Here is a 141,423-nt window from a genome sequence, read left to right as displayed (position 1 = left end):
CCTCTCCTATTTCCTTCTCTCCTCTGCCGTTTCCTTTCTTCCCCTCACATTTCCTTCTCTCCTCTCCTATTTCCTTTCCTCCCCTCACATCTCCTTCTCTCCTTTCCTGTTTCCTTCCTTCCTCTCCTGCTTCCGTCTCTCCTGTGTCGTTGCCTTTCTTCCTCTCACATTTCTGTCTCTCCTTTCCTGTTTCCTTCCTTCCTGCTTCCTTCTCTCCTCTACCACGTTTCCTTTCTCCCCCTCACGTTTCCTTCTCTCCTTTCCTGTTTCCTTCCTTCCTTTCCTGTTTCCTTCCTTCCTCTCCTGCTTCCTTCTCTCCTGTGTCGTTGCCTTTCTCCCCCTCACATTTCCTTCTCTCCTTTCCTGTTTCCTTCCTCTCCTGTTTCCTTTCCTCCCCTCACATCTCCTTCTCTCCTTTCCTGTTTCCTTCCTTCCTCTCCTGCTTCCTTCTCTCCTGTGTTGTTTCCTTTCTTCCCCTCACATCTCCTTCTCTCCTCTCCTATTTCCTTCCCTCCTCTCCACATTTCCCTCTCTCCTTTCCTGTTTCCTTCCTTCCTCTCCTGTTTCCTTTCCTCCCCTCACATCTCCTTCTCTCCTTTCCTGTTTCCTCCTCCTTCCTTTCCTGCTTCCTTCTCTCCTCTCCTGTTTCCTTCCTTCCTGCTTCCTTCTCTCCTCTACTGCATTTCCTCCCCCCCCCCACATTTCTTTGTCTCCTTTCCTGTTTCCTTCCTCCCCTGTTTCCTTGTCTGCCCTCACATTTCCTTCCCTCCTCTCCATATTTCCTTCTCGCCTTTCCTGTTTCCTTCCTTCCTCTCCTGTTTCCTTCCTTCCTCTCCTGTTTCCTCCCCTCACATCTCCTTCTCTCCTTTCCTGTTTCCGTCTTTCCTCTCCTATTTCCTTGTCTGCCTTCACATCTCCCTCTCTCCTCTCCATATGTCCTTCTCTCCTCTGCCATTTCCTTTCCTCCCCTCAGATCTCCTTCTCTCCTTTCCTGTTTCCTCCTCTCCTTCCTTTCCTTCCTTCCCCATGATGCTTCCTCCTCTCCTCTCCTGCTTCCTTCCCTGCTGTCGCCTCCTGTGTCCTCCTCCCTCCTCCTCCTCCTCTTCCGGGTGTGGTCTCTCCGTCCACCCGTCAGACCTCTTTCCTTGACATCACCCTCTTCTTCTTCTCCTCCGTCCCTCCTCCCCTTTTTCTTGAAAGCCGTGTTTCCTCCTCGTTCCTTCTCCACCTCCGTCCCTCCCTTCCTCATCCCTTGCTCTTTTCTCATTCTGTCGTCTTTAACCTCCTCCAGCTGCGATTTCTTCACTTCCCCTTCTTCTCCCCCCCGGGGTGTGGTTCTGGCCTCGTCTGGATCGATGACTAACTTCTCTCTGCTTGACTTCCATCCAGACACATTCGTCCTCTTCCACTTGTTCTCTCTCTTCTAGCCTGTTTCTGTTCTCCCCTCCCGTCCGCAGGTTCTCCGCAGGTTCTCCGCAGGTTCTCTGAAGGCGGCGGAGGAACGTTCAACACCGAAGAAAAGACGTGGAGTTTCAGGATGTTCACATCTGCAGCTGATAATATCCGTTAAACACATGTTCACACATGTAATAACGTGTTCACGCCACACAATTACACTGTCATACCTGTAATTACACTGTCATAAATGCAATTACGCTGTCATGAATGTAATTACACCATCATACCTGTAATTACATGATCTTACCTGTAATGACACCGTCATACCTGTAATTACACGATCTCATCTGGTAATTACACCGCCATACGTATAATTACACCATCATACCTGTAATTACACTGTCATAAATGCAATAACACCGTCATACCTGGTAATTACACCTCAGACCTGGTAATTACACTGTCATAAATGCAATTACACCATCATACCTGTAATTACAGAGTCATACCTGGTAATTACACCGTCATACCTGCAATTACACCATCATAGCTGCAATTAAAGCATCATACCTGTAATTACACCGTCATACCTTTAATTACACCGTCACACCCGGTAATAACCACTTCATACGTGGTAATTACACCATCATACCTGCAATTACACTGTCATACCTGTAATTACACTGTCATACCTGTAATTACACCATCGTACCTGGTAATAACCACTTCATACGTGGTAATTCCATGATCGTCCCCTGGTAGTAACGTTTTCACACCCGGAGAAAAAAGTTGCACCTGTTAGTACACGATTATACCTGGTAATAACATGAGCGCATGTTTCCATGGCGACACCTAGACAAGCGCTGATCAGGCGTGACTTGTGAGTACGAGGCGTGAAAGTCCGCAGATCATACCGGGTGAGAATTTCGTCGCACGAGGAGTGGATGAACACTTTTTGACAAAATGTTGTACCAGAGTAGCGTTTTTGACCGCAGTGCGACCAACATCTAAACGCCAGGTGTGCACGTGATCACGCCGCTCTCATGCTGAGTCAGTCCATCGGAAAGTTCGATCACCTGCAGCCCCGAACCAAGATGGCGGACGTCTACCCAAGGGGTGGCGTGTTTGCAGACTGGCGAAGGTCGTGAGTTCGTCTCTAAGGAGGGGTCGGCTTCCCGGACCCGTGACATCATCACGTGCACGTGCATTGGAGACATGTCCAGGAACACATGATCACTACAATGACGAAGACACACACACACACACACACACACACACACACACACACAGGGTTGTATCTTCAAGAGGACATTGGCTCACCTTTGACCTTCAAGAACTTTCAACTGCAGTTTAGAACCAACAGAGGACCCCACAACAATAGTTATACAGAAACATACACACACACACACATGCACGCACGCATGCACGCACACATACACATGCAAAAGATTATGCAACACAATGCTTTATGTGCTCATATACAGAACAGTAAAGTATGACGTCTGTGTGTGTGTGTGTGTGTGTGTGTGTGTGTGTGTGTGTGTGTGTGTGCGTGCATTTGTCAGATTTGGCTCCAGGTCCCCAAACTAATCACACAAAATGCTGAGAGGGTCCACACCCTCACACACAGACACATGCAAACACACACAGACACACAGACACACACACACACACACACACACACACACACACACACACACATTCACACACACCAGTTGCAAGAATCTTTCTACAGCTGTGAGGCCCCTCCATAAACTTCAGGCTCACAAAATGAATCTTTTAACAGGTTTTGAAATCGTGGGAAACCATAGACTTACTGACGGACTAAACTGGATTTTCGATGCACCGAACACACACACACTCACACACTCACACACATATGCACGATTCTTTGAGGAAAGCGGATCAGAACCGCAGAGGAAACACGACGTCTCATCTGAAAGGGGCTCGGGCCGATTCCTGCAACGACGATTCCGATGCGACCCGGTAGCTTCTCATCCGGCGGGTGACTTTATCACAAGGTCAGTAAACGCCTCGCACGCCAGGCGAACCGGGACGGATGATCCGATTGGACGGGCCCTCGACGGGGGGACCCATGGCCTCCAGTCGGAACCCGGTTCCACCCAGAACCTGGATTTCCTGAAGTGCAGAACCATCATCACAAAGAGGAACCGTCCCTGTAGTTTAGTCTGAACACAATGGAATCAGGGGCCAAGTTTGTCCTCACAAAGACAGAACATCACACACACACACACACACATAGACACACACACACACTCGGCTCATCTGTTAGCCATTAGCAACCATTCAGTGACAACAGAATCACATGGGCAGGGCTGCAGCTCTCACACACCATCACATATTATTCACATGATGTATAGATGAGAGTGTGTGTGTGTGTGTGTGTGTGTGTGTGTGTGTGTGTGTGTGTGTGTGCAGCTGGAGGTGGAGGTTCACGGGGCTCCACAGCTTCCCGTCCTTCCCGGTGTGTGACTGACAGGGGGGAATTCCCTCCAAATCCGCAGGTTCTTCCCGGGTTCCTCGTCCGGTCGACTTTCTCCATCTCGCCGCCGCGTCTGATCACATGACACCTGCTAACGATTGCGTTGCCGTTGTGTTGCTTCACCCGCGTTCCCCTGCCGCCTCCACGCCACCGGCTAGTATCACCATTTGGCTCCGGACGCCGAACCAAAGAAGACATCTGGCTTTTGTCTTCAGGACTTGTCCGAGGTCCTTCGTTTTTCTTTTTTTTTTTTTTGTTTCCACCTCACATGTTTGGCGCGTCGAGCCGTGGGTCGGCCTCGCCCTCCGGGGTGTGGCGTCGCCGTGGCAACGCTGCGACCATCACCCGCTGACAAACGCCGGCTGAAATTGACTTGGATCCTGGATTAGTAGGTTAATTTGGGAGTGAAGCTGGCTATAGCCAGTACCTCTATTTTAGCTTTGGGAGAATTAAAACATCTGAGAACTTCTTGTTTCACATTAGCTAGCTAAAAAGCAGATTACAAATTATAGACTTCTGCCGCAGTTGGGATTTAATCTAATTCAAGATAATTTGATGCTAGCAACTTGTATTGCTTCCACACAGCACCAGTTTGATGGCTAACCAGCTAGTTAGCAGGTTCTGTTCAGTCAGCGGTGAGTTATCTAAGCTGTGCGACGACAGCCGGTTTTGGCCAGTTAAGTTCCAAGAACTTTCAAGCTCCAGTTTGGTTCCAGGGTTCCAGGAACGACCCTCTCCCAGGTGAAGCTTTAATTCTGCACCCTCACCGGCAGTAAGGGACCAGAATACTTCTTAAAAATGGCACTCTGAAGTTTGCAATACGTATCTGGTAATGGGCGTGGCTTATGAGTTCTACCTACGTGAACCGTGCACAGAGCCTACCTTGGAGTAGGAGATGGTTTTCAGTAGTAAGGTCTTACTTCGTGGTTCCACTACTGTTGGTATGCACCAAGGGACGGCCTAGTTCCTGAAAAGTTTCTGGGAACTACAAAAAAGTTCCTTCGGTACCAAAGGGGCGACTGACTCATCCTTCTCTTTGGTGAGCTGGTGTTTCAGGTAATCAATCATACGCTCAGTTAGTTTGTTAGCCTGCTAGGTTTCTAGCGATGCTGTCAGTTGGAAGTCACTTATTTTGCTAGCTGGTCGCACAGTCGCCAAGTCTAGTACTTCTAAAAAATGGCGTGCCATGCCCATACCCTACCCTTGAGTAGGACATGGTTCTAGGTACTGAGGTGCTACTTCTTGGTTCATCTGCTGTCCATATGCACCAAGGGACAGCCTAGTTTCTGGGAACTACAAAAAAGTTCCTTCAGTACCAAAGGGACGACTGAGTCACCTTTCCGTTTGTCAAGCTAGTGCTTCAGCTTATCAATCATTCGCTCAGTTAGCTAGTTAGCCTGCTAAGGCTGCTAGCGATGTCTGTCAGTCGCAAGTCACTTATTTTGCTAGCTGTTCGCACAGTCGCCAAGTCAAGTACCTCTAAAAAATGGCGCGCTGCAGTTTTCGAAAAGTATCTAAGCACTTCAAGGAACCGTGCAGAGACCCTATCTTTGAGTAGGACATGGTTCTAGGTACTGAGGTGCTACTTCTTGGTTCCTCTGCTGTCCGTATGCACCAAGGGACGGCCTAGTTCCTGAAAAGTTTCTTGGAACTACAAAAAGTTCCCTCAGTACCAAAGGGACGACTGAGTCACCTTTCTGTTTGGCAAGCTAGTGTTTCAGCTAATCAGTCATATGCTCAGTTCGCTAGTTAGCCTGCTAGGTTGCTAGCGATGCTGTCTGTCTGTCAGCCGGGAGTCACTTATTTTGCTAGCTGGTTGCACGGTTGGCGAGTGTAGTACCTCTTAAAAAGGGCACTCCGCAGTTCGCATAATTTCCAGTGACTGGATGGAGGGAAGACGGGAAGTTGGCTGGCGGGAAAGAAGAGGGTGCAGAAGAGAGGGTTAGATGGAGGAAGATGATTGGCTGCGCCAACCCTAGGAGGAAGCAGGCCAAAGGAAAAGAGGACTTTGTTAACTGGTCAGTTAGCCAGTCCACCTCTGAAGGGAGCTAAACTTTAATCAAGGTTACATGAAGCCGAAGGAGCTAAAGTCCACAAGCCTCACAGGAGGTTTCAGAGGCCAGCAGGAGGTCCTCGTCACATGTGAGAGGAGATACAGGGATCTTCTCGAAAATCATTTTCATGTCCTGAATAATCCAGGAAATTATCCTTTATGGGAAACCCTAATCACATCTGTCCCAGTACAGGATTTAGCGCTGATGCTAATGGGGGCTCAGATGGAGAGAAGAGCACGGGGAGATGGTTTTTTGGAAGGTCTGGAATTTAGATGTGCGGTTCTGCTCAGGATGATTGATTCAACCCGCTCCCCGTCCCGCAGGAGCTCGTCCCTCACATCGGAGCAAACACGGCCGAGCTTGTCTTTGGCCCGCCGCCACCGGCCAGCTGGGCTGGACCGACGGCGGTCGCTGCGCCTGCACCCCGCAACCTGCAGCTGGTTTCCCCTGGTTCGCGCCGAGCTCGGGTTCCCGTGCTCGATACGTGTTATTGTTATAGATACTGAGTGTGCGGGGTTGATAAAGCCGCAGAGGGTCACCGCGCACCGGCTCCGGTTTCGGGTTCTTCTTCCTGCGAGCTGCTCCTTCATCGACACCTCTGAGCAGCAGAAACCCGACCTGGGCTATCAGGTTCTCCATCGTAAGCGTCGCCCACTTCCGTGACGCAGGGTTTTCCCGAAAATGCTCAAAACTCGAATAAAACTACTTTTATTTCGGTCCGTTTTCCTCACAGCTCCTCTCTCCAGTTGTTTCAATAAACAATTGTAATAGAAAAATGTTATTAATGCGTTATAGACAGATTTGTGTTGTAATGACCACGGCGGCTGAAATAATATATAGAACTTTTGACCTGCAGCCAAAAGAAACACAGCGCGAGCTTGAAAAAACATCTGCCCCTTTTTTCTCCGGGTTCGGAAAGTCCTGGAAGAAAGGCAGACGGAGAAGGGTTTGGCCGAGATAGTGGGTAAAATGTGTTTTCATAACATTAGCATGAGCATAAAGCTAAGTTAGCTTGAGATCTGTGGACCACCGATGCAGCTTGTTGATCTGAAAATTCCAAAGGTCGTAAAACATCAACCAGCATGATGACCCCATTAGCTTAGCGGCTAAAAACAACGGGGTGCCGAAAACGTTAGGAGTGAAATGGACAGATTGACCTCCCCTAAAATTGTTGATACTTTAAATCCAGTTCAGTGTTTTGATTTAATTAAGAATATCTCTGCAAAGCTTGCACCTTCACTCGTGCGACAACAGCACCTATTCCTCTTTAGCCACAAGATAATCATGCTAATGTGTACCATAATATAAGATCACATCGACATTCTAAAGGTTTTTGATTTTGACTATAGGCTACTTAGCTTGAAATGCAGCAAGGTTATTGGACTACTCGAGATGTACCATGCTAGTCAATGGTACCTGTGACACTTTAGCATGATGGATGCTAACGCGACATCCTCATGTGTGAACTGCTTATTCTTCCTTAGCCGCAAAGCTAATAATGTTAATGCGTACCATAACAAAAGATCACATCAATGTTCTAATGGTTTGTCATGTTGACCGTGAGGCTACTTAGCTTGAAGCGCAGCAAGCTTATTGGACCACTCCAAACTTAGCATGCTAGCCATAGTTACCCGTGACAGCTTAGCATGACGGAAGCTAATGCATCCTCCTCAAGCTTAAGTGCTCTCTTTTTAAATCTCGCTTGTGGAAATGAAAGGTCGGGCTGAGTTTAACGGCAGAAACAATGAGGTTCTGAATTCCTGCTGGCCGGTCGATCCGGGATCAGGACGGGGGACCAGATCGGGGTCGAGGTCCCGGCCGTGTGCCGGGGTCGCGGCCGGTTCCGAGGGGTCGCGTCCCGACGGGATCGTGACAAAGAGGGACGCTCTGCTAGGAAAGAGTGTTTTCGTTCTTTCGGACACATCATAACACACCCAGCTGTACCCGCAGGCTCGCATTTCACCGCCCAACACATTCCACCGTGTGTGCACGTGTGTGTGTGTGTGTGTGTGTGTGTGTGTGTGTGTGTGTGTGTGTTGAAGGAAGCCGAGACACTGAATGTATGAAACTGAATATGACTGTAGGGGGGTGCTGTTTGCTTCATACCACTGATCTCCTGTTGACAGTCACCGCACGTGTGTGTGTGTGTGTGTGGGTGTGCAGACCTCACACCCACACACACACACACTCATGCTATGCTGACAGGTCACATGACCCATCCGAACGTCCAGGTCACAGCTGAGCTCCACATCAGCTCAGACACAGAGTGGGCGTGAACATGGCCGGCTCGTCGCTCGCGGGAGGAACAGATCAGATCCAGCTCGCCATCCCCTCGTCTCCTCGCCCCCTCATCTCCTCATCTCCTCGCCTCCTCGCCTCCTCGCCTCCTCGCCCCCTCGCCCCCTCGCCTCCTCGCCCCATGGACCGAGGGGTCAGATGAGTCACAGGCTCTTTGCATCAGCTGATCGATGGAGTCAGCGCACCCCTCCTCGCCAGATTCGCTCTGCGCCGCTAACAAACTTTTCATTGATGGACTGGAAGAAAGGGCAGTCGTTGAAGGGAGGCAGGGGAGGGGGTGGTGTGTGTGTGTGTGTGTGTGTGTGTGTGTGTGTGTTTGTGCATCACATGTTCTCTGTCGGGGGGCTCTCACGTCCTGACCAACAGGAAACTCACCCTCAGATCTTCTCTAGAAACTTCAGGGAGCGAATCCAAAATATTGGAATTGTATGTGTGTGTGTGTGGGGGGGGGCGATGTTGGGGCCTCCGTTGGATAAAAACAAACCCTTTGACCACCATGCTGGTTGCACACCTGGCCTGAAACTTTAAACACACACACACTCCTACTACAGGTGTGGAGTCAGCATGTTTCCACGGCGACAGAACTGAATCGAAGATGGTTGGAGGATCTGCTGAGGACGGGCCGATCGGTAATTATTACATAACGAAACACCAGCGTGGGGGAGAGGGAGGCGTAGAAAGAGGGGAGACGGCGGTGATGGGAGAATTGGACGGGGGTAGATAAGGGTGGGAGGTGGAAGGGGTGTGTGTGTGTGTGTGTGTGTGTGTGTGTTTTGCGTACCAGTCCGTGCAGAGTGTGAAATGTGAACTTTGAGTGAGGAGGGGAGGATCCTCTCTCTCTCTCTCTCTCTCTCTCTCTCTTTCTCTCCCTCTCTTAAAGCCGGTGTTGAGGAGGAGAGCGCCCTCCTCACTGAGAGATGCACTGAGAAGGTCCGACGACACACCCGCACACACACACACACACACACATACACACACACTTCTATTCAAAGACAACGTCAACGGCCACTCACTTTTGCTGGACGTCTCATGGATAAGCCCCACAGGACTCCGTTTCCCATCATGCACCGGCCAGGGGACATTAGCGGGGGGCCTTCCAGGCCGGAGAGGGGGGCCGCCGGGCGCTGCGTCCCCCCCAGGAAGGGGGCTCCTCTCTGGGCTTGGCTGCTCCTGGGGGCCCTGGTGGCTCCGGGAGCCTGGAGCTCTCTGGATGAAGACCAGGAGGAGCTGCTGGTGGAGCTTCACAACCACTACAGGGGACAGGTTTCCCCCAGCGCCTCGGCCATGCTGCCGCTGGTAAGACGCCGGAAGTAATTAGAAGTAATTAATGGATTTAATAGATCTATATATTGACTCCGACCCTATCACCCCACCTGATTGGTTGATTAGGCTTCTAGACACCTACAGGGGAAAAAAATGTCGAACCATGACGATCCGCAAGTCCTCGGAGAACGTGACAAAGTCAATCGAGTCGTCATGCAGCAGGGCGGGGGGCGGGGGGGGGGAGGGGTCCACCAGAGGCCCCGGACCTGGAACCGGGGTTCTGCTCGGCCTCCCCGCTTGGCTCGGTTCTCTCGGGCGTGTTTGAAAATGACAATCTTAATCAAACTCAGACCCGAGTCTTGGAGCGGTCGGTCTCAGGGAGGGAACCCGGGCCTCGTTCCAACGCCGCCAGGCTTTCTTTTACGTATTCAAATTTGGTCGTCCTGGCAACCGAACAAATGGTCATGTCAGGGCTCTTCATCCGTCCGCCAGCGAATCACAGCCAGTGACTTCCGGCGGGGCGGGTCCGATACGTGGACATATCCCTGCGGAAGAAGACGGGCGTGGACGTCAAACGCTCCTAGTGGTCAAATGGTGGAACTGCGGGCACAGACTCTCGTCATTTTGCCCGAAAAGACATTTCAGTTTTAGCTGCGGGTTTGTTTCCCGGCCTCATATTGGTCGAAGGCCTCCGAGGGGGGCGGGGTTTATTCCCGAGCGCTCGCTGACGCCCCCTGGAGACGGTCGTACCGCCATCCGATTGGTGTTTTTCAGGATATCCGGAGTCCTGGGTTCCCCCTGTGTGTTCTCCATGTTATCCTCCCTGGGCTTTCCCAAAAAAATATATGAAGATGTCCGATTGTTAGACTGAACGGTCCAGTGTGTGATTGACAGCTGATCTGTGGAGGTTAAACCCCCCCCTCTCTTGGCCCCAGCGACCAACCGGGGCGTTCAGCTGGATTGACGCACAAAATAAAACCAAAAAAAAAGTCAGGTTGGGTCTGAACGAACATCGGGGTTCGTCGCGCGGCCTTGGTTACCGAATCACGCCCGTCGCCATTGGTTACGACAATAAACCATAACAACCCCGGGGTGTCTCATGGTTGCTGTCGATTTGGAGGCGAAGTGAAAAAACAAGATGAATGAACGTTATCAGACAAGGGATCGGGCGGGTGGGGCTTGGGGGGGGGGGGGGGGGGGGGGGGATTCTGAAAAACCCCGATGAAATTTAATCGAATTTAATCGCAAAAGGTTCCGTTCGGAGGAAGCGCAGATGATGACGTCACCCCCACCACCACCAAAACCCACCACAACCCTCCACCAACATCCCCACCGCAGTGTCACAGGGCTACTCGTTGTGCTCAGAAAATCTAATTGACTGGCATTTTGTCAACGGTCAGTTTAACCCACGGCTGACCAGACAACCGCTGTGTGTGTGTGTGTGTGTGTGTGTGTGTGTTTGAGAGAGAGAGAGAGAGAGAGAGTGTGTGTGTGTGCTTAACATTCAGGTGAACATTGATCAGGTGGAGGAGGTTTGCAGCTTTTTTTTTTTTGTTTATGTCCTGGTGCATGTATCAGTACGATAGATACAGCCCAGTGATTGGTTGAAAAGATACAGCCTGTGATTGGTTAAAAAGATACAGCCCGTGATTGGTTAAAAAGATACAGCCTGTGATTGGTTAAAAAGATACAGCCTGTGATTGGTTAAAAAGATACAGCCTGTGATTTGTTAAAGTGATACAGCCTGGTGATTGGTTGAAAAGATACAGCCCAGTGGTTGGTTAAAAAGATACAGCCTGTGATTGGTTAAAAAGATACAGCCATACAACTGGACTAGTGATACAATCAAGTGACTGGACCACAGATACAGCCCAGTGATTGGACGATCGATAAGGCCCAATGATTGGATGGAGGATACCCACCAGTGATTGCATGATGGATAAGGCCCAATGATTGGATGGCAGATACCGCCAAGCGATTGGCCGATAGATAATGCTCGGTTACCGGTTACAAAGATACACCCCAAGAATGGGATGGTAAATATGGCTCAGTGATTGGACAACAGATGTCGCCCGCTGATTGGATGACAGACAGGGCCCGGATATTGGACCATAGCTATGGCCCGGTGACCGGACGACAGATACAGTGCAGTGATTGGACAACAGGTACTGCCTGTTGATTGGACGGCAGATACTGCCTGGTGCTTGGACGATAGGTAACATCCAGTTATTGGACAACTGATAAGGCCCAATGATTGGCTGATAGATACGGCGCTGTGATCGCACGATTGATACCACCCAATGATCCCACGCTCGATAAGGCCCTGTGATTGGGGGATAGATACGGCCCAGCGATTGGTTGGTAGATATAATCCAGTGTTGGGGACAAGAGCTACCGCCCAGTGATTGGACGACACCTTTGGGCCAGAACGTCATTGATGATCTCAATCACAAAATGCGTGACGTGTCTCAGATTCTTGTCCTCAGAGTTCTGTCAGAACCCAAGGATCTGATCCCTGCCAGCTGGAGAACTCGGTCCCCTGGCCAGCGGGGAGAGAAGATCCCCCTTCCAGACTTCCCTCTGGCAGCAAGTGCAGTATTTATACTCCATGACAACAAGTATAAATATTAGAGGTGTGAACACGGTTCTATTTTCTGTTCTTATTGACAACTTCCTGGATTCAGAGGGATTAGAACTGTCACCGGTTTGCAAGATATCTCCAAGTTCTCATCCATGGGTGGACCAGGTTCCTTCTCCATGGTCCTCAAGGGTCCGGGGGCCGGGGTCAGTTGCTTCATTCAAATATCTTCACTGAAGAATGTCCAAGGATGTGCATAAGAGGGTGAATGGTTGGATGATTGACGGTTGTCAGCCCCGCCCCTCACCCCAGGGGAGAGCTGTGATTGGCTCAGCTCCGCCCCTCACCCCAGGGGGGAGCTGTGATTGGCTCAGCTCCGCCGCCCTACCGTCTGTTTCTTGGCCGAGGTTCCAGTCGAGGAGTATTGTCGCTCCGATGGGGACGGAAAGGAAGAAGTACAGATAGAGTAGTGAAAGTACCAATACTCAAGTTACTTGGTGTACTTTACTTTGACAGGTCTCATCCTGGTCTTGGACCTCCTTGCATCTGGAACCCGGTTGAGAAACGCTGATCCAAAACAAAGGAAATAGTAATAAAAGTAATAACTCAGTGATGACCCCCAGATATCTGAAATCTGAAGGAATGAGGAAATTACTCAGATTACTCAGTCACAGTAATCCCGGAGAGGGTGAGGAAGATCGAGTGTTCCAGGTGTTCATGGCTGCTGGCACCGATCGTCCTCATTGATCTGTCCGATCAGGTTTTTTCAATTATTTCGGGATTTGAGAGAGAGGGAGGGAACAGATGTGTGTGTGTGTGTGTCTAAAAAGGATCTTTGCAAGTATAGAAACCCCACTGGGATATTCTATCATTTTAATTTTCTGTTGTGTGTGTGTGTGTGTGTGTGTGTGTGTGTGTGTGTGTGTGTGTGTGTGTGTGTGTGTGTGTGTGTGTGTGTCGGGGCAGCAGGAGGATATTGTTCTTAACTGGGAGGAAATGAAGGAGGTTGTCGGACAGACGAGTGTCTGCAAAATGTTTTTTCAACCACTGAGGTGTTGCGGAACGAGGGGACGTGGATCCGGGTCGGTCCGGTTCGGTCGCCGGGGAACTGGTCAGGACCGGTTTGGACCAAAAACCAGGAAACTCTGACCTCCTGTCAGTAATATCTCGGGAAATAAAGTGATTAGCTATTATGCTAATGCTGAACTTCCACTGACATCCAGCCACAACTTAGGGTGCCAGGTGTTTGCTTCACAGCTTGCATGCTAACTTAGCAAATCGACAAAGAAAAAAACAATAGTAAACTTTAAAAGCAGGCTAATAGATCACGAGCGATTGGCTAACTAGCCAGGTGGCAATTCAAATGAAACATCGGCTTTATAAACAAACAAGCTAACAGTCTAAATAAGCTAACATCATAGGGTTTCCTTTAGCTAACTATTTAGCACTACTTACATGACAACCAAGGGGTCAAAAGTAGCCGACAAGCTAGCAGGCTAATTGTCCGGGTGCTGATAACGAGGGAGACTCTGGGACAACAGCGCCCCCTGCTGGTTGTTCAACACCAGGCCAGGAGGTTGAAACTCAAAAAGAAAAAAAAATATATCAGAGAAATAAAACAATAGTGAGTTTAAGAAACATCACGCCTGGGTGATGAAGAACTGAACACAAATCAGCTGCTTGCCGGGCGGGCGTGCCTGTGTGTGTGTGTGTGTGTGTGTGTGTGTGTGTGTGTGTGGATAATGTACATGACCTGAAATTCATAACGCAGAGCAGATGTTGAACCGCCTGGAGAGCCGGAGGAATGTGAAGGAGACCCCTGACTATTGTTTGTGTTGTGCATTGTGTGTCAGCGTTGAACAAATAAACACACACACACACACACACACACACACACACAAACCAACAGACACACACACACTGAACCGACAAGGATATTAAACTCTCACTGAGAGCCCTATTGCCCCCCCCCCCCCCAGCTCACAGTATCCTAGCAACGATGACTCAAATCATGAGACGTCTGTCTACCATCAGAATAGGCTTTATAAGCCGAAGAAAATACCTTGAGAAGATAAATAGATATGGCGGTGCCGTCAGGAGGTTCTCCACTGAGATCTTGATGGAGACCCACCGACGCTCGCAGAGATCCTGCTTGGAAAAAGACAAGAGGAGAAGCTTTGGAAGAAACAGCAGGAAACAGTTTGTTTATTATTTCCTGATGGAGGAATCTGTTGTTCTGAGGCCGTAACAACAGGATCGAGTGTGTGTGTGTGTGTGTGTGTGTGTGTGTGTAAGGGTACAGCGAGGCTCATTGATTGGTGGTCAGAAGGAACAGGATCCAAACAACAGCTGAAAAACAACTCACTTTTATGACATTTCCAGCCTTATATACAGTATATGCACATATATGTAAATGCATACATTCATATATTTATTATATATAAATACATGAATTCATATGCATGTACAAAAATGTATGTGCATATATTCATATTGTCATTATATAAAAATACATGCATTCATATATAAGTACATATATGTTAATACATACATTTATGCATTTATGTATTTTTATATAAATGCATGCATTTTGTATATTTTTACATAGATATTTGTGAGGCTTGTTGACAAAGGAGCTTCCCGATTGGTCAAATCGCACAAAGAACACATTGAAAAGAGATGGAAAGCGATCCGATGTTTTCTGTCCCTCTAACCTTGTCAGAATATAAATGTATTAAATATATATGAATAGAATCTACATTTACTGTACGGTACAGTATATTCATATGAAATTAAAAAAGAAATTATTGTTTTTAAGCTTTTAAAAATCTAATTTTATTAGCTAAAAAACAGAAACAGGACATTTTTTTTCCACTATTTCATTTTAAAAAATATATTTCTCAGTGTCTAAGATGCAAATGATACTGGTGATATTTGACTTTTCTTTTGTAATTTATAATTTTAATAATTTCACCCAAATCTGGGTCGGATGGTTTTTATTAAAATAAAACAAACAAAACACACAACAAAGAACAAAAACTCCCGAAGGATGAAGTCAGAGGTTTTTAAAAAAAACAAACAAGCAAGTGATTGCAATCCATGGGGATTTGCTGGGTTGTGTGTCTACATGTGTGTGTGTGTGCGGGTGAGTGTGAGTGTGTGATATCCACTTTAATCAGAAAATTGGGAAAAAAACAAAGTAATTTGTAAAATAATAATAATAAGATCATTAAGATCGTTTGACTGTTTATTCATTTATTTTTCATCGATTAATTTGTTGACTTTGGGAAGCCAAAACAAAACTATCTCATCCTAATATTTGTATTTTTTTTAAATTTGCAACATCTTTTTCTTATCTATAATAGAGTTTTATTCTTATTTATAAAGGGTTAAACAAAACAATACAAGATTCCCTACCCAAAAGTCGTCCAGGTTGAGGCTCTCATCCTGTCTGCTCATGAGCGCCCCCATGTGGCCGGAGGCTGAATTACACCCAGGGAGTGGGGGTTGGCTGCTTCAGAGAGAAACTAGTTCCTCGTCTGCAATCGGTAATCGATTGGTCGGTGCCGGTCGATGCAGATGAAGGTCCTGCTTGTTGTGGTTCTCCATACCCCCCCCTGGCCCTGACCCTGGTCCTGGTCCTGGTTCTGCAGCGGTGGGAAGACTCCCTGAAGCTGAAGGCGGAGGCGTATGCCGCCAAGTGCATCTGGAACCACAACCCGGAGCTGGAGGACACCGGGGAGAACCTCTACGCCAACACGGGTCCTCTGGACCTCACCAAGGCCATGGAGAAGTGGTTCCTGGGTGAGTCCCATGCGAGTACTGCCAAAAGTATTTCTAGCCATTGAATGGATTGAAAAACAGTTCCACTTCCTGTCATGTGACTGTAGAATATGTGGACTACGACTATTATAACAACAGCTGCGATGAAGACAAGATGTGTGGACACTACACACAGGTAACACACACACATAAAATCTACAAAAACACACACACAAATACACTCCACACAGGTAATGCACATGTGTATGTTGTGTCTAGTGCCTGACGTGTGTGTGTGTGTCTGTGTGTGTGTTTCAGATGGTGTGGGCAGACACACACAGAGTCGGTTGTGCGTTTCATCTCTGCGACCAGATGGAGGGTCTGGGCTGGGAGAAGGTTTCCTTCCTGGTCTGCAACTACTACCCAGCGTTAGTATTACTACCACTACAACTACTACTACTATCACTACTCCCCAGCATTAGATTACTAATACTACCACTACTACCCAGCGTCAGTATTACTACTACTACAACTATTACTACTACTACTGCTCAGTGTCAGTATTACTACTACTATCAGCAGTGACATGCAGTCAGGGGAGGCAGGAGAAGCCGTGCCTCACTTGCTAATCTTGGAAAGAAAAACATGTAAAATGAAAAAAAGAATTAAATGGTTCTTTTTTATATCATTGATTTGCACTTTAAATGCATTTTTCATTTAATTTCACAAGTTTTAGATTGTTTTTTTATTCAAAATGGCAGAATTTTCACATTTACCCTTCAAATAGCGAGAAGTGATGTGCAGTGAGGCAGCGAACTGTTGAGCCTCACCGTAGATTGCGCAATGACAGCTGACTGCTGGCATGCTCTGCACTAAGACTATATCGCTGTCTCTCTGTATGTCGCTATTAAAATGATTAAACACTTCAACTACATTTCCTATGGACAGTATTTTTTTGTCAACAACTGTATGTGTGTAACTAGTTTATTGTACTGACCATTGTGCCATTAGGTGAGGCATGCAGTTCTCCTGCCTCACGGTAGATGTCAGTATGACTACAACTACTATTGCTACTACTAGGACTATGACTATTTCTATACAGCAGCAGTATAACAACAACAACAACTACTACTACTACTGCCACTGCTACCCAATGTCAGTATAACTACTACAACTACTACAGTGTCAGTATTACTACAATTCCTAGAGCTTCTACCCAGTGTTATTACTATGAGTACCAATGATACTACTTATCACCAGTATGAGTACCATACCAGTTGCTGAGTACTTCTCAGGATGAGCATTACTAGTACTACAAGGCCATCCAAGTATTTCTTGAGGATGCAGTACTGTCATATCACTTGATTGTGTATTAATATGTCGCCCCCTTGTGTACACAAATGATATCTCAAATGTGTTGCATGTGTGTGTGCGTTGATGTGTTGATCAAAAGTGTGTATGTTGAAAAGAGTTGTGTATCCGTGAGTTACTCAGGTAACAGGTGTTTCGTATATCGATGCAGTGGGTGTGTGTACTGATGCAGTAGGCATGTGCACTGATACAGTACCTGTGTGTATTGGTGCGGTGTGTGTGTATACCTGTGTGTTCTGATACAGTATGTGTGTGTATACCTGTGTGTACTGATGCAGTGTGTGTACCTGTTTGTACTGATGGAGTGTGTGTGTGTGTGTGTGTGTGTGGGTATCTGTGTGTACTGATGCAGTGTGTGTGTATACCTTCGTGTACTGATGCAGTGTGTGTGTACCTGTGTGTACTCATGCAGTGTGTGTGTGTGTGTGTACCTGTGTGTACTGATGCAGTATGTGTGTGTGTATACCTGTGTGAACTGATGCAGTGTGTGTGTGTGTACCTGTGTGTGCTGGCCTCAGGGGGAACTATGAAGGCGAGCGTCCGTACGTGGAAGGTGATTGGTGCTCCCGTTGTCCCGACAACCTGGAGATGTGTGAAAACAACCTCTGCGGTAAAGACCTTCTTCACCTCCTCCCTCTTTCACCTCCTGTCCTCCCTTCTTCACCTTCTCTCCTCCATCCTCCACCTTCTCCATCCTTCCCCTCCCCCTCCCTTCATCACCTCCACCTCCTCCCTTCCTTCACCTCCCATCCTCCCTTCTTCACCTCTTCTCCTCCTTCCTTCACTTCCTCCCTCCTCCCGCTTTCACCTCCTGCCATTCATAGTAAAGTAATCTGTAATCTGTAATCCCGGGTTTGAGGGAACTGTTTTTCTGTCCCTCAGTGAAGAAGGAGGAGAGTGAGGACGAGGACGAGAAGATCAGCCCTCCTCCCGCGACCTCTGACCCCTCCCTCGACTCGGAGGAAGATGAGGGGCAGACGGAGGTGGAGTTGGAGGTCGTCGGGTCGACGGTTCATCCTCCTCCCGCGACGATCGGCCCGACCCCGCCGGAGGACGAGGAGACAGAGGAGGAAGCGGAGGAGGATGATGATGATGATGAAGATGATGAAGATGATGATGATGTTCCTCCAGCTACCACCACCTCCTCCAGCTTCTCCCAGGAGGACTCCTTGGACGTTCAGCCTACTGAAGTAGAGGACGTGGAAGACTTGGGGGGAGGAGCGGAGGAGGAGATAAAGGAGAAGGAGGAGGAGGAGGAGAAGAAAGTGGAGGAGAAGAAGGAGGAGGAGGAGATGAAGGTGGAGGAGAAAGAGGAGACGATCAAAACTTCAGACAAGGGCGAGGAGAAGAAGAAGCAGGAGGAGGAGGAGGATGAGATGAAGGTGGAGAAGAAGGAGGAGAAGAAGAAGGAGGAGAAGAAGGAGGAGAAGGGAGAAACTAGACCCAACAATGTAAGAAACAGAGGGAAAGCCGAGGTGATGGCGGCCGCCGCCTCTTTACCTCCACCTCCTCTGCTTTTAGTCCTTCTCACTGGGTTCCTCATTCTGCGGCTGTGAGGAGGAAGGAGACCAGGAGGAGGAGAAGGTGGAGGAGGAGAAGAAGAGCACGCCGTCTTCACCCCGGTCACAAACACGAACTCGGTCAGCTGAGCAACGGAGAGTCGGACTGGCGACTTCTTCCTTCTCCTCCCCCCTTGGAGGTCTGGGTTCCTCCAGAAGACTCCAGAAATTATTTTCATTTAATCGCTGGTTTTTCGGGGTCATTTCTTGAAAATCTAATTTCCTCTGATTCGGTTCTATCGATGGACATCCCATTATTTCCCACCAGGCTTTCAGGACCTTCTGGATCTCTTCGGGACCTTCTTGATCTCTTCGGGACCTTCTGGATCTCTTCGGGACTTTTTGCCACACTCTGCAAATCCGCTTCCTGGTTTATTTCCCCGCCACATTAAGGGACTTTTTTTTCGCCGCTTTAAACACGAGTTATTGGAAATTTTCAAGATCTTTTTTTTTTTTTTAGAGGACCTTCCTGAGTGAGTTCCCTTCAGTTACCATGGCGACGCCCTCGGCCTCACTCAAAACATGCCTTGTGAAGGGCGCTTCCTGTGAGTATGCATAGGCTAGCCTAGCTTAGAATAACTACTTGAAAACTGCTAGCCTAGCCTAGCCTAGTCGAGTCCAAATGTAACCTTTCCCTTCCTTAACAAAATAAGCCTTTTTTTTAAATTGCTGATCAATATTTCTATCAATACATCGTCAAAAATCCGATGGGTCAGTCCATCCGTTACCCCGACGCGAACAATCGCTCGGATTTTAGTTTTGGCGTTGCTTTCATTTTGAAAGGGAAGGGAAATCTTGCACATTTGGAAAATGGCGTCGTCAACACCAACAGCCGATCAGCCGATTATTGATTATCTGCCGGGGGGGGGGCTTTTTCTATTGTTAATTGTCTGTGTGGGTTTTTTTTTTGTGTGTGTTTTTAAATTGACGACCCTGCTTCCACCCTGAAGAACGCGAGTGGGCGGAGCCTGGGATGATTGGTTAGAAGACAGGAAGTTGACGTTTCTCCATTAACGGCGGCTGTAAATGTCTGTACATAAGATTAATAAAACAAAAGTCCCATTTCGACAAAATAGCGCTCGTCTTTCGTCACACCCGGACACAAAGGGAGGGTGGGGAGGAGGAGGAGGAGGAGGAGGAGGAGGAAGATGAGGCGGGGGCGTGATTAAAAGTTTAAAGAGGTGAAAAAATAGAGGAAGAGGAGAGAGCGAAGGAGGAGGAGATGGAAAAGGGGGTGAAAAGAGTTGAAATATTCATGGCGAGCTGCTCTCAGGGCTATTTCTGGTGCTATATCTACAGAGTGTGTGTGTGTGTGTGTGTGTGTGTGTGTGTGTGTGTGTGTGTGTGTGTGTGTCCCCGCCTCCAGCCTTCCCCTCCAGAGAAACATCCTCCCGCTCCCTCCATTAAAATGATTTTGTCCGATTGTCTGTCTGACTGTGTCGTGGGCTTCATTTCACTCTGCAGCTTGTTATGAGTGTGTGTGTGTGTGTGTGTGTGTGTGTGTGTGTGTGTGTGTGTGTGTGTGTGTGTTCTAAATGTTCTCTGAGGTCGTGATGCTCAAAGCCGGTACCAACTGACAACTTTGCAGAAAAAATGTGGTCTACATTTAGCTGAACAGAAAATGTTTCAGCTCACAAATTAGTTGTCAACATGCAGCTAAGCAGGCTAAGAGGCTGCTCAAAGGTAGCTAACAGGTTGCTTACAAATTTATAACAGGCTGCTAACACGCTGCTAGCTCGTTGCTATTAGTAGCTCGTGGCTACTAACATGCTCCTAGAAGGCTGCAAACAGACTGCTAACAGGCTACCAATATGCTGCTACCAGGCTGCTAACATGCTGCTAGAATACTGTGAACAGGGTGCTAACATGCTGCTCGAAGGCTGCAAACAGGCCGCTAACATGCTGCTAACATGCTGCTTACATGCTGCTCGAAGGCTGCAAACAGGCTGCCAACAGGTGGCTAGAAGGCTGCTAACAGGCTGCTAACATGCTGCTAACAGATTGTTAATAGGCTACCAATAGGCTGCTAAAATGCTGCCAGAATGCTGCTAACAAGCTTCTGACCACTAGCTGAGATAGTTCAGTCATACTGCATCCACTGAAAGAAACTCATAACTCAGCTCCTCATAGGTTCAGCGCTTTGTTTTTTTTCAATTACATGTGTTTTTGTTGTTTTTAATCAAGTAGCAGAGCCTGAATGAGGCGTTAGTGTTTCAGATCTTTGCGGTAAGGAATACAGAGAAGGTGGGTCTGTTCCAGAACGGAGTCCATGGATACGAAGCAGAGTCCTAAGCATAGAAAAGGAGTTTTGTAGTCTCTCCTAAGCACCGAATCACTTTAAAACGTAAGGGAAAGCTATTATTTTGGCAGGTCGGGAACCAATTCATTCTTTTCCAATTGGTTTGGTTGTCAGAGCCTTTTCAACTCATAAACCGAGGCGCCGCCGTCTAGGACTTCTGTCTGAGCATCAAAGATCTGGTCCATAAATCTTACTGTCAGATACTCCTCCTTCTCCTCCTCCTCCTTCTTCTCCCTCCATCCGCCCCACCTCTGTCCTCCCCTGACGGGCAGCACAAACAGGAAGTGACTGACAGCAGAGACAGGAAGTGACTGACAGTGCCGTCAAGAAGAGACTGACAGAACAGACAGGAAGTAGCTGACAGCACAAACAGGAAGTGACTGGCAGAACACACAGGAAGTGACTGACAGCATAGACAGGGGGTGACTGACAGTGCCGTCAGGAAATGACTGACAGAACAGACCGGAAGTAGCTGATGGCACAAACAGGAAGTGACTGACAGAACAGACAGGAATTGACAGAAAAAATAGACAGGAAGTGAGTGACAGTGCCTTATAGAAGTGACTGACAGAACAGACAGGAAGTAGCTGATGGCACAAACAGGAAGTGACTGACAGAACAGACGGGAATTGACAGAAAAAGTAGACAGGAAGTGAGTGACAGTGCCGTCAAGAAGTGACTGACAGAACAGACAGGAAGTAGCTGACGGCACAAACAGGAAGTGACTGACAGAACACACAGGAAGTGACTGACAGCAGAGACAGGAAGTGACTGACAGTGCCGTCAAGAAGAGACTGACAGAATAGACAGGAAGCAGCTGACAGCACAAACAGGAAGTGACTGACAGACCAGACCGGAATTGACAGAAAAAATAGACAGGAAGTGAGTGACAGTGCCGTCAAGAAGTGACTGATAGAACAGACAGGAAGTAGCTGACAGCACAAACAGGAAGTGACTGGCAGAACACACAGGAAGTGACTGACAGCATAGACAGGAAGTGAGTGACAGTGCCTTATAGAAGTGACTGACAGAACAGACAGGAAGTAGCTGATGGCACAAACAGGAAGTGACTGACAGAACAGATGGGAATTGACAGAAAAAATAGACAGGAAGTGAGTGACAGTGCCGTCAAGAAGTGACTGACAGAACAGACAGGAAGTAGCTGACGGCACAAACAGGAAGTGACTGACAGAACACACAGGAAGTGACTGACAGCAGAGACAGGAAGTGAGTGACAGTGCCGTCAAGAAGAGACTGACAGAATAGACAGGAAGCAGCTGACAGCACAAACAGGAAGTGACTGACAGACCAGACCGGAATTGACAGAAAAAATAGACAGGAAGTGAGTGACAGTGCCGTCAAGAAGTGACTGATAGAACAGACAGGAAGTAGCTGATGGCACAAACAGGAAATGACTGACAGAACAGACAGGAAGTGACTGACAACATAGACAGGAAGTGAGTGACAGTGCCTTGTAGAAGTGACTGACAGGACAGACAGAAAGTAACTGACGGCACAAACAGGAAGTGACTGACAGCAGAGACAGGAAGCCAAAGGCCGACTCACTTCCTGTCTCTCAGGGTGGCTCCTCCAGGTGGATGTGAAGAATCCAGAAATAAACAGGAAATGATCCTTTAACCTGCAATAAAGGATCATCAAATCATCAAGAAATGAGTGAATAGAAATAAAGAAGAAGTTAGCGGCTGTCCTCCGCTCCCTGTCCCCTCCCCCTCCACCTCCATTCTTTTTGCATGTTTCTTGAGGCTGAAATATTTAAGGGCTTTTCCCACACCAGGTTAAAAACCCACCTCCGAAGGCACCGCGAAAATACAAGAAAAAGGCCAGAAATAAACCCGATGGAGGGATGAACGAGCGGGAAGAGGAGGAGGGCGACAATTGTCACGGAGGAAACGCAACGCTCATGAATATAACCTTCTCCACTTCACATCAGATCACGTCATCACAGTAGGATCTGGAGTTCCTGGGAGTCCCCGAAGTCTCTGTTAGATGTCCTCCAGCTTGGTTCTCTCCATGTTTTTCCCCTTCTCTGTGATTGACAGCTGACCCTCCAAAGTTAAACCCTGCCTCTTGATCCAATGTCAGCTGTGATCGGCTCCAGGCCAGTGCAAGCCACTCCTCTACAATGCAGGCCACCGCAGGCCAGCAACAACAAGACTGAATAGGACAGTGCAGGATACCACTGGACAATGTAGGCCACCAAAGGACAACAAGGACCACCAGAGGATGATGCACACCACTGCAGGACACTGCAGGCTACCAGAGGGCCGTTGGGGACAGTGTAGGTCATTGTAGGACAGTGCAGGCCACTGCAGGACAATGCAGACCACTGTATGGACAGTGAGGGTCATCATTAGACTATGCAGTCACCAAAGGAAAGTGCAGGCCATCATGGTACAGTGCAGACTATTGTAGGACAATGCAGGCTAACACGGGACAGTGTAAGCCACTTTAGGACAGTGCATACCACTGTAGGATGGTGCAGACCACCAGAGGGCAGTTTACGGTCTTGATGCTGACCACTGTAGGACAGAGTTGACTATCACAGGGCAGTGCAGGCCACTGTCTGCCGGTGCAGTCTACTGTAAGACAGTGCAGCCCAAAAGAGGGCAGTGCAGGGTAGTGCAGGCCACCACAGTACAGTGTAGACCGGTGCAGGCCACTGTAGGACAATGCAGCCCAAAAGAGGGCAATGCAGGGTGGAGCAGGCCACCCCAGTACAGCGTAGACCACTGCAGGCCACTGTAGGACAGTGCAGACCATCAGAGGACACTGCAGGACATAGCAGGTGACTGGATGGACGTGGAAGCCACTGTAGGAAGGTACAGACCATCAGAGGACACAGCAGTGCCCTCCTCTTCCGAGGAGTCGGATGCTGTGGTAGAATGGATGTTGTGACGTCCAGTGTTGGATTTTTGCGACACCAATCTGGTTTTTTGTGACACGACATCCGTCGACAAATTCCGGCAGCCTCTTCGGGAGGAAGATGAACTCACTCTTCACTTTCAGTCGGTGTTTTCCTGACATAAAATCTGCTCACCGATAAGGTCTGCCGAGACAATGTTCATTTGCGAATCAAGTTTCAATAGAAACAATCAATAAAACCACCAGGGGTACTTTTACCTTCCAGACACCTGCTGGACTGCAGCACAACAAACTCCCGTCCTTCATCCGACTCGTCATCCTCGCTTCCTGCACGGGTCAAGATGCAGTACTGTGTGTACTGAATGTACTATGGGGGTACAAATACTGCGAGTTCTGCAGTGTCTGTGAGAGTTACCAGTGTCTGAAAAGTCTGAAATCACAGAAACACAGAGATAGAAAGAGAGACAACAGTGAAAGAGATAGTGAGAGAGAGAAACAGAGTGAGAGAAATCCTGAATGGATGTTTGAATTGACGCAGCTGTCGACCAATCAGCTGTCCTCCTGCCCTCCTCTTTGCATCTGGGCTCTGCTATTGGCCGGCGGTCCGGTGAGCTGCAGCGGGAGCGAGGGAGAGAGAGGAGGACAAGAAAGGAGGAGGATAAGAAAGGAGGAGGGGGTGTCAGAGGACGGTCGCCACGCTCACCTCCGTCTCTCTCTCTCTCTCTCACCCAGTCATCTCTGCCTCGCTCGCCCCGCTCTGCTCTGGTGGTTCCTGCCGGTTGGAGATGCAGAAGCTCTAGAAGCTGCTGGAGGTGCTGGAGGTGATGGAGCTGCAGCCCAGCTTCTGCTGCCGCCGCCGCCGCCGCCGCTGCTGCTGCTGCTGCTCTCCGCCCCGCAGCATCATGGGAGTTGTAGTCTCTCACCGTGAGGGCAGCTGATGAGCTCGCCGCCGCCGCCGCCGGAGTTTGGGACATGTGACCTGCCGGGCGAACCAGGCGCCACAAACTCTCTTCCTCTCTCCGTTCTCTCCATCCCTTCGTCCACGCCTTCGCAGCTCCCGCCCTCCTTCTCTCTCTCCCTCTCTCTCCATCTGTCTGCGCGACCGAGGAAAAGTCAGAATGGGTTGTCGATTCACTCGGACCAAGGTGAGTGACCTCTGCAGGTGTGTGTGCGTGTGTGTGTGATGTCACACACACACACACACACTCACACACACACACGGTGTTAGCATCTCAACACAACTTGCTCCCTCTTGCCACAATGTAAACAGATTTATGTATGTACGTCAGGAGCAATGGCTGCTGTGCAGACGAATGCACGCACACACACACACACACACACACACACACACACACGCATGCACATGCGCGCATACGCAGCAGGAGGAGGATCTCACATCCAGATAATTTCCGAACCAAAACACCAACCTCTCTACGGAACATCACGTGTATGTGTGTGTGTGTGTGTGTGTGTTTGGCTGCCTTTCCTTCTTTAGTGAGACCACACACACACACACACACACACACACACACACACACACACACACACACACACACACACACACACACACACACAGGTTATTTGACGAGCTCATCACTTCCTGGCCTTATGTCAATCGATGAAAGAAAGGAGATGATAAACAGATGTTATGTAAACAGATGGGTGTCCTCACAGCATGAGGAATACCTGCCACACACACACACAAACACACACACACACACACACAGACACACACACACACACACAAACACACGCGCACGCACGCACACACACGGCTCTAACAGTGATGGTGCACCCTGACAATGGCTGAGGGAGAAGCTGGATGGGGGCTTGAGGGTGTGTGTGTGTGTGTGCGTGTGTGTGCGTGTGTGTGTGTGTGTGAGTGTGTGTGTGTGTACGCAGGCCGAGGAGGCACAGAGAGAAATAACACACACAGTGTGGTTTTGGCCCCAGAAGCCGGTGGGCAGCGTCTCGTCTCTGAACTCACTCGTTTCCTTTCACTTCATTAACTCCCCGCGAAAAACCATCTTCGTCTCCGTCTCCGGCCGCCCGTCGTCATCATCGTCCTCATCATCTCGGCGCTGTCACATCTCCTGGGTTCTCTCCAACATCGCCGCTTGCTACGAACCCTCAGACTGTCACGTCCTATTTTGCTGACGTGTTATAACAAGTAACAACAATGTAATAACATGTAATTAGCATTGTTAGCGGGCGAAACTCCATCGGGTTTGAAGTCCCTCTTCACTGCTATGATTGGAGGATGTAGGATTTTATTTTTCGTATTATGATCTAAATTAAAATTATTTTTTTTAAATCTAATTTCCTTATTCATATTGCATTAAACTGCTTTTTGAAACATCTGAGGGTCATCCTGGAACCTCCACGTCTTCATTGTTGCCTGGCCTTGCGAACTACATTTCTGGACCACAAATTCTTTGTTTCTCTGCTGTTACGCACCGAGCAATAACAATTGACTCTTGACGAGTTTCGCTTTTCTTTTTTTCCGTTTCGCCGCCGAATGGCGCCGGAATGACGCGCCGCCATGTTTTTATCGCCTGGTGCTTCAACAGCCATGTCATCCCGAGCAGCGGGGATATGATTATCCAGTTCCGATGCTGAAAGCCTTTCATCCAGACCAGGACGCACACACACACACACACACACACACACACACACACACACACACACACACACACGCATGCGCACACACTCTGACAGGAGGTCAAAGTGGACCTGATGGCGGCGAGGTCGAGGATATGTCGTCATGACGATGTTGACGTGCCTCAATAATTACAAATTACAAGCATGAGACAGGTGTGCACGTGTGCATGTGAGGAGTGTGCACGAGGCTGGCATTAAGTGGGCCGGCGCTCCGTGACCCTTGGTTTGAGTGGCAACATCAGGGGGCGGAGCTTGTGAGACAGTATGACAGGAAGTGGAACAATAACAGGGTTAATATGACCCCCAAAACACACACACACACACACACACACACACACAAACTATTATTATCATTATTATGATAATAATCATAATAATGATTCTTATTATTATCGTTATTATTGCTATTATTATTAATGTTGTTATAAATAATAATATCATACAATAATAATAATAATAATAATATAACATATAATAATAATAGTAATGTCAATGCTATTATTATTATTACTGTTATTGTTATTAATGGAGCAGACAAATGGATTAGGAGTTATCTTGGAGGAGTTTGATAGGACTGAGGGGACCTGATAAATGCAGCACAAGGTAAAGGTAGAGGTAGCAAAGGCAAGACAAAGGGTGTACAGTGACTTGTATGCTTGGTAGGACAGTAAGGAGGGTGAGAATGATCTATACAGGTTGGTGAAAAAGAGAGCTAGAGATGGGAGGATGGAGAGTAGCAGAGATTAGTGTAAGTGAAGTGAGGAAGGCACTGAAGAGGATGAGGAGTGGAAAGGCAGTTGTACCTGATGATATACCTGGTATACCTGGAGGTATGGAAGTGTCTAGGAGAGGCAGTGATAGAGTTTTTGGTTAGATTATTCAACTGGATGTTAGAGAGTGAGGAGATGCCCAAGGAAGGGAGAAGAAGTGTGAAGATGTACATTTTTAAGAATAAGGGGGATGTGCAGATTTGCGGTCGCTTTAGAGGGATAAGTTGATGAGCCATACAATGACCTTATGGGAAAGAGTAGTGTAAACTAGACTGAGAGCAGAATTCAGCATTTGTGAACAGCAGTATGGGCTCATGCCTAGAAAGAGTACTACGGATGCAGTACTTGCTATGAGAATGCTAACAGAGAAGTACAGAGGAAGCTGCATCTCTTTGGAGACCCAGAAAAAGCATAATAAAGGGCGCAGAGAGAGGAACTATAGTACTGTATGAAGAAGTTAGCGGCAGAGAAGGACATGTATGCTAGCTGTGAGACAGTGGTGAGGTGTGCTTTTGGAGTGACAGAGGAGTTCAAGGTGGAGGTAGGGCTACATCATGGACCATGATGTTTGCAGATGACATTGTGATCTGTAGTGAGAGCAGGAGACAGGAAAATCTAGAGAGGTGGAGGTATGCACTGGAAAGGCGAGGAATGAAGGCTAGTCGTGGCAAGACAGAATATATGTGCGGGAATGAGAGGAGCCCGGGTGGAACGGTGAGGCTACAGGAAGTGGAGAGCAAGAAGTTGGAGGACTCCCAGTACTTAGGGTCAACAGTCCAGAGCAGAGGTGAAGAAACAGGTCCAGGCAGGTTAGAATGGGTGGAGAAAAGTGTCAGGGGTACGAAGAGATAGAAGACTATCAGCCAGAATGACAGGAAGGGAGTACAAGACAGTGGTGAGACCAGCGATGCTGGACAGGAGGCAGAGCTGGAGGTTGCGGAGATGAAGATGCTGAGGTTCTCTTTGGGAGTGACCAGGACGGATAGGATCAGGAATGAGTCTATCAGAGGGAGAGCACATGTTCGATGTTTTGGAGAGAAGGTCAGAGAAGCCAGAATGAGATGGTTGAGTCATGTACAGAAAAGGGAAAGTGAATATATTGGTAGACGGATGCTGGAATTGGAGCTGCCAGGCAGGAGGTCTAGAGGAAAACCAAAGATTTATGGACGTAGTGAGAGAGGATAGGAAGTGAGCTGGTGTGGCGACCCCTGCAGGGAAAAGCCCAAAGGAAAAGAAGAAGATTCTATTTTAACTTTCATGCCAGACTCAGAAAAAAAACAATAAAATATAAGTGAGATTTTTTTGTTTTTGATTTTAGCTTTGACCCAAAATAAACCTAGAAAATAAAAGCTCACGCCTGAAGGAGGAAATTTGATATTTTCTAGAAATGGAGAACCGATAGCGGACCAGGACACAGGAGGGGGAAGCGGAGGGAGCGGGAAGGGGAGTCACTCTGAGTTACTGTCAAAGTCCACTGGAGCGTAACGCGATTCTCCAGGCATCACTCTCACGCTCTCATTTCACTGGATATGTGTGTGTGTGTGTGTGTGTGTGTGCGCCTCAGGGCCCTCAGCCCAGTGTAGAGTCTTGGGTGCAGGTCCGGGGTCACCGAGCGCTGCTGCATCCTGACCTACATCGCCAGCCTCTTTAACTTCGCCACATCTCAACTTCCCAGCGTCGCGTCGTAACGCACGAAAACACACATCGGGACGCGAACACACACACACACACACACACCAACACGCACGCATGCAAGCAAGCACGCGCACGTCACCGCCGTTTGAGACATCCCGATCTGACAGAATGGTGCTACTCGTATCCATCCTCTCTGGTGAGGAACTTCAGCATCAGCAGGTTTTGGACATGGTTTAGCTCACGTTAATAACATAGTAATTACACCGTCAATGAGCCGAGGTTACATAATAACCCATCGTCCACGTTCCGTGTCCTACATCAGGGCTCTGCAGTCCAAACTCCATGTGCGATGTTCTGCCACAGAGCAGCTGCTTCCACTAATTATCACTTACTGCGTGACTGGTCCGGAGGCTCCGCCCCCGCTAGGATAAATGACCGTCACAGCGTATCAGACGTTTAAATCAAATGTCAAATTCTTTGTCATCTGAACAAATGTTGGTTTAAAAAATCCGATCGGAGGACGGAAAGAAACATGGCGGTCAATCATCTCACCTTCGGCTCGCCATCTCTCCTCAGGCCAGGGCTCACGAGGCCCCTCGCCGCCGCCGCCGGGAGGAGCTGCACTTTGTGGACGAGTACGGGCAGCCCATCACCATGCAGGTGGATGGCAAAAAGGGGCGGGGCCAAAGGAGGAGGCGGTCCCGCTGTCCGGTGGAGTGCGGCGCTCCCACCGAGCGACACTGGGAGGCGCTGAGAGCCATGGGGCTGATGGAGGGGGAGGAGCCTCAGAGGGATGGCTACACTGCTGGGTGGGTAAGAGGCCGGCTCTGCAGGGGGTAACTCTACCTTTAAGGGAAAAAAAAAGACCCTACAGTGCAGGGTCGCGGGTGCTGAGGCCGGTCCCAGCTGTCGTTGGGCAAGGGGCTTGGTTCACCATAGACCTGGCGGCCGTATAGAACATACAACCGTTCGTACTTCTGGGCAATTTGGAGTCTCCAGTGAACCTCAGGTACGTTTTTGGACTGTGGAAGGAAAACCCGGAGGACCCCACGCCTACATGTGGAGAACATGGAGTCGCCACATAGGACGGACCTTCTTGCTGTGAGGCAGAGGTGTTTCGTATATGCCAATTTGCAGATCTGGGGTTCTGGGGTCCGGAACCGCGGAGAAAGGATTTTGAGATGGAGGTAGCCTGGGGGAAGCTGAGGGTTGCGCCGGAGCCGGTGATCTACTGTGTAACTGCAGTGACAAGAGTATTAATCTAACAGTGACATGACAAGAAAAATTGGGAGTCTGGAGTTTAAACTCCAAGGTTAGACTCTCTGTTTGCGACGCTGGAATCAACAAAAGTGTACATGTTTCTAGAAGAGGATTGCAGAACGGAACTGGACCTGGGTGACGGCCGGGCTCTTGGTGAAGCGCTGCAAACAAGGGTATCCTTTCTGGATTGGGGTTAAGGGCTGCCATTGGGAGAATGCTAAGACTTAGGACAAATGGGGCATCCGGGGCTATCAACGTTGAGATAGGATGAAATCCTTCATCTTGCAGGAGGTGGGGTTCCGGAAGAAGGACACACTTGTTGGACCAAAGGTGAATGCGGAAGCGGCAAACACTTTCCGCGCCACGGAGAGAACTTCGGAATGGGCACAAAAAGTGCCGATGGTTTTTTTGGCACCGGCCTTGAACTGCAGGCTTTTCAGCTCAGTGCACAGAGTTAGACCTTGTCCTACTGTCTCTCAGTGAGATAAAGGGACAGCACGTTCTTCCCCGCGGGAGTTTGCGGCACATTGGGCTTGCAAAGTCAGCGGGACGCTCCATCCAGTCCCCCAGTCTTTTCGTAAATATTCATGAGTGGAGGCTTGTTCTGCTGAGACAGCTGTCAGTGGAACACACGCCATCATCATGAATGTGGATGAGGACTATAAATATTCATGAGGCCAGTGGGATTTCAGGGATTATGTCATTTCACCTGGACACCTGGTCATGAATAATCCCGAGTGATAACAGTCCTTTAGTACCTCTTTTACAGACCTATTTCATCCATGAACTCAAAATTTGGCATACATGTCAAACGTTTTCCTCTTCACAGGGCCTTCTATGACAACATGACTATGTCACCTGACATGTATCCAGCCAGTAATCACATGATGATGTCACCGGATGTCTACCCGCCCAATGGCTACCTGCCCAGGGGCTCAAATGACCAACATCCGGGCAACAACTACCTGCCCAGCGTCTCCTACAGCTTAGACCACCTGGACAGACTGGACTACCAGGTGAGTCAATGTTTCTGAAACCTCAAGTCACAACATGCGATGAAGATTGTCGATTCCCTCAAATTTTGGTTCCAATGACACCTTTTTTTCACCCCATCAGGCTCCCGACATGATGCACTACCAGCCAAACTCGGAGAGCTGTCTGATCGGCTGCTACAACACAGAGGAAATGGAGCCCAAGAACTTTCCAAGACAGGTAAAGGGATTGTCCTCCAACCGAGTCAGTGACCTCTGACTTCGAGGCGCCAACTCGAAGTCCCCCTAACTCCCTTTCTGCCATATTGTTTATCTAACCCATAGTCTGACCACTGTGCTGCCTGGAGGCCCGACCGTCCCCTGGGTTACCTTCCCCTCAGCGAACTGGACAGCGGGCTGGGATGTGGTCCAGACAGCCCCCACCATCGAGTGCCTCTGTCCGAGGCCGAGACGGACGCCATGTCGTCCCTGCCGGGCCACACCCCTTCGTCGCAGGGCTCCTCCTCTTCCTCCGAGTCACTGATCTCCTCCGAGCCCAGCGACTCGGGCTTCCACAGCGTCAGCACCGGGGAGCACAGGCGCCTCCACAAGATCCACGGGAGCCACGCCCACAGGCAAGCTCACCACCACCACCTGCGCCAGGGCCACTCCCCTCGGGAGCAGCGGGGACGCTGGGATTTGGAGTCCATCCCCGAGACCACGCTGATGGCCCACCCCGCGGCCCCGCAGGCGTCCCGCTGCACAGTGGGGAACAGCACCACCACGACGGTCCATTTCCACCGAGCCGAGAGGAGCCCCACCCTTCCGCGGCACCGCTCGCCCCCCTCGCCTTCTGTCGGTGAGTATATCCGCGCTGGAAATACGAGGTCCTAGTTCCTCGGGGGCTGACTCTGTTCTGTCCCGGCAGGCTGTCGGACAGAACCCTGCCAGCGAAGGGCCTTCTGGCTGGAGCAGCAGGCAGGGGGCGGTGCCATGGAGGGGCCTGGGCGGAGTCAAACCATAACAGATCTGAGCGAAGGGCAGCGGCATCGCAGGGCGAGTCACCCCAACATGGTGGACCCAAAGAGACTTCAGAACAGCCAGGGTCCAGTCAGCAACACGCTGGGGCCGAGGAGCCGGGCCAGTTACCCCAGCAATTACCACCCGACCAGTCATCTCAGCGTGGACAGAACCGGCCTGACCGGCCACCAGAACCCAGTACGAGCCAGCCAGGGCTCCAGCCATGAGGACGATTCCCTCCCCAAGAGTCTGGGCTCGGTCTCCAGCGGCGTATCCGACTGGCGCGGCTTCCAGACTCTCGGGAATCGAACCAGCAACCAGAAAAACGCCCCCGCTCCATTTTACAGCACGCTGGGCGCCCCCCAGCGCGGCCCCCACTCCCCGCCGTCCCCCCGCTCCAGACTGTCCAATCAGAAGTCGGTCAGGAACCAGCTGCTCAGGGCCCGAGCATACCGACTGGCCCGGGAGCGCAGCGAAGTCACCACCGACGAGGAAGTGCGTGGGGACTGCGGGCGGGAACTCGAGGGCGAGGCGGGGAGGTACTGGAGCCGCAACGAGAGGAGACGCCACCTCGCGTTGTCGCGGCAACATAGAGAGCGGCGGGGGGGTGACGAGTCACCCGGGGGAGGCCAGGGGTCACTGTCGGCGCAGACGGTGCTGGAGCTGAGCCACATGAAGCAGAACCGGCTGAGGAACAGCAAGCTGCTCGACGACTGGACGACGGTGGAGGAGCTGCTCACCCACGGGACCAGGGTGGAGGCGGACAGTCAGCTGTGTCCCAGTCCTCTGCTGTCCGTTACGACTGTCTGACCAGTAGGCTACAACTGCCTGACAGGGAACCAAACCCACTTCTGACAACTTTTTGGGGGAGGACAGTTACCTTGGTTCCAGTTTGTCCACAACAATCACTGCACGTATGAGTCCAGTCACTGGACCCAAAAAGAAGAGGCCGCTTTAACGTTATCGGTCACAACCTGGAACATGAATAGACTAATAGCGCTCACCCAGCTAGCAAGAAAGCTTCAGAAAAAGAATTCAAATATCATGAAAAATTAAATATATTTACCTGCAATGACCTTACAATTACTTTTAGAACCCTAAACTTTGAAGTCGGGTACATTCCCAGTGGTCAAACTACGGAACTACAAGTATGGCGTATTAGATAAGACGTTCTGGAATCTCAAGTCTGACATCACCTGATTGGTTCTCTGAACCTGTGGAACATCAAGAAGAGACAAAAGGTCAACTGAATGTTGGAGAAGGAAGGTTCTAGGGTTCTTGTTTAGTAGAACCAGAACCCCTATGCTTGGATCCACAGGACAAAAAGCCGTCACGCAACTCCAGCTTTTCTCGGACGGGAGAGACGCCCCAGTTCCTTTCCGATTACCGTACACCGACACAAAGATCTGCGCTCAGGATCTCAGCGGACAATCATGACTCTGCAAGACCATCAGCTGCCAGGCGCTCACAACTCAGTTCACCAGCAGGAGGAGCTTCAGCCAGGGAGGGGAAGACAATCCAAAGCTCGTCCACTTCTGGACGACAGGAAGAGAGCGTCAGGTCAAGATGGCCGACGGGGACGCCGAAAACCAGCGGCTCCTTGGACCAATTTTCCTACGGCGTTTAAAAGGAGCCGAACCCCACGGAACGCGCTCAAAGAAAAGCAATAAAGTTGAATCGTCGATTTCATTTTCATATTTACATAAGATACAGATGATTATCGATCAAGGGATGAAGGTGACTGATGATGCGCTCTCCAAATAACCGCGAGGAAATGCAACATCACCAGGGAGCGGTGGTGGATTGCAGGACGCCGCGCCCTCCGGCCCTCCGCCAACACCCACCCCTGGTTGACAAACGGCAAACTCCATCGGGAGAATTTGACCGAGTGACGAGGAGAACCTGAAGGACACGAATCAGGGATTAACGTCCCCGTCTGACGGGGAGTTACTTCGAGAACCTGTCAAATATCATAAAAGTCCCTTTTTATTTTCATATTCTGTTTACGTGGGGAGCCCAGGTCGCATGGCTGGGGGTCAAATCGATATATTTCTTTTATCAACGTGTGTGTGTGTGTGTGTGTGTGTGAGGGAGAGAGCACCAGAGTCTAATGTTTGATACTGACTTGTTTGTAGAGTTTAGCCAAAGACAGAGGTTCCAGGACAATCTGTTCAACGTTAAATTTATATTTTATAATCACATTCGTTTTTTTAATATATATAAATATATATTGTTCTCCATCTTGCCTGAAAGGATGCTGTTGGCCGGCATCCTGCCTTCCCGTGTATCGGTGTTTGAACCCGCATGCTAACTCCCGATTAGCATAGCCTCTCACGGTTCGGTCCAAAATGTGCCAAAGTCAGGTGTCTTTTTTTTTTTTTTTTGTTTTGTTTTGCTCCCCCACTGACGGACCTGTGATCAGGTGGAGGTGGAGTTTGAGGAGGAGGTGGTTCCTGAACCGCCAGACCTCACGTGGCCAAAGGTTGAACTTGTGGGTGAAAACGCGTTAAAGAAACGAATAAAAGGTGAATCTGAGTGTCTAATCAAAGTATCTGAAATGCGTGTTGTCCGGCAACTCCAAAAACAATGCTAATGTTGCTAAAAACCATCTGTTAACATCCAGCCGCTAATGTTAGCATCACCAACACGGCTTTGACAATATCATGTCCTTCAAATTCAAAAACCGGAATGTGACTCAGGTTAGCTTAGCATAGAGACAAACAGCTAAGCCGGGTTGTGCGAGACACGATAAACACATGCTAACAAGATGTCGGGCTCGCCAGCGCAGAAAGACAGCTGCCTGGCCGTCGCTACAAAACAACGGTTCCCGGGGTGCACCGGCAGCGGCAGACATTGTGATGACATCATCAGGATCACACGCCCAGGGATCTGCAAAACACACACTCACACACATACTCTTTATCCGTCGATGAATCAGATTTGACCTTTTTTCCCCAACAACAATAACAACGCCCTGCCTTTCTTTTCACGGCCGTGACTCGGTGTCGGGGCGACCAATGGGGGGTGGGGGGGGGGGGTTGGGGTTCAGAGCTGGAGGTCAAGGGTCACAGCTCGGGGTCAGAGATCGCGAGTTCTTAGCCGATCGCGGTTACAACAGAGTGACGGGGCGGGAATGTGAGGCTCCCCCGCCTGCGGACGCGCTGTCTCCGGCAGTCCTGCTCTGTGACCGTCGCCATGGCAACTGACGTTCCTATGGCAGCCGCTCTCACGCACTCCAGGCTTCATCCCCATGATGACGTTTAGCGGAAGAGTGATGGGTTGTGATTTGCAGTCGGGGGGGGGGTTAGCACCTACTTTGCTGGTAAGAGAGTGAGCACTGGAGAACCTGACTGATGGAATCTGAGGGAACATGCGTCATCGCTCATCCTGCTGGGCCGAGGCGGGGCGCCCCCTGCTGGTCAACAGCTGGTATTACACCTCCTTGGTCGGCAGATTCAAAACAGTACATTTAACACAAACCACAGACACACACACACACACACACATGGGACCAAAACCAGAAATGAATGAAAATGTAAAATTATTCCATCTTAATATTTAAAAAAACAGCTGAGGAACCTGAGTCTAATGTCTCCGAATCGCAGAAGAATACGGTGGCTCTGCTGACGATGTCTGGCTGGGACAGGAAGTGACATCACAATTGGTCTGCAGTTGAAGAGGGGAAAGCAAACCGACACACACGCACACTGGCCTGAAGTTCCTGCTAAAACAAAAAAATACATAAATATTTAAAATTTCAATATGAAGAATCTGAAACATTTCATTTTGAAAGTTTTTTAAAGAGACAAACACACACACACCTGACAAATTTCTGCAAATGGCAAATAAACACACCTATAGTTTGTACATTTTTCCGACCCATCCTTGTAATAAATGTGTAACAAACAAGAGGAAATGGGTAGAGATTGTGTTATTATTTTATTTTATGTCAAAGCAAAATCCAAAACCGTGACATGCATTGATATTTGTCATGAAATCGAGGGGGGGGTCTGAGAGAAAACAATACTGATGGAGTTTCTGTTCAGCAGCAGCGGGTCAGAGGTCAAAGGTTAGGTGCTTGACCTGATGGCTGAGGTTCTCCGGGCTGCCGAAGGTTCTCCGCCGTGACGCAACGTTCCTCGGCGGAAAACGACCTGCAGCGAGGCTCGGAGTTTTCCAAATCCGAGTCCAGATATTTCTCTTCCAGAGCTCCGTCTGGCCGTTTTCACTTTGCACCTTCGCTCAACCTTTCTCCCGCTTCTTTTTCTTTAAGCCGCCTCTGGTGAAGATCACATCTTGACGTCACAGATCGCGGTAACCGGCGGTCGCCATGGCAACCATGCTCCGTCAACATTTCTGAGGACAGGAACTAATGACAGTTGCTACAGGTGTGTGAGTGTGTGTGTGTGTGTGTGTGGGGGGGGGGGGGGGGGGGTGGTAAGCATGCCTGTAAGAGTCTGCACGTATACAAGTGTGTGTTGTGTATAGATACACGTGTGTGTGTGTGTGTGTTTTGCTACTGTTGTAGGAGAGGTGCTCCTCTGGTTCGTGCTGATTGGGAGACGTTCTGCCTTCTGGAGAACGTGGTGGCGGTTCTAGAGGGTTCTTGGTTCTCAAAGTGCAGGTTCTGAAGAACGGTCTGAGTGGTTTGAGGTGGAGGTTTGAGGTTGCCTTGTGTTTCCATCTCCTAGATGAGGAACCTGGCTGTTCCGTTTGGTGAAAGACGGTTCCTTCCACAGAACCCCGATGCTTTGATGGAGTGAGAACGTTCTTTCTTAAAACAACATCGCGGTTCTATGTGAATTTCCAGCTTTTCGATCTCCAATCTCAAACGGTCACATCAACTGGTATTTGATTGGATTGTCCTCGACTTGATCTCGGCCTCCTCGGCTTTACAAAATGGGGAACTCTGATTTTTTCGGGGTGTTCTGGTACTCAAACCTGAAGGCCACCGTCGGCTATTGGAGTGGCTTTTTTTTGTTTGCAATACGTAACATCGCCACTAGAGGTCTCTCCGTGTCAATCACTGGCCCGAAGAACCAAGATGGCGTCCCTGGGGATTTCGGTTTCCCTTTGTGACGTCACGAAGGGCGGCAGCAGCAACTCCCTGCTACATTTCAGGGTTTTGTTTTGTTTTTAGAGGTTCGGCAGCGTCGTCCTCCGGGAGCGAGCGAGCGAGGAAGAACGACGGAAGAATTTCAAGAATAAAGTGGAAAGATGTTTTTGGTTTCCAGGCCAAATGATCTCACGCGAGAACTAGGACCTGGAAAAACCTGGAAATGTGTTCGGACATTTTCCTCGTAATATAAAGGATATCTGCGCATTTCTATTTACATCTTATCTACATTTCCTTTCCCTTCATCTCTGTCCATATCTGTATTATCCGACATGAAGAGGAGGAGCTAAAAAAATTTAAATTATTTAATTTTATTTGACAAATATCCCTTTATAAAATACAGCATTCCATCCACAAGCGTGACGATTAAATGTTGGACTGCTGGAACTGATATAGTTTTCGGACGTTTCATATTGATGATCCGATATCGTAGCATCTTTCCCTTTCGAGCTTTTAAAAAAGTATAAATATATTTTCCACTTTATTCTCGACTCTCGTGTAGCTGATTGTGTTCCACAGCCTGTGTGTGTGTGTGAAGGTGTGTGTGTGTGTGTTAGCACTCTGCCTCGCTCTCCTGCAGGTCGTGTTTGACCAGAAACTCTCGGATGCCGGGCTGGTGGTCAGGCTCCGCCCCCTGCTCCTCCAACTGCTGCAGAAGCTCCTCCCACCGCCGCTTGTCCTTCCCCGTCTGCCAGCAGAGCCGGACCACCGCCCGCAGCAGCGGCAGCAGGAGGGGGTGGGGCTTTCGGAAGGGCGCCGGCTTCTCGGCGGCGGCGGGCGGAGCCTCCGGCGGCGTCAGCACGCGGAGGGCCAGGTCGCAGTGGTCGCGCGCCTCCTCCAGCTGCTCCACCTCCTGGAAGCAGCTCGACAGCCCCACCAGGGTGAAGAGCCAATGGGAAGAGGCCGGGGGCGGGGCCTTGTCGCCGCAGAAACTAGCCCAGCCCAGCTTGGTCTGCAGTCTCTTGGCGTTGAGCAGCGGGCCCAGCGCCTCCTGGTGGCGTCCGACCCTCGAGGAGACAACAAACACTCCCTCACCGACGTGTGCAGTTTTTTTTCGAGCCTTCGACCAAAGCGCGTCGTCGACGTGACATAAAACGAGTGTTAGGTTGGAGGTTGCGTGCGCTACCTGATGAGCAGCTGGCCCGTCTGCAGGTCGCTCAGGTAGAAGAAGTGGCGGATGCACAGCGCCGCCTCCAGGCCGGGCAGGGAGCACAGGTGGGACAGGTACTGCTCGAAGGCCCGGCTCCTCTTGGCGATGGTCTCCGCCGTGAAGTTCCTGCGCAGCTTCTTTCCTGCGGGGCACGCACATTGTGGCACAATGACACTTAAGACACACACACACACTCACACACAAGTTGCCCGGCGGACGCACTCACGTGGGAAACACACCCGCTCCATCTGGTCCCCATGGTTACGCCGCAGAGTCGCGTGGAGGCGCTGGAAGTCCGAGTAGCGGCGGGTGAGGATGGCGGGGGTTTTGTCGCTTCCCCCTGACTGGATGACATGGATGGTGTAGAGCTGGACACACACACACACACACACAGTAGTTCATTAATTCTTTAACTAATCCTGGTGGCCTCAGGACAGGGTGTGTTTTTCTGCAGATGATGTGGCTGCCACTGCCGACTCACCACGTATTTGGCCGACCCGTCCTGAACCACGCTGGCGTCCGTCACCTCGAACAGCAGCGCGTCTGTGTGGCGCCGCCCGCCGGAGTGGGCGGGGTCTGCGGCCGGACCCCGCAGGCTCCTCCAGCTGTCCTGCAGGTGGCGCGTCAGCTGACTGGACAGTGACGGACCAGCAGGGCTGACGTCTACAGGAAAGAGAGAGGGCGTGTGATCCATGACCTCCAAGTGTGTGTGTGCAAATGTACTATTTGTGTGTGTGTGTGTGTGAGCGGATTCCTGTCACTTCCCTTGACGGAGAATCGATAAACCACATCACGGACCCAAACCTTACATTGATTATCTCAACATTTCAAAGAAGCCCTTCTAAAAATGTCTAGACCGATGACATAATTGTTTTGTTATTGTAGAATCATGACATTTGTTTCTTTCTTATTCCAGAAAAACAATGTCATCATTTTCATGTTTTCTGGAAAAACTTTTTTTTTTTTAATTAACTTTTTTCTTTTGTTCTAGAGTAACCACATCATGTTACTGTTCTAAAACAACAAAATAACATTTCTGTTTTTCTAGAATCATGAAACCACTTTGTTCCCCTGTTGTTCTAGAATAACAACACCACTGTTTCTTTTGCTCTAGAATGGCATCTTTTTTCTGTTCTAGAATAATGACATTTTTTGTTTTCGAACAACGTAATCATTATTTTCCATAAATCTAAAATAATATATTTTTCTCTGGTTGGGGTTGTAGAATACCAAATCATTTTCTCTGCGGCTCTAGAACAATCAAATCATTTATTTCCTCTGTTATTCTGAAATAATGACATTTTTTTTCTTGGTTATTTCAGAATGAGGACAACACAAGTTACTGTTATTCCAGTCCAATTACGTTATTGTTTTCCTTGTTATTCTGAAATAATTTCATCATTATTTTCTATGTATTTTCAGAACAATGGCATTATTGTTTTCTATGATCTTCCTGTCCATTTTACCTTGAAAGTCTTGATTATTTTGAGGAAAAAAAAACAAACAAAACAAAAGCAACGTCGTCTCTTTTCTACAGCAAAAAGTACAAATGATGTGACAAAGTACGTGTGTGTGTGTGTGTGTGTGCGCGCCCGCCGGGGAGCTGATTTTCTGGAGGAAGTGCTGGGGGGGAATCAGGCTAAAATGGACTTTAACACACCTTCAACATTTAGACGGCGTGTGTGTGTGTGTGTGTGTGTGTGTGTGTGTGTGTGTGTGTGTGCATGAGCACTGAAATCTTTTCAGGTGCCTCTCTTACTGATTGGTCTTCATCTCAGAATCAGGTTCTCCGTCATGTTCTGCCCCTCTGAAGCTGTTCCTCAGCTCCGAGCAGGAGCAAACACAGAACCGGAGAACCCGACAACTGAAATGTATGTTCTCCTTCCGAGCTCTAGAAGGACCTTCCTCATCTGTTCATCCTTTGGAAAGTTGTCTAGGAAGACTCCCAGTGGGCCTCTTTTACTCTGTTTCCCTATGTCTGATATCAACTCGTCAATAATGACTTAATCAATAATCAATTAGTCAATGATCAATAATCAATTAGTCAATGATCGGTGTGCCGGGAAGAAGAGGACGCTTGTTTTCAGCTAAGATCGATAATCTAGAAGCGAGAAGCCGTCCACATTTGGTCCCCCTCCTCACCTGTGCTGCTGGGCCCCTCCTCCGTCGACTCCCCCAGGAAGTCGGAGTCGCTGTCGGGCCCGTCGGGCCCGTCGCCCCCGCCATCCGCCGCCTCCTCCGCCGCTCCCTCGCTGTCGAAGCACAGCGTCCCCCCGAGCCTCTCGCTCACGCACTCCTCCTCCTCCTCCAGCTCGGCGTCCAGAAGCTCCTCCTGCGCCTCCCTGTCCTCTTCCTCCTCCTCCTCCTCCTCCTCTTCCCCCTCCTGCTGCTTCTCGGGCCCCGTCCCCTGGCCCTCCTTGAACAGCGAGCGCTTCAGGCGGTCCAGCAGCCTCGTCGCCATGACTCCGCCTGGCCTGGAGACACTTTTAATTATTTCTTGAAATATGGGAGGAGTCCGTAGGCCGGACAGGTGAGACCCAGGAAGGGTTGGATGAGGACATCGGCTGAAGGCACCAGGTTGATCAGTCCAGACTGAGCCCCGTTGTTAAGAGTGTGTCTGTGAATGTGTGTCAATATGTCAGTGTGACGATGAATGTGTGCGTAGGCTCTGGTTCCAGCGCCTCCGGTCACTGAATGGAAACGCTGTGCTTCATAAATAAACCAGAGTGGAAACGAGAGCCTTCATCCTGCTCACCGTGCTCCATCTCCTTCTTCTTCTTCTTCTTCTTCTTCTTCCGAACCTGCTGCTTAACTGTTTCAAATACCTCAGGCGTCGCTTTGAGGGCAACATCTCCATCATTTTCCTTGAATATCTGATCCAAAGTCAAAAATCTATAATATAATAACCAAAAATCTATCTTTCATGAAATCCAAGGAAACTTCTTTCCTTGGATTTGGCCGACAGGGGCGTACAACAGGGGAGGTGTGGAATTTCCGAGGCGTCCTTGAAGGCACCACATCGACCCGTTAATGATTACCTTTCCAGGTTGTTGTTGTTTATTCTCCACTTAACGCGAGAATAAAAGTCAACTATCGCGAGTGTTCCCGTTAAAAAACGCTGCCAACTAGGCTAATCCCGTAAAGTTAGCGGGCAAGCTAACAACTTTGTAGGTTTTTTTTTTCCCCTTCGTTTTGTCGTTTCAACCTTTACATTCCGTTCGGTAGCGGATATTAAACTCGTTCTCTCGACGCTTGAAACGTAAAAAGTCCGGTATTCTGTTTAAATTCCTGTTCACACAAACACACACACATTCAAACACACACACACACACACACACCCTGCGTGGCTGCTAATGGCTAAACCCGTTGGCCGAGTAGTCTCGAAGTTAGCAAACAAGCTAACAAGTTGGGCTTGTCAGACCTCCGGTGCGTTCACGTCCCCGCGTCCCAGCCAAAAAACTCACCCGGACTGCCGGGCTCACGGTCCCCGCGGTTCGTCCTCCATCTCCGCTCTCTGAATGGGGAGAGAGTTTTGCGCAGGTCTCAGCACCGGGACCGGACGTCTCCGGGAAACACGGTGGAAGTGACTCGGATCCCTGGGAAGCGGAGGTGGACAGATCCGCTCCGTCCGCTCGGTACCGGAGGAGGCGGGGAGGGCTTGGCTGGGATCCGGGAGACGGGGTGGAAGGTGGGGGATTTGAAGCCGGTTTAGCGGGCGGTTTACCGCGTTGGGAAAATGAAACTTCTAACTGCCAGTGGGGTTTAAATCCCCCCCCCCAGGAATAAAACCCGCTTACACAACCCTGCCTTGCCTCCGGAACGCCGACCCCGTTTCGGGTCGGGACTTTCAGGTTCAGCACCGTGTTTCCAGGAATATCGGTGAAACAGCGCCACCTAGTGGTGAGAAGGGGAATCGCACCGGTTGTAACTTTCCCAGGATTTCCCTAAAGTGTCCAGTTCCTGGAGAAAATATAATTTTTTTCTACTTCCTGTAATTGTTTTTTTTTCTCCCAAATTTAATCCAATTGACTGTTGATCATTTTTCATTTTTTATGACCACAAAAAAAAAAAAACACTGAAAATGAGTTATAATCCTTTCTGGTGCACAAAAAGCTGATCTGTCCCAGCGGCCTTGAATGCAGGTCCCAGGTGAGGAGGGGGCGGGCCAGGCCGTGATGTGACGCCCACATGAAGAGCACTGCCTTCTGTCCCCACACTTGCACAAACAAGTGGAACATTAGCAGACATTCCTCGCAGATCGGAACCGCCCGTTCACTCGCCGCAGGTAAGGAAGCGGCTTTCTATTCTTGGAGAACTTCACCTGCTCTGGTCACAGGGAGCTTCCCCTGGATTTTCAGGTGAATCGGTTGCCCTCACCAGACAGGTGCTCGCTCAGGTAACTGATTACCAGATGAGTCATGGTGTGGAGAATGATTGATTTTTTTTTTTTTTTTTTTGCGGAACAAAGAGGCTGTTTTGAAAGACTCGTCAGGGACGAAAAGCAGGATTTATCCCGTCCGCATTGCTCCAGGTGATAGTCCCTTCTCGTTCGGTTCAGGTGTTTGCACATTCTTGACAGAAGGGACTTATTGAGGCTTGGAGGTTGCGGTGGACCCGAGACCGGTTCAGCCCCCCTCCCAGGGAAGGGACCGACCGATCCAACGTCTGGTGCACACTACGCTTTCCCTGAAGAACCCTGAGGGGAATCCGTGACCATGTGTCAGATCCTTGATGATCCCCAGACTAGAACCTGGTTTTGTTGGCGATGCAGTGACTAGACGTTCTTGAAGGAACAGTATTTCACTGACGGTAAACCCGTGATGTCACATTTTCATGGAAAATGCTTTCTGAGACGGACGCGGAGCCTAAAACGCCCACCCAGGCAGAGATCAGTGATCGCGGTGACACAGGGGGTGAGAAGAAGCCACTTTACCGGCCCAACCAGATATGACTGTGGGAGGAACACACATGACAGGGTGGAGCAAGGAGAAGGAAGGGGAAGATTCTCAGGAGTGTTTCGGAGGGTGTGACGGATCCAGCAAAGAGGGTGTAACATGTTACGGGGTGAGTAGTAAGGTTAAGGGCGCTGCTGTTAGGCCTAGAAAGATTTTAGAAGTGGAAGACTGGGTGGGTATTGTCCCTATTTTGGTTTGGTGAGACGCTGAGCTGACGAGACTCAAATGACAGGCAAGGTTCGAAACAAGTTGCGGCATGTCACTGCACTCACAGACACACACACACATCCCCACACAGACACACACAGGCGCGGTTATGTAGTTCTGATTGGTGGCGGCTGGTTAAGGACTCGCAGACAAGGTTGCCCTTCAGCTGCTCCGAGAATCAGAATCTTATAGACCTTCTAAAACTTTCTGGACTGAAGAGACGTTACGTTTGTGAGAGGCATCAATCAACTCTGGTGTCCCAGTGGAGGTCTTTTCTCAGCTGTGGGGAAGGTACCGCTGCATTCTGCATACCACGGAGGACATTTGCATCACGACTTGTGACCACATGTACTGCTACCGCCGCCGCCAACTCGCACACACGCTGTATCGGGTTTCACAGCACCCTTTGCAGGCGGAGGCCTACACTCACCCGAAATCGGTTGATTTACCTTGGAATTACGCGAACAGGTGACCAGGATGTTTGCCAGATTGGCGGTATTGCCTACGAGAGTTTTGAGGGTTGGTTACCAAAGTGGTCAAAGAGTTGGTTTAAGGTCAGAAACAGGAAGATGACGGGATTCTGTTCCTTTCTGTGATAGAATGGAGGTTTGAAATGGTTTCAACAAGCATTTTCTATCTTCTGGCTCCTTGTATGACTCGCTGGGAAACCCAGCATAGTGCTCCCCAATGTCCACTGGTGAGTCTTTCAGTTTTCTACCTGTCTCCATTCAGGAAGTTCTCGAAGCCCCTCAAGCTTTAGATTATAGAAAATCTGAAGGACCTGATTTTACAAATCCTGACTTTGCATCAAAAGCCTTTTTAACCTCATGATGGGGGAAATGAAACTCTCCGCATAGAAATCGTCTCATGTTCTCCCTTCGTTAAAAGAGGAGGATCCGGGGATTTGAACTAATCAACGGGTATCTAATTGGTCAGCGCTGGTCAAAATTTGAAGAGTTGTTGAGCTTTCTTTTTATAGTCCAGTGTTATTGAAATATCAACATGGCTTCAGAAGCAAGTGAAGCAGGGATCCCTTCTATCTAAAGGTTGGCGGTTTGATCCCCGGCTCCTCCTGTCCGCATGCCGAAGTACCCTCAGGCAAGACATTGACCCCCAAGTTGCCCCTGGTGGTCTGGTTCTTTGCCTTTCGGCGACTCCCTTCCAAATCGACACTGAAAACCATTATATTTTAAAATTTGGACATCATGTCGTACTCTCAGAGCATGCAGTTGCTGTTCCCAGACCATCTCTGTGACAGGACTCAGAGCATTAGATATGATGGTCCGTGTTCTAAATCAGTGTTTCCCAACCGCTGTGCTGTGAGAGATCATCAGGTGTGCTGTGGAAAAATGCCCACTTTCACCTGATTGGTCCAAAATATTTTATCAAACGCAAATAATGTGTCTTCCTATGTCTATGTGGGCAGCGTGCCCATTCCATGGCAACGGGTAGTGAATTAACCTGTGCATCAGTGTATCGGAGTGATTAGTGACGCTTTGCGTGATACATTTTTAGTATAAAAAGTACTTGTATCTGCGTAAACAAACAGGCAGCATGGTTGAAAACTACCAAGACGAGTGAGAAAGCAGTGAAAGCTGCTACAAAGTTTCTGAACTCATCTCTAAATCCAAACAACCACACATCGTAGCAAAACATTAATACTACTTGCCGGCAGAATCATTGTAGAAGAAATGCTCGGCTCTGGCGTTGATAAAGAAATAGCCAGTTCTCTCAAATAATACCATTTTCAGACATATTGATGACATGTCTTAAGACATTGCAAAAAGTGTTCTGGAAAAGTTGCACATCAGTGGGAAATTTCCATTGCAACTTGACAAATCTACAGATATTAGATATATTAGATTTCACACTCAGTAAATTGAGACCACGGATTCATTCTAATTTGTTAAAAAATGTTTTTGACATATATATTTGGTGGTGTGCCGTGTGATTTTTCTAATGTAAAATATGTGCCGTAGCTCAAAAAAGGTTGGGAAACACTGTTCTAAAGGAGTTGCCGTCCACAAGGGGCGCCGCAGGGTTCTGTGCTATTATTTGTATCGATGCTAAATGTGCCTCTTTATGTTGATGACACAGTGATTTCCTGCTGTGGATCAGCTCCCCTGCAAAAAACCCCTGTTGCTGTGCAGCACGCATCACCTCACCTGGAACTCGGTCTCAATGCAGACAAGACTGAGATGATGTTTTCCAATTCCATTAAGCGGCCACAAATGCTGCCCTCAGTATCCATTCTTGAGATGATACAGAGGTGGTTTACCTCTGGTGGTGTCTGGACTGACCACTACCTCATTTTCAATCTGCAAAGAAGCCGAGGCTGAAACGGGGTTTCCGCTTTAGAATCGAGGCGCTTTTCTCTTTCAATGCAAATCAGTAGCTTTTTACTGCGGCGTCTTTGTCTGTTTTAGATGATGGAGACAGATCGGACGCCTCTGCTGTGTTGACCCGCTTCCCTGAGGGTCATTACTAATTCTATAGTGTCAGCAACTCAATGTGAGTTGCACTCTCCGCTAGGACGGCCTGCTCTGGTCACCTAAAGGATCGGTCGTTAGCTACCTTTGCACAGAAACGCACTTCTAAGAACTGTCAAGCTAGCGTGCTCCAGGGGAACATTTACTTTTACATGCTAACCGGGAGTAAGGGGACCTGGTGAGACACAAGGATCTGCAATGTGCACCGAAAGCGGCACACTCAAAAACAGCTTAATCAGAAGAGGACAACAGTCCTGCGTGCCGGGAATAATAACCATGAACTATCAGATGGCTTGACGTGTTTTTATCTTCTCCGTGCTCTGCTTTGCTGTGGGAAGAACCCCACCATCAGCTAACTTGGAAACCCCTGGAAACCCCTCTGTGGCATAGCTTGGACCTCTTCGTTTTCGCAAGTAAACAGCCAACCGGTGATCGTAAAAGTTTTTAAAAATGACGCTCTGCAGTCTGCAACAAGTATCTGGTAACAGATGTGGCTTAGGAGTTCCACCAAGCACCGATGACATTTGAGTTTCGATGGAAAAGTAGCGAGACCGTGGTGCCGTGGTTAGAGCAGCTAGTGTCGGTGGTGTCTGCTTCCTCTGTATTCTGAGTGCACCAAGAAATGACCCAGTTCCTGAAAAGGGTCTGTGAACTGCAAAAAGTTCCTACCTTACGAAAGCGACTAAGGGTGTACTTTCACACACTAGGTAGAACTCAAAATACTGCAGGCCTTGTTTGCGGATTCATGGTAAAGAGAAGTGCTGATCCTCACTCCTCTTCTTGACATGATCACGTGCTGCTTCCTGTTCCTCACGCCCAAACTGAACTGGGTAAAAAGCTGGAAGTGAGTTTTTGAAAATGCGTTTGGTGTTTGTCACAAAGTCACTTTCTTCACCCGAGGAAGATAGTCCTGGTTCGAGGCTACGATCAGATGTTCTGTCCCCACGGTTCACACTCACGGGTTGTTGCGCCTGTGTTGACCTCTCCTCCCTTGTTTAGACCCCTCTGACTCTAAAATGACCTTTCTCTATCCAAGTCCAGAAGACGCCATCTCAGGTTGGATCTCCCCGTGACTCCATCCCAATCACGGAGATCCATTTTCATCTCCAGCCTGGGACTGATTGCTCATTTGAACTCTTTAGGATACGTACCTGAGTTTTTAAAGAGGTAGACTAAGGGCGCCGGAGATTGTTGTGATCCCAGTGCTCCCTGAACGGGTCCCTGGGTGTTTTAAAGGATGTCAACCAGCTAGCTGTTGGTGTGGCGAAGAAGAAAGAGCTTGGGTCAACTCACCGTGGACGTGTGTTCATCTCCTCTGTCTGCAGATCGACCATGAGGTGGCGCTCTCCTCGCCTTCCTTTCCCCTTACTCTTCCTCAGCACCTGGCTCGGGGGAGCGGTGGTGTCAGGCTTCCAGATCTGCGCCTACAACTTGGAGAACTTCAACTCCGAGAAGATAACGGATTACACAGTCTTGCACACTCTGACGCGGGTAGGACGCATGCACACACACACACACACACACACACAGACACATACACATTCATACCAATTTGGGTGGGTGGGTCCATCGGTTGCAGTGACACACAGCTGTCAAAACCCTGTGATGTTGTAATAACATGTCAGAATTTCAAAAAACACTACATATCCTAGTATTCTAATGTAAGTGGCTAAGGATCAAAAACAAATAAAACACTGTAATAACACCATCTTGTGACTGTTACACCGTAACTTCACTGTTGTGATCACATCCTTCATAATCATAGGATATTAGGATCGCAAACTTGTTATAACCATCACAGTATGATTGTACAATCTTAGTATTGCAATATTTACGTGATATAGTTATAGTCTTGTATAATTTATAGTATAGTTTAGTTTATAGTTATAATATAGTTTAAACTATAGTTTTAGTCTTGTGACATTCCTGGATTTAGCTTCTCTGTAGCATTAGCATTGTTCCGCAATGCAGTATTTTTGATTATTACCAAATTATTGTACCGTGGTAGTATCTCATCTCAAACTTAAAGTAATCATTTAATTCTTTATTTTACATTTTTTCCTTCCCTTCTTCAATACGGTAAACAGAAATATCGGGTCTTTTTATTGAAGCGTCCCGACGCAGGTTGTCATGTCATCGCACAATGACAGGGAGGTCACAAGCTAATGACTAGCGCCCCCTACTGGACACTTTAGGTGCCAGCCGAGGCTGCTTCTCAGTGATGTGTGACTTCCTGCCGCAGGTCCTGGCGCGCTGCGACATCACCCTCCTGCAGGAGGTGAACGACCCGGACGGATCGGCCATCAAGACCCTGCTAGCGTCGCTCAACAGGTACAGTGGAAGGCACTGACCCTGCCGGGGACATAATATTAACGGAATAATTATAACTTCATGTGAAAAGATGGAGGTGTGGACTCAGAGTTTGGAGGATGTGGACACGGGCAGGATTCAGTGAACTTTAGCTAACGACGTCACCGCGCACGTGGGTGGGCAGAGCGTAGCGCCCGCCGCCGGCCACAACGTGAACCACTCTGGATGAAAAACCCACTTGAATCCTAAATGGAAGTTGATATTCACAACGTTTTTGCATGAGCGCCACCCATGACCGCGACCTTTGACCCCGGGAACGTCTTGATGATGAACGCTGTCGTCCGCTAACACTAACCGTCTGTCCATTATTTCATGTCGGCCACCGCATGCGTGTGTCCGTCCGCTGCCCGCCGCCCGCCACCCCACAGGGAGCCCCACAGGTACGGCATGCAGAACCCCGTCCCCTCCACAGGGGCCACTAATCAACAATCACGTGACTAATCTGCCGCAAGCACTCTATTTTTGGTCAGCTGACTGTCAACCGGGTCGAACCGGAGACCGGTCGTGACCCCCCCCCCCTTAAATGCACCTCAAATAATCCCGGTTTAATCTGGATCAGGGATGTCAAACTCAGTTTCACCGAAAGCCACGTCAGCAGAATGGTTGCCCTCAAAGGGTCACGGTATCAGTATAAATGTAATTAAATATACCCAAATGTAATGTGAAATCATTGTAACTACTCCTTAATGTTAAATTACTCTGAATTTATGACTCATTCAAATCCAAAATGTTCCATATCCATTCCCATCTTTCTTGAAACAGCCTTCCATCTGCATCAACTTTTCTCTTCCTAGGCATTTGTATTTCTAAATTGGGACATGTAGTGTATGGTCAATGCATGTGTTTGACTTATTTTAAGACAATCAGACCTTTTAAGAGGTTCTCCCGGGCCGCGTTAAATGACGTGGTGGGCAACGTTTGGCCCGCGGGCCTTGAGTTTGACACGTGATCTAGATGGTCACCCATCTCGAACCAGAAATCATTCAGGCTTTTACTCTGAAAGTCAAAGGAAGTGCCGGAGGAAACTGCTCCGTCAGGATGTCTCTCTAGATAAGTTCAAAATAAAACACGAGCCAGGATTTGGAAAATCCAGTGTTTGGCACATCTGGTTAGCGCAGGCGGCTAACATTACACCGGCAACCGCAAGACCCCGAAAAGGAATCTGCGTCAGCCCTGCAAATCGAAGCGATCGGGATTCACCGGTCTGTTTGCGTCAGTTGTTTTTCATCCAAGTGATTCCTTGTACATCTTGCGATGCTGAGACAGTGAACATCTGCAGGCGGCGTTGGTGCTTTTCTACTTTCTCCTCTGACCGAGCAGTTTCCGTACTTCCCGTCTCTGCCTAAAGACCGGTGCGATGTGCTCGGAGGCGGGTATGTTGACAGTCACCTGTGCTCAGGCTTCTAAAATAAAGTGCCGAGGATTCGATCGGGGGAATGCGGTGGAGGGGGATGGCTGATTCGAGCTGAGGACTGAACCCAGAAACACACAGAACATGGAGAACGCCTGGAGCTGAAACGGGAAGTCTCCATGTTTCTATGGCGACCAGGAGAAATGACTAACCACCCCAGTGTCTTGCAAGATGCTTTTAAAGGCTAGTTTCTTCTTCTCCTGGTCCCTGGATTGTTCCCTCAGAACCTTCCCGGACCCCGGTTCTGTTTTGGATACAGGCAGTCGTGTTTCTTCCTGGTGAAGTCTTCGCGCAGATCACATGATTCCACCCGCCTCGTCCGATTGGTCGATAGATGTGAAAAAACTTGTGATGCGGCAGTTAGACCGGTGCGGTTCTGGGATGGAGGTTTCGATGTAACACCCGCTCCTCTTCCACCTCGTAGATTTCATTTTGAAGTTACTGCCGTGAAGGTTTTGACAACAAATGTCGGACAGACGTTTAAAAATCCATTTGCTAACCCACGCCGAGGTGCGGGACATGTGACAGAACGTCGGTTCTGCAAGTGTTTGTGGGCCGCATGTCCCAACGGACACAAACATTTGCTCTGTCCGTATGAGCCAATCAAATGAATGAATGAATGAATCTGTGAAAAAAACCGAGATCCGCAGGTGAATGACTGACTTAAGACGGGGTTCTTGTCCCGAGGTAACTAACCAGCTTGTCTGTTAATCTGGAGGTATGAGGGTTACAACTACAACTCGCTGTCCAGCCAGAGTCTGGGGCCGACGGACAAGAAGGAGCAGTACGTCTTCATCTACAGGTGAGACTCGGACAAACACCCGGACGGGCGTCGGTCCCTGAAGGGAAACATTTAAAACCGAATTGGATCTCCTTTGAATCTTATACAAGTTGACGCGAACACACAAATAAGAAAAAGGGACCAAGAGTTGAACCCTGAGGGACGCCACCGTCCAAATGTAATCTCCTTATCTTTCACGGTCTGATTGCGATCGCACGATGAGAAGGGCGGCAGACAGCAAACGGGTCGTGATGGAAAAGTACTCAAGTACTCCTTTTTAAAACACTACACTTTGAGACGGCTTCCTTTTCCAGTTATAAGCGACAAAGGATCCCCCGCGGTTCCATTTCATCTTCTGCTCTGCATCTGACGTTCTCGCCTCTAGGAAGGAGAGGGTGAACGAGACGGGGCAGTACCAGCACCCGAGCAACCAGCACTTTACCAGACCTCCGTTTGCTGTCCAGTTCCAGAGCAAACACACCGGTCAGTCCAACAGAACGTGACCTCTGACCCCGATCCGACCAAAAAAAAAACAGATATTTTGATTTGATAGAACAACGTGAATGTCGTCCTGTTTCCTACATGACCAATTGTAACCCTGGCTCTTCCTACTGTCTCCCCAGCCATCAAAACCTTTGTCCTGGTTCCCCTTCGGGCCGAACCCAGCCAGGCCGTGCAGGAGATGGACCGACTCTACGACGTCTTCCTGGAGGTTCTGAAGAAGTGGAAGAACACGGTGAGGTTCAGCATTCAAATCCAGAGGACAGAAGAAGGCATGAAGAACAACTTGGTCGTGCAGAACCAGTGTGACGGGCCTGTCACACTTGATTTAAAGGGCGCATCTGCGTATGTGTGTGTGTGTGTGTGTGTGTAGAACGTGATGTTCCTGGGAGATTTCCACGCCAGCTGCGCCTACATGACCAGACGGGACCGCAAGAACATCCGACTGTTCTCCAACACGACCTTCTCCTGGCTGATCGGGGACAAGGTGGACACCACCGTCTCCGAGGAAATGTCTTGCGCCTACGACCGGTGAGGACCCGCAGAGGAACCACCCACGGGTGGCAGTGTCAGTGCGTCACGTGTGTGTGTGTGTGTGTGTGTGTGTGTGTGTGGTTGCAGGATCGTGGTGTTCGGTGAAACCTTCCTGAAGGGCATCAAGCCGTTTTCCGCCGGCATCTTCAACTTTGGCCTGGACTTCAAAATTACCAGGAGTAAGGTGTGTCACCTGGCATGTGCACACACACACACACACACACACACACACACACACACAGACACACTCAGCTTCTTTGCAGAAAGACATTCGAAATAAGAATAAAACAAGTTTATTTATCCCGAAGGAAATTGTTGTGCCAGAGATACAAGAAAAATATAACAATAATAAATAATAGTAGAAAATTGTATAAACAGTAGGATAAAAAATAAATAAAATTATTTTTTATTTTTTTTCCAACCCAAGCTGATGTGTTTGTGTCTGCAGGTGCTGGAGGTGAGCGACCACTATCCTGTGAGGGTGGAGCTGAAGAGCTCCAGCCCTCTCCTGCAGGCCTCGCCACTCCTGGGCCTCCTGGCCGCCGCCCTCGCCCTGCGGCTCTCCCTGTGACCCTTTCACCCGCCGCCGCGTCTCGGACTTTTTTTTTATCATGGAAAAGAAATGATCCACAATCAATATATCTCAAGAGCTAATGTTTAATTTGATGTTTATGAGGAAAACAATCACCCCAAAGATGAACGTTCGGTTGTAATAACCAGGAAATAACTGTCTAATATGCGGCTTTTCCAAACGGGGCAGAAGAGGAGGAGGAGAAAACGAAAAGAGAAAAACAAATATTTAAAAACAAAGGGAAAATGACAAAGAATGCAACCAAATGAGCTGGTTTGACTCCATCAATTCTAACATTTATTTCTGTAAAGCTCAGGTTTCCGTGCGGGCGAATCTAAGATAAAGTGCCAAATAGCTTTGCGGTGCTGCTGGAGCTGCCGCTTTATTCTGGAGGTGCAGACCAGACCCGGGCTTCCTGTTCCTAGTGTAAATAATCCAGAGTTTTATCGTGAATTTTTCACACCAATCTCCGTCATTTTTGCTCATCTGTTGCGGATTTTAAAGGAAGACGTTTCTTATTGTTCTGTCTCCCATTCTGGAAACAAATGTGATTAGATCAACACGGGAATGTTGGATGAATTGTGTGTTGTTGTTTTTTTTAAAGTCGGGAATTATTGTATTTAAAACGTTGTTCAAGAGCTTTTGTTCTGTCTACAAAAACTGGTTGATTGTTATAAATAAAAGATTTTACTATTACTGGATTGTCTTTTTACTTCTGCCTGCCATTTGTGACTTCTTTTGGCTTTTCCCTTCAGGGGTCGCCGAAGCGAGTCAACTTTCTCCATCTAACCCTATTCTCTGTATCCTCCTCTCTCACACCAACTACCTTCATATCCTCTCACTACGTCCATAAATCTTCCCTCTGGTCTTCCTCGAGACCTGTCTTGTCCACCTTTCCTTTCATTCTGGCCGATAATCTTCTATCACATAGTACCCCTGACACTTTTCTCCACCCATTCCAACCTGCTTGGACCCGTCTCTTCACCTCTTTTCCACACTCTCCGTCGCTCTGGACTGTTGACCCTAAGTTCCTGAAATCCTCCAGCTTCTTGATCTCCACTCCCTGTAGCCTCACCGTTCCACCCGAGTTCCTCTCATTCACACACATAAATAAATTCTACCTTGCTGCGACTAACTTTCATTCCTCTCCTTTCCAGAGCATACCTCCACCTCTCTAGATTTTCCTATACCTGTTGTCTGCTCTCACTACAGATCACAATGTCATCTGCAAACATCAGGCTCCATGGGGATTCCTGTCTAACCTCATCTGTCAGCCTGTCCATCACCATTGCAAACAAGAAGGGGCTCAAAGCTGATCCCTGATGGAGTCCCACCTTCACCTTGAACTTTTCTGTTACCCCTACAGCACACCGTACCACTGTCTCACAGCGAGCATACATGTCCTGCACCAGTTTAACTACTTCTCTGGCCTGCCATTTGTGACCCTTTGGTTAATTCAAATATAACACACACACATACACACACAGTGCAGATTCATAACCAGCAGAACTAGATTCCTTCACTGCAACAGTTTTCTCTACTCAGTAACTGAACACCCACTGCAGGATACCTCCTGTCCGGTAGATGTCGCTGTCCTCCAGCAGCTTCCTGATTCCAGAACAACTTGTTCCACCAACGAGGGAGACCAAGTTTTAATAGCGGAGATCCTTTATGTTAAGGAAGATGGATCTCTCTTTCCCTCATACGCACGACTATCTATATCCGACCTGGGCGTTTTTCGGGCCACAACCGGCCCGTTTTTCTTTTTCTACGGCCCGCCAAATTATTTTCTTTAAATATTTTAATAAGTGTTTTCAATCAATAATGAATTTAGAAACTCCTCATTGTTTTTTCACGTGTTTCATTTTTTTTATGGATGGTTACGTACAAAGTAATATTGGCACATTTATATGATCATGAATGATTTTAAAATTGAAATAAAATGCCAAACTATTTGAATTGCCATTTTTCTTTTTGTTCAAATTGCTTGATGTCTAGTTGGCCCGCGTATAAAAATAAAATAAGAAACGTTGCCTGCCAGCCAAAATAATCTTTAACTACCTACGGTTTTGAGATATTGGAGATTTTTTTCACAACTACCACCTACTTTTAAGTCGTTTACCGCAACAACAGTTTTTCTAGCAATTTCGAGCATTTATTGTCACTTTCAATTTTTTCTAAATTTTTTCTTTTCCCTGCAGGTCTTCCCGTGGTGTCAACTTTCGAGGGAAACCTCTTTGACATTCAAGGCCCATATGGACTGTCTTGTGAAAAAACTTAAGCTGGGTTTTCTTTTTCAAAACAAGGTGTGTTTCTCTTTTAATGTTAAGAAGCGACTTATTTATAAGGCTCGGCTGCTGCCCTCCTACGTCTGTGACTTAGTCATAAGGCAGATTGTTGATTCTCACCTGCTGCGATCAGATGATCAGCTGTTGCTCTGTGTCCCTTTTGCTTGCACAGAATTAGGGAAAAGGCCTTTTGCCTATGCTGGCCCCACTGCATGGAATATACTTCAAAAAGACTGGAAACACTAATTTTATCTCACTAATGCTTTTAAAACCAGACTGAAAACACTAGAGGTCAACTTGTTAAAATGTAATTGCTTCTTTTAACTGTTTGTAATATTGTCTGTCTGTAACTTATTGCTGCCTCTTGGCAAGTACTCCCTTGTAAAAGAGATTTTTAATCTCAACAGGACTTTTTCCTGGTTAAATAAAGGTTAAATAAATCAAAAGTTAACAGTGTTAAAGGTTTGTGAGAAATAATTAATGCTAGATGAAAAAGAAAGTAAAAGACAACAATTCAGTAAAGAGATAGAAAAACAACCTGCAAGGGGAATATAACATGTATTTAACTTGGTGGTTTACGAGGAATCTCAGACATCAAACTGTATATTTTTTGGTTTTTGGATTTTTCCATAAGTTTTAAGGATTTTTTATATAAATCAAAATCACCTATAAAAAATGTGAAATTGGGGGAACACTTTTGCATTCTGTTTTTGTGAATGAAGAACTTGGCCAGGCCTGAAATGACATTGACACATACAGGACTGTCTCAGAAAATTAGAATATTGTGATAAAGTGCGTTATCTTTTGTAATGCAATCACAAAAACAAATATGTCATACATTGTGGATTCATTACAAATCAACTGAAATATTGCAAGCTTTTTATTATTTTAATATTGCTGATTATGGCTTACATCTTTGTATTGAAGACCTTAAAACACTTGATTGCCCTAACTTTGACAATTTATATTTTATTGTATTTCTTATTCTCCCTCCTTCCTACTATTATCTATTATTGTTATGTTTTTGCTTGAAACTCTGGCACAACAATTTCCTTCGAGATAAATAAAGTTATTCTTATCTTATCTTGAGAAAACTCAAAAATCCCATCTCAAAATACTAGTGTATCATGAAAAAGTAAGTTTTGTCTTTTAATTGCATTACAGAAGATAAAGAACTTTATCACAATATTCTAATTTTCTGAGACAGTCCTGTAGTTCATCTCTTTTGTTGCTTAAAAGTAAACCAAATGTTATGTCATCTCTTGAGAAGGAAACTGGTGATGATGGAAAATTATAAGTATAAAAACAACTTTATTTATCCAGAAGAAAATTGTTGTACCAGAGTTTCAAGTAAAACATTAAAATAATAAATAATAGTGGAAAATTGTATAAACAATAAAAAAAAAAAAAAAAAAAAAAAAGGAAGGGGGAGGGGAGAATAAGAAATACAAATAAAACTATAAAGTGTCTAAGTAACAAATCAAGGTTATAAAGTGTCTTAAGGTCTTAACTACCAGGTGATAGATAAGAAGTGCACAAAAGTATGAAAAAATATTGCACATGCAGCTGTTATGAAATTAAATATTGCACCGCTATGAATATATATATACAGATAAATTATTATGATTTACAGTAAGTAATTATCTTTACAAAAGTCCTGTACTTTTTCGCATGAGAAAAATACATGGCCAGTGGTTTCAATGTTGTTTTCACAAAAAGTACAAATATTATTTTAATTTTTTTTTTTAAGATTTTTACTTCCGGGGGGGGTCTGTTTTGGCAGTTGTATTTCCGGTTTCCGGTTTCCGATTAAGATGTCAGAGTGAGACGTCTTCACTCTTGTCACTTCTCCGTTCGCTGCTTTAGGAAACGTGGCTTAGTGAGACTCCGGCGGCTCCACCGTAGATGAATGAGACGCTCGCAGCTCCGTTGTCTTCCGTGTGTCTCTCATCTCCATCCGCAGCTCCATCCCAGCCCGCGGTTCCTCGGAAACCCCCTTCTTCCCCCGCTTCTGAAAAACCATGGCTGAGGTCGAACAAGCCCCGGCCTCGGCCCCGGAGGCCGCCGCTGTCCTGGACGCCCTGAACGCCACGGACTCCAACGGGACCGAGGCTCTGAACGCCACGGCTAAATTCGTAGCTACACCGGAGGGCACCGCGCTGGCGTACGGCAGCCTGGTGGTCATGGCGTTGCTGCCCATCTTTTTCGGAGCTCTCCGCTCCGTCACCTGCTCCAAATCCAAGGTGACCCCCTCCACACCCCCCCCCCCCCCCGAACCGATCGCGGTTTCGCAGGTGCCCCGGTTAGCCCGCAAGCTAGCTCGCCTGCTAGCCGCCGCTACACGCTAGTTAACGGGTCGAACCTCCAAAACATCAGTTTCCAGGAAATAGACGGAACCCGTTTCATGCTAGCTAGCTTAATACGTCCAGCTTGTTGCGCCCAAAACCACCGCGGTGTTTGTAGTTTTTGACAGGCAGGGGGGGCACAGGTTGATTCCTAGCGGCTCTGAAATGTATTTTTTCTCGGTAAAATCACGGTTAAATAAGGTCGGGTGGAATGGGAGGCATGGGGGAGGGCGGCTGTCGGCACGGTTTCCGAAAAGAGCTAAAAACGGATCGCGTAGCTTTATTTTTAGAAGCTAATTAGCCGTTTAAATTCCGCCGTGCTGTGTTCGGAGACGCCTGTTGCGTTCAGGGACGGGGGACTCCTCTGTGTGTGTAAAGGTGAAAGACCTTGTTTACACTCAGTGTGTGTGTGTGTGTGTGTGTGTGTGTGTGTGTGTGTGTGTGTGTGTGTGTGTGTGTGTGCGCGCCGTGTTTACTTCTCGTGTTTACCAGATGTCGGACTTTGTCTCGGAACGTCACATGGTTCCGTGAAGCGACAATGGGATTTTATATATACATATATATATGTGTGTGTGTGTGTGTGTGTGTGTGTGTGTGTGTGTGTGAGAGAGAGAGAACAGCTGCCGACAGCACCAGGTGTGTGTGTGTGTGAGATACTGACGTGTACAAAGAAGTACTTGCTGCTTGTTATAGGATGTTTCCCCCGCGCATGCGTAGTGGCACCCGCTTTCAGTGCGAAGTTTTCAGATGGAGAAAAATCTTTGTTTTTCTTAAAATGCATGAGACAAGAGTCGAGTTACACATCACCAACATCAACACACACATCAGGGTGTGTTTTGGGAAATCCTGCTTTGTTTTCCTACCCCTGTATTTGCATGTTTTTTGTTTTTTTTTGCTGAGCAACAGGCAAATTTGCTCCAACATATTTTCAGTTTCCTAATCTTGCAGATTTGGACTGCAGCACTGTTGGTGTGGGTACTTGTAACGTCCTCCTGCACTAGAGATTTGACAAGTGTAGTTTCTGTGTGTGTGTGTGTGTGTGTGTGTGTATGTATGTATGTGTGTGTGTGTTAATCGTCGCTGGGAGTGGCTCCACATCCTGTGTGGTTCGGTGCGAAGCTGATTTTTGTCGCCTCCTGTTCAATGCTGATCTGAGTGTGCATTTATTCTATAGTAGCAACCTGAAACCAGCATGGGTTCATAAACAACACAGCAACCTTAAAAAAGGATATTCATTAAAGAAAATTCAACTCATTAGGTTTTCCACTTAAGGCTCTGATGATAGAAAAACTCACTATGAAGAAGAATTCATGTTAATTTAAAAGAGCAGCAACATTTTGTGTGTGTGTGTGTGTGTGTGTGCGTGTGTGTGTCTTTCTCTTTCACACACACCTTCTTTTGGATGCAAACTCAAATCTTGATTGTTTCTGCTTAGACACAGGCAGAAGGGTCTCTCTGGTCCCCGCAGGGCCCCTCAGCTTGATATCTCCCTCCGCTGCCCTGAAAACATCCGGATGCTGGTGATGCAAGTTGCCATGGCGACAGCATCACCATCGCTCTCCTCCCCCTTCCCCGGCTCTCTCCTCCTGTCGCTCCTCAATTTCACTCCTGCTGTCGACGATTATTTCCTTCGTCTTCAAAAGTTGATTTATTTCTAATCATTTGCCTTCTGCTTCCTTGTCTGTCGCCAAGCTGATCCCGGTCTCTTTCTCTGTCTGTCTCTCTCCCTCCTTTCCTCTCTCTCTCTTTCTCTCTCTCTCTCTCTCTCTCTTTCTCTTAATCCCTCTCCTCTCTGTCTGTCTCACCTGTCTTTCCTGTCCGTCTGTCCCTCCTGTCTGTAGGAGCTCGGAGACAATGGTTACGACTCTGGCTTCAGAGTGAGTATGAGAGCCGCTGTTGGCACCTAGTGCACGTATGCATGAGTGTGTACACACACACACCCACACACACACACACACAGGTGGCTCCAGGCTAAAGTCAGACGTGATTGGTGATGAATAATCACTGATCAGAACCCACTTATGCTGGGTTTACACCTGAAGGTTTTCACGGTTGCAGATTAGAAGCTGAAAGTCAAAATTTTAGGAGTTTTCCCCGTCTTGCGTTGCACTCTGAGCTGTTTTCGACCAGTATTAGCCTAGTCTTGGGCTTACCACGGTATCAGTAACTTGTTTGGTATTACTGCAAGGCTTTCGGATTTTATAGTGACGTAACTCAGCCTACAGCTAAAAGATGAGCTCCAACAAACCAGAAAAAGGAGACCCGTTGAGCAGACTATCCCCAGAGCGGTATCAGTAGCACAAACGGTATTTCTTCGCGGCATGGATGAACGGGAACGGCCAAGGACGTCACGACGTATCACCACCGAGAGAAGGAGAGGCGATGGAGTAAAATAGCACAGGCTCTGTAGATACCTGTTTAAAATGTTGCGTGGTGGGGAAAAAATGCTAAAGAATTTAGTAAATCTTGTAAATAGTCTTTGTAAACTCCGTTTGAGACTTGGCTGTGAATAAGAACTCTAAAAAGTTGTCTTTAGATGTGAGTAGGTGTGAGTTTTTTGCAAATCCTTTCTTCTGATGTGTGGGCAGCTTTAGATTGTCAAGAAACCGTACAAACAAAGCAAAGTTAAGCCTCCGACTCCCAACTTTTTTAGATCTATTCATTTCCTACCAACGATCCATCTTTCAAAGTTGTCAACTAAATACTTGAGGTTCCACAATGCAACCCTTTAGAAGGATCAGCCGGAAGTGCGTGGCGCCCCCTGCTGTACCACACAGGGTTGTAAACTCAGGCTGTTTCCATGGTGACGCCTTGGCGACGACTTGGACCGACACCCGGTTTCTGTCTTTTGACCTTTGACTGTAAAAAAAAGCAAATTGAGCCTTCGATTCCCCTCCTTCCACCGCCAGGTGTTTGCTGCCCCCAGATAGGACGCTAAGGAGAACGCTAAGCGTTGTCATGGCAATCAGCCAAACTGGGTTAAAGGATTTCACTGGTGATTTTCAAATTTAATAAATGTACTGATGATTTGATCGAGTTATTGATGGTCAAGACATTTCCCCCTTTTAATTTTTGCATTTTAACTCATTTATGTGCAACCCTTAAATGCCAGAGAACTTCTCAGTGCCCAGTGATTCTCCAGTTGCCTTAAAAATCAACTGTTCTCTCCTTATTGTGAGGAACCTGAAATGTTTGCGAACCCGTGGTTCCGCTTGGAAGGCGAAGCCTCCACGATCTCGCTGTTGACGAATAGAAAAGTCGTCTTAAAGGCTCTGTAGTGCTGATGGATTCCGTCCTGATGCTGCTCTCCATCACCGCTGCCTTCCCTCGACTAAACCTCCGCTCACTGGGTCTTTGTGTGGTTTTAGACTAGATCGCTGTTCGTTTGCAACTAATCATCTCCGATTCTCGTCTGTCCGACGGCGACTCACACTTCCTGTCCCCGCAGAACGCCTCCGACATGCCCGAGACCATCACCAGCCGAGACGCCGCCAGGTTTCCCATCATCGCCAGCTGCACCCTGTTCGGCCTCTACCTCTTCTTCAAGGTACCGCCGAGTCTCCAGCGCCGCGTTCCGGGAGCTTCAAGCTAATCTCTAAAAGGGTCCTTTCTTTCTCTGTGGCAGGTGTTTTCTCAAGAGTATATCAACCTGCTGCTGAGCGTCTACTTCTTCGTGCTGGGCGTCCTGGCGCTGTCCCACACCATGAGGTAAAGTCGCACCGCGGCACCTCCAGGTCGACGTCGGACGGAGAACCAACGAGTGACGTGGCAAACTTTGTCTTCTCTTGTCCTAGCCCTCTGATGTCCAGAATCTTTCCGGCTTCTTTCCCAAACAAACAGTACCAGCTGCTCTTTACTCAGGGCGCCGGGGAGTCCAAAGAAGGTGAGGTGCCGCCTGACGCCAGCGTGCGTCGCCCGGGCAATGCTGGATTCATTTTACCGAGGAGAATAACGTGAGGTTCCCTGTTTACGCAGAAATCGTCAACTATGAGTTCGACACCAAGAACCTGGTGTGTCTGGTCATCAGCAGCGTGGTCGGCGTCTGGTACCTGCTCAAGAAGGTAAGGTGAACCGCTGATGGTTGACAATGTTCCCGAACTGAAAACAAATCCCTGTTTTTTTTTTTTGTTTTTTTTTTTGGGGAGGCCTCAGGCTGTCGGACGATGACGACCATCAGTGGCATCGGCCCGTCCGTTCACGCTTATATTTCGATATTCAACTCCAGTCGCCCTCGTCATCTGCCCACCTTAAACATCGAGGCACTCGTGTTCACTCCAAGACAGGAACCGCTGCTTCCTGGTGTTTGAATAGAACGTGAATCTATCATGTGACCTTTGTTACCAAGTGATCGTAAATGTCTTTCAGGGCAGAGGCGGATTGATCGATCAATTTAGAGCCTTTTCCCCCTCTACCTCTAGCTTGCTTCAGTATAAACGTGAGCCCTGGAGCTGAAACAGCCTGTGTTTGGGTTTGGACTGCTTTATTTTGCACCCCAATTCTCAGAACCATCTGGAAAGATCCTGCGGTGGCAAATCCTAAGCATGTGATTGGTTGATCAGTTGTGCTGAAGCCAAGTGGTCCTTTGCTCCTCCCTCTGCAGAAACCCCTCCAGCTGGGACGTCCGATGCTACTTTTTAGCTGGTTCTCAGTATTCTCACCTAGAACAATCCCTGATTGGCCAAATATGCTTTAGGGTCTCAGAGACTTCCATTTCCTGTTGGCTCCTAAGAATTTCCTCGTTCACGGGCGGTTCCCACTCCCTGCTAGCTGCTTCTGACACGAAGTAAAGGCTTAAAGGAACTCTGCCCTCTTCTGGAACAAAAACCTCCTCATCTTGGACCTCCTGTTCTCCCGTGGAACATCTCCAGGCGTCCTCTGAACCTTGTCGTCACGAGTCCTCCGCTTCGCCCGGCGCTGGTGGAGCAGGCTGGCGTGGAGCCGGTCCAGCGTGGCCAACGGCCCGCTGGTTTCCCGGTGCTGATCGGTCAAGAGACATGAGCGCCGCTCCCGCTGGACCCCCAGAGTTCTCTGTGCTCGGGCTGGTGCCTCCATCGCCGGAGCAGCCGGGTTTGCAGGTCCTGACATCGGAGCCTCTGGGCCTCCACAGCTTGTTTAAGTTGCGCAGTCTGTGGGAGAGCTTCCTGTAGAACACGTCCTTGTCCGTGGACGTCCTCCTGTGCTGTTTCAAGCATATCTTTCATCACTTTTAGATGGTAGAGCACAGCTAACCTGTCCTCCACGAGTTTGTCAATCTGCTGCTGGTTCTCGGTCTCGACGTCCTTGCGGGTCATTTGGATCTTTTCTATGGACTCCGAGAGTCTGAGACCATCCAAGAGCCTCTGCTGCCTCTCGCTGCTCAGGTTCTTGACTGCCTGGGCCACCAGGCGCTTGATTTTGGAGGTTGTCTCCATCTCCCGGTGCAGCTTGATGCCCACATCCTCTTTAACTTGGACCATATGTTCAAACTCCTCCTCCTCCATTCTCAAAACGTCCTCTGTGGTACAATTACAAACATGCTCCTGTTCCCCACCAGTTCCTGGATGCTCCCGGAGCTCAGAAACCTGGGCTTTGTCACGTCGGTCGAGGTTTATCTTCATTTTGGTGCCGGATTGTTTGCACCTTCAGCAAAAAAATGCCGATTCGGCTGCGGGTTCTTCGGTCTCGACGCAGGCCGAGGCTAATCCTGCGACCAGGGTCCCCGCATCATCACATCGCAGCTCCGCGGGAACTGTCGGCTAGCCGTCGTATTAGCGTCAGCAGCATGCTAGCAAGCATTTGCCACATTGAGATGAAACCGTTTTTGTTTCCAATTACCCGCTGACGCTTTTGTCTTGTGACGTCACAGCACTGGATCGCCAACAACCTGTTTGGCCTGGCGTTCGCCCTGAACGGCGTGGAGCTGCTTCACCTGAACAACGTCAGCACCGGCTGCATCCTGCTAGGAGGACTGTTTGTCTACGACGTCTTCTGGGTGAGAAACACGGGTCACGGGCCAATCACGGGTCTAACGGAAGAGCGCCCGTTAGCTAGCTGGTTCTTCCGAGGGGTCGAAGAAAAGAAAAACTAGATTCGGACAAGTTGTGTGGAAACCAGAAGGTTGTGGTTGAGGGCAGACGGTGACGGATCTGTGTCTTTGTCCTCAGGTGTTCGGAACCAACGTCATGGTGACGGTCGCCAAGTCCTTCGAGGCCCCGATTAAACGTGAGTGGGGCCGATCAGTGCGTCAGGTATTCGTCTGCGATCGGTTGTTTAGGTCTGAAGCACGAGGTGGAACCTTCAGAAACCAACGTGGAATCAAGCATATCTCAGCAGCTTTAGAGATTAACAAGTAGAACACGAAGAACACCAAGTTCTCAGATATTTGTGCAATTTTTTTTTTCCTCCTGCCCCCCCACAGTGGTCTTCCCCCAGGACCTGCTGGAGAAAGGCCTTGAAGCCAGTAACTTTGCCATGCTGGGTCTGGGGGACATCGTCATCCCAGGGATCTTCATCGCCCTCCTGCTGCGCTTCGACGTCAGGTACGCCTTGGTCCTGCGGGGGGGATTGTAACCCCTCCTCGAGTAATGTCTGTGGACTTGTCTGCTCCCAGCCTGAAGAAGAACAGCAGGACGTACTTCTACTCCAGCTTCCTGGCCTACATCTTCGGCCTGGGCCTCACCATCTTCGTCATGCACACCTTCAAGCACGCCCAGGTGAGAGCGCCGGGGGGAAAAGGTCGTGTGCACGAGTCCGTGCACTCAGTCCTAAACTTTGATTTAATTACTATTACAGTAAATTACTGGCCGATTTCCACGGTGCCTTTGTCGACCTGCTGAAAAGTCACGTCGCCTCCTCAATGATTACATGGCAACATGAGATTTTAATTATTTCTGAATCATTTTTTTTTTATTTCTTAATTTATATGTTTTTACTTATTTTAGCTATTTTTAAAAAATTGTATTTATTAGCAGTGGTTTATTCGTGGCAGTAAAATTTGTCACATATATTTTCAGGTTTTTTCTTTAAAAAAAAGTAATTAAAAAAGAAAAATTTTTTTTGAAAGAAAAGTGAAAATTGATGGATTCAGTATTTTTTTATGAATATTTGTAATGATTTTTTGGGAAATTGTGTGTGTGTGTGTGTCACCTGACTGCAGCCCGCTCTGCTGTACCTGGTACCCGCCTGTGTCGGCTTCCCCGTCATCGTGGCGCTGTTCAAGGGAGAGCTCACAGAGATGTTCAGGTGAGTTACCGTGGCAACCGCTGGCAATGTCGCCCGGGGAGGCTGGAGTGTGTTTCGTCCGGCCTGACCTTTGACCTTTAAACACAGCGACCGTGTATTGACAGGACAGTTGAGACGAATGAATTCAGATTTTGTACAAACACACACACACACACACACACACACACACACACACACACACCGCCCCCGTCCTCCTGCCCCCCCGCCCCCCCGCCCATTTGATTGACAGCTGCTCTCCTGCTTCTCTTCCTTGAGAAAAAAAGGTAGAAACTTCTTCACTTTAGAACCTTAAGTCTTAAAAACTCACACCTCCTTCTTCTGTCTCTCCTTCCCTCCTTCTGTCCTCCTCACTTCTCTCCATCCTCCCCCCCCTCCGGCCCCGTGGGCAGCTATGAGTCCTCGGAGGAGGTGCTCCCCGCCTCCCCCAGGCTCACCTCCTTCCCAACCGTCAGCGGCTCCCCCGCCAGCCTGGCTAGCTCCATGGACGCCGTCTCTATGGCGACAGGCTCCTCCCCGCGCCGTCGCCGGTTACAACCGCCGTCCGCGTAGACGCCCCCCCCCCCCCCCCAACCCTAACCCGACACACACCTTCCTCCCACACCCGGGCAGGTATTCATGTTCGGCCCGTGAACTCTGCCAACCTGTGTGTCGCTCTGCAAACCCGACGCCAGCCAATCAGAAACCACACAACAACCAATCAGCATCCTTCAGGCTGGAAACAGCTCCCCCACGGGTCACCTGACCTGCTGCTTCAACCTCAGCTTCCTGCTCAAGATCCATCATTTCACTGAAACACACACACACACACACACAGAACTCAGTCATGACAGTTTGCTTCCATCACGTTGCCCCAGTTTAGACATCAAGACAATTTGATATTAGCAGGCTTCAACTGCCTGGAGGTGTGTGTATGTGTGTGTGTGTGTGTGTGCGTGCATGTTTGTGTGTGTTGACCTTTTAGATGCTGTCAGTCTTGGGTGTGAACATTTCATGTTTCCTTCCCGCCTGTCGTCTCCTCCTCCTCCTCCTGGCAGGTATGAAGAATCCTCCCCGGAGGAGTTGGCTGCTAAAGAGGACTCGTCAGAATCTGTGAAAAAGGACCAATAGCATCCTGCTCCTGCCCCCCCCCCCCTTCCCGACACCTTCATCCAGCTGCCGCAACATTTCCCCCCCCCTTCTTCTCTGCGGCGTCTCCTCGTCGCCAGGGGAACGGCGTTCGTTGCCAACGTCTCCGACCACGGGAACGGCCACCGATTTCCATGGTAACGGTGGCATTGAGGTCATTTGTTTCTCAGACTCTGCGCCTCCCGTGCCCTGCACCCTCCTCATACAGCATCGCCGCTCACAACAAGAAACCCGGCGGTGGCCCGGTCCGCCGGTACCGACCCGCGAGCGCGCAGCCCAACCCGGCCTTGAAAGAGCCAGCAACCGGACCAGCATTCATCTCCTCGCGTCGCCACATCTCGTCGAGCGGAAGCCAAACAAACGGCGAGGTCGTTGGTCTCCATCAGGAAGGGACTGGTCGAAGCCAGATTTGTCCCGATAACGAAGGCGCTCCTTCCTGACTCCTCCGTCAGCCGCAGGAATGAGTCAGCAGGCGCGACTCGAGAGGAGGTGACTTCAGACCATATATGAAGAAAACCAGCTTCTGGTTCATCAGCGGGGTCTTCTACCGGACCGGCTTATTGGACGGTCCTTGTACCGGAACGCCCCATTGGCCGGTTCTGATAACGAACCGCCTCGTGGGCCGGCTCTGCTTCCACAACAGATTTTATCGTGAATCCAAGATGGCGGGCTGAGCGGTGATGAATAGTTAGCGTTAAAGGTATGTGTTTTTTTGATTGGGGTTCTGAACAGGTTGCCATCTGTCCGCCGGCTGGGGAGGAACATCCGACCCGACGCAGACCCGCGCTCTGACCGAAGCTGCTTCCTGTTCGGTCTGAAGAGCTTTTGGATCCGAGTCGAAGCGCCCGACTAAAAACGGAAACGATTCATTCCAAACAGGAATCGGAGGTTCAGACTGGAGGAATCGGCTGCTTTTCTTCTGCACTCCAGTTTGAGTTTTATCTGTGAGGTCTTTGGGAGATGAATAAACAACTGAAGATGAAGTGAATACCCTGAATCTTAACGGACCGGCGGGGATCGGAGGCCTTCTGAATCCACCCGCAGCATAACCAGGACGAGACCGTCGTCTTTCCGGGGAGGAGGTCGACGGCACCCGGCGGACGCCGCGGTCGTCGGTGCGCTCATCCTGCCTGAACGTGCGGGTGCTATGGATTTCAGGCGGAGATAAAATGAGAAAATTCCGAAGCTGTCAAATTGAAGCTCCGTTCCTGGAGATCCAGGGACTTTCAGTTTGTTTTTTTACCTTCCTGCTCCTCAAAAAGACGGACGACGGTGAGAGTTTCCTCTAGACTCGATCCCTCATTTCCCACAACGCATCGTCATCACATCTCTTGCCATCGTCGAGGGCCGATCGGAGAAGACCTCCGTGAGGTGGAGGGGTGCTTCTCCGCCACCCCTGCAGGCCGTCGTACATTGTTTTTACGTTTCAAATTAAAGGGAAATCAGAAGAAACCAGTTCTGAGATGAGAATTTCAAAATAAAAGCTCAAAGTCAGTGCGTCCTATTCTAGTCCCAGCGTAGTCCCCCACCCCAAGCCAGCTACTTTTTGCTCACTGGTTCGGTTTGGTTTTATTTAACGCCTTTCAGAGGTTTTAGTTTTTGTGAAATTGAAACATGCCATGAATTCGCAGAGCGCGGCCGGTTTTAATTTGCAATCCTATCTGTTGCCGGAGGAAGAAGCTGCTCTGACCGGAAGGCCTCGGCCTCCTGACGTCCACGTTGAAGCTTTTTGTTTTTTGTTTTTTTTTTCTTAATTTTTTTGTACCTCGGTGTAAAAAGAAACAGAAATGTAACCTCATGTTCAGCAAAACCCTCTGTCCGGTCAAAGATCCTGAAATGTTTTGTTTTCCTCTCTGGTTGTATTTGTGCGGGAGTTTGTTTACGACACCCAACTGTAATCTATTTTATTTGCAATAAACTTTTGTTTTGATCACCGTACAGACTCTGTATTTACTCTGGTTCGTCACAGATTTCAACAGCTTCAAATCTCTAGCTGGAACTCGGGACTGAAACACAAAATACTATATAGATAAACAAACCTTTCTAGTTTGGACATCAACCTCTGAGCAAATAATGGAAAAGAATCTTAATTTTGGTCTTAAGAAATCAGTAGATAAAAAAGAACTGTTCCATGATAATTCTCTGAGGGGGAAGAGCGGTAAGAAGGGACAAAAATCGTTTTGGACGATTTAAAACCAAAAATAATTTGAATACAGGAACTTTTATTCCTTTCTTAAGGAAAATAAACTTTCAATTACAGAATCCCTCAAAGACGCCATGACCCGGATGTCATTGGAAAGATATTAAAAAAGAAATCTTAAAGAAATGTTTTACAGAAAACGTACTCCCTGAATATCAAAACAAATATAATATTGTAAATAAATTTGATAAGGAATCGATTGCCACGCTGCGAACTATGTATCTGACTCTACTCATACCCCCCAAGGCAAAAGAGACCCGCTTCAAAATTATGAATATTATCTACCCATCTAAAGAATTTTTGAGGGTATGCTTTAATAATGAAGATAATATTTGTACATTTTGTGAAGACAACATGGAAACCACTAACCAAATATTTTTCTCATGCCAAAAAGTACAGGGATTTTGGGCTAAAATTCAAAAATGGGTTAAAGACAATTTTCCATCGTCACCAGTTTCCTTCTCAAGAGATGACATTACATTTGGTTTACTTTTAAGCAACAAAAGAGATGAACTATGTGTCAATATTATTTTAGGCCTGGCCAAGTTCTTTATTCACAAAAACAGAATGCAAAAGTGTTCCCCGAATTTTACGTTCTTTATAAATGATTTTGAACTATATGAAAAATCCTTAAAACTTATGGAAAAATCCAAAAACCAAAAAAAATATGATTTGATGTCTGAGATTCCTTGTGAACCACCAAGTTAAATGCATACTATATTCCCCTTGCAGGTTTTAATTTTATTATTTATCCATTTATTTAATTATTTTCTTTTACTTTCTTTTTCCATCCAGCAGTAAACATCTCTCACAAAACCTTTAACAATGTTAACTTTTGATTACATACAGAACGAATGTCCTTATGTCCTTTGCTTCCTCATCCCCGGTTGTTTCATTGACATTCGATTCTACCTTGCCAAGTTTATTTGTACATATGTATATTTTTTTGTGCTATTTGTGTTCAATTAAAAAAAAAAAGAAGTTGCTTTTCAAACACTAAATCACATCTATAATTTGTTTTGATATGCTTATTGGATTTGGCAATGGTATTCCTATCCATTGTATTAATGTTAAAAAACAAAAACAAAATAAATAAATAAATAAATAAACAAACAAAATAAATAAAAATAAAAATAAAATAAAAAAATAAATAAAAACAAAAAACAAAAACGGGCTTTTATTTTGTTAAATAAACTCCTGACCCGGAAGTACTAGCTGACTTCCGGCGGTTGGCTCCGGCAGACGGAAACAAAACCCGAGCGCCGCTTCGGGTCTCCTCCCCGCGCCCCCCGCTCGCCGTTCTCCGCTTTCTCAAAGATGGGGGAGGCCGACGTGACGCTCAACCAGACCGACGAGAAGCCCCCGGACGCGGCGTTGGTCCCCGGCGAGGACTCGGTGGTCTGGAGCCACGAGGTGGAGGTCTGCCTCTTCCACGCCATGATCGGACACAAACCCGTCGGTGAGCGACCCCGGCCGGGGAGGGAAAACACGAACCTCCGAGGTTTCGTACGGAAATAAATGGATATTTTATTGTCCTTCTTTTCGTCTTCGCTCATTCCGGGTGTTTTTCGTTCTTCTTCGTGTGTTTTTTTGTGCAGTCTTTTGTTTTGGTGGGGTGTTTTGGGGCTGCAAACTTCCGGCGTCCCCCACCCCTCCTGCTGATGTCCTCCAGATGATCAACTTTCTTGCACCTCCTCTCCTTTTTCTGTTTAGTTCCTTTTTATTTTCTACCCTTTTTTGGACATTTTGATCACCCACATCCTGGGATTTTGGTACTTAAAATTAAATCCTGATGATTTTTATGAAGAATGTCCCCACCCCCCTTCCAGCTGGACTCAGCACTTGACTGGATGCCTTTCCAAGTGAATTTAGATTTTCCATCAAAACACTGGAATGTGTTTGTCATTTGTCTCTGATAATGTGTGTGTGTGTGTGTGTGTGTGTGTGTGTGTGTGTGTGTGTGTGTGTGTGTGTGTCCTGCTTCCCTGCAGGTGTGAACCGCCACTTCCACATGATCTGCATCAGGGACAAGTTCAGTCAGAACATCGGACGCCAGGTTTCCTCCTCCGTCATCTGGGACCATCTGGGAACCATGTATGACATGCAGGCGCTGGTACGGCCCATGTGCACGCAGACACACACACACACACACACACACACACACACACACACACCTACACAGAAATGAAGACAGTGGCTGAAACGCGAGCGATAATAATGACGATGACAAGAAGTGAATTCAATTCCAAAGAGCCATTAAGATTAATGAACTGATTAATGTGATTATTTGCTCAAGGTTATAATAATAAATAATACATTTTAATGATCCCATGCTTGGGAATTTGTTTTGCAGCAGCAGCAGCAAGACATACAAGGGCAACACGAGCTTAAAATACACATTAAAAAAATAAATAAACTCTGAAGTATAAAAGAATGAAGCACAATCTAAAAAACAGGAAATAAATAAATATAAAACTAATACAGTAGTACCTCGTTTATTGTGTTCCGCTCCAGAACCGGCCACAATAAACAAAAAGTAGCGACCATATTTTTTTTGTATTATTTGTATATATTTAAAGCCATATGACCCCCTCACAGTCTTATTAACCTTTCCCATACTCTTATAAGCTATATGATTCATGCAAGAACAGCGCAAGCTGTGATTGCAAGTCGCTGTGAAAGGGATGAGGCGAGAAGCTGAATGCTTGCTGGACGCTGGAGATGCAGGAAACGATGCCACGGTGGCTGAGCCAATCAGAGCCCAGGATACAAAACACCTCGCTCTGATTGGTTGCCACCATATAACATGCTTTTTTTAACTGAAGAATAATTGAAAGAATAAATATGTAAAAATACATATCTGTGCTGCATATCTGTGGAATTATCCAAGATATAAAAATTGTATGTTTTTATAAAATTTTATAATGATGATATATATGTATGTGTATCAACTTTTTTTTTTTTTTTTTTGGCAATGCCACCGTTTTTTTTGCAATTTTATATTGTCGACTGCAAAAGTTTAACCCTGATAAGGCGAGGGACGACTGGATTCTAAATATTTTTCGATCCTTGGGATCATTTTTCGTTTTCCATTACCTGGTTTAATCCTGCTGTTAAGTACATCAATAATTTCCCAAACCTGGGATCAATAAAGTACATATTATCACTATGATAAATGTGTATGTGTGTACGTGTGTGCGCGCGCGTGTTTGTGTGTGTGTGTGTGTGTTTGCGCGCAGCACGAGTCTGAGATCCTGCCGTTCCCAAACTCAGAGAAGAGCTTCTCCCTGCCAGACGACATCATCCAGGAGGTGAAAGAAGGTGAGCGGAAACTTGCGTCCCTCTGAACCTGTAGCGTGCATCCCAGAGACTAGATCATATCCGATCAGTTCCGATCGATCACCGAAACACGATGGGATCAATTCATTCAATCGCGACATGATCTGTTCTCTTGGAGCAGGAGAGGAGAAAGAGATCCAGTTAAGAAGCAACCAGATATGATGCTTTCATCAAGAAGGAGCTAAAATCAGCTTGTGTGTGTGTGTGTGTGTGTGTGTGTGTGTGTGTGTGTGTGTGTGTGTGTGTGTGTGTGTGTGTGCGCGCACGTGCAGGTAAGCTGTGTTCTGAGGAGGAGACCAAGGAAGAGTTCCGGATGGAGCGAGAGCCTCCTGCTACTCACGAAGAAGGTACTCGTCTCATCAATCAGTAATGCTTCTACCCAATTTTTCGCACTATAAGGCGCACTTAAAATCCGCGCCTTGTAATCCAGTGCACTTTCTGTATGAATTCTTGTTGTGCTTACTGAACTCCAACCAATTTTATGTGGCACACTGCGCTCAAACATCTGTCAAAATGTTATAGTGCGACTTTGGCTCGATTGATTGTCGGACCGTTCCCACCTGACACGTTGCGTTAAAGTTGGTCCTCGGTTGAATACGGGTCGCGACCTTAGATAACTAATTATGTAGTGCTGGAATACAACGTTGTTCCAACCTTACACTAACTTCAGGTGTCTACTATCACTGGCAACGATAAACCAATCAAAGAACAGTTCATAGAGTGCTTACCTCCGCCATTTTTTGTACTAGCGGTACATATTGTGCTTCAACATAGTACTGTACATTTGTGAATATGAGGACCCCCAAAATGGCACCTATTAGGAGACGTGCTAACGAAGCGGACTTCAAACTCAAGCTATCAGTCACGCAGTTAGCAATAGAACAGCCGTGAAAGAATTCAACATTAATGAATCAATGGTACGGAAGAGGAGGAATCAAACAGACGATCTGCACCGAGTCAAGAAACCTAACAGAGTTTCCGAGGGAACAAAGCGAGATTAATAAAGTTCAACTAAACTGACTGTTTGCACTGTTTCAGTTTATATGCCGTATGTTTTAGAACGCAGTGCGCCTTATGTATGTCAATATGGTTTGCAAAAGACGGTATTTACGAATTTCGATCCAAATTGTGAAGGAACTCGTGAGGAGAAAGGTTGGACTGAACCATGTCTCCTCCTTCTCCTCCTCCAGGCAGCAACTCCTCCATGAAGCTGTCGGAGCGGAGCGGCAGCGGCCGGGACAAGGAGCGCGAGCGTGACAAGGAGAAGGGGGGCAGCGAAGGCGGCGGGGCGTCATCCGGGGGGAGCGGAGGTGGAGGAGGAGCTGGATGTGGAGGTGGAGGTGGTGGCGGAGGTGCAGGAGGAGGAGGTGGAGGAGGAGGAGGAGGCGGCGGCGGCGGCGGAGGAGGAGGACCGGGTGGAGTCGGAGGGAAGGAGGCGGAGAAGAGGAAGAGGAGCCGTGCTGCCGAGAAGCTGCTCTCCTCGTCGTCTTCCAACCCGGCCAGCCCAGGAGGAGCCAAGAGGAGGCGCACCTGACCCGCGGCCGAGCCAACGCCCGAACTTTTTTGGGGGGGCGGTTGTCATGGAAACCAGCCATCCACGAGACGGCGCTGCCCGCATGAGGTCATGGAGCTGCAGCGGACTGAGAATCGGCCTCCATGTTTATTATTTGTCTCTGTGTCATTTAGGGAATGTTAGATTTTTTTGTTTTTTTTTCAATTCTTGACGTTTGACTCCAGAATCCGGCCAATCGGAAGCGGTGCAGCCCGGTCAGCTGACAGGAAGCAATACGTCGGTGCCTGGAGCCATGCCGGCGCGGGTTTACCCCCGATCTAGACTTGAAACTCCAGATTCTGAAAGAACGGAAAAATTAGAAAATTGGAAATTACACAAAAAAAGAAGAATCTGAAAAATGAAGACGGAAAAACCCAAAAGAAAATCAGATTGATTTTCCCTTCCCATCAGTTTGGGTTTCAACTTAGAGACATTTACAAAAAGTCAAATGTTTTAGTGTGTGTGTGTGTGTGTGTGTGTGTGTGTGTGTGTGTGTGTGTGTGTGTGTGTGTGTGTGTGTGTGTGTGTGTGTGTGTGTGTGTGTGTGTGTGTGTGTGTGTGTGTGTGTGTGTGTGTGTGTGTGTGTGTGTGTGTGTGTAAGTGTGTAAAATTTTGCTTGTTTCAATACTTTTATTTTGGAGGTCAGGATGTGAATCTGAACTGTGACGCTTTTCCTCCTGACCTCAGAAATATGGAGACGGAGTTTATTTTATTTTATTCGACTATTTGAACTCCTCCGCATTGCGACTAGTCATTTAAATGATTGTTCCTTTTATTTACCTTTTACTTCCTCTTGTTTATCATCGACTCTGTCTGATGTGGCATCATCGCAGTGGCGTGACCCCATGTGACCTTTTAGCTGTCAGTGTGGGGAGTCTTCCAGAAGAGGGCACTGGCAGGAAACTTAATGCATTAAAATACTCTGCTCCCCTTTGTTACCCTGGAAAGGGGAAGCATCCGGATGTTGTCATTAAACATCGAACAAGGTCAGCCTCCTTTTCTGTCTGTTTTATTCCTGATGAATCAGATTCATGCAGCAGGAGGTCATATCTGTGCCGCTGAGGGTTTTTAAATTAAGATTAAATGAATTGCATAAAACAGCTAATTGGTAAAATTCAGATAAAAGTTAAGCAAATGTATATTATTTTGATTTTGTTACTGGTTTGGCTTACTGCAATTCTTGGCATGTCAGAATTGAGACTGCATGGTGCCCGAGTAGCCACACGAGGGCACTGCAACCCCTTAGATTGAGTGTTTTCAAATAAACGCGCTCAGAATTCAATCCATTAAAATCGAAATTCAAATATATTTGACTGAATATTTAGTCAAAAAAATTTTGCATGTCAAGTTTTTGCGGAAAACAGCTTTTCCAAAAAGGGAAGGTACTTCTGCTGGATCCTTATCAGTACTTTTATCTAGATAACTGGTGACCTAATGCTTTGAAAGACCAGTTTGTAGTGAAGTAATTAAAATGAATGCACAAGGAGAAATAGAAATAAAATAATCTATTTCTGCAGATGAGTACCATGGACCATGATGCACTTGATATTTTGTTGAGATTCGTAGAGACAGCGCCCTCATGCGGTCACTCGTTGAACTGCAGCGCCATGTCGTGGCGGACTGAGGCGCTGCATTGATGTCAGGCGGAGAACTACGACAGGACGGATCGAACAGACCGTTTGAAAGTGTACCTGTCGATTATTTAGGGTTGATTAATACGGGGAAAGTCATAATTTGATGTTTAGATGACCGACGAACTGGAAATGGATTAATACAGCAGGAATTGATGCCGCCGGAAGTTTTAGCCACCACTGATGCTAAGGAAGAGCCGTAGCCGCAGCAGCGGAGACTCCACAACGAATCGGATATAAAACCTTCAAACCGCTGGAGCGAAAAACTGGACCGCTGACACCATGAGAAAAATTTCAGGTTAGACCTATATACACGCTTAAGAATGAACGCCGCGGATGTTTTGAGCGAAGAATTCGCAATTTCGTGCAGAGGCGCTCTTTTCAATTCCCCCGGGCTAACGCTAGCTTCCACCGGCGGTGAACTTGTGACCGTAGCCTCTGGGTTTCCTCGGCGGCCCGACACGCATTCTGTGAAAACGGCCGCCAAAGAGCAGCGTGCTAGGCGAAAGACAAGACAATGAATTCGCGGTTAAGAGAAAAGGTCAGTTTCACGAGAAACGAGCGGTTGTATTTGAACGGCTAGCTTGTTAGCGCAAGTTAGCGTGAGTTAGCTTCTTTGTGTAGTTAGCTTGCTAGCTAGCTGGTATGGGATGACAAGGCAAACTCTCATCCGGGTGTTTTAATGGACTGCGCAGGCTCAGTTGGGACTTACCCGGTTCTGAAGGCCGATCCGTCATTGTAGCATATTTGGTTATAAATGGCCATGAATGATCTTTATTCTCACTGTTTTGCCTGTCTAAGTTATTTCCCCTCTGTACTGATAGCAACAACATGTTGTAATATTGATGAGTTCAATAGTCACCATTGTAGCTGGAGTACCATCTACGGTCGTAAATTAGCATGTTAATGCTAAATCACTTGTACAGTGTTAAGCATGCCTTGTAATACATTTACTCTAGTATCACGCTGACATTAGCATGGTTTCATGAAATGGCTCAGTATTTGGAGTAGGGTTTACATGTCTCCTCTGCGCCCGGAAGTTTAGTGAGTCTGTAGTATAGTGGTGTCTATGGTTGCCATGGGTACCGGATATAGCAGCAGTACAAGTTGCAAAAAGTTGCAAAAAAACTGTCCAACCGGCTGTCCCCCCCCCCCCCCCTTCTATTTCTAACCCCTTTTCTCTTTATCACTCTCTCTAACAATCGAGATGACAGGAACCACCTCCCGTTGCCTGAAAGCATCTTAATGGCCGCCTGTTGGGATAGAGAATAAAAACAGATTAAAAAAAAGTTGATAATGATGGAAGACGGGAGGAGGAAGAGGAAAGGAGACCCGGTAGGGAATAGAAAGGAAAGAAGTCAGCAGAGGAGGAGTGAAGATGAACAGCTCAGCAAAAATGAAACATTAATAATAATTTCCCTGGAAATTAGGAAACAGGAAAGAAAGGAGCTGAAATCAGCGGGAAATAAAAAAAACAAAACAAAAGGGAAAGACTTTTAAACGTGGCCAGAAATAATTGAAAAACTCTGGAACTCAAAGTCCTCGTCTGATACTGGCTATTTTCCCCAAACGACCTGACACGTAATTAGCGAGCAGGTTTCCTGAAAATGCTCAGAAAATCTGCAAACAATTACCAAGATCCAGAGAGAAAAAACCCAAAAGGTCAGCTTCAGTGAAAAGCAGCGGCTTTGAAATGGAAGTCCAATCGAGCTTTATTTTCCTGGGGGACTCGCTTCATTTATTTATGTTGATTCAAGTAAAACAAAGTTTGAGATGATTTGGGGGGCTGGGTGGAGGAGGGAGGTCGCCTGGTGAGGAAAAACATCCCTGGAAACACAAAGTGAAGAGACGTGTCAATCCAGCCTGAGAGAGCTGTCACTCTGACAGAAACACTGCCAGTGTGACAACAACCATGAATATTCATGTTCTGCACAGTTCCCAGCACTCTGTGTGTGAGTCTGTGTACGTCCGTTATATGTGTGTGTGTGTGTGTGTGTGTGTGTGAGTGAGGGAGAGTGACTGGGTGTGAGCGTGTGCGTGTGTTCACAGCACCGCCTCAGCCATGTTTATTCATAAATCATCTCATGTTTATTCATACTGGATTATGTAAACAAGCAAGTATTTGCACATGCACATGCACACACACACACACACACACACACACACACACACACACACATGGATGGACACACTCACACAAATACCACAGTGTATCGAGCAGTGTGTGTGTGTAATGTCTCAGCATCACCTGGTAAGGGTGAGGTTGGTATTGAGTCTAATGAGAGAGTGTCATGATAATATGACAGCTGTGTGTGTGTGTGTGTGTGTGTGTGTGTGTGTGTGTGTGTGTGTGTGTGTGATGAGAGAGAGAGAAGCCTAAATAGTTACGTGAAGTGAGGGTGACGTCCCTCCGGTCCAATTAAATCGTCAGAACAATGTCTTTTTTTTTTTTTTTGTTTTCGCCGGCTGCACTTTTCCCTCGTCAGGTTCCGTCTCCATGATGAACCCTGTCAGTGTTCACGAGTCGGACCGTCCACGGGGAGGAACCCCCCCGACTGAGCAGCCCATTAACTCCACCCTCAGTCGGCGGGCAGTCTTGAGTCATATTGTACGGTTGTCTCTTCTTCCGTCTCACTCCGTTGAGGTTCTGCCTGGAGGGAGCCCTGATTAGAATCTGACTGATAGTTGAAAGAAAAGAATCCAGTATCGATTACAGAGTATTTTGATTTATATTAAGTGCAGAAGAACCTGGGCTTATGAACGCCCCTAACCACAAACAATCGGTCTACGAACAGTTTTCGATCAGATTTTGAATTGAGCTGCGAACAAGCCTCGGTGCAAGAACACACACACACACACACACGGGCAAACAAATTCAAGGGCTTTCCGCGTTGTTGCATTTTAGCGTGGCGGCGGTCGTGCGTGCTACTCTGGGTTGTTTACATCTTTCATTATCGTGTCCTTTCATTATAACTCTTTTTCTTGTGCCTTTTTTCAGTCAGTTAGCTCCCATTATGGCTCCCAAAAAAGGTAAGAGTGCGAGCTCTGTTAAGAAATTAAGAATTTCAGTGGGTCTGAAGAAGGAAATCATGGCTAAATGTGAGAGCAGTGTTGATGTCACAGATGTCGCAAAGCACTACGACATGGCTATGACAATTCAACCATCTGTGCAATTCTGAAGAACAAATATCCACTAAAGACGGCTGATGTAGCTAAAGGGGCGACGATGTTAACGAAACAAAGGTCTCATGTCTTAGAAGAAGTAGAGAAGTTAATGTTAGTTTAGATTAATGACAGACAGCTCGCGTGAGGTAGTGTTAGCAAGTGTCTCCTAGAAGTGAAAGCATTACTTTTTCATGAGGATTAAGTGAAGGAAACGGCAAGTACAAGTATTGGCAAGAAGAGAAAGAACACCGGAAACACAGGAATAATTAAGGTTATCTTTTAACTCTGTTCTGTATTTTTGCCACAAATCAGCCCATCTAAAAGTTTCAAAGGTGTTCAGTATGTTTTTTGGGGGCTTGAGAACGGATCGATGGGATTTTCATTGATTTCAACGGGACAGAATTGTTGTGGTTCACGGACATTTCGGTTTGCGAACAGAGTCAAAGACCGAATTCAATTCATATATAATTCCCACTAATAATTGTTGATTTTCAAGCATCATCCTCGTCCGAGCGGAGTGTGTGTTGTTGCATCCACATGCTATAGCTAGACGTCACCAAGGTCCCGGGGACCGTAGACACACCTGATCGATCAGCCGCGGGCGTCTGCTCACACCGATCAGGGCAGTGAGACACTCAGAGTTTACCCATCACTGTGAATTCTGAGGCCATTTCCAGGAACCTCTGCAAATGTTCTGTAATTCCTCAATGATGAAGATCCTTTCTGACTTTTAAATTGCCCAGCTGCCTGTTGTCTCGGGGATCGTTTCACAGTTTTGATGTAAAGCCAATTATTTAAAAAACAGCCCAGTCAAAGGATGTTTTTTTTTTTAAACTAAATGAGGAATAGTAATTAAAAAAGACATGATTGTTTTAGCAGATAGAGATCCACAGCTGGATGAACTCAGTGAAATTACACTTGTCAGTTTTCCGTTGCGGAAAAGTCACCGCTGGTAAATTATTCTGAACATCCTGGACGTCCCTCTGAGTTCATCCTGGCACCATGTGACCGTTTCCCTCCAGGTGCTTCTGTCAGTCTGGTCCCTGCGGTTCTTAAAGGGTTCCTTTTTCACTGAAGATCTGAAACCACTCCCCTCTGAGTGCGCGGGGGTCCCACGGCGGCTCCGAACCCCCAGCCGAGCCCTCCCAGCACATTTTACCTTCTTGGTTCGGAGATTTTGGAATAAAATTGCCTCTGACCTCCGCACACCTGCAAGTTGGTGAGATGGTCAGACCCTCTGGGACTCCCACCTGCTGGCTGATCTGAATCTACCAACTCTCGTCCAAGTCCTCATTTCAATAAAACTGTTTTGACATCCCTCCAATATATTATTATTTTTTACAATATTAAGGATTTTTTTTTTCTCCACATCCTTTTTTGTTGAAATTTCAAGAAAATACCAAATTTAATTGGAATTTTTCCACTCACCTCGTCTAGTCACATTAACTTCTCCATATTTGTAATATTCATCCAACACAATTGTTTGCCCATGTTTTCTCTCCCTTTTATGTTTTTAAGATCCTGCATCGCGATCATGGGCACGGGGCAAAGGTGGAGTCCTTTGACCCATCCATACGCACCTCAGTGAGAACGCATCTCTAACATCGACCTGATTAATGGATGTTGCCATGGCGATTCATCCACCTGTGAATCGTCTCCGGCTGAGGACGAGGACGGGAAGAAGTTGTTCTGACCTGCGTGGGCGAGTTTGACCTGCCTCTCCATCCAACCACATGACTAACCGCCAGGAGGCCTCCGCCGTGGTTTAATTTTAAACACCGTCCGCCTCCTCGCGTCCGCCTCCGCCTCCTGACTTTGAGGAGCGTCCCTTCCCGGCCAATCGGTGCGCTGGCGTGCGGGAGGGGTGAGCGGCGGCGACAGATGGGAACGGGGCCGCGAGGCGAGGGGAGAAACCCCGTCGTGCCGGAGCGTCCTTCCGCTCATAAGTGATTCTGCGGCCGGTTTCCTCGGGGGGACGCTAACTCACTCAGCCCTTCATATTCCAGTCAGGTCGCGCCGACTGAACCCTCTGCCCTCACCTGCGTGCCGCCAACTGCCGCTATGAAAGGATAACCTGTGACCGCTGTGGAGGATTTCCATGAGAAGCCAACACAACCGAAAAAAAACCCTTGCTATTTAAAACCTCCTCGGGAGGGAGAGGGATGGAAATCTAAATCCAACGGGGGAGCGTCTCCACATGAGAATGGGCCGAGGAGGGTCACATGACTAATAGAACTGGCGTCACATGTCCTTGGAACAACCTGCAGGCTCAATTCCCCTGCTCATTTTCTCTTTGTTTTCCCCTCACGCCTCCTCCCTTCTTCCATCATTGTCAACTTTTTCTCATCTGTTTTTTTTTCCCCATCCCATCAGGCGACCATTAAGTAGTTCTAGGCAGTGGGAGGTCGTAGCTGTGAGAGTGAGACACCCAGAAGGCACGTTGGAAGTCAGAGGCTCTTTTTTTTTAATTGGAGGTTCGGGGGTTTCTGGTGATGCAGTAATACCTTGACTTACGAGTTTAATTTGTTCTCCTATTATTAGTTTTCCTATTGAAATTAATTGAAACGCTATTAATCCTCCACCTGTTTCTAAATCAGAAAAATGTCCTGAAGTAATAGCAAATAATTCATAAAAAAATGCTAATAATACAGAAAAGAGAATGTAAAGAAATGTTTGGTTTTATTAGATGTATTTACACTGAAGACCCGATGAAGATGCCAGTAGTGGCAGGGGTTCGGCGAGTTTTTCCTTTTGTCGCTCTGTCACTTAACTTCCTCACTACACACTTAATGCTGCATGTGATGCTAAATGTAACTTTATCGCCAAACTTAATGTATAGACAGAGTGAACGCTGTCCTCTTTTTATAATGATTTATAATGCCCCAAATCCCTGTAAATTTGTTTTGCCCTTTCACAGAAGATGCTCTCGGTCACCGTATTTCAATAACAACAACTTGTCGATTTATTCTCGGACAAGTCGACACATACAACCCGCTTGTGTTTTTGGATGGTTGTCTCTGGGCCACTTAATGACGGGCGGCACGTCTTGACTATTTTTAAACGGCACTTCAGGGAAAGCGGCAGCCACCTCGGTGTCAAACGTTCATCCTGCTCACTCCAAACTCAGATCTGGGCTCGTATCACAAAGCGAAAAAAAAATCCACGGAGTGACAGCTTGTGACGCGTAAAACTTGTAAGTTGATGCACTCGTGATGCAAGTCAAGGTTCCAGTGTATTATCAGGTCAAAGGGGCGGAGCTTATATGCAGTGACAGCATTTTCTGACCGGAGTCGTTAACAAAGGCTCAAAGATGATCCGAGGTGATGTTTGATGGAGTGATTGAAGTCATGATTCTTTCTAGACCGATGATTTAATTTTCTGGGTAATTGGTGCCGTGTCGGGGGATGCGGAGCTTTTCTGGACGCCGGTTAAAATCTCAGCTGAGAAGAAACCCCTTCACGGCAGAGTGACATCACCCTTGGCTGCGGGCTGGAAGTGATGTCATTAGCGTTTCCTGCCACTCACAGGAGGCCATGTATTCTCTGGTCCTCAGAGCAGATTTAGATGTTTCTCTGTCAGTTTGTGTGGGTGACAAGCTTACACACACATACACACACACAAACACACACACACACACACACACAGCTAATGTGTGCTTTGTGCGGGACCCGTGCGTGTGTGTGCGTGTGTGTGTGTGCGTGTGTGTATGTGCCAGAAGTCATTTGTTTGTCTTTAAGCAGCTAAACTCCTTTTTATCCTGCTGATAATAGAAAGATTAGCATCTCAAAACCACAAAAGAGGTTTTTAATCAAACCTCAGACACACACTCACACACACTCGCACACACACTTAGGGGTCCCAGGCCTCCTGTTGTGTAGCGTGCGATGATTACAAAGACAGGCCTGTGTGTTTTTGCGTGTGTGTGTGTGCGCGTGCGCGCCTGCTTGTAGTTAAGACTGTAATGAGTGAGCAGCTAATGGAATGTGCACGTGTGTGTGTGTCTGTGTGTGTGTCTGTGTCTGTGTGTGTGTGTGTTTGCGTGCGTGCGTGCGTGTTCTCATATAGATGACAAGCAGAGACACTTAAGAGTCTGAGAAAAGAGTCTTATAATCCAAAATAAAGTCTCACTTATGGAGTGTTTCTCTTCACACCATGACCTCTGAATTCTGCAAACTTCTCCCAAGTCCAAGTGAAGTGGATCTTGCTGTGCCACCCAGCCAGTAGCCCCTCCTTCTCTTGTCTGTGTCTCGTACGAGAGGAGGTCCACCTCCTGGTGTCTTGTCAGCTTCAGGGCCGCCTGACATGGTTCTGAAGGCCGTAATTTGGCAGGTGACCCAGAGCGGGCAGAGTTCCTTCTTATCTTGACCGTCCACAGCCTGCAGGAGAACAAGTCCAGCATCCAGTTGCAGATTTGGTTGTTGATGCAGGTGTGGTCAATTGAGTACTGTATTATCTCCTGTTCCAAAGTTTGTCAATGAAACTTTGAGGGTGGACACAGGAAGGATTACAGAACTATTGCAGTGTTGCTTATGAATTCCCTATACGCAGGGTTGTCCTTTCAGTTCTGCCTGGAGCGAGTATCTTGAACTGATGCATCAAGTCCTGAACCTTGTGGTTCTGCTGTGTTTCAGGACCAGGAACCGAAACCAGGCCACAAGAGGGTTCCTCTCTGTTCTCACATATGATGCAGTTTACTTAGTGTACATGCAGAGGCAGGATTGATGGTATCATTGACCAGTGGGGGCGATGTATTTTAGCCTAGCCTGGATGTCACCGCTCTCCCTGGTTATCTTGCAAAGCGCTGTTTCCCTCGGCGAATGCAGTCGCTCTACAAACTGAACTGTCTCTTGAGTTGCTCGCCTTGCTTTCAGTCGTAGATCTTCTGTGTGTGTATTTCCCCTCTGCCTGGATCGCTATCATCGCCCTTCCGGCCACAATCGATCCACTCTGATTCACTGCAAACCGGCTTTTGAGAACACACCGCAGGCCAGAACATAATATACAACATATGATTCACACCTCCAGGGCGGGGTAGATATTCAAGTTGATAAAGATGACAAACGATAACTCACGAGTCCGTAACCCAGTGGTACGTGAGGCTCCGGACAGATTGACTTAAAGCACTTCTTCCCCGCCCAATGGAAGCGCAGTGTCACGTGCTGCAGCGCAGAGCCTCGATACACATCCGACGTGCGTCGGAAATAACAGATGTTTTGATGAGCATGCTTTTAGCGCGCTCTCGTCCCTTCTGTGAGCCTTCACAAACGCCATATGGACTCCGGGTGAGCACAGCGGCACCGCTCTCCTCTGCACCTGCCTCAAAAGCACACAAATGTGAAAAAACACGTTTAAAAATGATTTTTGTGCAAATTAAGGTGGCGATGAATTAAGACATAAAAGCAGCCGAAAGTTTTCAGGAATGTTGTGAGCGAGCACAAACACGGGCATTTCATAAAATCATTAGAATTATCGATTTTACTCTCGGGCCTCTTTCTCTCAACATTTAATTAGGAAAGTGCCAGCGGCCGCTCAGAAATAAATGTTCCGGCACGTTTCTGGGAGTAAAGTATGGGACCAATCAAGCTGTAATTGATACGTGAATAAACTGCGATGGAAAGCCTAAAGACCAGAATAAATCAGGAAAGTTTGGCGTCTGATGTCGGAGGTTTTCTGACTTGTAGGAGAAAAACTCCTTCAGAGCAGAAGCATCAAAGCTCCCAGACTATTGATCCTGAAGCGGCGCAAAAGCGGGCAACAGCTCCGACTTCACTCCCGTTAACAGTCAGCGCTTGTGTCGGTGGACCTTTCCAGACTCCGCCATGTTTTTGTTTTCTCACCACCTGTGAAAGGCAATCAAAAGGCCAGAGCCTCGACCTTCACCCACTTGGACTGCCAATCGATGGCTCCACAAACGTCTGTCACTATAGAAACCGACACGTTTCAAAGGTTTATCTCAAAGAATGCGGCAACAAACCCCTGAGTGTTTTTCCAATGGACTGATTTTTGATTCATAACATTATAAAAATGATGAAAAAAGTAGGTCTCCTCCAGCTGGAGATGATGTCCTCAAATGGGCAGGCTCCAAAGATCTTCCCTTGTTATGAGCGGAATTAAGATTGTTGACTTTCTTATCCGCTTTGGCCCAAAAACGAGCCAGTGGAGGATTCGAAACGTGGGGGATTCATTCACAATCGGGCCGCTAATTAATTAACAACTCGTTGATTCGTTTGTTTCCTCATTGCATCTCTGGCGCTAAAAAAACATGAATCACGAGAGAAGATAAACAACAACAACACGATGGCGGAAAAAATTCCAGAGAAACAAACCCGGCCTGTCAGGACCCGCAAAGACACCTTTGGCTCAGTGGCTTCGATTGTTAGATCTTTGGTTTCTGACGACGACTGTTTTTTGTCCAATATTGAGAACCTGCAACCTCAATACCTTTTTGACTCGTTAATTAAATCACAAGTCACGTCTATTTCTGAAGTCCTGTGTGGATCCTGGAAAGCAGAATTGATTCGAACCATTATGGGCTTAGATACAACATGCGTCTCCCTCGTCCAGGGGTGGATGGTCTGTCGCAGCAGCAGCGACCGACTGCCCGGCCTATGATGTCATGGCCGACGCATCCAGCTGGTCAACTCTTGGCAACCAAACCGGTTTAAGAGATTATCCCTGTATGTTTAAGTCATTTCAGTCGACCACCGGGGCTGCGCATGGCAATTCGTGAGGAACGCAGCTGAGCTTTAGCGCTGCTGCGCGTCGAGAAAACCGTCGCCTAGCGTGAGCAGGGAGCCGCGGCTGCCTCGGAGGGAACAAAGGGTTTTAATGGATCGTGATTTGCTTGTCAAGAGTGTTAAATCTGGAAGAAAAAGCCCCTGAACATGAATAAAATAGTGTGGAAACAAGCTCTCAGCTCCGTGGTTTGCACAGCTGACTGGGATTTATGGCTCTAATATGGGTGTGTGTGTGTGTGTGTGTGTGTGTGTGTGTGCGTGTGTGTCTGTTTGTGAGAGAGACTAATTGGGACAAGTCTAATAAAATCTTGACACACACAGGGGGCCTCCGTCTTTTTGTCTCTTCAGCTGGTCGGCGAGTCTTTGTTTAATCCTGAACTGCATCAATGGCTTTTGGTGTCACACAAACCCCTTCGTGTGATGTGTGTGTGTGTGTGTGTGTGTGCGCGTGTGTGCGTGTGTGGATGCATGTTTGTCGTGATTTGTGTGGCTGTTTTTCAGATGGATTGAAGCCTTGCATCCCTGCTCGAGCCTGAGAGACTATGTGCGCGTAGTGTGTGTGTGTGTGTGTGTGTGTGTGTGTGTGTGTGCGTGCTTGTGGACTGTGGTGGTCTAGACCTTTTAGACAGTAAACAAGTCATTCATTATTCAGAACAACTCCCCCTCGCTCTCTGCTAACCTTCCTCTTCCTCATCCCCTGTTTATCAGCTCTGTCAAAACTCTGCAGAAAAACACTTAAATCCTGCTGCTTAAAGAAAAAGAAGGGAGAAAAAAAACCAACAGCCCCCCAAAACCAAAACAAAAGTATTGATCAATGAAGAAGGTCACACACAGGGAGCCGGACCTTGAATTTGTGAGTCTCTGCTTTCGGGGCCCCGCGGCAAAACATTTCCCGCTGTGGCTCCTCTTCTCTTGGTGTCCCGCTGTTGGTGCCTGCTGGGATGTGTGTGTGCGCTCTCATGCAGATTATCAGCTAATAGCTCCATTGAGGATGGACTGATGGTGTTGCGATGTGTCCCAAAGTGCCCCAGAGGGTCTCCACCAGTCCTGGAAGATCTATTTACAGATGTTCTCAGTGGCCGACCTGTGAAACTGTGGCGTTGGACATTGTACCAATAGGATAGCACTTGTTTTATTCTCCACCTGTTTGGTCTGAGAATTTTTAGAACACTCAGATTGGATGTTTGTGGAAGAACGTTCAAGCGTTCTTGTTCTGTGGATGCAAAACCTGAGGGTTTAACCACTTTGGTTGAATGTTCTGGCCTGGAGCAGACTTTTAGAACTGACTGTAGGCTCCACATCCATCTGAGAGTGTGTCTTTAAGTGACAGGTCAGAATATGGTGAGGCTTCGGCGGAGCACGAGGTTCCGTTAAAAAACAAAACAAAAAAAACGTCATATGTGGGCAACAAGACCTGCTGCGTCGCTCATGGCGGGAAACAAACCCGATGCAGCGAACGGGAGGCAAACCCTGGACAGATGCACTCTAATCCTGAATCCCGGGCCTCTCAAGTCCAAAGCCACTTTTTAACTTGTTGTTATTAAATCCCCATTTAATGATGCGTGTTTTCCGCACCTTTATAGCTGCGTCCTGCTATGACCTCACTAATGGGCCGCTGCAACATGGGAAACGTATGCCTGCCCTTCAAAACACATCATAATTAAAAAATAACATGCAACGACCCTTTTCCCCACTCAAGACGTCAAACAAAAAAAAGAACCCCTTTCCTTCCCCCGGGTTCTTTAACACTCTGGCTGAATATTTATTGACCAGAATTAACTCCTCATGAATCACCGATAAAGCAGCGTAAAATAACGCGACCCGAAGAGTCTGGGAAACATGGACGGAACGGTTTCCCAGACAGACGAGGGTCAGCCGGGGATTCTGCTTCAGAAATGTTTTTCTTTTTTTCTCCCCCTCTCCCCCCCCACCATTTTTCTTTAAACGGACTGATTCCACCAGATGAAAAGGACCAGGTGTTTGGACTCGGCAGGTGCCGATCGATCCCGACCCCAGGAGCCGACGTGGGATCGTGAATCCACTTGTCCGGGCCTCGTCACATATCCCCGGACTCCTCGCCTCGGATGAATCTTTGATGCCGCCGTTCCCCAGCCCGTGGTCGATTCCTGCAAAACAGACCTTCCTCTCCACCCTCCTCTTCCTCCCTCTTATTTCCCATTTGGTCCAATTAGTCTTATTAGCAGCTGTTTTGAAAAGAGCCGATAATCCTCTTAAAACTCAACTCAAACACAGAAAGGCGGCGAGGGACTCGGCGGCGGCCCGCGGGAGGCTAAACCCCGGCTCTCGTCCTCCGTCTCCGCCGCCATTCAGCCGTCAGACGGTCTTTGTGTTGTCATGGTGACGCCGTTTGTCGGCCCACCAATCGCAGCATTGTCTCCGCGGCGGTGATTGACGGGACGTGATGGTAACTCATGGCAACAGGTTGTCGACGCAGGGGTTGATGTGTTTGGTTGAAGGGGGGGGCTGTTGTGTTTTTTGTTGTTCCCGGGCCTTTTTGACTTGTGACCAGGACAAAGAGCTAATCTGTCCCCCCCGGAACACTCACTCATGGAGTTCTCATGACCGCACCGCCTTAAATATTGGGTCATTACATCACCCATGTCAGGGCACATGACCGTGACATCGTCAGCGAGGTCTGGATCCGACAAGAACGTGCCGGGAAATAAGCCGAAAGTCATCGAGGAATCCGTCCGGAAATTCAAAAAGGGCAAATGAAAATCGGTGAGAAAGGAGCGGAGAATCAGGAGGGAAGGAGCTGAAAATCAGATCAGGGACGGTTGTCAGGTCTGTTTGGGCGCCGGTGAAAGACTGAGGAACGCAGCTGCGAGCGTTTGACGCTTTTCGCCGGAATGGGATGTTAATACACCAAGCGGTGTCTCAGAGCTTTGTTTCGAGGCCGTTCAGACGCCAGGGAGCCGAGGCTGCCCGCCTCCACGGCGAGAGCCCTGCGGCGTCCGCCGAGGAGGATGATTGCGGCGCTTTTGATTCTCCATCCTGTACGCATTTTTAAAAAAAAACAAGTCCGCCCTGTAACGTGCCTTGAAAGTTGTTGACCGTAAGCAAGCTCTCTCCTTGTCACATCTCTGTTCTCCCGTCACACATGATGCGTACAGGGCCGTCCGGCAACTTGTGACCTCCCAGCAGACACATTCGGACGGATATAATTTTCCCCGGGATGCCTCTCGGGTGAAAAAATTTTTGCCGTTCCCTCGCTTGACGACGACACAGTGTGTGTGTGTGTGTTTTTACAGTAGATTAACCCGTCGGTATTCTGCCTCTTAATCCCACTGTAACACGCCACGTCACACGGACGGCCGTCGGATGCGGGAGAACGGCTCCTCAGCTGCAGAGAGCAGCGTGGTAGATGTTCAGCCAGCAGCCTGGAGGAGGTGGAGCCGCACATCCGCCCTCGCAGTGACTTCACATCATCCCCCGTTACGTAACGCTGTTATGGCAGGCAAAAAAAAAAAAAAAAACAGATCACACATGCAGTATTCTCGCGTCCAACACACTTCCAGGAACAGTTTTCAACTTTTCATACTTTTTTTTTTTTTTTTTTTTTTTTGAACCGCTTTTCACACAAGTGCGATGGTTGATGCTCGCTCACAAACGAGCCTTCTCGACGATTTTTCCCATATTTTTGAAAATAATTCACAGAGTTGTCTGAGGAAAAGCCATGCAAACGGGCAGAAAATTGATTAAATGTGCCTTTTTTTTTTCTTTTTTTTAAAGTCTACAATTATATATTTCATGCTCCATCCTGGCCTACCCCCGCTCGGAAAGTCCAGCGCCTCTGTGTCTGAGACTCCAGCGTCCTCCGGAGGCAGTAAAACTGACGGAGCTGATGGGGAAAGTGATTGACTGTGAGCAGCGGCAGAGACCCGGGCAGCCTCGCCGACGTCTGGACCGCCCGCCGCCTCCGCCCGAGGTCTCCGCTCTGATTTAATCGCAATAACCCGATCAAAACGACGGCCAACTAACTGCGTCAGGAAAAGGGCTTGTTCCTTCTGCCTGCGGGACGAGAGGAGTTCAGACTTGAACCATTTTCAAAGCGGGTTCTCTGCATTAACTGCCTGCCGGCGGTCTTAAATCGAAACAAGAATTAACCAAAAGGGAAATCTCGTCTTCGACCTCCCTCTTGGCTGCTTCCAGAGATAATACCTACTGGAGCCGAAAGTTCAACTTCAGCCTTTTTGTCTGGGATGTTTTTGAAACAGCCGAGTGAAGCAAAAGGGGCTGGTGGGGGGGTCTAGCTCGTTATGTGAGTCCAGTCCGGTCAGAATAGAGGCCGAGTCATCAATGCTTTACCGAAATTTCTTACTAAATAGAATAAATGTTGTGAATTCTCGTTTCAGCATGAAATCCCCAAGGAAACTGTGAGCGCAGACCATGTGACCGTAAGATGGGGGTCCATCAACGTGACTCAGACGGCACGACGCCATTCGCCATTGGCTCCAAAAAGTCCGGTGAGGTTCCTATAATCGGTTACCATGATGACACATCCTGCCAAAAAGTGAACCACCTCCATGACGCTACCTGGTTAACCAGGGGAGGAGACTTAGACTGTTCTCCTTCCTGGGTTCTGTCCAGGGTCTCCAGTCTCTTAAAGTCTAAAAGCAATCAGAAGGTCAACTAAACTGGTCTCGAGGCTCTAGTGAGAAGCTGAATGTAGGCGGTCCAGTGATGGACAGCTGAACCCCGCCCCTCTCGTCCCAGTGACGGTCATATTACAGCTCACATGACTTCCCCTGAAACCGCCAGCGAACCGGCTGAGCCAAATGAAATTACCGTTCTAATCGTTTTGTAGTGAAAACAGTACAACCGCCGCCCCGGATGTTTCCTCCGCTGTGGGAACGTCCAGGGTTAAACCTGCCCTCCCCGCTCCACCCCTGGCAGCACATCCTTTCTGTTTTAAATGAAAACGTCCGTGAAGCGGCGGATTAAAATGCGAGGAGGGGCCGTCGGTCTGCCCGTGTTTCGGCGGCTGTTTGATCTGATAACTCGTCCCACATTAACATTCATGAAATCGCTGTCCCACACGCGCGCCCTCGCATCCAGCGCCGCCGTCCTCGGGATGTTAATTACCCGCACCGCATTTCATCGGCGGGCGAGTCACACCGCTAATTTATCTCCCCAGGCGAGTCGTCCTCTGGCAGCCTCTGACGCTCGCCGATAAACCCTTAATTGGAAGACTTACAATCCCGCACTTTCGCACCTGTCAGCCAGCGCGGCGACTTGAGGAGGCTCATGTCGGATCATATCTGCTGGTCATTAGCATGGAGGTCATCTGAGGAAGAACTTTACGAGCCTTGCTGGAACGCCGGTATGAAACGTCTCTGTTGAATTGATTAGCACGGCGCCTGTTAAGCCTCCAGAACCGCCGGCATCTCTGATTTCACGGATCCACCCGGGTTCTGTCAGCTCTCCATCCTCTCATCTCACCGGTGAGAACGGCAGGTGGAGAACAGAACATTCTCAAGGGGGAAATAGGAATTCCAACTTTATGAAAGACAAACAAAAAAAAAGGAAATTGGGACTAAGGGTTCTGCAGTAAAGGTCGGATGTTATGATTTCTGTCTGTTTGGAGCCTCCGTGTTCTCCCGCCTGGGTTCTCTCCCACTTCCCCATCACCCCCACGGTCCAAGATCAGGTTGATTGAAGACTGTAAAGTGTCCATGGGTGTGAACGGTGTGATGATTGACAGGTAACCCATCCAGATTAAACCCCGCCCCGCCGGTCACAGTGACATCCGTGATTGGTGATCGGCCCCCGCTCGCCTGGATCACAATTTACAAATCAATAAATCCACGGAGCTGCCGCGGTCAAAGCGACCGCAGCGACCAAAGCGAAACATTTCAAACCCAGTTTCGGCCATAAATATCTGTTTTCATTTGATGAAACGCCAACGGAACGGCCGTGGGAACTGAAGACCAGGAGACGGGTCAGGATACACCAGACCAGGCTGTTTTATTGCTTACTTTAACATGAAGGTAGAACTAAACAGAGTAGAACAGCCGGACCAGGTACAAAAGTGAGTGCTGGAGAGGAGAGGGTTAAATCCGGGCAGAGGGGGAACGTCGGGCCTCCAATATTAATTACATAACAGGTCGGACTGTTAACATTCACAGATTGTTCAGGCCTGCGGCTCGTATTGATCACATCATTAAAAGTTTTTTTTTTTTTTTTCCCCATCGATCGCAACTCGGATTGACGCCGTTCTCATTCGTGTGTGTTTGTGTGTGTGTGTGTGTGTGTGTGTGTGTGTGTGTGTGTGGCAGCAAAATACCACAGCTTGTTCCATAGGAAGAATTTCTCGCAGTGCGGTAACAGTGAACATGGAGGTGGAGCTTATTGACACACACACACACACACACACCTCCCTGTGCGGGCAGCTTCATATTTTGTAACTAAATTTCACATGATTTGAAGCAAATATTTATGAAATATATTAAGTCATTATTTTAGATTTTAATGGCTCAATTACTCATTTGTCAGAAATACAAACAGACCTTTTTTAATTATTTTTCAGACCAAAAATTTGACAAAGATTTGCAGAATAAGTCATTTAAAACTCCTCTTCATTCCTTTCCTTTAACGCTCCCTTGCCTGTTAGCCTGTTAGCCTAGCCACCATGATAGCAGACACGCCTCCTGCTTCTTCCTGCACTGTGGCTTCCCGCCGGCCTTTTCAACACAACAGCGTCGAAAAGTGTCATCGGTTTCTCGTCCTCGACCTCTTAGTTTCAAATCAGATAGCCAGACGTCGCCGACAAACAAATATAAGAATAAACTTGTGGCAGAGAAAACAGGACGTGTCGGTCGCAGCCCTAAGACCGAAATTAGCTCAGATTTGCTCTTCGCCATCTCTCTGTCGGCTAATGTTTTTCATCTTACTTCATTTTTCAGAGAACTGAGAACATTCCAGGAACATTCTTCTGCCCGTTTCAGTTCGGATCCGGCTGAGGCTCCAATCTATCAGGTGTGATATCAAGATACTGCGAGTGTGTGTGTATGTGTGTGTGTTGATTAAAGCGTGAGCTGCTTGGCTGCACTTATTAATATTTGAAGGCGTTTGCTAGCGGAGGCCCTTTGAAGCCCGGCGGTTTGAAGCGCCAACGCATCGTTAAAGCTCAAGTCAGGATCGCAAACACTTAAAAACAAGCCCGGCTCAAACTCCCGGCCGAACGTGACTCTTTAAACGCTAAAAAAAAAAAAAAAACACCCCACCTGACGCTGACGGCAGAAAGTTGGAGCAGGGCAAGAGCCAGAATTCCCGCTATCATAAAAAAGAAAAAAAAAAAAGAAACGAAGCTGCTGAAGACGGCGTGAAGGTGAAACACGTGTCCCTCAGCTTCACAGGTTGCTTCCACGTGACTGATGGTGCCTGTCGGGCAATGCAAATAGCACTCTAGCACAGTGAGAGCAGCGCTATTACAACATAATAAACCTAAGCTCGGCTTGTCAGAGAGACATCAAAGTTCAAATCAGACTTTTTTTCTTAAAGTATCCTGAATAAAACAAATGAAGTGGAAGCACGCCACCCGAACAGCCGATAAAGCCGCGCTTCGGCTCCGTTTTACAAAAATAAGACGTCAATCGGAGGAAGCGGTTTATCGTCCTCCGACGTTCCGTCTCTGAAGGTCAGGAGTTCTGCATCAGAACCAGAAGAACAAGGTCTGCAATACAAGCGGCTAAGAATAGTTTCCTGTGCAGGAAAAGCTTAGCTTCAGGCAAAGAAGCAAAATGAGTCAGCAGAGGAGGTTTGTGATAAGGAACGTCCTGTAAGAGGTGTTCCAGCCACGTCCAGCAGGAGGCCCCACGGTGGACCCAGCACACCGGCGGGGGGATTACAGTCTGGCTCCGGGGAGGCCTCTGGCCCCCTGGGGGGGCTGAGGTGGGTCTCACCACCTGCCCCTGACCAGGAGAAGGGAAGATGAAGCTAGAAGACCGTCACAGAGACCTTTGATTCCGCAGAAAGTCCAGTTCAACTAGTTCAGGACTTCCTTTAAGCTTCTGTTTGGAGCATGGACATCTCTCTCTGCATCCTCTTCTGTGATTGTTTGTTTCACAGACACTTACAGGACTCCCATAAAGGAAGGAACATGGTTTTTGGAAAAATTCCCCCTGACCCGGAAGGACACACACCAGCCTGGAGTTATCATTTCCTGTCTAGACATCTGACCGCCAGGTGACTTCCTGTCTGAGCGATCTGGGCATCATCCTCGCACAACTTCTGTATTTATTTCCATATTGAAGCAGGTGTTCAGCAGCCAGCGGCTCTGGAGTTTGCCCCCCCCCCCCCCCCCCGAAAAGAAAACCTGGATTAACGAGCTCAGGGTCCAGGTTTAGTCAAATCCTGAATTCCTGCTGGATCACAGCTGTTATTTGACCTCCGGGACTTTTTTAACAGCTCGTTCCGGGGGAGCTTGATAATGCTGTTTCACGGGGGCTTGAAAGTCACAAAGTACATGGGGGGGAAAAAAAAGTTGATTTATGTATGAAAAGTGATAAAGCAGGATGAAGAACCCCCCCGACACCCAGCCCCCCCAGAACGCTGTGTCTATAAATGAAAGCTTAAACCAGAAGCTCCTACACTCAGGATGTTTTACACGATGTCCCTTTAAATAAGTCATTACTCATGAATATTCACTTCTTTCCACTAAACCCTCTCTCCCTGGGGAGCCCCACCACACACACACACACACACACACACACACACACATGCAAACACACACATACAAGCACTCTTGACATCTTCCACTGGGTCCAGGTCAGGACTGACTGCCTTGTAGCTGCTGTTCGTCCAGCCGATATATTTCTTATTCGCCAGCGGTTTCGAACCAAACAGCCCCCATCGAAGTTTCAGTTTTGACCCCGAAACAAACACGCGAGCCCGCCGAACAGGCGCTGGCCGGTCGCCCCCGGTGACGCCGGCGAGTCCCGCTTTCCAGAGTTTCCAAAAACCCCACGATTCATGAGAGCGAAGCGGCGTCGGCGGGAGAACGTGGAACGATTAGTATTCAGCCAGACTGAATAACAAAGGTTCTCCCCCAAGACCGGCTTCCTGTCTGGATTGTGGATTCTAACTTTAATCGTTCAACCTTTTGATCCCCTCTCCCGTCCTCTCCTGAGTCCGCTGGGATATCGATAAGGCCTCTCCCTGCGGGGGCCATTACTGCTGACTCTGAAGGGGAAGTTTAATACTCCCCCCGCTGCGGCGCTTCATCCCGGCCTCTCAGCTCCTGGCTTCACAAGAAAAGACCCTCATTTATTATTGAACGGCTGGAACTAACTGCCTGCTAGCGGGAGCGGGACAGATGGACCGGAGCCGGACGGTTAGACAGCTCGCGGTCCAGGTAGCACCCCGGAGAACGACTTTGGAAAAGATATGAGTTTGTAGTTTTTGTCGTGACTCACAACCTCCACGTGGATATCTCGCTTTCAAGCGAACTACAAAATATTTGAATGGACGTGTCGTTGTCATGACATAGACGCAGATTCCATAGAATAGCCAGGCGGCGTGACGTCCCGCCCGCTCAGGATTACTGGCTCAAAATGGGCGTGAGAACCAAAGCTTGACATGACATCCCATCGCACGACGTCACATGGCGTGACATAGCAGAGGCGTGAATTTTTGATACAGCAAAGCGAGATGCGTCAACGTGCCTGTAATACCACTCTTCTACCACAGGGGGCGAGATAGAGCAACCGCAGGTTCACCATGTTTGCACTCCTCTGCCATTGGGCCGGTCCTCACCCCTCCAGCTGTTTGCCATTCAAACCTTGTCGATGAACGTTTCCTCCTAATTGTTGTGGTAAAAGTCAATTAAATTATTAGAGGGAGGGTTGTTGTCTGGGTGGCGGCGGCGGCGGGAGGTGTCCGACCTCAATGGCCCCACCCTACCGGGACCCAGACGGGCGGCAGCAGTTAAAGAGAGAGATTCAGGCATCTCTGCATGCAGCGACTTGATACGTAGACAAACGACATATCCTGCTGCCAACGCAGCTGCCCACGTTGATAAGCACACACACACACACACACACACATGCACACACGCACATTCGCAGCAATTGCTGGAAAGGGTGTGTTGGTTTCCCTTGAGTCACGGCAGGGAGTGTCAGTGAACCTGGTCCCATCAACCGCCCACTTACACACACACACACACACACACAGATACCTGTGGAGGCCTGTTGTAGCCAGATGTTTGTCTCTGAGAACAACTGGTTCACACCGGTTCCACTAAACTGATAATTTGAGCATGTTCCTCGGGATGTCATCACCACCGAAAACACGCCACACTGATCTCCACCAATCAGAGGGCTTTTTATTCGGGCAAGGATCCAGAACAGTGGAAACTTGATGATTTTTAATTCCAAATGACAGAAGAAAGAGAAGAGTTTAGTGTAGATGGTATTGTTGGTTTGTTTGGATGTGACTGAGCCGGTCCCCTGGTTACTTATTCTCAAAGGCGGTGTGTTCCGGGGTCGGACCGCTCCAAACATCCCGTTGTAATCGCTCTTATCAGGAGAGAAAATGGCGAGCGGATGGTAAACAGCCACCAAACAGTGGCGCGGCTATCGTTTCCCGCCGTCCCTCCCGCCATCTGTCGGCGGCCGCTCTCCTCTGACCATATGTTGGTCATTATGTTGTTAGCGTCTGATCGCTGAACCCTCCGCTCGCTGCGTCTAATGGACCTCGGCCATGAAATCACACCGAGCGGCGGCCAGACGCCCCCCCCCCCCGACCCCCACCTCCCGCCGTTGCCCATGAGCGATGGAGTCCCTAATGGCGCCGGACGCTCGTGTTTCCACGCCCGCCCACATGGCGTCCTCCACCATCCATCACCGTTTGAGTCCAGCTGTCTCCGTCCCTGTTACAACCCTGTCACCTCCTCCCAGGAGGGGGTGGGCGGATTCCCGTGGGAGCAGATGTCCCGTTACCTCAGATGCTTATTTGTTTTTTAAACTCACGGATTTATTTTATTCTTTTTTTTTTTTCCCCTGAAGATGCCATGAGTAATCTGGCCTGAAAAATGGAGCAGAGACCAGCGGCCAGCCCAGGGTTGGATGCAGTCGGAAGACGCCTCATTTCAATTTATAGTCCATCTCTCTCTAAATGCGTCGATTGGCGAGAATTTCTCTGAGAAATAATAGAAACTGACCTGAATGTAAGCAAACAGGCGCTTCTGGACAGAAACTGTCGAGGTTCCAGGAACTAGCCTCCTCCAGGGGAACCTTTTAGTTTTGCATTAGCGCAGGAACGGAGGGTCCACGCGAGGGACCGCCGTGACACAAGCGTCTAGAAGAGGAAGATGACATGGGCGAGCCGACTCCGCCGGGCGATGATGGATCAGGTTGCGGAGGCAGAGGAAAGATTCCTGTAAAATGTTTTATTACCAGTCAAACTGTCACCATGTCCCCAAAACAAAAAACCTGCCAAGTTTCCGATATAAGCAGACAAACAACTATGCACCGGACAAAATCAAACTCCGGACTCGAAAATAACTTCCTCAGTTTCTGATGAAAGCAAAGAACAAATAACAGCGAGAACAAAAGCAGAGTCTCTCTCCCCGACATGAGACAAGACCAGGGGTGGGCAAACCTTTTGACTCGCGAGCGACAATAGCTTCTAAAGTTTGACCGCGGGGCCGGGAACAGATGGATGGAGTGTTTGTGGCAACCAATACAAATGACATAGAAAAGAAGTACATGTAAAAGCCATTACGTGAAAGTTTAGCCTTTTAGCAAAGCATGGAGATGCAAGGCTTATTGTACAAGTTGTTTTCCAAATGCATTGATTTCATGACAAGGTAGAGAAAGTTACGTTCACTTTCAGGTGGAACAGAGTTGTTAATCTTTTCTTGCCAGTGCTTCAAATTCCGGAGTTAGTTTTTTGTGGTGATTCTCAGGGTGGATCGAAGGTGTCGGTCAGTGATCTGTGACGGTCTTCGTGATGCTGAATGTCTGCTTGAATGTCGTCTTCCAGAGGTTTGGAAACATGGCGAATCGCTAATTTGAATCCCAGCATAAAACTTGTCTCGGTTGTCACGGTTTGGTTCCACCTTGTCAGCTGATTTGGTCCACCTGGACGCACAGGTGCCGCCGGCTGATACAATGACTTAAACATCGGTGCATCGTAAGGACATTTTATGACGTTTAAACAGCAGATTGACCAGGGATATTACAATATAACTCAATACAACTGCGCATTCTGAGATAGAAACAGTGGCAACTTGATCAGGGCCGTCTCAGTCCTCCCCCAAATTAGACCAGACCAATCGTGGCAGCAACCCAATAAATGTTCCCTTGATTCCCGACGGTACCCTTTTGCCACTGGAAGGGCTCACCGACAACATGGAACACAACTTTAACAGGCTACGTTACTCTTCTTAGGTACGCAAATTCGCAGTTACTTAAAACACGATAAAGATGCTAAGCCTTTTCGCCTTTTTGTCTGTCCGGAGTTGCTCATTTCACTTCCTTGTCCATCGCAGTTGCCAAGTCATACCCGGGCGGTAGAGTTTGTTGGCAGCGCCCTTCTCTGGAGTCTTAACGTAAAACCGATTGTCCACGTGAGCGTGCTTGAACAAGGGCTGACTTGCGATCACCAAGGCAGGGACATGTGCAGTCTGTGCGTGACTGTCACAAAAACGTGTGAGGAACAGGGAGGAACCCCATTAGCTGTTAGCTAACTAACTCCGGACTTATTTTGGCTTAACTGTCCTGGAAACCCCTCTGATGCTTCGCAGACCAGAAGAGCTCAGGCTTCTTCTTTGCCCCATTTCTTGCTGGTTCCGTCCATTTTGTCGCAGCAGAGGCGAAATTGGAGGAGCTGATGTCCACGATTCCTGGTTAGGCCTTGCTCCTGAAAACGTTCTTGTGTGAAAACTGATGATGATTGCTCTTCTGCTTGGCGGTGCAGGGTTCTGCAGGAGGAAGCCTCCAGGGGGCAGCGGAGCTCCCAGACCGTGCTGCAGGTCAGACGTGGAGGTGGAAACCAGCTGAGTAACTCATCAGGGAATTTTGTCCAGTGGTCAGAACCCTGCAGGAAGGTCCCAGGTTCTGACCCAGGAATGCTCAGGGTCCTCTCCATGTGAGGGGTCTCCATGTTCTCCTAGTTCACTCCTCCTTAGCTATGAGGAGAAGGTGTGGAGGACTGTTGTGTACATCCAGAGTTGTGTGAGGAGAAATAAAGATCAGATCTGGTGTCCCACCAGGATTCTGCTCTCGGTTTATGTTTCACAGTGTCATGACACGTGGCATGAGCACCGTCGCCATGGCGAGAGAAGAAACATCCAGGACCGACGAGCCGAACAAAGTGAAACTGCCGAACACGCCTGGAAACAGATGGGGTGGGGGGCGCTCCTCCGAGTGAGTCAAAACTGGCCCATTAGGGCCACACACACACACACACACACACACACACACACACACACACAGATATTCTGATTTGGACAGAATATCTGAGGCTTATTACTCTCACCTGTGACGGATCAAAAACAACGCAGCAACTTTCAGGTTGCTTTCAAATTGGCTACTTTCAGACTGGCTACTTTCTCAACAGGTCATTATTCAAATGTTTGGGACACATTTCTCCGTGGGCAGTGTGCGAGGCCGTGCCCGTGAGAATCCGCCCGCACTTTGTCCGTCATCTTTGATAGAAAAAGGAAGCATCCCAGGAAACATCTTGTGGAGGAACAGGAGATCTGAGTCGCTGCTAAGTCAGAGAACTTAAAGGAGAATTGGGCAGCAGAGATACGTAAATAGGCAGGTTTGTACTTTACGTTGTCAAGCATTCCTGCTCGTATGCTTCCCATACATGACTTTGCTTTGGTTGTCCACTATTGGACAATCCTCCCTGTTTGTATCCATGCCATTTTGCCATCTTTTTTGCTATTCCTTCCGCTGAATGCACTTGAGCGTGCTGTGGGCACTGTGCGGCACCGCCACCCTCGAGTTCTGGCGGTACAACCCCATTTGCCCCATTTGGCTACGCGTCTGTAAGCTCCCTGAAAGCGTACAGGATTAAAACAGGAAATGAAGGCAGGTGACAGGCAGAACGAGGGAGCAGCTGCACTCACTCTGATTGGATGGCGTGAAGAGTTAATCCAATGAAGAAGAGGGTTTTTTTTTTTTTTTCAAAAGCCATTTTCCAAAACAGCATTCGGGATCCTTAAACAGCCATTCCCGAGGCGGTCACCATAGCTACCTGTATTAGGCATGCGATGTTTCGCCTGTTGTTCCCATGTCGTCCAGAGGGCGGCGTTTGTCCACCGGACTCCCGTGTTTGAATTCCCCGACGGGGTGTTTGAAGACCCTTCATGTCCGATTGTGATGCCGTCACCTGACCTGCCCGCCTGCGCTGACATTTCCATCAGAGGAGAACGTGGACCTTTGCCCCCCTTGCCTTTTAGCACCTGTCTGTTCTTTGTACGGTTTATAGGACACTAGGATCGGCGGTTGTTCTCACATTCCACATGTCATCAGTTGCCAGGGTGATAAGTATTGACTCAGTTTAAACCAGCCGACTGAAGACGCTGATAAGTTCAGACAGCAGCAACGCTTTTATCTCCAGGCCGCTGAATTCGGCTTTTTTCGGATCCAAAAAGAGAAAAATACTCAGGTGTTCAGAAAAGTTTCTGTACTCTCATGTGCTTGGCTGTTGGCCAATCAGGTAGCCTCTCTGACCCCCGGTCACCGTCCTTGTCTGAGGACACCCCCCCGACCCACTGAAGGCGTTTGGTCTGTCGCAAAATTCGACGACATGTTTCGCCTGATCCCCCCCGACGCCGGCGTGTTCCATCAAACACTCGGAAACGGTCGAGGGCCAAGCGGAGAGCATCTGAAGACCGCCAGCAGCTGCAGACACTCGAGAACAGACTCGCTTTTCTTTCGGTCGCCACGTAATCAATGCTAACGAGCAGCAGCTGCTCCCTCGTGCTGCCGACGCTCGGTTTCCCCTCCCGTCCGAAACCGAAAAGAGCCCGCGAAGGACCACACCTGGAAAGTACCGTTCCTCGTTGCAGGGTTGGCCTGGTGGAGAACCGACGGGCAGGTTGGAGATCTTGAGTTACCTCAAGAATAAAGAGCAGCTTTATTTACCGCGTTAGCTCACATAGAACTCTCGTGCACAAACAAGGTCTAAACTCAGTCATGTAACAAGGGCTCGGAGTGCCGCTTCAGAATAGGGTTTATTCAAAGCAATCCCAATGTGCTCTCCAGCCCGCTCCGGTTCCAGAGCATCTGTAGATCGGAGATTGACTTTGGATATTTCCTTGTCAGAATACAAACAAGAGGCGGTGATGAGCAGAATGGGTTTGTGAATAATCAAACCAACTGCGTGGGTGTCGGACACATAAAGATGACTTTAGATTGGAGTGCACAGCAGGGAGGGAGAGGCTCACAGCTGGTAATGAATCTCACACCGTCCAGCATGAGAAGACAACGTCTTCATAGTTAGTAACAGACAGATGGGTTTGTTTCCACCAATCTCCCTATTCTCAATTTCCCCTAAAGAATTCCAGGTATTTTTTTTAACTGGAATCATTCATTCATTATCTTTACGCGTGGGGGATCTGGTGCTTATCTTAGCTGTCATTGGGCGAGAGGCAGGGTTCACCTTAGACCGGTTGCAAGACATACAGACATTCACCCTCTCAATCACATATCTGGACATTTTTTTGGACTGTGGGAGTAGAACTGGAAGGAAACTCGGGGCGAACATGTGGACTCAGACCCACAGAAAGACCGTCTGTCGCGATCGAAATAGGGATTTTCTTGTAAGGCGGACGCGCCAACCTCTGTGCTGCCAACAAATCAATAATGTTCAACGTGCAGGAGATACCAACTCAACTTATTCACCATTTCTTGTTTAAATTCTCTGAAACACTGCTGATCTTGCTATTTTTTGTTTTGTTCTGTCTGTGTTCGGAACGAGCCATTCTAAAAGTTGTTCTTTTGCTGAAAGGCCTCAGTGAGACTGGGTTCTGCGCCGCAAATGACTGATGACTGTGTCGTCAGCGTAGACTTGAATGTTGAGTTTGGAAGATTTCGTCCAAGAATATTAATGTAGTAGTGTTAGTGCGCTGAGGAAAGATTCATCCTGCCACAGTCGGAGCCTGTCATGGAAATTGTAGTTGCTGTCTTCAGGTTTCAGCGGTGGGAGTGTGTGTCGTCGGTGGATTTTCAAAATAAAAATTGCGGATGACGGCATGCTTTTTTTTTTCTTTTCTTTTTTTTGATGCAGCCCAACAAAACAAGAAGCGGGATGAAGGAATTGGACTGATTCACTGTCTGCAGACAAACTGCTGAAATGTTGTTATTTGATGCGGGGCTAAAGATGGCGACGGTGGCGGGGCCAGATCTGGTGGCAGCGCAGCGTCAGTTTGCACTCGAGGTCGTCTTATGTGGCCCGGTTGTGGCCGCTCTTTCTGCATCAACGCCAGATGGGTGACCCATAATCCCGGTTTGTTTCCTGCTGGATGACCCGAGTCGTGTTTTTGGGGTCAGAGGGCAAACAGACGGCATCCCACCACGTCGGCAGGCCTCGATGAGTGACAGGTGGCGTGTACTCACAGGAAGCGCTGGACCGCTTCCCGTGTTTCCACGGAGACGCTCTGATAGTCGCCAGCCCCTCGATCAGGTGACGCCTGAAGATGAAGTCATTGTCGCTTTTCTCGCCGCGGTGGAATGTTGGAAAATGTACGCCGGACGACTCACAGGTTTCCTGGCTTGTCGAGGGGCAGCAGAGGATGGAGAGGAAGGACGAAAAACAAAAATATATCTCTGACGTCCATCAAACGCAGCTAACCGCTAACATAGCCCCCGGCGGCTGCTAGCACGAGCTAACAGCAGGACCTATAATGAACCGCTGGCACAAGCCACCCGACATGAGCGCTAACCGCTAACACGGGTCGGCTGAGAGGATCAAGTAGAGTGTTTTTGTGCTTTTCCTCCCAGATGAGCGACCTGGGATTAAAGAAACTCAGATTATGTCACTATTTATAGTCCAAACCTGAAACAGATGTACTGTAATCCGCCGCGGACTCTGCAAAGTTCATCCGGTTCGTCCGCGATCGCAGACTCTGGCCAGAGCTGGTGGCAGAGTATGTGTGTGTCTGTGTGTGTGTGTGTGTCTGGTTTGTGTCATGATAGAGATGTTAGATGAGACACTGACCTCCTTTCTATCAGAGGAACAAAGGAGTGTTGGAGATGAGGATGATGTGAAGGATTCGATTGTGTCTTGAAGAAGAGGACGAGGAGCAAGAGGAGGAGGAGGAGGAGGCGTCTGTCTTCTCTCTGAGGAGTCGCGCTCGTACCGCCAAACTGCTGCCCTCAACAAGAAGACAGACAAGTTTTTTCGAAGTGAGTCAGATCAGGATAAACTGACGAACCCTCTGACTGGAAAGTCTGAATTAAATCAAGAAAAACATGGAAACTGGAAAATACAAAAAAAAAAAAGGAGAGAGTGTCCCTCCTGAATTGTCAGCGGCGTTTGGATGGGAGAAACCGGAACCCCTCCAACAGACGCAGGCTAGCGCCGCACTTCCTGTCCACTTTAGTTCCCACCTGCTAGCGCTCCATAGCACCGGCTACGAATGCTAATCTCCTGTTAGCCAACTGCTAGTTACCAGGAGTAACCCCGTTGAGATAAAAACCTCTGCCGGTAACCTGGTTGAAAACTCTTGTCACCGTAGCGTTCTCTCTGAGAACATCGGTCCTCCTCCAAGCTACCGCCGTCTGCTGCGCGGGAGGCGTAACTGCACCCCGACACACAAAAATATAAATGTTCTGTGGAGGCCGTGACGAATTGTCGGGAGAACGTTGATCTCATCGCTGGACGGCACAGAAAGTTTCCGTTTTGGTGTGATTTTCTCTCCGGGGACGCAAAGAAGCAGAACTGAGCTGGAAGTAAATCTCAGGGTCCCGAGGAATGACGGGCCGTGACTAAATCCTGAAGAATACTGGGATCACTCTATTTAAAACACACACAGGACATCACTGTCTGCTCTGTTAGTGTGTGTATGTGTATGTGTGTGTGTGTGTGTGTGTATGTGTGTGTGTGTGAAACCACTGAGCGGAGCGAGGCTTAATGAAAGCCACATGAGCAAAATGAAATAATTTGATTCTGTCTAATTCCGGACCAAGAAGAGATGTGAAGGGAGATGCATGGAAAGACAGAGATAGAGATGGAGGTGATAGAAGAGAGAGGTGACCTGGCTGACTATTGATTAGAGCTTCCCGCTCATCAATAACCTGATAGAGATCTGATAGGAGGCTGTCTCGATGCACACACACACACACACACACACACACACATTGGGACGTTTTCCAGATGAAGAGATGAATCTTTGTCCTTCAGTCCCGCTGAGACGTTCACGCAAACTGAGACGGCGGACAAATCAAGGTGTTACTGTTGGAACAAGCCCCCTACACACACACACACACACTAACACACACACACACAGACTTGATGAACTAGTTAGGTTGAACATAACCCTTATCCAAGGGGGGCGGAGGAATCACATGCTAACTGTAAAGTGAGGGACGGGGATTAACCAGGAGGTCACCTGTCAATCACATCCATTTTTTTTTTCTTTGTTTTGTTGACCTTGATTGCAGAGTAAGGCGTCTTGGATTAATAATTATTATTATTATTATTAATTATTCACACCTACAGATAATTGGAGTTGGCGGTGCCAGATTTTCCACAGTGATATCCAGGATGCAGTGGTTGCCAGCCGGCGAGGAAGATGAGCGTGTGGCGGCGAGCAACTCGACTCTTCATGGTGTGTAAGGTGCACCGGCCAGCCCGTGGTCACACACACACACACACACACACACACACACACACACATACATTAGTCGCCCTCATTAGCACAGACGCTGTTTCCAAGGGCGTCACTCCGAGAAACCACAGAGCTGTTAATTACTGTCTGTCACACACACACATATACACACACGCTCACAAATCATGGCTAACTGGGGTGGATTTGTGGTTTGGCCCATGTGTGTGCCTGTGTGTGTGTGTGTGTGTGTGCGTGTGTGTGTGTGTGTGTGTTAGACGGGAGTTAAATGACACTCCAAACAGAATGAGACGATCTAAAGATCGGTGGTTTTCCACCGACACACTCCAGCCATTCTTGGCCATCTGCTGGAGGATTCTTCTTCCTCCGCTCTGTCGGCTCACACACGCTTGTGTTTTAAGCTCTGCACCAATCAGAAGGCGGGTGTAGCCATTAGCTTTGCGACCCGCAGGGGGGAGGCACAACAACGCATTGGGCGCGTACCTCCAATGCAGTCCGAACGGCGTTCCAACAACAGCACGCAGTTCCCACCCCTGATTTCCTCACAGCAACGTCAGTGGCTAATTCCGCATTGCAGTTAGCTTAGCATAAAGCTCTGACGGAGATGCTTTTCCGTTTCTCTCTTCACCGCCCACAATGGCTATATCAGCAGGTGCTGGCTGTTGACGTTGTTGTTGGTAAATATATTTTTACATACCGTAAATTCTGGACAATAGACCGCACTGACTATTTTTTAAAAGAAAATAGAAATTGTACATAAAGAAGCCGCATTTCTCATTGAAACATGAGATATTAACACAGCATGATGTTACAGGAAAGATTCTGTTTTTAAACTTTTAATTGAATAAATGACTGTAACATCACAACTACTGGTACCAAACTTCTATTTCCTTCTTTGACAGCCATCGTTACTCTCAACTTGAAAAGCAACATCAAATGCGTTTGTGCATTCATGTGTGTGCAAAAAGCGCAGAATGGCTGAGCTGAAGAATTATCATAAATGCGATTGGGTTTGCTGAAACAGTTTAATTTGTTCATTGTGATTGTGTTTGTGGAAGGAAGCTACCGTAATTACCCCGTACCAATTTGCTGCGTCGTTGTAAAAGCAGCAGTTCTCACACCATGTGAAAAGAGTAGCGGCTCATATGCCAGAATTATGGGAGATATGAATATATTTAAGTGAAGGAAGACTTGCAGCATTGTGGTCACTATAGCAAAAGAAAGTTGAAGAGCCCTACAATGATGTTACAGGAAAGAGCAGTTGTAACTTGACTGAGAGCAGAAGTCAGTATTTGTGAGCAACAGTATGGTTTCATGCCTAGAAAAAGTACTACAGATGCATTATTTGCCGTAAGAGTGCTGGTAGAGAAGTACAGAGAAGGTCAGATGGAGCTGCATCGTGCTTTTGAGGAGCTAGAAAAAGCATACGACAGGGTGCAGAGAGAGGAACTCCGGTATTGTATGAGGAAGTGTGGAGTGGCAGAGAAGTATGTCAGACTGGTGCAGGACATGTATGTCTCCTGTGAGACGGGTGAGATGTGCTGTAGGAGGTACAGAGGAGTTCAAGGTGGAGGTAGGGCTACGTCAGGGATCAGCTCTGAGCCTCTTCTTGTTTGCAGTGGTGATGGACAGGCTGACAGATGAGGTTCGAAAGGAATCTTCATGGACCATGATGTTTGCGGGTGACATTGTGATCTGTAGTGAGAGCAGGTGGTGGTACGCTCTGGAAAGCAGAAAGATGAAAGGTAGTCGTAGCAAACATGATTTGTGTCGGTATGAGAGGGACCCAAGTGTGGAGATAAAGAAGGTGGAAGATTCTAAGTACTTGAGATCAACAGTCCAGAGCAATGGAGAGTGTGGAGAAGAGGTGAAGAAATGGGTTCAAGCAGGTTGGAATGGATGGAGAAAAGTGTCAGGGGTACGAAGAGATCGAAGACTATCAGCCAGAATGAAATGAAAGGTGGTGCGACCAGCATTGTATGGTTTGGAAACAGTGGAATTGAGGAAGAGACAGGAGGCAGAGCTGGAGGTCGCAGAGATGGAGGATTTTTCTCTTTGGGAGTGACGAGGACGGACCGGATCGGGAATGAGTCCATCCATAGATGTTTTGGAGAGAAAGCCAGAGAAGCACATGCCCTGCAACATCGTCCTCGACCGTGGACACGTTCCACCAGGCCTCCCGGGGAGCCATGGAAACACCACCTCGCATTCATTTTATTACCGACTTTTAATTTTAGTTGTTTACCGCGGCGCCTGTGTGTGAGTGTGTGTTCGTGCGCCCCTGTGCGTGTGTGTGTGTGTGTCTGTGCAGGCCTGTACGTGCACAGAGACTAATTGAGTGTGTTGACATGAGAGGAGCTCAGTTTATCTCTTATCGCTCTTATCTTTGGTCATGCACGTGTGTGTGTGTGTGCGTGTGTGTGTGCGTTCTCTGAGAGTGGCACATACATCTCTGACAGATACCTCCTGTCACTCAACAATGTTGCCGTGACAACACAACCTGTCAACGGATGTGATGAAGAGCTGGACGTTCCAACAGAAGCTCAGCTCCAACAGAAGATGGATGTTTCCTGTCGACCCCCCGACCCTCCGGTGTGTGTGTGTGTGTGTGTGTGTGTGTGTGTGTGTGTGTCAGGGGTAGTTTGGGGGGCGGGGGGGCTCGTTACAACGCGCTGAGCGAATGTGGGAAAACTATCGATCGTAGCTCCGACAGTATGGATCGTGTTCTCGCACTCAAACGCACCATTTTACAGAAAACACAACGCCGAAGGCAAAAACAAATCCATCTTTTTTTCTTTTTTTTTTAAATAAAACTTCCCACCGCCTGTCAATCAAAAAGCCGCTCAGCAGCAACACACAAATACTTTAATTCCCCTGCAGCCTATCACTGTCATTAACTCATTATTATTAATCATAACGGCAGTACTACAGTCATACGCTTACTATCAGTCTTTATTCATAATTGTGTGTGTGTGTGTGTGTGTGTGTGTGTGTGTGTGTGTGTGTGTGTGTGTGTGTGTGTGTGTGTGTGTGTGTGTGTGTGTGTGTGTGTGTGTGTGTGTGTGTGTGTGTGTGTGTGTGTGTGTGTGTGTGTGTGTGTGTGTGTGTGTGTAAGGGTGGATGGACTGACTGACAGATATAAGAAGGACCCGAAACTCATTTTCCTCTCCAGTTGCATCCACTCACTGTTAGACACCCAAACTGTGTGTGTGTGTGTGTGTGTGTGGGGGGGGGGTTATGAACCCTTCACCGTATATTTATTTCAACACATTCTGGATATCTGTTGCCATGGTTACAATACATCTCTCTTTCTCTCTCTCTCTCTCTCGCCTGCACCATTTACTGCTGTCAGAGGACAGACAGCTCTGTCTACACACACACACACACACACACACATGCTGTAGCTACAGTAGCCTTACAGTGCGAAGCTGTCCATGGTTGCCTAGTAACCGTTGATCCGCTGCCAGCTGTTGTGGACTGATTGTTCGTCAAGTTCTATTCACTGCGGGCAAGTTTGCAAAAAAGTTCAGGCTGAACACACCACAGTGTGTGTGCCTATGTGCATGTGTGTGTGTGTGTGTGTGTCTGCACACCCCCGGGACAGAGGCTAAATGTATTCCGATGTATTTATGGTGTGCGCGTGCGTACGAGTGTGTGTTGCTGCTCTGCGATTGGCCAAAAAGGCCAATAACCCCAGACCTTCTGTCTCCAGGCCAGATGTTCAGGTTCTCCTGGACCAGAGAATGTAATGAAGATGGAACAAGCCCCCCCAACACTCACACACACACACACACACACACACACACACACACACACACACACACACACTCCCTGGGTTTGCCGGCCTCCGACCCCCTGCTCCTCGGTGGTCACACCATCAGCAGTTTGGATGTGTTGAGCAGAGTCAGATCCGAACAGCTGCTGGTGAACCTCTGAGGAGGATCGGGGAGGCAGCACCTCCATCAACCATCCAAATCCTTCTCCTCCTCCTTCTTCTCTTCCTCCTCCTCTCCTTCTTCTCCTCTTCCTCCATGATATAGATATTCCCACATGAAGCGTCACTGCTGTGAATCCACCTGAACCATCTGCTGCATCTTCATCCATCCATCAGCCGGGGGCTCACGCCTCCTTTGCAACCATTGTCCACCCAGTGTCTGTCTTGGTGTGTGTGTGTGTGTGTGTGTGTGTGTGTGTGTGTGTGTGTGTGTGTGTGTGTGTGTGTGTGTGTGTGTGTGTGTGTGTGGTCTGACTGATGGCCATTCTGTGTGTCGGGGCATGACGGCCTCCCTAAGAGACAAGTCTGGTGTAGGACAAATGGATAGAGGGAGAAAGAGAGAGGCCACAGAGCGTGTGAGGATTGTGTCTGCTGGTGTGTGTCCTTTTGTGTGTGTGTGTGTGTGTGTGTGTGTGTCTGGGGGTGGGTTACAGAAAAGGGTCAGTCTAATTTGCAGCTCATTCAATAGAAACAAGCTTCCTCTGATGGATAGGCTGGGGGTCGTGTGTGTGTTTGTGTGTGTGAATGTGAGTGTGTGTGTGGAGAGTTTTCTCCTCCAATGTAGAAGAACATATCTTCTGACACAAAGTTAAAAGTCACTTTTCGGCAGGTTTTCAAATTGACTGCTGTAAATGATGGAAGAAATGCACAGCAGGACAATTTTGGTGGAACAGACCTTCTAGACCTCCCTGACCATCTAGACCTTCCAGACCTTCTAGACCTTCCAGACCTTCACCTCTCCCAACGTGGAAATCCTCCAGGCCCTGAAGGTGGAGCTGGATCTGACAAGACCAGGACTGCTAAGATACCTCCCATCCCATCCAGCTGTGCCACATCTTCTCCCAAGAAGGAACTTCAACGACCTCCCGATCTGTTGTCCCCGGTGACTCTGGAACCCGAAGATCTGAGAACCTCCAAGAGTCTGGGTTTGTTCTCCAGGGTTGAATCCCTCGATTTTCACAGGCCGTTCGCAGGCGTTACAACGTGGAGGCTGGAAAGCTTCGAGAACGTTGTCCAGCTGGAGGAGAACCTCAGCAGAACCCGTTCAATGTGTCGCCGCTGCTTGGATTTTTGAGGTTTCCATGGAAACATCTTATTTTGCCGGGAGACCAGTAAATTGTCGGGTTTTAATGGCCGTGACGGAGGAGCGCGGAGAAAGACGGGAAGAACCGCGTCTTCTGAGCCCGAGGGGAACACAGGGTCCCTTTGTGTGGTCCTCGGAGAAGAAGCCAATGAGACGCCAGCGCCGCCGGGGACGGGTCACCTGACAGGAAGTGTATGCTCTTGAATGCTGGCCTGAAAATTAACATCCTTTCTGGCCGGATGTTTCTCCATTCACTCGATGTCTGTAGATCTCTAGAAGTTGAAATGATGTTCTTCAGATGTTTCATCCACAACCAACCTGGTGCAGTGCGCACTTCCTGTTGGAGGACACGTTCTCCTGTTGGGAGATTCATCTTCTTGTTTTGGGAGATGTCCAAATGTTGGGGGAGATGTTTCACTGGTAAAGGCAAAGTTCTCTTGTTAGGGAATACTAGTTGGTGGATTTTTGGGTTCCATCCAGAAGATGGTTCCTTCAGGCAGGAGGTTGTGTGTTCCAGGAGGTCCCATCGGGTAGGCGGTTCCTTCGGGCAGGTGGTTCCTTCAGGCAGGTGGTTCCTTCGGGCAGGTGGTTCCTTCGGGGAGGTGGTACCAGCTTCCTGGTGGTGCTATTGGGCACATGGCCGCTTCAGGCAGATGGTTCCTTCAGGCAGGTGTTTCCTTCAGGCGGGTGGTTGCATCTCAAGGAGGTTCCATTAGGGTGGTGGTTCCTTCAGCCAGATGGTTCCGTCAGGTTGGTGGATCCATCTCCCAGGTGGTTCCTTCAGGCAGACGGTTCCTTCGTGGAGATGGTTCCGTCAGGCCGATCTCAGGTGCAGACCCGTCCTGGGTTTCTGCCCTCAGCCGATGTCCATCATGTCCATCATGTCCATCTCCGCCCCCTTCATCTTCTTCTGTGATTGAAGACAAATTAGGGCTGTCGCTCGCGTTTATGTGTCGGCGAATCAGATCGTCAGCCCAGGTCTCATGATCTCATTGGTCCTCCGGGGATGATGTCATCAAGCTGTCAGGGCTCGCTGCTCGACGCCTAGTGACATCATTTCCTGCAAGGCCACAGGAATTCATCCTCTGATGACACTGACTACAGGCGCGTGTGTGTGTGTGTGTATGTGTGTGTGTGTGTGTGTGCGTGTGTGTGTGTGTGTGCGTGCGTGCGTGTGTGTACATGCGCATGTCCTGTATTAATCCCATTCAGTCTGACAGTAAATGTTGTTCAGGTTGAGAAATGTATTACCCTGCAGGGCGGGTAGCACTCTCATTCATCACCTCAGACACACACACCCACACACATACACACACACACACACACATGCACACACACACACGTTTCGATGTGTGTGTGCAGTATTTCTTCAGCGCTCATATTACAGCAGCAGCGGAGCCGGACCTGCTCAGCTCTGCAGGTGAATCATCGTCCTCCGAATGGACCTTCAGTCCAGATCTTCGGGGGGGGAGGCGTCATAAGGTCCGTCACACACACACGCACACACACCGTTTGTACACATGAAATATCCCTTTGCTTAGGGCGTTAAGTTGTTTGACGTTCCTCAAAAAAATGTTCTGCAGTTGGAAATGAATGGACCTCCTGCAGGGAGGGGGCGGGGTCTCGCCGCCGGCCCGTGTGCTTCGATTTCACGTCTAAATATAGACGCCAGAGTGATGAATATCTTTGCGCTTTTTATTGACTGATTGGTAAATGAAGCTGCCGATTGATTGGGACGGAGAAGAAGACGTTCCACTTTCCAGAAACACCAACCGGAGGGTAAACAGAAGATCGACTCGGTTGGTGGCGAGGCGGGTGGAGAGGTGGGGGTTCTCACGTGGCGGCGCAGCAGAGACCAGGTTCTCCTCTGCCAGAACGTGTTTCCTCTCAGGATTCTTCGACTCCTGACTCGCTAAAATCCACTGCTATAAAATCTCGGCTTGCAGAAAACGTTGCATCTACGATGTATATACTTCTTTTCCTTTGGGCTTTTCCCTTCAGGGGTCACCAACTTTCATTCCTCAGCTTTCCAGAGGAGAGGCTCTCGGATCACAGTGTCAATATGCAAACATGGAGATCCATGTCTAACCCTCATCTGTCAGCCTGTCAATCACCACTGCAAACAAGGGGTCCCACCTCCACGTTGGACTTCTCTCTTCACTGTCTCACAGCTTGCAAAATATCATCAGAAGTGATACTAATAGACCAAAAAAATTGCGTTTCGTTAAACTGGTGTTTCATTTTTTTCATGTATACCGCTTATCCTGGACTCCCAGCTGCCATTGGACAAGAGATGGGATTCGCCCTGGACCGCCAGGCGGCAAATATCAGGGTAACACAGACATTCACCCCCCAAATATACATACAGCTGTTTACACCTGTGCCATGTAGGGTCTCCAGTGAAGCTCCTGTTTTTTTTCGGACGGTGGGAGGAACCTGGATGTACAGTGACCCCTAGGATATGTGTAAACCTCTATTAGTTTTAAATACTAGAAAAATGCAAAATAGTAAGCAAGTATACTTACAGTTAAGGACAGAAAAATGAAAGGGAAAGGACACAGGGATTGTGTACACAGATTATAGAAACATATTTCAAATTTGTCTATTTTTTCTCATCAGCGGCGCTTTATTGTCCCGTCTGTGCTTTCCGGGATAATAAAGGAATAATGAGGGTGATCTTGAGCTGTGGCTCCTTCAGCCTCCATTTGCGGCGCTTCCCCCTCCCCTTCCTTCCCTCCAGGGCCGGCGGCGGCGATTAGAACCGGCCATCGCAGCGCCGGGCGCCATTTGTCTGCGGGTCAATGGTATTGACAGCGCCGGGTCCTGCTGGGAGCCCGAAGAGAAAATCAACAGGATTTATGTCCGCGCTGTGTTTTCTAACGGGAGGCGAGGAGCCACGTCCACAGCTGTTGTTTAACCGGACGCCGTCTCACGGGTCCAGTAATGCAATTCTTCTTCTGCGGGTGGTTTTGAGTTGCCGAGCTGCGGCGGCCGACGGCACACCAAGTACACAAAGCGATGGGGTGTGTGCCATCGGCAAGACACAGCCAGGTGGGTCTGGTGTGTCTTGCGTTGCTTTGCCTGCCTCAGGATGCCACTTAGAGGAAGCTCAGAGGGGGTAAAGAAACCACCAGCATTAATTCCCCTTCCCCTGGTGGCCAAACAGTGGAACCGCATCCCGGTTTTCAAGCCATTATGTCCGACGAGAAGTACCCAAAGTTTGGTCGAGCAGGTCTTGTAGACCTCGAGACGCCTTAAGCTCAGATGACAACTTCTAAAAGCGGCCCTTATCCTGATACTTTCAATTAATTGCACATTTTCACATTAGCTGTTTTAATTTTTACACCTTTATGGAAGCTTCTCCTGGCCCTCCCTACTTTGTGTCGTACAAACAGGTCATTATCGTCATTATTATCACAATCATCATTAGCATCATCCAAATGACACCAATGGCCGTGTCAACATTCTCCTCCGGTATTTTTGATGTCTCTCCTGGTTCTGCTTCTGATGCTCCATCAACTCCTTCTGAAGCGTCTCCCCACACATCGTCACTGTCATCTTGACTCAGGAGATTCTCTGCACTTTTGGTGGCCAGGTAGCCCATAAGGGCGATCCATTCCAGCGCGTCTTCGGGTTCATGTATCTCTGGTTCTGCTTCTGTTGGCCCATCCTTTGAGATCTTCGTAGGGGAACCGGGTCCTTTTGTGGTCTCTCCTTCTAAATATGTCCCTTTCTTGTTCTGACCGCCGGCAATCTCGTCCTTTCTGGTGGTCAAGCTTCCCATCAGGGCGAACCATTCCAGTGCACCCGGTGTTTCGGATGTCTCCGACGCTTCAAGTGCTGGGAGGGATCTTTCCGGAGCCTCCGCTGCTGTTTCAGAAGTTTCACAGGCTCCGTGGCAAAGGCCATCTTGGTCTTTGGACGTAGACTCGGTTGGACTTAGAGCGGCAGATTCCATAATGCGCTCTCCTTCTTGCTCGCTTGGTTTGAGGATGGTTTCGACACTTTTTGTGGCCAAATAGCCCACGAGAGCTGTCCAATCACACGATCCTGCTGCTTCAGACCCCTCAGCTGATGTATCAAGAGTCTCTGACGCTGTATCAGAAGCCTCCGCAGCCGGTTCTGATGGCCTCCCCAGCGCTTCTGACGTACCATCAGCTTCTGTCCTGGTCTCTTCTCCGTCCGTCTTCTCCTGGCCAAAGAGAGTCTCCACAGTCTTAGTGGCCAAGTAGCCCACGAGGGCAGTCCACTCCTGCAAGTCTGCCGACTCAGACCCTCCTGCTGCTGTTTCCGAAGTTCCAGGTGCCCCCAAAAAGGTCTCGGGTACAGTTGGAAAGGTTCCCGACGGTGTTTCTGGTACTGTCGTATTGCTTCCCGATGGTGTTGAGAAGGTTCCTGCCGCTGCTTCAGCCAGCGAATCAAGTGATACCTTGGCAGTAGCGTTATCTCCCGAGTCTACACTATCGTCCTGACCAGCCAGAGTCCGCACGCCTTTGGTGACCAGGTGTCCCACCAGGAAGCCGAGGATGAGGATGGGCATACTGTCAGTCGTGAAGGTCATTCAGCATCAGAAGGGAAACCCTGAAAACCTAAACCAAGTCTCGTCAATGTACATGGCTGTGGTTCTACTTTGAATATCCACTTTCTTCTTCTTCCTCCTTTTCTTCTTATGTGAGGATTTACAGCGTTGGCATCCGTGGAGTGGCATCACCTCCACTATCTTCCTGTGTTTTCACCACAGTGGGCTTGTTTCCACTGTCTTCTCCGCCTCTTTATCCTCCTCTTCGTCTCCTGTGAGGGTTTACAGCCTTCGGCCACTGAGGGGGGGGTTAGGGATCCAAGACGGCCCATCTGTCATAGAGGCGGGGCTACAAGGGGCATCTGTGATGTCACAAGGGGAGGTGGGGTAGCTGTGACCTCACCAACAAAAGCTGTGATGATTCGCGGCGCTCGGGACATTGGGAGCCCCTTCTGCTGTGAAGGAGAAGTTTCCATGTGATCACGCAAGGGGTCAGGGGGTCACGTAGACCCTTCGCACCATCATCGGGAATGTGATGGAGCACAAGAAGAAGACATGATAGACAGAAGGAACTGTTCTAAATATGTGTGTTCTCAGAAGAACAAAAACTGGATAAACCCTCTGGAAGACCGACGGTGAGCAAAGTTCGAAGAACGTTGTGGGCCAAAGGACAACTCAGTGACGGACATTAAATCTGAAACAACACCACTGAATAAGAAGAAAGGCCAGGACCTGGAGCTCTCTACAAACATTCCAGTTGGCTGCAGCTGAGAACATACTGGAGGTGGAACCCAGAAGAAAACATTCAGAAGAATGTTAACAGTTACCAGTCCATTTCGCCCATGTGTGTATGTATGTGTGTGTCTGTGTGTGTGTGTGTGTGCGCGCATGTGTGTATGTGTGTGTGCATGAATAGTTGGAACAACATTGTCCGACCGACAGGGTGGGTCGAGTCGTTACCTCTTATTGATGGAGATGAACTCAGTCAGGGATTGGAAGTGTATGTGTGTGTGTGTCTGTCTGTGTGTGTGTATGTGTGTGTGTGTGTGTGCCCTCGAAAAGTGAGAAAACATGCATGTAATGTCAAACTTTCTGTAACGAGAGCCATAAAAGACATGAAATCGTGAAAAGTATTGATTGTTTTCCTGCAGTCTCAGGCTCAGGATGGGGAAGGAACTGGGAAATGGTTCGGTCCACTACCAGCCCTCAGTTCTTGGACATTGGATGTTCCTCAGAAGGCCTGTTCTTGTCACTCTGCTGAGTTGTGAAGAGTCGTGGAACTGAACAACGTCAACCAGAACTGTGAGGAACTCCTGGAAACTAGCTTAACACGCTAACCTACTGTTTCTTGTGAGTGGATTATCTGGGAGGTCATCAACGCTGGATTATCTGGAGATGATCGGAGACAATGAGAGCCAAGAAGCTCTAGCAGAAGATAAATGATCCGACGCCAGTCGAGAATCGGAGCTTGAAGAACCTCGCAACCCTGGGAGTTTGAAAACATGTTCTCCTACTGTTCCTCCAGCTGTCAAGTTTACCCGAGGACCTCTTTCACTGTGTGAACGGTGAAGGTTCCCCAGGATGATTCTGAAGAACCCAATTTAGTTCTTGTGGCCGTCCGTGCTGCGATAGAGAGCTCCAACCAAACCAAATAACCGAGGCGTTCACAAAAAGGAACGGGCTGAAACCCCGGGCTCCTCCTGAAACCACTCCTGGAACTCATGAGGAGCTGCTCTGCAAGAACCTCAGGTTCACGGAGAACGTGGACACGCCTGCTGCCGCCGCACTGAAGACAACAGAAGTGCGTAGGAGGGGAAGAATCACGACGCTGCCATAAATACCACATATATCACGGGATGGGGGTGGTGGGGTTGGAGGGTCTGGAGCCAATCACATCCAGCGCTGGCCTGAGAGGTGGGGCCAGCACACCTGTCAATCACAACCACTCACACCTACCGGATCTTCAATGAACACAATGTCTGGACTCGGACGAGAAAAATCAAATAAATATTCTACGACAACATACAAACCCAAAATTCATTATTATACTTTGACACTTTGTATCACCTTGTAGCCGTGACAACAGCCCTTCTGCGAGGACTCGGACAAACACTACTGGTGGCTTTTGCGACATTTCCTCCGGGGGGGGGGGGGGGGGGGGCTTTGGAGGCGGGGCTACAGGAGATTGACAGCTGGGCCAAGACCTCCAAGGTGATTGACAGCTGGACTCGAGCTGGACGACCGAACGCCACTCAGAGGCGATGCCTCGGCGGAGGGGATCCAGGAGAGGAACGTCTCATGGCGCAGGCGGCTTTTCTCCTTTTTGGCCCTTCAGTCGTCATGGAAACCCTCCCAGACTCACCTGGGGTGGCGGCGGGGGGGCTGTGACTCTTTTCTGCAGCAGCTGCAGAGGCTCATCCGTCTCCTCGGTGAGAAGTTCCTGCTGTCAGGAAGGCACTGTCAGATGTTTGGGTGGTAGAGGTCCTCTCCGTGGGGCTGAACGCTCCAGAACCATCACTCGGACGACAAAGAGCGGACGCCGTTACCTGGATTTCGTTTTCGACCCCGGTGACGAAACTTGTCAACCCGTCTCGGGACGTCGGCGCTGCGGCGGGAGACGCTGTTGGCCCGAATTGGAAAAAAGGGGACGGACTGATAAAAGCGGACAGGCGTCACCGTGGCAACGCTTGGAAACACACTCACGGGCCAACTTCATTTAACACACTCATCTGTGTGTGTGTGTGTGTGTGTGTGTGTGTGTGTGTGTGTGTGTGTGTGGGGTGCTCAGCGAGGAGAGCATAAGCAGACTTCTTGTTCAGCTGTAACTCAGCACCCCCCACACACACACACACACCCCCGACCACCAGCTACATGAATACCCATGAAGAGCGAGGAGCGCTGCCAGCAGCTCCATTACAATCCTCCTCCTCCTCCTCCTCCTCTTCCTCCTCCTCCTCCTCCTGCTGCTGCTGCTCCTCTTCTTCACTTTGGATCAGCTCAGGCTAAACTCAGGCCACGACCTTTTTGGTTGACCCCCCCCTCGACGAGCAGGAACCTGATGATCAATCCCCTGGAGATCCCGTCACCTTCTCCACCCCGGGGGTTGGAGGATATGGCAGGAAGCACCTCGCGCCGTCCCGACGTTGCCAAACTTTATGTCTTTAATTAAAGATATAAAAGTTTAAACGCACCCCGACTTTATGACTCTCCGGATCCAGGATCTGGATGACTCACCGGCGGAACCTGCCGCCGGGTTCCACCTGTTTGTTTTTTTTTTTTTACCCGTTCCAACCCCTGCCTGCAGGGGGCGCCATCACACCTGGCGGCGGCGGCGGTGTGTGTGTGGACTAAGAACCGCAATCCGCTTCAGGTGTCATCCGGAGGGCCTCCGTCGTCAGGAAGGTCCCGACAGCACCTTGTGTGTGTGTGAAAGACCGTGAAAGTCCTCACAAAGATGTCATAACCCACATCTGTGTGCCCCCCCCCCCTTTGCATTTATTTCATTTTGCACCTCCCTTTCCAGTCAGGGAGGGGTGATCGCCCAACTGTCCTATCAGCTGCGAGGAAAGTTAAGCCCCGCCCCTCTCTCTCCCTCTCTCTCTCTCTCTCTCTCTCTTTCTCTCTCTCTCTGCCCCCCCCCCCCCCTGCAGGAGGGAGGGGGGGCAGTGAAAGTGGAGAGGCAGGCAGACGTGTTGCAACAGATGGCTCTACCAGCAGCGGCAGCGAGGACGCCGCCGCCGCCGCTCAGACAGAGAAGGGGAGAGCGAGAGGGAGGGGAGCCGGAGCCCAGTTAGAAAAATAGCCCGAGTGAGACTTGTGTTTCTCCTCCTCCTCCTCCTCCTCCCTTCATCCACCAACTCTCCCTCCCCGGGCAGGGAAGGCATGTCGGCCCCGACACAAGTTTCTCTGGATTTCACCGAGGGGATGACTTTGTGATCGGAGACCTCCCTCCTCCTCCTTCTCCTCCTCCTCCTCCTCCTCCTCCTCCCCGTGGGAGGGAGGAACACCTGCCGACGGCGAGGAGGTCCAGAGGCGGCGGCAGCGGCAGGAGGTACTGGACTGTTTTCTCTCCTCTGACTCTCAGGTCGTCATGATGCTCAGTTCTGCTCTACTTCGCCGTGAGGCAGCGGTCAAAGCAGCTTTGTTTCTGCGTGTGTGTGTGTGTGTGTGTGTGTGTGTGTTGCTCCACTTTCCTGCTGACATGAGTTCTCAGCCCGTACACTTGTTTGCAGCCGCGGGTTTCACGTGCCGCTCAAAGCGTGCGCGTGTTTTGTGCGTTTTGCTGTGTGTGTGTATGTGTGTGTTGCTTCCTGCTTGTCAAACACGTGGGTGTGTGTGTTTCAGCTGAGGTCAGTCCGGAGGAGGGAGCGAGGGAGGAAGGAAAGAGTGGATGAATGGAGGGAGGGCAGCGGAGGAAGGAAGGCCGATCCACCCCGCCTCGGCTCCATTAAAATCATATATTTCCTCCGGAGCCGGCGGGAATGAAAACAGGAGGATGAATAAAAGGGGCGGCGGACGGATGAGTCGAACGGCGAGCGAGAAACCCGGAGAGCCTTGTCACGGCGTCTGAAAGCGTCCAGGACAACCTGAGCGTCAAAACCTCATTTTTAAAATTTTAAATTCCCCAGAAAGAGCGCAAGAGAAAGAAAAAAGAAACCGATCTGTGATCGGCTGAGCTCCTGGGCGATCGGAGAAAAAAAAAGGAAAAAATAAAATCCCTCCGCTGCAGTGCATGCTGGGATTAGATAGTCTTGCTAGTTAGTGATATGGATGCTAACGCTAAGCTACCGTCTTAACAAACCACTTCTCAAGTTCGGTCATCCTGCTTGTTCCCGTGGAAACACAAAACTGCCGCCCCCTGTTGGCCGAAGGTGGCGCCTCAGGGGCGGGAAAAAGGGGAAACCGGTGGGATTTAGCTTCGTTGAACTTTTGAGAAGTTGCTTGGAAATGGTCGTGATGGCCCGGACGTTGATGACGATGGGACGTATGGGAAACCTGCAGGTCAGGGTTCTGGCCTAGCGCATCCAGCGTCAGGGCTCGTGGGATTGGTCGATTCACTTGTAGGGAACACGACTCTGATTTGACGGCTCAGTCCGGCCTCGGGGACGTACGGCCCTCATCTGGTACTTGAATTATAAAAAACTATTCAAAAATCGAGGCAAGCGAGAGAACTGTTCGTGGGGTTAGCGGTGTTAGCATTGTTAGCATTAGCCTGGACCCTGAAAGCAAAGTTTGTCCTGGTGTCGCCTCTCTGCTTGGATGTTGCATTCAAATACCGTCTGACATTTTTCCCGTTTTAATCCTCACGCACACACACACAGACACGCACAGCCAGTTGCCCATTTGCCTGGACTCGACACAAGACGGGCTGAAATTTAACCAAATCACTGTTTGTTTACTGATGATGCAACGCTTTCTGCTCCAAATACTCCTGAGTGCCGGCGTTCCTGTTCCTGACTCAGCAGGACCAGCCTGGTCTTTTTTTTTTTTTTTTTTCTTTCAATCTGGGGAAACAATCATGGGAAAAGCGGCTTAAATTGTTAAGAAATCACCTGACGCTTCCGAAAAAAAAAAAAAAAAAAATCAGCCAGGAATTCAAAATAAAAGCCTTTTAAATTTCAAAATAAACCAATTAGAGAGTCCCGTTCAGAATGCGGGATCAATTCGTGTGAAATAACGCCGCCGTTCTGAAGCAAAATCTGATTGGCCGCTGGCATGTCGGACGCTCATTTCCTGTTTTTTCTTTTTTTTCCCCAAATATGGAGCGGAGCGAGGATTGACCCTTGGTGTCTAATTAGAGAACTCTAATCTGCTCTAATCCGCGCCAGATTAAATAATATAGCATACATGTTCATTATCTGCTGCTGTGTGTGTGTGTGTGTGTGTGTGTGTGTGTGTGTGTGTGTGTGTGTGTGTGTGTGTGTGTGTGTGTGTGTGTTAGATTAAGCTTGGGCAACCAGTGACCAAATGGTAATGGTTTCTGTCAACATGGTTTCTGTCCTGACCACTGCAACACACACACACACATTCCCTGTCCGGTAAATGAGCCTGCTGGAATGTGAACGTGCACACACACGCACACACACACACACACACACACACACACACACACATACCCACACACACACTCTGGACGTTGGCGTCTTAAAGGTGCAGTCTGTCTGGTTTTGGCAGGAAATGAATGCAGTGATTGAGTTTTGGAGTGAAATGACTTGGATTTGGGTGAATGAGTTTGGAAGCAGCTGGACGAGAGGATCATCTCCAGCCTTCGTCTCCAAACATCTCCACCTGCTTCCTGGTCGCCCGCAGGTGATCATTGAACCCCGGAGCCCGTTCACTTATCATTTCTGGCAACGAAAATAATCGTTGAGTCATAAAACACGCCGGGGCCAGTGGGTCAGAGGTTCTCTCAGTGTTCGTCATGTTCTCCTGCACGGGATCTCCATGTTCAGAAGAAATCGTCTCTGAGGGGTGAATGATAGGCTAAATGGTTGGATGATTGACAGCCGCCTGTCCGAGTTAAACCCCGCCCCCTCAGTGCTGTGATTGGCTCCGCCCCGCGCTTTAAACACGAGCCTTTAAAACACGCCGGGCGTGCGACGCTCAGCTGACAGGCCTTTAGCTCCGCCCTCCCACGGTGCCGCGTTTCGGTCGTCCGACGATGATGCCGCCCTTTGACCCCGTGACCTTTCATTATCCGCCGGCTCCACTTCCTGTGTCTCATCAGTGACATGTGACCGTGACGCCACGTGTTGGTCAGGCCTCCGTCCCGCCGCTCCACCGCTCAAAGATCTCTCTTTGTCTTCAAACCCGACGCCTTCTTGGTTTCTCACAGCGCTGATAGGATTTGGGGATTTTAAGATCCTCTGCTGACGATTTGCTTACATCCCAGAAGTCTTTTCATTTATTTTATTTTATTTTATTTTTTTTTCATTTTATCACATTTCATATCTTTTGATTTCATTAACTTATTTTACAGCAGTTGATTTAATTTGATTTATTCATAAAATTAAATGTAATTAATTTCATGAATTTGTTTCTTTTATTTAATTCTTAATCATAAATCTGAATTTATTGCAGTTTATTTCATTTGATTTTATTTTGGTTTAATTTTATTTTATTTTATTTAATTTTTTCTTTGTATTTATGTTATTTTATGTTATTTGTCTTATTTTTATCTTTTATTATCGTTAATTTCATTTGATTCATATCCCTTTGACTTTTTTAAAATTTATTTTCATGTCATTTAATATACTCTAATATCATTTTGCTTCATTTATGTTACTGCACATTATTTTCTCAAGATTCATGTCAAGCACTTGCGAAGCCTCAAGTGTTGCCTGCAGCGCCCCCTAGTGTTCTGGAGGTCAGGGCACCACGCCGCTGGTTCGACGTCGCGGCCAATCACTTTCCTCCTTGAGATCAGGTGGGCATCGAGCCCCAGAACCCTCCGAACCCTGCGGACCCATCAGGATCCAGACGCTCTCGGGTTTCTCGCTGCTGACACAGGCGTTTTGAAGGAACCTCCTCTGGGACTCGGAGTGATTCATGACTTCTCCGTCCAGCGCCGGTGCAACCCGTTAACCCTTCGCTGCCACGACTGACAGGAACTGCATCGGCTGAAAAGGGAAAAAACACAGGCTTCTCCTCAGGAGACGTCCTCATGAGAGGACTCAGGCGTGTGCTGAGGAAACAATGTCATGAGAGGACACCAGGCTTCTGCCAAGGAGACGTCCTCATGAGAGGACACAAGGTTCTCCTGAGGAGACGTCCTGTTACGAGGTCTTCAGGCTTCTGCCAGAGGAGGTCCTCATGAGAGGACTCGAGGCTTCTGCCAAGGAGATGTCCTCAAAAAAAGGTGTCCAGGCTTCTGCTGAGGAGATGTCCTCTTGAGAGGACTCATGGTTCTGCCCAGGAGACGTCCTCATGAGAGGACTCAGGCTTGTACTGAGGAAACAATGTCATGAGAGGACACCAGGCTTCTACTAAGGAGACGTCCTGTTTAGAGGTCTTCAGGCTTCTGCCAAGGGACATCCTCATGAAAGGACTCAAGCTTCTCTTTAGGTGACGTCCTCATGAGGACTTAGGGATTCTGCTGAGATGTCCTCATGTGAGGACTCCAGGCTTCTCCAAAGAAGACATACTCATGAGAGGATTCAGGGTTCTCCTGAGGAGATGTCTTGTTAAGAGGTCTTCAGGTTTCCGCTAAGGGACATCCTCACGAGAGGACTCAAACTTCTCTTGAGGAGACGTCCTCATGAGGACTTAAGGATTCTGCTGAGACGTCCTCATGAGAGGACTCGAGGCTCCTCCCAAGGTGATGTCCTCAAAAAAGGTGTCCAGGCTTCTGCTGAGGAGACGTCTTCATGAGAGCCTCCGGGCTTGTATAGCAGAGACGTCCTCATGAGGAGACTCAAGGTTCCCTCAGGGAGACGACCTCATCAGAGGACACCAGGCTTCTCCAAAGGAGGTCTCCAGACTTCTGCCAAGGAGACGTCCTCATGAGGACTCGAGAGTTCAGAATGAGAATCCAAATCGGAATAAACTTTATTTATCCCTGAGGGGGAATTATGGGATAAATAAGATTTCCGATGAGATGTCCTCATGAGAAGACTCTAGGCTTCTCCAAAGGAGACGTCCTCATGAGAAGACTCCAGGCTGCAAGGGTCAATCTGAGGTTTGGAAAGTCCACTGCGTCGCAGATTTAGCCGACGCTGCAGTTTGAAACCTCAAGCTGCGTCACTGCAGCGTCCCACGGCTGGAGAACCCAGGAGCGGCAGAGCCTAGAGGGCGACCACGTTGGTGGCGGCAGGAAGTGAAACCCGGTGACGGCAGCAGGAATCAGCCGTTTCCCGAAAATGATGTTCTTCCTCCTCCCTTCCATCTCCGTTTAGCCTTTCCAGGTTCTTCCCATGATCTCCATCCACCTCCCACATTCCCAGCAGCTCCTCTGAAGACATCGCTTTGAATCAGAGGGTTGTTTGATTGACAGCTGACCCGTCCAGATTAAGCCCCCCCCCCCCCCCCCCCCCCCCCCAGCATCGGAGATGCAAACACGATTTGATGTTTATTCCAAAAACTGGATCTGCTTCTGAACCCCAGCTGTGGATCCAGACTGTTTACCACATCAGAAGCACAGGTGTCAGAAGGTTCTGGAGGTTCCACGTCCCCGGAGAACCAGCTTTGGATACGATGAGCGGAGGAAACCACACCACTGCAGACGAATCTGATGAAAGCTCTGCGGTAAATTTGTACTCCGGAAACCTCCGGGCTCAAGGTTGAAACCATGGCAACGCAGCGTGGTGACCTTTGATCCCGTGCAGCCCGGGGCCTGATACACACACACACACACACACACACACACACACATTCATGAGTGCGTGGCCTCCCCGTCATTGATTGACATTATCCAATGGCTGAACTCCAGTCAGATCGGGTCAACTGTAGTCATTTGATCAAGATGATTCTCCTGGAAGAGTTAGAGGAGGCCACAAATGGAAGCTGTGAAAACACATCCTGCGATTTTTCATATGAAGGATTTTCCACGTATTCGTCTTTGGTTCTTAAGGGTTGGATGGTTTTTGCCACCGGCCGCAGTTCCCCCCGTGGCCTGCAGGGGGCGCCGCTCTTAAATCTCCCATCAGTCTGATTATCCTTTTCACGCCGGTGCAGCGAGAAGGTCAGAGAGCGGCTCCTTCTGATTGGTGCTCGCCACCCACGCCCCGCCACCCTCCCCCTCCTCTACCTCTTCACTCCCGGGAGCAGAATTGATGAAATTGGTAATTGTTATAGACTCAGCTGCAGCCTGGGGGGGGAGGGGAAGGGATGCTGTTAACAAATGAACACTTTGTAATCCAGCAGTGACATCACTGCAGCCCAGGCTGACTCAGTTACTGACTGGATTGTTGTCCGAGTCAGATACCGATTCACTCATACGCTGACCATCTTCTTCATTGACTGATTCATTGACTCACTGGCTGACAAAGTCACCCACAGACCCAATCACAGAGCGACTGATTCACTAACCGACTCAATAGCTGGTTCACTGACAGTCAGTCGCTGAATCATTTGGCGACTCAGTCACCCACAGGCTCAATCAATAACAGATTCAACGAATCACTGGTTCAGGAACTGAGTCAGACATGGAATCATTTGGTGACTCAGTCACCCACAGGCTCAATCAGTGACAGATTCAACGAATCACTGGTTCAGGAATTGAATCAGACACTGAATCATTTGGTGACTCACTGACTCAGTCACCCACAGACTCACCAACCAACTCAATAAGAAACTCAGCGAGTCTTACCGCTTGTAACTGAATCACTGAATCATTCAATTGTTTAGCTGACAGTCCATTTCTGAGCGATCCAAAACTAAGTGAGCGACAGATTCATTTATGCGACTGACTCACCGAACGACTCACTGATGGTTTTTTTTATTGGAACTTAAAAGACTTCTACTCCATTATCCTTCTTTTTTCCACGTGCCTCCCGAAACATCTTTCTCTGGGGCCGCGTTCCTCCCTGACTGCTGTTTCATCTGTTCCGCGGCAAATGTTCTCCTTCAGCGGTCGCGCTGATGTCGATCCCCCTGAGAAACGATGTGAAAATAATTTGCTCTACAGCGCTGAATGTTCTCAAACCCGGGGTCAGAGCCATCACGCCCAGGTTAGCTTCAACAGAACATCAGATTTGAGACTCCGCGCTCCCTCCTCTGCTCCTCTGACTCCCCGAGGACGAGGACTGTCTGCACGACTCTGCGTCACAAAGTTCGTGTTCCTTCTTTTTCCACGTTCTTAAGAATCTAATTGTTTGAGTAAAGCCTCAGGAGGAGGGCCTTCACTGACAGAGTGGGAAATCTCTGTTGTGGTTCCACTCTGTCAGAAACTAGGTGGAGTATTTTGGGATGTCGGCGGTCTCCGGCGACCGTTGTAAAAACCCCCCCCAACACACACACACGTGCACACACACACACACACGTGCCACGACGGGTCCCCCCCCCGAGACACGGGAGTCATGGACGACCTTCATCTGAGACACACTTCACTTCCTGCTTCTGTCAGTCCGTTTCTGCTCAGCTTGTCAGTGCTAATGGAGCCCTGCAGATAAACACACACACACACACACACACACACACACAGACACACACACACACACACACACACAAACCAGAAACCGAGTTAAACTCTGGAGCACTGTCTCCAGGAGAGATACGGAGTCGGTCACTGTGTGTGTTTGTGTGTGTGTGTGTGCATGTGTGTGTGTGTGTGTGTGAGAACCGGGTTGATGCTGAGGTGATGAAGACCTCCGAATCAATCACTCACTGAATGACTCACTGATCGTTTTTTTTTATCGTAATCGAAAAGAAATACATTTCCGATCGGCTGATTGGAAACGCGGTCCAAGCCGAGGATCCACTTCCTGTTTTAGCCTTTTTCAAAATAAAAAAGGCCGGATATAAAACTTTGAGCAGATCCTGAAAATAATCAACTGATTTACTCACAAATGTTTCTTGTCAACAGAAATGAGCTGGAACAGGAGCCTAATGGAGATTCTGTGTGTGTGTGTGTGTGTGTGTGTGTGTGTGTGTGTGTGTGTGTGTGTGTGCGCGCGCACATTTCTAATCCACTCAGAGAAAACACAGAGCCTCAGATGAGTTTATCATGTGACGCTCGCCCTCCAGCAGACTCTTCCTCCTCCTCATCACTCGAAGACGAGAACCTCTTCATCACGTGAAACCGCGTTCACTTCCTGCCTCGAAAGGTGTGAAGCAGGAAACAGGAAGTGCAGCAGCGAACACAGGAAATGAACGCAGTCGTGGGAGAGGAGGAGGATGAGGTGTGGAGCACAGGTGGAAAAAAGACACACACACACACACACACACACACACTCTCATAGGCCCCCCAATCACACACACACACACACACACACACACTCTCATAGACCCCCCCATCACTCACACACATACACACACACACACACTAATAGCCCCCATCACACACACTCATAGCCCCGTCACACACACTCATAGCCCCATCACACACACTCATATCCCCCATCACTCACACTTCTAGCCCCCCCACACAAACACTCACACTCATAGACCCCCCCCCACACCCACACACTGGTAGCCTTCACACAAACACACATACACACACACACAGACATACACTCATAGCCCCCATCACACACACTCATAGCCCCAATCACACACACTTGTACCCCCCCCACACACATACACACTCATAGCTTCCACACACACACACACACACATTCATAGCCCCCACACACACTAACAGCCCCCCCACACACACTTAGAGTACCCCCACTCACAGCCCCCCATCACACACACACACTTACAGCCCCCCCATACACACACTCATAGTCCGCCCAATTACACACACACACACACTCCGCCCCCCACTCTCTCTCACACACTCACACACACTCAGAGCCCCCACCACCTCCATCACTGCGGCTCCCACCAATCTTCATAAAGTTCTCTCTTCATCTTCGGTTCTCTGCGAAACCCCAAAACCGACGTCAGCTGGAGGAGCAGGGAGCCCCCCCCCCCCCCCCCCTTATCCCCCACCATCTCAGGAGAACCAACAAACCCTCAGGAGGTCCACTGAGGAGCCTCTCCAGAAGGTAGAGGCCCCAGTTCCTGCAGGAGGTCCAGGTGCTGATCAAGATGCTCAGAAGGAACCAGAATCCAGCGGAGAAAAGCTTCTGCATTTTCTCTCTTCCGGCTAATTGTTTTCTGCAGACGTTGTCCTCCAGGGGGCGCTCTGTGACCCCCCCCACCTGACAAACCTTGAACCACATCAACCCAAGGTCCTGGTCCTGGTCTTGGTCTTGGTCCTGGTCCAGTTTTCTGACCCCCCTCCCCATTCCCTGCAGACACTGAGCCCTGCAAACAGACCACCAGCCCGGCTAATTGGGGATGTTGTATCAACTCCCTCGTGCCTTTTTCTTTCTTTCATTTCCACACACACACACACACACACACACACACACACACACACACACACACACACACACACAGACGCCTCAGTGGGAATTGGCAGCTCAGAGCGAATTGAGAGAGAAGGCAGAAAGTCATTACTTCTCGCTACATTGTATGTGTGTGTGTGTGTGTGTGTGTGTGTGTGTAATCCCACCATCAGTATGCTGGTCAGGCTTTTTAACAGAAGGAAGGAAATTGGAGGGGGGGTAGAAGGGGGAGGGCAGGCGTGGGTCCAACATGGACTCCTTTTGATTACAGATGGTAAATGTGCCTTTGGTCACCTCCTCTTCCTCCTCCCCTTCATCATCATCATCTTGCCTCCTCGCTCTCCAGGGGCTGGACGTGGACGTGAGAGGAATGTGTTTGTTTGCGTCTCAGCTGAACTTTGAGCGTCTCAGGAGGAGATCAGACATCCCCCATCACAAGCAACCCCGCCACCGGTGCATGAAATGCCACGTTCGGGGAGGGTCCAATCAGATGGGGCTTTACTTCCACCTGGTTGCGGGCCTGGTTCCTCCCCCTACATGTCCTAACAACCAGCACGGGACTCCAGTCAGCAGCAGCAAACGACTATCCTGGTGTCCAGAAGACTTGGTGTTCATTTGTCCTGGTGTCTAATTGTCTCGATGTCTTGGTCTCCGGGAGTCTTGGTATCCTGGTATCCTTGCATCCAATGGTCTTGTAGTCCCAATGTTCAGGTATCCTGGTATAAACCCATTCAGGTGTCTAGAAGTGTTGTGCTCCAGGTACTCCAGTATCCAAGTGTTCAGGTATCCTGGTGTCCAATTGTCTTGATGCTCTGGTGACGAGGTGTCTTGGTGTACAGGTATCCTTATCTGTAGGTGTCATTGTCTCCAGTGGTCTTGATATCCTGGGGTTCAGGTACCCTGGGATCCACGTGTTTGGGTGTCCAGAAGTCTTGGTTTCCAGGTGTCTTGGTGTCCAATTGTCTTGATTGCCAGGCACGTATCCTGGAATTCAGGTCTCTTAGTGTCTTGGTCTCCAAGTCTCCTGGTGTCCAATTGTCTTGATGTCCTGCTGTCCAGAGATCTTGGTCTCCAGATATCCTGGTATCCAGTGGGTATTGTAGTCCCGGTGAACAGGTTTCCTGGTGACCACATGTCCAGGGGCTCAGGTGTCCAGAAGTCTTTGTCCAGGTAGTTTGGTTTTCAGTATTCTTGGGGTCTACTTGTTGCGATGTCCTGGTGTCCAGGAGTTTTGGTGTCCTGGTCTCTTGGTTGCCAGGTATCCTTGCGTCCAATGGTCTTGTAGTCTTGGTGTTCAGGTATCCTGGTATCAACGCGTCCGAGTGTTCAGGTGTCCAGATGTCTTGTTCTCCTGGTACTCTACTGTCCAAGTGTTTAGGTATCCTGGCATTTAGGTGTCCTAGTGTCTTTGTCTCCAGGTATCCAGGGGTCAGGTATCCTTATGTCCATGTATCCTGATGTCCAGTTGTCTTGATATCCAGGTGTCCTGGCTTTAAGGTATCTTAGTATCTTGGTCCTCGGGTATCCTAATCTCTGGGTCTCCTGGTGTCACCCTTGTTCAGGTGTTCAGATGTTCAGGTATCAGGTGTACAGGTTCCGTCTGTTGCACGCCATGGGGATGCTAGCATTGCTCGTATCTGCTAGCTAACATGCGCTAGCATCAACCCCCTGGTGTTGCCACGGTGACGCTCGACCGATGGTCATTCAGCGGCGATCGTGCCGTCGTTCAGGAAGCAGCCTCTCAAAAACAAGTGGCGCGCTGGATGTGAGTGAGCCGCCTGTCAATCACCGGGACGACAGGCTGTCAATCAATGTCGCGGCAAGGCTGTCAATCAATCAGACTACAAGTTGTCAATCAAAAGTGTAGGAAAAAGACGGTATGGTAAGATATGAATAATCACTGAAAATTTTATATAAAATAATATTATATTAAAAATGCTTAAGACACATTTTTGTTAATATATTGTTTATATATATATATATATATATATATATATATATACATAATGTATGCACATTATAAATGTATTTTTGCGATTTTCCTCGAATGCCTTGTATTGGAGACCGAGATCCAACCCATTCAAACAATGACTGTATGTGTGTGTGTGCGTGTGTGTGCATGCGTGCACTAGTACGTGTGTGTTTGTGTATATGTGTGTGTGTGTGTTTGTGACCCAGTAACAGGAGCCTCGCATTCCTGATTAATGATGCAGGTCGAACCCAAACAATGAACACAAACACACAGAAACAGCCGGAAGCGGTTTGTGGGTTCACTTCACACACACACGGACACACACACACACACACACACACACACACACACATCCACACATGCGCACGGTTCCCACGTATCACACTTGTGGGGTGAAGGTGTTACATTCAAGGGCGTATGCAAGCTGACAGTTGCTTCAGTGCAAGAAGAAAGCCACTTCCTGTGTGTGTTTGTGTATGTGTGTGTGTGTGTGTGTGTGTGTGTGTAATCTACATCAGTCTCATAATTTTGAAATTATAATCTGGATGGAGATACCTTCTTCACGCTTTGGTATTTCCAAAATCCTGCTTTTCTATTCCCGAGCGAGCCAACCCCATCATCATGTGATGTAACCTCCTCTTCCTCGCTGCTTCTTCTGTTTTTGCGTCCCCGGCGACGATGTCGGACGGGAGAGGCTTCTGTGAGGTCCGGGTTTCCATGGCAACCATTTGTGATTACGCGCAGGTCCCGGAGGAAGTTGGAAGAAGCTGCCGTGCGGCGACCAAGCCGAGGCCGCTCCTCCTCTTCCCCAGTGACATTCACGACGACGCACATCTCAAACGTGTGTGACCACTTGTGGGAATGTAGACGGTAACCATGGCAACAAGAATCACCGACAATACTAACGCCCCCCCCCCCCCCCCCAAGTTGTCAGTTCTGTGTTCTCCAATCACCTACTAAAGTCCAGATGGAGAGTCAAACATGACCCCCGTCAACACCTGTCAATCACAACCCGCAGATGTAGCTCGCCTTGCTAACAGAGCCAAAATGGCGGCGTGACGAGCTGGAAGACAGCGGGTTTCCGCCTCGGGGACGTTCCCTGGGGGCGCCGTCGTTACGTCCTTTTGAGGAACCTCCAGAGCAGAACCTTCAGTCGGAGCTTCTCCGGGTCCTGTTTTGGCGTGTGTGTGATGCCTGTGCTAAAACACACAAAAAAAAACTAAAAATGTAATTACATAATAATATCACAATAATAGGTTGTAATATCACTAAATCTGTCTCTGCCCTTTTTGAATACATCATTCATTTTCTATCGATTGGCTCCAGAAACGCTTCCCCTCCGCAGACCTCGGCGCTCAGCCCGGTCTATTACACATTCATTACACCGCAGATGGTTTTTACAGAGATTCTGATCGCTCCGCCGTCTTCTCTCAGGGACGGAGGGATGGAAGGATGGAGGGGGACGGCTGGTTTGTTTCAAAGCTCGTCATTTTTTAATTAGAGCCGGCTCGATCGGGGGGACGGAGGAGGAGGAGGAGGAGGAGGAGGACGCCGATCACTGAAATGTTTAGAATATCAACATTTGAGTGACATGGGGTTTAGAGATGATGTCACATCCTGTTTCCGAAGGAGGCGGCTAGCGGCTAAGCTAATGGGAGTTGGTGAGGTTTCACCAACACGGCCTGTTTGGGTGCACATGGTGCACCTCCAGGTTCCCTCCGGAGTTCTTAAGGGGTTCCTCACCTGGTTCTTTAGGGGTTCCTCACCGCCGAGACGCCACGGCGCCTCCCGGAGGCTGAAAGTGGCGAGCGGCCAGACGTCTGTGAGAGGAGGTGGAGAAAAGGCCAGAAGGCAGCTGCTCCTCTTCCTCCTGCTGTAAAAGGAACAGCTGTTGGAGGGACACACACACACACACACACACACACACACACACACGGAGGTGTAAGGGAAGACCAGGACCTCCTCCTCCTGGAGATGTTGGAGGACAGAGGGTCCGCACAACATCAACGTCCACGTCACCATTTGATCTCAGACCGGCTTATTATTGATCAGATTGGTTTTTAATCAGCAGATATTGATAACGTCCAGACTTCTTTACACTCCCAACACACACACACACACACACACACACACACACACACACACACACCGCAAACACCGCCGCCCTGGAGAGATTCTCCATTTCCTGTCGGCCTCGCCAGCTTGCTGTCACCATGTTGATTTACTGTTGCCTTACCTCACCTGTGGAGCTGTGTGTGTGTGTGTGTGTGTGTGTCTGGGAGTCTGTGTGTGTGTGCAGTCATATATATATGTGCACGTGTGTGTGTGTGTGTGTCCCGAGGCTGCACACACACACACACACAGACTCAGGTGGATGGTGAGCAGCAGCCAACAGTTTCCATGGTGTCACTGTCATTGTGCCAACTGACTACCATAGAAGTGTGTGTGTTTGTGTGTGTGTTTGTGTGTGTGTGTGCTTGTGTGTGTGTGTTTGTGTTGGCAGGCATCCTTACAACATGACTGTGTGTAAACATCTTTAGTCCCATTAACCTTGGACTGATGCTTTTATCATTTAAGTAAAAAAGAAACCATCTGTCAATGTCGTCTGGTCCGGATCTGGATCAGGACCAGGACCAGGACCAGGACCAGGTTCTGGTTCAGGACCAGTTTGTTGTTGGACGATAAATGACATTGACGCTATCTGGTCCTCACAGAGGCAGTAAACCCCTGCTTGTTTGTTTCAGGTCCGTGGAGAGCTGAACACACCAGTGACCCCCCAGCGTGAACTCACTAGGTAACACACACACACACACACACACACACACACACACACACACACGACACAAGTCGTTGACTGTGTTCTGACATAGTAGATACACGTGTTATCACACAGGATAATCATTGCTGGAGCGTTGTTGGAGTAATCTGAGTATCAGGTGTGGACTGTGTGTGTGTGTGTGTGTGTATGTGTGTGTGTGTGTGTGTGTGTCTCCTCCACGAGCTCTTGCATGTTTCCGCTCTGTCTTTCTCAGCAGTCAAAGGTCAGAAGGTCAAATGCACTGAAGCTAACCCGCTAACTGATTAGTTCTGCCTGCTGCTGCCAACAAGGCGGGCTGTGGGAGACACACACACACACACACACACACACACACACATGTGCGCACACACACACACACACACACACACTCCTGGTGCCAGGGCTCAGCGGCTGCCGTCACTCTCCCTCTTGGTGGATCTTGTTTCTGAAGCGCCTCGGCGGCTCCGTTGCTGGACACGTTCCATTTCTTCTTCTTCGTCTTCTTCTTTGCACCCTCGCTCATTCATGACGAACATTTAGGCTGCTTTTTCCATCATAAATTTTCATTTCAATTATATTTTAAAAAGGAAATAACAAAATCAGAAGTTGTGAGCTCCCAAAGGTTCCACTGTTAGCCTAGCTTAGCATAAACGCAATGTAACCTGCTAACACCATGTATTATACTGCATGGAAACTGTAAATAATAAAACAGCTAGTTTTAGTTCCCTTGGGGATGCCGAACGCCACGTTGTCGTGGTTGACCAGGCCATCCTGACCGGTGCGGCGGCGGGAACCAAAGGGGGCGGAGCTTAGCGAAGCCTTCGTCGGGAAGTGATTCACTAACTTTTTAGCGAATCCCCTGGAGGAGCAAAATGCAAACAGCATCAAGTCACTGACACAAACATCCTTTTTATGCCCGTTAGTGCGACTGTAATTGCAGACCATAATAACCAGCATCCTACCTTGTTACCATGACGACAACAAGGGAGAGTCAGTCGCTGTCCTGGTTTCCTTCTTTGACTTTATCCCCGAAACTGTCATCATGTGTGATTTGAATCTGAAAGCTTTTTTTGTTGTGTGATGCACACACACACACACACACACACAGCCACACACACACACGATCAATGCAGTAATCAATGTGAAGAATACTGAGCTTTTTTTTTCCCTTGTGCAACAAATTAATTTCGAAATCGACCGTTGATTAAAAAGCCTCCAAATTAAATAGTCTGATGGATCTCAGGGGGGTTTGATGTAATGCAGAGTTGAAGTTTGACCCCGGCTGAGCTCCGTGACCCTTGACCCCTCCTGACCCCCTCAGGGTCGAGGTAAATAGCAGAGGGGAAGTGATGTCATCAGGGGTCGCCAACGGCGGCTCAGAGCAAGCCATCATGGCTTCACCCCCACCAGACTCCATTCACAAAACAGCCCTTTTTAGAGCCTCTTCATGTGGACACACCCCCCCACACACACACACACACGCACAACCACCCACACACACACACACACACACACACACACACACACACGGTCAGCAGAAGGTCACCTGTTCATCGGCGTCTCTCTGATCCGATTAATGCCGTAAAAAAAAAAAAGGGTTGTCGGGAGTGGTGGCGGCAGTGCTGTGGCCTGCCGGTGATGTCATCAGCGCAGACACGGCGGCGGGTACTTTGTTCCCACACACACACACACACACACACACACACACCCCTCGAACCCCGGCGGTTTAAATGACGCAGTGTGTCCTCGGTGCAGGAACGCGTTTCCAGGAGGAACGCTGGCGAGACACCAACGTAACCAAGGGTTGGACGGCTCTACTTTACTACAGTGTTATTACACCGCAATTTAAAGGGGAAGCTCGTGTGTGTGTGTGTGTGTGTGTGTGTGTGTGTGTGTGTGGGGTGTTCCCTCTTTGGTCTTAAAAATAGTCAGTTGGTTTGTTGAAGGTTCTCACCTGTCTTCAGGTGTGAATGAAAAGGTGAAAGGTTAGATGTCTGTGATTGACAGCTGACCCAGTGATTGACAGCTGACTGCTGTGATTGACAGCTGATCCAGTGATTGACAGCTGACTGCTGTGATTGACAGCTGATCCAGTGATTGACAGCTGACTGCTGTGATTGACAGCTGACGGCTTCTACATCAGAGCATCGAGTCTTGCTTTAATTCCCTCCCGACCCCAAAACCAGACTCAACGCCGTCCCACCCTAAGCCCCGCCCACCAGCCCTGTCCAATCAGATTTCGCAGTTTGATCAACAGATGAACGGATGAATGAATGACTGAAAAAACGTGCAGTTTGTGTGGAAGTTATTGTTCCCCAGTACTTTACTCTCATAATGGCCCCTCCTGAATAATCACTCTGTCATAAGCGAAGCCTTGGCGGTGACACCCGCCGTCTCCGGGGGCGACTGCAGGCGATGGAGCTGTTGCCGTAGCGGCCGGCGGCGTGCTCGACGCCAGCTCCAAGCCAGCTCCGCGCCTTATTTTTTTATTTCTTTATAGGTCACTCCGGACGTGGGCAGATTTTATTCAGGTTAATGGAAGGAGATAACACACACACACACACACACACACACACACACACAAATACATGCAAAACTCATACAGTCTGCAAGACACAAATATGAGTACCAGCGCTGCTGGAAAGTGTGTGTGTGTGTGTGTGTGTGTGTGTGTGTGGGTGTGCCAGAGGTGAGTGTTTAACATGATCACAGCTTTGTAATGGAGACAGTAATTACATCCTGGCAGCCTGCCGACACACTTCACCTGCACTGACACACACACACACACACATATACAAACACTTGCAGGTTGGTACTGCTAGCTTTGTGAGGACTCCGGCTGACAGCTCCCCCCACCCTGTTGCCTTCACGTGAGTCCAGGTGATCCGGTTCAAGCCCGAGGCTGACGTGAACCCGCGGGCCAATCAGCTGATCCTGGGTTGGTCACATGACCCCCCCGGCGTTCCGGGACCTGCCCGTGCACGACCGCCCCGCGGCGCTCTGTTGCACGAGTGACGCCACCGTGTCAAAAATAATGATAAACGGCGTGGCTGGGAAATGACTGGTTGTGACTGTAACCATAGCAACCAAAGTTGTTTGTCTAAATTCTAGGCTCTAAAATTACTCGAACCCTGTGTTTTCGCCCCCCACCCCTCACACACACACACACACACACACATTCCAGCTTGTAGCATAATGAGATCCTGGCTCAGACGATTCTAGACCTCATTAATTGAGAAATCATCACGTTTCGGGTTCCACGGTAACGCCGCTTTGGGTATCCATGGTAACATGGCCCCGGGTTCAGAAGGTCAATAAGGTCCAATGTTGTGACTTTGCCACCAGCTAGCATCGTCGCTAACGAAGGTCTTCTGACCTCTGGAGATCCGGCAAAGGTGGACCATTAAACCGAGAACGTGGTTCTAGAAAAGAAAAATAATTGAAATTTGTAAAAAAGTTTAGAAGAGAATTTAATAAATCCCAGAATATTGATGGGACACTTTAATATTAGAAGATAAAACACCAGTAAAACCTATGAATTGCCAATGTTGAAGGTTCTCTGGTTCACAACATGGAGAACCTGGAAGATGAAGATGAGATCCATCCCTCTGCTCTCTCACTCCCTCTCTTTCTCATTTGAAGTATAAAAGAGGTGAAAGGTCGCACTCAGACATCTCACATGGATGGAGAGATGGAGGGATGGAGATGGAGGGATGGAGATGGAGGGATGGAGAGATGGAGGGATGGAGAGATGGAGATGGAAGGATGGGTTGTTGAGTTGCAGGACGTGGACTGTAAATGATGTTCTGTATTTTAGATGAAGTTTCAGTTTTCATGACCTATTTATGCAGTGTGGTGTGTGTGTGTGCGTGTGTGGTGTGTGTGTGTGTGTGTGTGGTGTGTGTGTGTGCGTGCATCCATGTACAAACCCATACATATATTCATACTCCTGCCTTTATATATATATATATATATATATATACATACATATCCATATGTGTGTGTGTGTTGTGTGTGTCTTGAGTCGCTGGTTCTGGTCCTCCATGACCCAGGACCAGAAGGTTCTGAGGTGAAGTTGATCTGACGGTCTCGTGTTCAGCTCTGAATCTGTGATGGGCTGCCAATCTGCCTCCTCCTCCCCGGGAGGAGATGGACCTCCAGAGCTCCTCCATGAGATGGACCTTCAGAGCTCCTCCATGAGATGGACCTCCAGAGCTTCTCGAGGTGGAGATGGAGCTCTGAAGGTCCTCCAGGAGAAGATGGTCACCACAGCTCCTCCACATATATCAGAAGTGTGTGAAACGGTTGTTCTCAGATCGCTGCTGCTGATTGGCCGACAGATGTTAGCTAAAATCACCGCTGCTGTTAGCTAGGTAGGGTTTGTCCACTAGGGGGCGCCGGAGGCTCCTGATGGATGAAGATGTCACATGATCAGCTGTGGAGTGGATCAATCAACACCGGTCATTGACACTGATCGGAGGTCACATGACCTTTGACCTCTGACCTCCCTCATCTGTCCAAGCTGCGTCTTTTTGTTTTCTCTCCGTTCTGAAAACAAACAACCCTGCAGAGAATTCCCAGAGCGGGGGGGGGGGGTGATAGAGCGCTGGAAGAGGAGAGGAAAAGTGACAGAGGGGGGAGGAGAAGATGGGAGGAGGAGCAGCGGCGCTTCAGCTGTTGGATGAGGAGAACGTGCCGTCGTCGAGGGGAAGTTGCTGTTGCCACGGGGATGTTTGCTGCATTTTGGCGCCACGGTAACGGCTAGCAGGACGCGAACGGAGGAGGAGGCCGGGAGGAGGTGGGCGGGGAGTGAAACACAACGGAGAAGTGTCGCTTCCTGTCTCAGGCTTTACCGAAAACATCTTTTTTTTTTCCCCCAGATGTCTTCTTTTTCCAGAATCCTCTTTCGGTGTTATGGAGCATCTGAACTTCTCGATCCAGATCAGAATCTTTTATTTTGAAGGACGTGTGAGTTGAGGAACCAGATCCACCTGGTTCTCCTGTCCAGGGACAAGATTCTAATATTCACGTGGTATGCATGCATGTGTGTTTGTGTGTGTGTGTGTGTGTGTGTGTGTGTGTGTCAGGACGAAAGGTCTTGTTTTGAAACTGTTGTAATTTGTTCTTCTGAAGTTGAAGCTGAAAGTTTTGTTTGAGGCAGAGGGATTCCTGTTGTCCAGGGTCGGTGTGCGGGTCCATGGGGCCTGGGGGACCAAGGGGAGGCTTCAGGGGGCCTCAGGGGTCTCTGGGGGTCTCTGGGGGTCTCTGGGGGTCTCTGCAGGCCTCAGGGGCCGGTTTATTGATCAGGAAGCCTGATCTGATGGATCACTGACCAGGAATTTCCATCCTGGTGCGTCTGAGACACGGGCCACTGTACGCTACGCAGATTTGTTACCATGACGACCAGGAAACAATGCTCCGGCCCCATGACCTTTGACCTCAGGGACGTGACCTTTGACCCCATGCGGCCCGGCAGCTGCGCGCCACCATTAGCACCGCACTTCTATTAGATTCGGCCTCATTTTCACCCGCAGCCCGGCGGCGACGGGCTGCCTGGGCGCCGTGGCAACCAGCCCAAGCCCCGCCCACTTAGCATGAATATGAATGAATCGTCCTTCCTTCGGGTCCCTCCTCGTCCCCCCAAGTCTCTCATCCCGGTCCTTCTTCCTCCTCTGCTCCCCCCTTTATTGTTACAATTGTCATTTTAATGTCAGTGTGAAGTCCTGTGTCGCCAAGGCAACAGAGTCACGACATCAAGGAGGTGAGAGAAGTTATTTATCGGGAGAATATTCAGATTTAGGATCTGGGGCTTCTGTTTCCGTCTGAAATGACAGATACAGGAAGCAGCGGATTCGGGTGCAGGCGTACAGTCATGTGACCAACGCCCCCCTCAGCATCAAGCGCATTTTTACAACTAAAAAGAAAGAATCTAAAAGAAAATAGAAAAAAAAAAAATGAAGCTGCCGCTGGTTTGAATTATAGCTGTTTGTTTTTAAAGTTCAGTGTTTACCCTGATGGAACCGCGGTGAGTTCAAGGACGGGGGCCGGCGTGGGGAACCGCGGCGACGCCTGGTGTTTTCACAGCTGCTCCCGTCGGCAGAGGCGTTTGGGAGGAAACACCCGGGCTGACGTTTCACACCCGGAGGGTCAGGATACAAAGATAACAACGCAGAAACCGAAGCCCTGAAACCTCCCTGTGATCTGGGCCTCTGTGACGGGCAGCGGGTCGGTCACATGACCCGAGCACGGTCACATGACCGGCGCCGGAGCCCTGCTACGGCGTGTTTCCGTTGCGCCTTAATCTGTGCTGAAACCATTAGGAATGAAAGGTTTTGGGTGAAATAAACCTGGATTGTCAGCCTGGATTAGTTGCCTAGCCTCTCGACCAGGATTGTTGGCCTGAATTATTTGCTTGGATTGTTAGCTTGTGCTATCAGTCGGCATTCTTAGCCGCGCTTTTAGCCTGTATTGTTAGCCTGCACTAATACTGATCGTTACCTTGGATTGTTATCCCAGATTTGGCCTGTAATAATCCCAAATAGCCTTGATTAACCTGGATTGTTAGCCCAGATGTTAAGACAGGGTTGTTAGCATGGATTCTTAGCCTCAATTGTCAGCCTGTGTCATTAGCCTGTCATTTTTTTAGCGCGGGTTATCAATGTGGATCTTTAACCTGGATTATTAGCCTGGGTTTTTAAACTGGATTGATAGCCTGGATGCTAACCCTAGATTGTCAACATGGATTTACTAGCCTCCATTGTTAGTCTGTGATATCAGTCAGTATTTTTAGCCTGGGTTATTAATGTGGAATGCTAACGCGGATTATTAATCTGGATTTTTAACGGGTTATTAATCTTAATTGTTGTTATCCTGGATTTTTTTAACCTGGATTATATGCCAGGATTGTTTACCTGTATTTTTAGCCTGGGTTATTAATGTGGAATGTTAACCTGGGTTATTAGCATGGATTGTTTGCCTAGCTTGTTCGCCTGTTCACCTTGGTTGTTAGCCTAGATTATTAATCTGGATTTTTAGCCATTATAATGTTTGTTTTTTCTAAAGAGCCATCCGTTTGTCCTCCAGACGCCGAGACGCCCTGAACCCGCTCCCGATTGGCCGACGTCCCTGAGGGAAGTCAGGAGTTGAAGGCCATGGCGGGCCGACTCCTCCTCTTCCTCTTCGTGTCTGCGACGCTCGGCCACGCCCACTTCCTGTCCGGCCAGCGTCTGAAGGCCCGCCTCCAGAGAGACCGACGGAACATCCGTCCAAACATCATCCTGGTTCTGACGGACGACCAGGACCTGGAACTGGGTGAGGAGAGCATCACCACACACTGACTGTAATACCATGATACCGCACAAATGAGGTAGCACCATACAAGTACACAGAGTACTAATATATAACATACAAGTACACATTCTACAGAGATAGCATTGCACAAGTACACTGTTCAAGTGCATAAAGCACTGGTATATCACTGCACAGTTTTGTGATACATCATTGTAAAATTACAGAATACTGATATATTACAAACAAGTACACACTATTAGGATAGCACCCACAAGTACACAGTTTAGTGATACATCACTGTACAAGTAAACAAAGTGCTGACATATTACTGTGCAAGTATACGATTTACTGAGGCATCACCATACAAGTGTAGGATTTAGTGATACACAACCGACCAAGTACACTAAATGTAGTGACATTATTGCAAAAGTATAGACTTCTTTGAGGTATCACAAGTACACAGTTTTGTGCTATATCACTGTTCAAGTAAACATAGTACTGACATTACTTAGGTACCACAGTACACAATGTACTGTTTTAACAGCTCTACTGATAGTACAGGTACAAGTACAGTGCAAGTATGTAGTGTACTTAAGTACCTTAAGACAGTGGATAGTCCAAGTCCAAAAAGTACCAGGATGTAAATAGTACAGATAGACAATGTAGTACTCAAGGGAGTACTCAGTGTAACCAGATATCAGCCTTAATGAAATTCTCTTGGGGAATCCTGTGGGAGGTTCTCCAGAAATATGGGGTACTGAACCCCGTTTTACTGTCTGTTCCCTGTCCCTGTATGACCGGTGTCGAAGCTTGGTCCGCATTGCCGGTTGTAAGTAGGCCTTGTTTGCGGTGAGAGTCGGACTCCACCATGGCTGCCCTTTGTCTCCGATTCTATTCATGACTTTTATGGACAGAATTTCTAGGCGCAGCTTTTTGCAGATGATGTGGTTCTGTTGGCTTTATCGGGCCGCGATCTCCAGTGAGAACTTGCAGCCGAATGTGAAGCAGCCGGGATGAGGATCAGCACCTCCAAATCCGAGACCATGGTACTCAACCAGAAACAGGTGGAGTGCCCACTCCAAGTAGGGAAAGAGGTCCTGCCCCAAGCAGAGGAGTTCAAGTATCTTGGGGCTTTGTGGACAAGGGAGGGAAGGTTGGAGCGGGAGACCGACAGGCAGATGTGGACTCTGTACCAGTCTGTCGTGGTGAAGAGGAAGCCGAGCCAGAAGGCGAAGCTCTCAATTTTCCAGTCAATCTACACTCCTAATCTCACCTCTGGACACGAGCTGTGGGTGGTGACCGAAAGAACGAGATCATGGATACAAGTGGCCAAAATGAGTTTTCCCAGCAGGGTGGCCGGAGTCTCCCAAAGAGATAGGGTGAGAAGTTGGGTCATCCGGGAGCTCGGAGTATAGTTGCTGTCAGATGATGTGGCTCGGGCATCTCATGGGCCTCTTTGGGGGAGTTCCAGGTATGTCCATCTTGGAGGAGGCCAGGGGGAAGAAGAGACTATGTCTCTAGGGTGGCCTGGGAACACCTTGAGGTCCCTACAGAAGAGCTGGACCATGTGGCCGGGGAGAGAAGAGTCTAGAAAAGTGGTGGACGATGGATTGAAATTAAAATCTAAATATTGAAAAACAAACAACAAAATAAAAACTCAATGCTAAGCTAACGCTACATGGGAACCCGTCCGCTTCCAGGTTCGATGCAGGCGATGAACAAAACGCGACGCATCATGGAGGAGGGCGGGACCTCCTTCTCCAACGCCTTCGTCACCACACCCATGTGCTGTCCATCACGCTCCAGCATGCTCACCGGGAAGTAAGTTGACGTCGCCGTGGAAACGAGAGCGGGGGCGGGGCTTGCCAGATCCACCGACGCTGAGCTGCCTCTTCCTGCAGGTACGTCCACAACCACAACACCTACACCAACAACGAGAACTGCTCCTCCATGTCCTGGCAGAGGCAACAGGAACCCAGGACCTTCGGGGTGTACCTGAACAACACCGGGTACAGGACAGGTACACACACACACACACACACACACACACACACACACACACACACATCCATACAGCTATGGTTACATGCTGCAGTGTCTCCATGCTACTAAACATTTGTGTGTGTGTGTGTGTGTGTGTGTGTGTGTGTGTGTGTGTGTGTGTGTGTGTGTCCAGCCTTCTTCGGGAAGTATCTAAACGAGTACAATGGTTCCTACGTCCCGTCGGGGTGGAGGGAGTGGCTCGGCCTTGTGAAGAACAGCCGCTTTTACAACTACACTCTCAGCCGGAATGGCGTGCGAGAGAAGCACGGCGCACAGTACCCACAGGTGCACACACACACACACACACACACACACCACCGATTGAGCAACCAATCAGGACAGGCGTTGGACGTGCATCAGGAGAAAAGATGATTAAAATTGGAGCTTTAGGAGAACAAAGGGAGATGCATCCTGATCCAGATGTGTGTGTGTGTGTGTGTGTGTGTGTGTGTGTGTGTGTGTGTGTGTGTGTGTGTCCAGGACTACCTGACGGATCTGATCACAGCCGAGTCCATCCGGTATTTCCGCTCCTCGAAGCGGATGTACCCTCACCGGCCGGTGCTGATGGTTCTGAGCCATGCGGCGCCGCACGGACCTGAGGACTCGGCGCCGCAGTACAGCACCGCCTTCCCCAACGCATCCCAGCACATGTGGGTGTCACACACACACACACACACACACACACACACATGAACACACGCAAACACACGGTCAGGCAGAAAACCACCCTAATCCATCTTGACAATAGAGCTCCGGTACAGACTAAACCCTGGAGCAACATTACTAAAGCTGCACGATCATCTGTGTAGCTTTAGCGTGTGTGTGTGTGTGTGTGTGTGTGTGTGTGTGTGTGTGTGTCGGTAAACACGCCGCAAGGGAAACATGGAAAAAGACGAGATCAACATCAGCTCCGAGATCGACGGTCGCCGTGTTTATGGCTCGATCCGTCAATTTACTCCTCGATTGGCCGATAGCTTGATTCCCACAGATCCGGCAGTGATGTCACAGCACGCCGGTGATTGATTGACAGGTCGGGGATCGATCGATCGATAGACCGATCGGCGTGTATTTCTGAGAGGAGGTTTTTTCTTTCAAACGGGTCCCTTGAATAATTAAGAAAAAAATCAAAAAAAGCAGCTTCCGCGCTTCTCCTCCAATCAGAGCCGCCGTAGACACATAGGCTCCGCCCCCTGGGGTTAAACCGACCCGTCGTTTTTTTGAGGGTTCGGGTCAGAGAGCCGGGCGTCGATTGCTTTTTTCATTTCCCGCCACCGAAAACGGCGGCTCCGTCCCGGAGGAGCAGTTAAATCCACGTCGGGGATTCTGGGAAATGGAGTTCGCCGGACACGATCTGAGCGGCGCAACGAGTTCCTGCTTCTGAAGACGACGTTCTTCTAAGTTATTTCCGTCCTCAAGAAGAAGCTGAATAATGCAGCTGCTTGATGGGGTTCATTCATTATGTGTGTGTGTGTGTGTGTGTGTGTGTGTGTGTGTAGAGCTAATGGACAGAAGCATCTGCTGTCATCACACACACAGCAGGACGAGTCCCCGCGGCTCACAACACAAGCTATTACACACACACACACATGCTCGTAGACACACACGCACACACACACACACACACACACACACACACATTGGGGGGAGGCATCTCATCCCTCCAGGACCGTTCATGTCGATGTTCTCCAGAAGAGCACGGAGTCTTCGCTGTCAGCAGATGTTGAGAAGTCGGAACGCTGATCCGATGTTCTTTGTCCGATGTTCAGGTTCCGATGTTCTGGTTCCGATGTATTTGGTCCGATGTTCTGGTTCCGATGTATTTGGTCCGATGTTCAGGTTCCGATGTTCTGGTTCCGATGTATTTGGTCCGATGTTCTGGTTCCGATGTATTTGGTCCGATGTTCTGGTTCCGATGTATTTGGTCCGATGTTCT

The 141,423-nt window shown here is 48.7% G+C and overlaps 7 protein-coding genes across 15 annotated transcripts in view; 6 read left to right on the top strand and 1 right to left on the bottom strand.

Annotated features, from left to right (window-relative positions):
- Positions 1-9,151: 9,151 nt before the first annotated feature.
- LOC147226922 (uncharacterized) lies at positions 9,152-19,859 on the top strand. Its single transcript, XM_086159624.1, has 6 exons — positions 9,152-9,549; positions 15,748-15,898; positions 15,985-16,052; positions 16,175-16,284; positions 17,746-17,837; positions 18,110-19,859. The coding sequence occupies exons 1-6, from the start codon at positions 9,283-9,285 to the stop codon at positions 18,781-18,783; spliced, it is 1,362 nt and encodes a 453-aa protein (XP_086015750.1). The 5' UTR covers positions 9,152-9,282; the 3' UTR covers positions 18,784-19,859.
- A 4,793-nt stretch (positions 19,860-24,652) lies between these two features.
- LOC147226921 (uncharacterized) lies at positions 24,653-35,284 on the top strand. The gene is made up of 6 exons (XM_086159393.1): positions 24,653-25,113; positions 29,611-29,843; positions 31,124-31,310; positions 31,411-31,506; positions 31,611-32,124; positions 32,194-35,284. The coding sequence occupies exons 1-6, from the start codon at positions 25,087-25,089 to the stop codon at positions 33,093-33,095; spliced, it is 1,959 nt and encodes a 652-aa protein (XP_086015519.1). The 5' UTR covers positions 24,653-25,086; the 3' UTR covers positions 33,096-35,284.
- Positions 35,285-36,204: 920 nt separating this feature from the next.
- Positions 36,205-42,422, bottom strand: snx21 (sorting nexin family member 21). Its single transcript, XM_086159394.1, has 6 exons — positions 42,016-42,422; positions 40,694-41,025; positions 39,033-39,214; positions 38,778-38,919; positions 38,528-38,693; positions 36,205-38,408 (listed from the first exon to the last, which is right to left on the bottom strand). The coding sequence occupies exons 2-6, from the start codon at positions 41,010-41,012 to the stop codon at positions 37,955-37,957; spliced, it is 1,263 nt and encodes a 420-aa protein (XP_086015520.1). The 5' UTR covers positions 41,013-41,025; positions 42,016-42,422; the 3' UTR covers positions 36,205-37,954.
- Positions 42,423-42,692: 270 nt separating this feature from the next.
- On the top strand, positions 42,693-53,064 carry LOC147226919 (deoxyribonuclease-1-like 2). Of its 6 annotated transcripts, none has more exons than XM_086159386.1 (10): positions 42,694-42,836; positions 47,528-47,693; positions 48,445-48,533; positions 48,941-48,952; positions 50,702-50,785; positions 51,150-51,247; positions 51,388-51,500; positions 51,639-51,796; positions 51,887-51,983; positions 52,248-53,064. In XM_086159386.1, exons 2-10 carry the CDS (start codon positions 47,535-47,537, stop codon positions 52,368-52,370), a joined length of 933 nt encoding a protein of 310 aa, XP_086015512.1. In that variant the 5' UTR covers positions 42,694-42,836; positions 47,528-47,534; the 3' UTR covers positions 52,371-53,064. The 6 variants fall into 6 exon arrangements, with proteins under 6 accessions (XP_086015518.1, XP_086015512.1, XP_086015514.1 ...); XM_086159388.1 differs by having other exon boundaries at positions 42,812-42,947; XM_086159391.1 differs by lacking the exon at positions 42,694-42,836 and adding an exon at positions 43,061-43,082.
- A 3,433-nt stretch (positions 53,065-56,497) lies between these two features.
- hm13 (histocompatibility (minor) 13) lies at positions 56,498-67,287 on the top strand. 4 transcript variants are annotated; one of them, XM_086159658.1, is made up of 12 exons: positions 56,498-56,901; positions 58,845-58,880; positions 60,452-60,550; positions 60,629-60,711; positions 60,798-60,886; positions 60,979-61,064; positions 62,849-62,974; positions 63,147-63,204; positions 63,401-63,521; positions 63,593-63,695; positions 64,139-64,224; positions 64,614-64,788. In XM_086159658.1, exons 1-12 carry the CDS (start codon positions 56,680-56,682, stop codon positions 64,771-64,773), a joined length of 1,269 nt encoding a protein of 422 aa, XP_086015784.1. In that variant the 5' UTR covers positions 56,498-56,679; the 3' UTR covers positions 64,774-64,788. The 4 variants fall into 4 exon arrangements, with proteins under 4 accessions (XP_086015784.1, XP_086015786.1, XP_086015785.1 ...); XM_086159660.1 differs by lacking the exon at positions 64,614-64,788 and adding an exon at positions 65,259-67,287 and having other exon boundaries at positions 56,499-56,901; XM_086159659.1 differs by lacking the exon at positions 58,845-58,880 and having other exon boundaries at positions 56,499-56,901.
- Positions 67,288-68,772: 1,485 nt separating this feature from the next.
- On the top strand, positions 68,773-73,430 carry mrgbp (MRG/MORF4L binding protein). The gene is made up of 5 exons (XM_086159293.1): positions 68,773-69,008; positions 69,541-69,662; positions 70,789-70,870; positions 71,161-71,235; positions 72,079-73,430. The coding sequence occupies exons 1-5, from the start codon at positions 68,867-68,869 to the stop codon at positions 72,420-72,422; spliced, it is 765 nt and encodes a 254-aa protein (XP_086015419.1). The 5' UTR covers positions 68,773-68,866; the 3' UTR covers positions 72,423-73,430.
- A 42,628-nt stretch (positions 73,431-116,058) lies between these two features.
- LOC147226916 (extracellular sulfatase Sulf-2-like) overlaps positions 116,059-141,423 on the top strand; it is a 36,662-nt gene continuing 11,297 nt past the window's right edge. Inside the window, 7 exon segments of the mRNA XM_086159305.1 lie at positions 116,059-116,447; positions 130,105-130,154; positions 137,241-137,468; positions 139,148-139,268; positions 139,349-139,467; positions 139,624-139,775; positions 139,971-140,140. Coding sequence (XP_086015431.1) covers positions 137,309-137,468; positions 139,148-139,268; positions 139,349-139,467; positions 139,624-139,775; positions 139,971-140,140 — 722 coding nt within the window. The 5' untranslated portion in view covers positions 116,059-116,447; positions 130,105-130,154; positions 137,241-137,308.

This window comes from Fistularia commersonii, chromosome 14, assembly GCF_037954325.1.
Source record: "Fistularia commersonii isolate RoL2024-O1a breed Wild chromosome 14, RoL_Fcom_v1.0, whole genome shotgun sequence".
Lineage (NCBI taxonomy): Eukaryota > Metazoa > Chordata > Actinopteri > Syngnathiformes > Fistulariidae > Fistularia > Fistularia commersonii.
Note: the sequence above shows the minus strand (reverse complement) of the source record. Positions and strands in the feature narration are given on the sequence as shown.

Coding starts and splice junctions, on each gene's coding strand:
- LOC147226922 (XM_086159624.1), top strand. CDS start 9,283: ATGGATAAGCCCCACAGGACTCCGTTTCCCATCATGCACCGGCCAGGG. Junction 16,053..16,174: donor TGTGTGGACACTACACACAG/GTAACACACACA, acceptor TGTGTGTTTCAG/ATGGTGTGGGCAGACACACA. Junction 17,838..18,109: donor GTGTGAAAACAACCTCTGCG/GTAAAGACCTTC, acceptor TCTGTCCCTCAG/TGAAGAAGGAGGAGAGTGAG.
- LOC147226921 (XM_086159393.1), top strand. CDS start 25,087: ATGGGTTGTCGATTCACTCGGACCAAG. Junction 25,114..29,610: donor GTCGATTCACTCGGACCAAG/GTGAGTGACCTC, acceptor ATCTCTCCTCAG/GCCAGGGCTCACGAGGCCCC. Junction 31,311..31,410: donor TGGACAGACTGGACTACCAG/GTGAGTCAATGT, acceptor TCACCCCATCAG/GCTCCCGACATGATGCACTA.
- snx21 (XM_086159394.1), bottom strand. CDS start 41,012: ATGGCGACGAGGCTGCTGGACCGCCTGAAGCGCTCGCTGTTCAAGGAG. Junction 39,215..40,693: donor GGAGGGGCCCAGCAGCACAG/GTGAGGAGGGGG, acceptor TCTTTCCTGTAG/ACGTCAGCCCTGCTGGTCCG. Junction 38,409..38,527: donor ACGGGCCAGCTGCTCATCAG/GTAGCGCACGCA, acceptor TGTCTCCTCGAG/GGTCGGACGCCACCAGGAGG.
- LOC147226919 (XM_086159386.1), top strand. CDS start 47,535: ATGAGGTGGCGCTCTCCTCGCCTTCCTTTCCCCTTACTCTTCCTCAGC. Junction 50,786..51,149: donor CAGTACGTCTTCATCTACAG/GTGAGACTCGGA, acceptor TCTCGCCTCTAG/GAAGGAGAGGGTGAACGAGA. Junction 51,248..51,387: donor GTTCCAGAGCAAACACACCG/GTCAGTCCAACA, acceptor CTGTCTCCCCAG/CCATCAAAACCTTTGTCCTG.
- hm13 (XM_086159658.1), top strand. CDS start 56,680: ATGGCTGAGGTCGAACAAGCCCCGGCCTCGGCCCCGGAGGCCGCCGCT. Junction 58,881..60,451: donor GTTACGACTCTGGCTTCAGA/GTGAGTATGAGA, acceptor CTGTCCCCGCAG/AACGCCTCCGACATGCCCGA. Junction 64,225..64,613: donor GAGCTCACAGAGATGTTCAG/GTGAGTTACCGT, acceptor CCCCGTGGGCAG/CTATGAGTCCTCGGAGGAGG.
- mrgbp (XM_086159293.1), top strand. CDS start 68,867: ATGGGGGAGGCCGACGTGACGCTCAACCAGACCGACGAGAAGCCCCCG. Junction 69,009..69,540: donor GATCGGACACAAACCCGTCG/GTGAGCGACCCC, acceptor GCTTCCCTGCAG/GTGTGAACCGCCACTTCCAC. Junction 70,871..71,160: donor CATCCAGGAGGTGAAAGAAG/GTGAGCGGAAAC, acceptor GCGCACGTGCAG/GTAAGCTGTGTTCTGAGGAG.